Source organism: Coregonus clupeaformis, chromosome 21, assembly GCF_020615455.1.
Source record: "Coregonus clupeaformis isolate EN_2021a chromosome 21, ASM2061545v1, whole genome shotgun sequence".
Lineage (NCBI taxonomy): Eukaryota > Metazoa > Chordata > Actinopteri > Salmoniformes > Salmonidae > Coregonus > Coregonus clupeaformis.
In genome coordinates, this window is record NC_059212.1 from 14963523 (window position 1) to 15107701 (window position 144179).

At 43.8% G+C, this 144179-nt stretch overlaps 3 protein-coding genes, 2 long non-coding RNA genes, 5 other non-coding genes and 1 pseudogene across 13 annotated transcripts; 5 read left to right on the forward strand and 6 right to left on the reverse strand.

The window, feature by feature from the left end:
* Positions 1 to 30841: 30841 nt before the first annotated feature.
* LOC121534984 (lactosylceramide 1,3-N-acetyl-beta-D-glucosaminyltransferase A) lies at positions 30842 to 40279 on the forward strand. Of its 3 annotated transcripts, none has more exons than XM_041841632.1 (2): positions 30842 to 31170; positions 38388 to 40279. In XM_041841632.1, the coding sequence occupies exon 2, from the start codon at positions 38722 to 38724 to the stop codon at positions 39883 to 39885; it is 1164 nt and encodes a 387-aa protein (XP_041697566.1). In that variant the 5' UTR covers positions 30842 to 31170; positions 38388 to 38721; the 3' UTR covers positions 39886 to 40279. The 3 variants fall into 3 exon arrangements, with proteins under 3 accessions (XP_041697566.1, XP_041697567.1, XP_041697565.1); XM_041841633.2 differs by lacking the exon at positions 30842 to 31170 and adding an exon at positions 31205 to 31306; XM_041841631.1 differs by lacking the exon at positions 30842 to 31170 and adding an exon at positions 31301 to 31377.
* Positions 40280 to 53698: 13419 nt separating this feature from the next.
* LOC121534982 (eukaryotic initiation factor 4A-II) lies at positions 53699 to 61195 on the reverse strand. Of its 2 annotated transcripts, none has more exons than XM_041841628.2 (11): positions 61104 to 61195; positions 60158 to 60218; positions 59705 to 59837; positions 59378 to 59517; positions 58803 to 58971; positions 58556 to 58665; positions 55640 to 55783; positions 55154 to 55291; positions 54919 to 55008; positions 54542 to 54621; positions 53699 to 54435 (listed from the first exon to the last, which is right to left on the reverse strand). In XM_041841628.2, the coding sequence occupies exons 1-11, from the start codon at positions 61151 to 61153 to the stop codon at positions 54291 to 54293; spliced, it is 1260 nt and encodes a 419-aa protein (XP_041697562.1). In that variant the 5' UTR covers positions 61154 to 61195; the 3' UTR covers positions 53699 to 54290. The 2 variants fall into 2 exon arrangements, with proteins under 2 accessions (XP_041697562.1, XP_041697561.1); XM_041841627.2 differs by having other exon boundaries at positions 58556 to 58685; positions 58787 to 58971.
* On the reverse strand, positions 55376 to 55556 carry LOC121535830. Its single transcript, XR_005994799.1, has one exon. It is a non-coding gene; the product is annotated as a small nucleolar RNA SNORA81 (small nucleolar RNA).
* Positions 55856 to 56002, reverse strand: LOC121535831. Its single transcript, XR_005994800.1, has one exon. It is a non-coding gene; the product is annotated as a small nucleolar RNA SNORA81 (small nucleolar RNA).
* Positions 59050 to 59120, reverse strand: LOC121535835. Its single transcript, XR_005994803.1, has one exon. It is a non-coding gene; the product is annotated as a small nucleolar RNA SNORD2 (small nucleolar RNA).
* On the reverse strand, positions 59578 to 59647 carry LOC121535836. The gene has a single exon (XR_005994804.1). It is a non-coding gene; the product is annotated as a small nucleolar RNA SNORD2 (small nucleolar RNA).
* LOC121535834 lies at positions 59920 to 59990 on the reverse strand. Its single transcript, XR_005994802.1, has one exon. It is a non-coding gene; the product is annotated as a small nucleolar RNA SNORD2 (small nucleolar RNA).
* Positions 61196 to 65329: 4134 nt separating the features above from the next.
* Positions 65330 to 69009, forward strand: LOC121534988 (DCN1-like protein 1). The gene is made up of 7 exons (XM_041841637.2): positions 65330 to 65629; positions 66585 to 66798; positions 67071 to 67239; positions 67487 to 67617; positions 67721 to 67803; positions 67974 to 68070; positions 68360 to 69009. The coding sequence occupies exons 1-7, from the start codon at positions 65627 to 65629 to the stop codon at positions 68434 to 68436; spliced, it is 774 nt and encodes a 257-aa protein (XP_041697571.2). The 5' UTR covers positions 65330 to 65626; the 3' UTR covers positions 68437 to 69009.
* A 1596-nt stretch (positions 69010 to 70605) lies between these two features.
* LOC121534784 lies at positions 70606 to 92521 on the forward strand (annotated as a pseudogene).
* A 15-nt stretch (positions 92522 to 92536) lies between these two features.
* Positions 92537 to 102518, forward strand: LOC121534998. Its single transcript, XR_005994707.1, has 3 exons — positions 92537 to 92683; positions 93151 to 93289; positions 102210 to 102518. It is a non-coding gene; the product is annotated as an uncharacterized LOC121534998 (long non-coding RNA).
* Positions 102519 to 105780: 3262 nt separating this feature from the next.
* Positions 105781 to 108620, forward strand: LOC121534997. The gene is made up of 4 exons (XR_005994706.2): positions 105781 to 105890; positions 106402 to 106512; positions 106599 to 106675; positions 108047 to 108620. It is a non-coding gene; the product is annotated as an uncharacterized LOC121534997 (long non-coding RNA).
* Positions 108621 to 144179: the final 35559 nt, after the last annotated feature.

Below are 144179 nucleotides of genomic sequence, written 5' to 3' on the forward strand. Positions count from 1 at the left end.
ATCACTAGTGTTATAGATGCATTGAAGAGTATAAGGGATGCGTTTGGTAGATCTGAAGGAGCTGGATGGTCAGCGAAGGCTTGGTTGCAAGATCAATTAGGCCCAGTGGGAGCAGTGATAGTTCAGATTTTAGTAGCAGCTCTTATAGCGCTGTGTGTAATGTTTTGCTTTTGTACTCTGTTATTGACTTTTGCGAAGGCTATGATATTGAGATGGGTTGGAGTTGTGATGCCTGGGGACAACACTCAGATGCCGTTGTTAACTGTTACTGAACTGGATGGAGATAAACAAGTAGGACTAGATGGAGTATTGATGGATAGATATCCATTTTGAATATCCGATCATTTTTCACGTCTTTAAAGGGGGAAATGGGATGTGATTCATTTTATATATAATTGTATATATCATTCTTATATTATAGCTGATATTGATGTTTTAATTTGCATGTGTTGTTTTGCAAAATATACTGTTTGGTCTTTTCTTTTCTTCCAGAAGCATATGGGGGAATATGTAGAGGGACTCAACTACTCAAACATGGACAATATGAATGGACTGGAGGAAGTGGAACAAGGAAGGTGTGGAAATTTTCAGATTCCATCATCCGACGTCGCATTGAAAGTCGACACTGTGGAGGAGATGAAGTGTAGTGGACTACATTCCAGTGTTATATTCTTTCTGTATTAATTTTTGAAGAATTATGTTTTCTGTTGTTGGGTACATGTGGGGACCTCGGATGTTTTTGTTTATTTCGTTGAAGCTTAGGGATATTGGGTCTAGGCAGGGACAGAGAGAATCCACAGGAGGGTCCGATGGGTCGACCAGCCTGAATGTGGACATTTTGATTGTATTTTGTTTGCTGGGGTTTTCATATGTATTCAATTGCATCATAGCTTAAAATGTATTGATAAAGATTTATAAATTGATCTGGAGTACTTAGGTGGTCGCCTAGGGCAGAGGGGCCGTGAGAGAATTTTCCTGTCTTGACTGACTGATGGATATTTGGAATGAAAGCTGCCAGACAGGTTTTTCGCTCTTACACTCCATAACAATTTATTTACACTCCATAACAATTTATTTACACTCCATAACAATTTATTTACACTCCATAACAATGTATTTACACTACATACAAAAATGTGTCTATATAAACATGTGTTTACTTTCCATAAATTTGGATTTATTGCTAAAGTTACTCAAGAAAGAAAAAGAAAAAAATGGTTATTTGTCATAATCCTATTCTCTTTGTTTTCGAGACTTAATTAGTCTCGAAGGGGGGAAATATGTAGTGTCTTAGGGTCTATGATTGTGCTGACGTTTGCAAAAAGTGTGTTAGAGGAAACTTGGCTCTGCTTGCTGAAACATCTGGAAAGCATTACTAAATTCCTGGAAAAAAGGATATGGGAAGATATGTAGAAAAGCCAGGGATTGGTGTATTAAAATCACGCCATACTATGTCACACAGGATATAAATGCCAGGTCTTGAACAAGGGGAATAGCAAATTACAGAATTGGCTCCGGCTGTTCTTCAGATATCTGCAGGTATCTGTAAATCTGACGCTGAAACTCTTTGTTATAATAAACCTTTATAAACAAAGTACAGTGTCAGCGGACTTTTTATCATCACGGCATTATCAGCAACGTTTGTCTTTTCATCACAAGGACACTAACATTTCCACTACAATAGTTACTCCACAGTACTAACATAAATGTCAGCGTGAAAAGAAGGAAACCTGTACAGAATAAAAAATATTCCAAAATATGCATCCTGTTTGCGATAAGGCACTAAAGTAATGCTGCAAAAAATGTGACAAGAAAATTAACTTTTTGTCCTGAATACAAAGCGTTACCTTTGGGGAAAATCCAACACAACACATCACTGAGTACCACTCTTCATATTTTCAAGCATGGTGGTGGCTGCATCATGGTATGGGTATGCTTGTAACTTGCAATGACTAGGGAGTTTTTTTAGGATAAAAACAAACAGAATAGAGCTAAGCAAGGGCAAAATCTAAGAGGAAAACTTAGTTCAGTCTGCTTTCCAACAGACACTGGGAGACAAATTCACCTTTCAGCAGGACAATTACCTAAAACACAAGGCCAAAAATACACTGGAGTTGCTTACCAAGACGACATTGAATGTTCCTGATTGGCCTAGTTACAATTTTGACTTACTGTACATCGGCTTGAAAATACACTGCTCAAAAAAATAAAGGGAACACTAAAATAACACATCCTAGATCTGAATGAATGAAATAATCTTATTAAATACTTTTTTCTTTACATAGTTGAATGTGCTGACAACACAATCACACAAAAATTATCAATGGAAATCAAATTTATCAACCCATGGAGGTCTGGATTTGGAGTCACCCTCAAAATTAAAGTGTTAAACCACACTACAGGCTGATCCAACTTTGATGTAATGTCCTTAAAACAAGTCAAAATGAGGCTCAGTAGTGTGTGTGGCCTCCACATGCCTGTATGACCTCCCTACAACGCCTGGGCATGCTCCTGATGAGGTGGCGGATGGTCTCCTGAGGGTGGGGGTCACGCCCGGAGCCGGATCCGCCGCCGAGGTGGAATGCCCACCCGGTCCCTCCCCTGTGGTGTTTGGTTGGCGCGGTCGCAGTCCGCGCCTTTGGGGGGGGGGGGGATACTGTCACGCCCTGGCTCTGGGGACTCTTTAATGTTGAGCCAGGGTGTTAGTTTCTATGTTTTGTGTTTCTATGTTGGCCGGGGTGGTTCTCAATCAGAGGCAACGTGAATCAGCTGTTGCTTGTTGTCTCTGATTGGGAACCATACTTAGGTAGTCGTTTGGCATTTGTGTCGTGTGGTATCTTGTTCCGTGTAAGGTTTATGTTTGGTAACCTTGGACTTCACGTATCGTTTGTTGTTTTGGTTCGTTGTGTGTACTCAATAAAAAGATGTACGCATATCACGCTGCGCCTTGGCCCGCTTCATTAAATGACGATCGTGACAAGGGATTACATTGGATTTTCTTCCTACAGATCTACACAACCTAATCCACATTTTCAAAGTGAAAGGAAATTATATACATTTTTCCAAATTAATAATAAAATAAAAAAACTAAGATGTTTGCATATGTCGTCACACCCGAAAGTTGTACAATCACTTTGGCACATTTTTCAGATATAAGTGGTATATTTTCAAAACTCTTAGTACAAAACTGATAACACTTGTAATTCCCCCTATTTAATGTTCAGAACCATTGATTGAGCATTCATTGGAGTTGAACACATCTTTGCGAGGCAAAAAATAGATGGTAAAATTGTCTAAATTAATATTTTTGAAGTGCTGAATACAAGGAATAACAGGGTAAAAAGTATTTCACACTGTATTTAGCTATGTACCAGTCAGTGGAGGCTGCTGAGGGGAGGATGGCTCATAATAATGGATGGAACGGAGTAAATGGAATGGCATCAAACACTTGGAAAACATGTGTTTGATGTATTTGATATCCTTTCACTGATTTCGTTCCAGCCGTTACAATGAGCCCGTCCTGCTCAATTAAGGTGCCACCAACCTCCTGTGGTACCAGCATGAACATTTTTTCACGTTTACAAAAAAAAATTCTTATCATTATTATTTGTTTGTATCCAATGTCAAGTTTGGAGCATGTTGAGAAAAACGTCAGTCTTACAGTTTAAGTATCCTTCTACAGTACATAAGTATAAGAAATCATCAGATGCCTCCCGAGTGGCGCAGTGGTCTAAGGCACTTCATTGCAGTGCTTGAGGCGTCACTATAGACCTAGTTTCGATCCCAGGCTGTGTCGTGACCGGGAGTCCCATAGGGCGGCACACAATTGTCCGGGTTAGGGAAGAGTTTGGCCAGGGGGGCATTACTTGGCTCATTGCGCTCTAGCGACTCCTTGTGGTGGGCCGGGTGCCTGCAGGCTGACTTCAGTTGAACTGTGTTTCCTCTGACACATTGGTGCTTCTGGGTTAAGCGAGCGGGTATTAAGAAGCGTGGTTTGGCGGGTCATGTTTCACGCATGACTCGACCTTCACCTCAAAAGAAACTAAAGAAAAACTCAAACCAAATTTAAAGACAGGAAGCAAACCAAAAATGTGGAGCAAAATGAAATCAGATAAAGGACTGTTTGTCTAGAAATCAAAATAGGGCGCGCCAACTAAAGATTTTAACCCTCCGCATATATCAAGAGCACTGGGCCAGCGACTCTTAAATAGTACCTGGGCCAGTACAGGTGAAACGCCTTCCCACTAACGAGATGGCAACCAGCACAGGTGTAACACATACTGACTAACGAGGTGACACCAATCGGTGCACCCTACGTGCTAACAAGCTATATGTGCTATAGTCCAACCTATCAATGAAATTCAGATATTATTTTACTGTGATTTTCAATCCAAGGATTTCAGCAGTGCATTGTACACTACACCATCATTTCAAATGGTAGCACATAGAGTGACTCTTTCCACTTTGCCCTACTGTATTGAAGCAATCAGCCATACATTGCCTTCGGAAAGTACTCAGACCCCTTGACTTTTTTAAAAATGTGTTCCTTTATAGCCTTATTCTAAAATGGATTAAATAAAACAATTTCCTCAGCAATCTACACACAATAACCCATAATGACAAAGTGAAAACAGGTTTTTTGACATTTTTGCAAATGTATTTGACATAGAAATTAAAACATATACAGGTTGAAAGTAATGACTAAATGTTCCACCCTTAAATATAGTTGTGAAATGTTCTTGTTTTAAGTATGATTAGTACTTTCTTAGTAGTGACTAATTATTACACCCCGAAACTGTGTGAGAATCTACTACCTGGTAATGGGTGAGTGTAGGACCAGTAAAGATTATGACATTGTGCTACTATTTAGCAATGTGAGTAAGAGTTAGGCCAGACAACAAAGGACAAGGAGAACTGTCTACAGGCAACTGAGAAACCAAGATAAAGAGGCCTCCCAATTTAGGGAGGAGAGAGACTATGATAAGAAAATGTGTGTGTATGTATGTGTATATATGTGTGTGTATGTATGTGTGTGTGTATATGTGTGTATATGTGTGTATGTATGTGTGTGTGTGTGTTTGTGTGTGTGTGTGTGTGTGTGTGTGTATGTGTGTGTGTGTGTGTGTGACCTGATGGTCAGGAGAGCAGTTTTAAAGTGGAAAACTATAGCCCACCTGCAGAGGGTGGGATTTTTGTATGAATATTGTACGACCATTTTGTGGCAGAATTCTCAATGAATAAAGATCTCTGACTATTGCAACTGGGAGCTCTGTCCGTTTCTTGATCCAAAAGCCTTACAACCTTTTGGGAGACGCACAGAGACACTGAAATAGTTTGTTAAATAATTCTCATAACAGTATTAATACCTTATTATTTACATAAGTATTCAGACCCTTTGCTATGAGACTCGAAATTGAGCTCAGGTGCATCCTGTTTCCATTGATCATCCTTCAGATGTTTCTACAACTTGATGTGAGTCCACCTGTGGTGAATTCAATTGATTGGACATAATTTGGAAAGGCACACACCTGTCTATATAAGGTCCCACAGTTGACAGTGCATGTCAGAGCTCCGAGACAGGATTGTGTCGAGGCACAGATCTGAGGAAGGGTACCAAAACAGCATTGAAGGTCTCCAAGAACTCAGTGGCCTCCATCATTCTTAAATGGAAGAAGTTTGGAACAACCAAGACTCCTCTTCCTAGAACTGGCCACCCAGCCAAACTGAGCAATCGGGGGAGAAGGGCCTTGATCAGGGAGGTGACCAAGAACCCGATGGTCACTCTGACAGAGCTCTACAGTTCCTCTGTGGAGATGGGAGAACCTTCCAGAAGGACAACCATCTCTGCAGCACTCCACCAATTAGGCCTCTATGGTAGAGTGGCCAGACGGAAGCCACTCCTCAGTAAAAGGCACATGACAGCCCGCTTGGAGTTTACCAAAAGGCACCTTAATGACTCTGACAATGAGAAACAAGATTCTCTGGTCTGATGAAACTAAGATTGAACTTTTTGGCCTGAATGCCAAGCGTCACATCTGGTGGAAACCTGGCACCATCCCTACGGTGAAGCATGGTGGTGGCAGCATCATGCTGGGGGGATGTTTTTCAGCGGCAGGGAGAATTGTCAGGATCGAGTGAAAGATGATCGGATCAAAGTACAGAGAGATCCTTGATGAAAACCTGCTCCAGAGCGCTCAGGACCTCAGACTGGGGCGAAGGTTCACCTTCCAACAGGACAATGACCCTAAGCACACAGCCAAGACAACGCAGTAGTGGCTTCGGGACAAGTCTCTGAATGTCCTTTAGTGGCCCAGCCAGAGCCTGGAATTGAACCCGATTTAACATCTCTGGAGAGACCTGAAAATAGCTGTGCAGTGACACTCCCCATCCAACCTGACAGAGCTTGAGAGGATCTGCAGAGTAGAATGGCAGAAACTCCCCAAATATGTTACACCCTGAAAAAAGGGAAGAAATAATCACGAACGTGACGCAGTTATGTTTCCTCACTGACAAATTTAGTGTAATGATTTTACAAAAATACCACATTTTACAGAACAACAGATCTACAGGAACCAGAGATTTGTAGGGTACAAAGCTTATTCAAGTCACAACAGCATAAACTGTAATTCACTAAAACATATACAAATGTTTCAATATAACTGTCAAACACAAAGTAGCTTTAGCTCAGTAACCCATAACTACATTTATCAACCATGTCAACAAAGTATTCGAAACACATTATACAAATAACCCCAAATATATTATTAACAACGCACATGTTCATTCACAATTAGCATAAAATGGCAGCTACTCTCAGTACGAAGCTATCGCTGCAACCAAGCAGATTACAGTCACACACGCACCTAATAACTCTCTTCAACTTAACTCTAACTTCCTCAAGATGTTACTAACACATACCTTAAACTCTCTTCACAGGTTAGCAAGTTATTACATTCAAATTAACTCGTTTCATATCAATAACGTACCTGAAAAAGGGAAGAAATAATCACGAACGTGACGCAGTTATGTTTCCTCACTGACAAATTTAGTGTAATGAGAAAAAGACCGCGATTTCCCCAGGAAGTTGGGTGGAGACCAGAGCAATCGATCTCAGGCTCATAGATTAAGAGCATTTAGTAGATCACAGATGAACACTTTTACCCTTAAATTAGGCACCACAAAATAAAGTAGTCAATATAACATTTACACATTCCTCTTACAATATTAACCCTTTGACTCTTGACGGATTTTAAACACATTTATGCATTTTATCAATCTCTATGAACTAGTACTGGATGCATTCTCTTTTAACCTTAGATATTTTAAGATCCTTACATACCATGAACTTACTAATACTTTTTAGTGTATAACAGGCTATGAATATGTCCTTTAACCTGTCACACTCTCCCCGACAAAATAAATGTTGTCCCAACATTACCAACATTATCTTCTTAAACAGTCTATAAGCACTGGACGTAGAAAATCCTCTTCTGTAAGCTAGTCCTTGAGCAGAGGTCAAAGTTCACAGTTCAAATAGAACCAAGAAATTATATTCACAGTCCATATCTGTTGACCAGCTGTATAAACAGTCCATAAGCAGTCTTTTCTCATACTATTGTCAACAGTCCATCAGTTTTAATGATCTATATGCATAGTCTGCTAATTGTCTTGTGAAAGTCTGTGAAATCAGTCAGTAGTCCATGGTCAAACATGTCAACTCTGTCTGTGGCCTCAAGTTTGCTGAAGTCCATACATGTAGGGTGGCTGAAGGTAATATCGCTGTAGTGATGGCAGCCATGGAACCAGTCCTGGTGCAGGGTAGACAGGGAACAACTGTGGCTGTGGCTGGATACTGTAGCAGGAAGGGGATACCAAGCTGATCATAGGTGATACGTCTTGGAGGGTGTCTCTCTCTTTGTGGCAGCTGGTAAGCTGGTTCCTCCGGTTCAGCAGCAGCAGTTAATGAAGGAAAGGCACTTAGTGGACGATCATCCAGCACATTTTCAGCAGGCAAGTTCATCTCCTCAGCAGGCAGTTCTTTAACTGTTGTTTTCTCCTCCAGCTGATTTTCAACAAGCGGCTGTGCTGGTAGCATATCAGGAACTGGCACCGCAACTGTTTGTTTCACTGGTGGGGGCCTGTTTTCCGACTCTCTCGCTGGTTCAGCATACCTCTCAGGCACTGTAGGAAATGTGGGGACCTGTAGCGGCTCATGATGAAGGTCATATTCATCCCCGCTGTCTTCATCAGAATCTAGAGGCTGTGATCCAGGCTGATGTCTCTTTTTCTTACTTTTGTCATCTTTAGTCATTTCTGGTTGTCTCTCAAAAGGTAAGTAGTCACAGGACATGAGCAGGTTTCTGTGCAGGACCCTGGAGCGTCCCCTACCCTTTTCTGGTCTCAACTCATAAATCGGCAGGTCTGAACCCATTTGTCTCACTACTGTGTGAATTTGATCTTCCCAATAGTTACGGAGTTTGCCTGGTCCTCCTCTTGGTGTCAGGTTTTTAATCAGAACTCGCTCGCCAGGCTGTAGCACTGAACTCCTAACTTTAGTGTCATAGTACTTTTACTTCTTTCAGCAGCTTTCTGAGCATTTTCTTTGCAATGGCGTATGCTTCTTCCATTCCTCGTTTCCAGTTCTCCACGTAGTCTCGCTGGTTACTGGAACCTGCCTCTGTGCACAATCCAAAGAACATATCAACTGGAAGCCTGGGTGATCTCCCCAAACAGAAGATAAAATGGTGAATAGCCAGTCACTTCGCAACGGGTGCAGTTATAGGCATAAACCAGTTTGTTTAGAGACTCCTTCCAGTTTGACTTTTGTGTCTCAGTTAGTGTCTTTAGCATTTGCAACAATGTTCTGTTCATTCGTTCCACTTGACCGTTCCCCATCGGGTGGTAGGGTGTTGTTCTGGACCCCGCCATGCCACTGAGTTTCTTTAACTGATGGAACAACTGATTTTCAAATTCTCCCCTTGGTCATGGTGGATGCGGGAGGGGAACCCAAACTTCAGGGCAAAGTCATTGAAGATGAGATTTGCAGCAGTTTTTCCTGACTTTGATGTGGTGGCGTAGGCTTGAGTGTAACGTGTAAAATGATCAACAATCACGAGGATGTACTCATATCCCCCTTTGCATCTGTCGAGATGGAGGAAATCTATACATACCAGTTCAAATGGCTGTGTTGTCACAATGTTTGTCAGAGGAGCTCTTGTTTCATGGCCTGGCTTTTTCTGCTTGACACAGCTACAAGTTTTAGTCACATAGTGCTCAATGTCAGATTGCATATAAGGCCAGAAGAAGCGGTCACGTACTAGTGATACAGTGCGGTCAGTACCTTGGTGTCCCATGTTATTGTGCAACTCTTCCATCACTTTACCTTTGTACTGCTCTGGTAGAACTAACTGCTTGCGGGCTGTAGTGATTCTGTAAAGAATACCATCACTGTCGATTGTCAATTTGTCCCATTCTCTGAATAGGCATTTTGTCTTTGGACTGAATTCCTTTTGCTCTTTAACTGGCGGTTTGGAACCAGACAGCTTGAAATCGAGCACAGGACGGATGACCGGATCAGACTCTTTGTGCCTCTCTTATCCCCTCTTTTGGGATCGAGCTGATTGTTGCTGTAGTTGTCTCTCCTTCAGCTGATACCGACATAGATGCAGCTGAAATTGACCAAGGCACAAAAGGCTCTTTCTGTACCTCTACTGCTTGTATAGTGGCGGCAATGGTGTCTGGTGGAAGCTCCTCAGAACATTCTCTCATCAGTGACTCTACATCCAGTGGCATCCTCGACAAAGCATCTGCATCACCGTTCTCTCTGCCTGGCCTGTACTTTATTGTAAAGTGAAATCAGCCAATTCTGCAACCCACCTGGAAGTGGTTGCGTTCAGTTTTGCAGTAGACAGAATGTAGCTGAGCGGGTTGTTATCACTGTATACAGTGAAGGTCGGAGCATAGTACAAATAATCATGGAACTTATCAGTGATTGCCCATTTCAGAGCTAGAAATTCTAGCTTGCCAGAGTGGTAGTGATAGTTCTTCTCAGCTGCTGTTAAGGTTCGAGAGCCATAAGCAATGACCCTAAGCTTCCCATCTTGCTCTTGATAAAGAACTGCTCCAAGCCTTGATGTGACGCATCAGTGTGTACAACAAATGGCTGAGTGAAGTCAGGGAAACCTAAGACTGGTGGGTGAAGCAGACACTCAATCAGCTGTTCAAGTGCCTGTTGATGCTGGTCAGTCCACAGGATTGGCTTGTTTGAGGGCACCACATGACTTACTTTCTTTGTTTTTGCTTTCCGTGGGTGGTCAGGTAATTTCTCTGAATCTGCTTTCAGGAGGTCATACAGACAGCTGGCCCTCCTAGAAAAGTCTTTGATGTACTGTCTGTAGTAAGTGAGTAAACCAAGCATTTTTTCTGAGCTGGCCCACAGTCTGTGGTCTGATCTCTTTCAATGCTCTTACTGCTTCAAAATCGGCTGGGTCAACTTTGCTGCCGTCTGCAGACACTATTCTGCCCAAATAACGGACCTGGGGTTTAAAGAGATCACACTTACTTGGCTTGAGTTTGATGCCATACTCTCTGAGACGCTGCAAAACCTTTTGCACATCATTCACATGGCTGTCGAAAGTTTTACTGAAAACTAGCGTGTCGTCCAGATAAGGAATGCAGATGTTGTCCCCGAGCCCTTCCAAACATTCCTCCATACAACGCTGAAAAGCTGCAGGAGCGTTCATGAGGCCGAATGGCATACGTATCCACTCATAGAGTCCCCATGGGGTCACAAATGCTGTCAGTGATCTGCTTTCTTCCGAGATGAACCCTTGGTGATATGCTTTTCCCTGATCTAAAAGGGAGAACCAGGAATTACCACCTAAACTGTCCATGATGTCCTGGACCCGAGGGATGGGCTGGCGGTCGGGATGTGTCTTTCTGTTCAGGTCTCTGTAATCTATACACAACCGGAGGGTCCCGTCCTTCTTCCTAACACACACGACAGGTGAAGAATATGAAGAGTTTGACTTCCTAACCCAACCCTGGGCTATGAGGTCATGAAGGTAACCCTTCATCTCCTGATACAGTGGCCTGGGCACTGACATGTATGTGCGCTTGACTGGTTCAGAGTCCTTTAGAGAAATAGTCATTTTCAATCGTTCAATGCAGCCAATGTCATTGTCTCGATCTGGAGAAGGAGTGACACTCTTCTCTAAGCATTTTCCTAACAACCTCTCTCTGTTCTTCGGTTAGGTGACTTAAACCTACTGGTGGATCCCACTGTTCAGTAGCAGTACATGGAGTTTGAACACTAGTGTGATTCACTGTGGCTGGGGTGACAGCTTTTTCAAAGACTTGGGCAGGTAACACAGTCATAATGGTTTGTACTGTACCGATTATGGTGCGTCCTAGCAGGGCAATGTCGTGGTCAGTGGGGTTAGAGACATCAAGCATGACAACTGGAAAGACACCTTTCTTAACTCTGACTAGTGTGTCAAAGAACTCAAGTTCATCTGGCCACTGCGGGTTCAGGTCTGGCTGGAAAAGCATTGTCATGTCGTCTTTGAAAGGCTGGGAAGCTACACGGCACTCAATCTGAATGCTACTGTGTTTTGGTACAGCAACCTTCTCTTTCTTGGTCTTCACCGCGTATTCATCTGTCTGTTCTGCGCTAACAGCCTGTATAAAAGCCCTCACCTTATTTCTTTTGAGGCTTGGGAAAGCTTTTTTCACTGTACTGTACCGTTTAGTCTTTTCGGGTCATTGTCAGGATGTGCTCAATAACATTGAAACCTATGATGGGATGAGATAGGTGACAGCCTTTCATTACCAGCACTGGGATGATCAGTTCCTTCGTTTGGTCAGTTTCAGAGGCTAGCCGAAAAGTTGTTTCAATCCATCCCAGGTACGGCATTTCAGTCCCATTTGCTGCCGTCAATCTTAGATCATCAGGTGAGTCCAGAATTTCTGAAACATCCCTCAGCCTTGCGTTTGGGAGAGATTCCGCTTTCCATCGTTCATCAATGACCGATACCTGAGAGCCTGTGTCCCATAGAGCTTGGAGGTGGTGGCGATTCAGGTGACACTCAACAAGGCACTGTCTACCGACTAGCGAGGTGACCTTATGGGGGTGGCAACCTTGAGCTAGGGATGGTAAAGAGTGGGCATTTTCTTCTGTACAGGAAAGCTTTTCACAGGTAGAGTCCATTTTCAGGTGAGTGCATTTTTCCTTATGTTTAGTCCAATGTTGGTTTTGACATCCTTTGGAACAGTACAGTGTCTCTTTACATGATGAACATTGTTTCAGGTTCTCAAATGACTCTTCTCTGGCACAATTTGCACATTTCTGGGACTTTTTGGTAGCTATGGTTAACACTTGTCCCTCAGCGGTAACCCTTCCCCGTTTAAAGGGGCCTCTTTGGATGGTCTGACTCCCGGATTTTACATCCAGCTTGAAAATGTTCTCCACTCCCACATCGGAAGCAGTGTGTGCAGCGTGCATCTGTTCTGGCCTGCTGGCAGACAAAACACCTCCTTGGAGCTTGAGCAGAGCGGTTGGTATACAGGTTAGGTGCATATTGATACTGCGCAGGGTCAGGTGCATGGGGCTGACTGTAGTTGCTGTAATACTGCTGCTGGGAAACAGGTGGCTGGGGGTCCCTATCTGGCCTCCTAACTGGAAGTGGGGCATGGGCATAAGGCGATGACTGAAACATAGGCTGCTGTAATGTCTCCTTAATCTGAGCAATCTCTGCACTGAGACCTTTTAGGGAAGCTACACCTGTCTTAAGTTCAGCTAACTCTGTTAACAGTTCTGCGGGTATCTTAGCTTTGGCTTCCTTCACAGGACACTTTGCAGATGGCGTATCTTCTAACTGGACTACACTTACAGTTGTAGCAGGCTGTGGGGCATTAAAAACGCTTTTTGTTTCGGTCTTTCTAACTCATTAGCACAAGCAATGTTAAGCTTCTCTAGCAAAACCTCATCTGATGTTTCCCGCTATCAAGCAGGAGAGGCTGCATGTCTATCCTGATACTGTCACTCTGGAGACCTGTAAGGACTGTGTGTAAACACATGCGCTGGACTAGAGCAGGGTCATACTTAAGCCCTGATTCTGACTCCTGGGACGCAAATAGTACTTTCTGCCTCAAATCTAAGACGCGCATCAGGAAGCTTTGAGGGGTCTCCTTGCTATGCTGTGCTTCTGAAGCTAGCTGTTTGTAAAGCTCTGTTGCACTCTTCTCTTGGAAGTGGGAACGCAGGATGCATCTAAGTGTGGGAAGAGTTAGCTGGGGTTTACCTTCCAAGTAGCTGCGTAGCTGTGAGCCTGGAGAAATAGCCCTGATTACTGCGTCTACTATTTCTACCTCAGGATAGCCTCTGTTAAGTCCATTCTCAATCTGATGGGCAAGGCTGGAAAAAGTCAGTTTATCTTTCTGGCCCGGTTCACCTATCTGACCAGAAATTTTTAACTCTTTGCGCCAGTATGAGCCGGGCTGTGCACTGGGTGAGAGCTGCATGCTCCTCTGAAGATGGGCAGGGGGTTGGGGCTGGCGCAGAGAATCACTGGCTTGGTCTGCAGTACTCTGCTCAGTTCCCACCCCTTGTTGTGGGGTTACAGTTCTCAGTCCCTCTATTCTGTGATGTGTTCTGGCTGTTTCAATATCATGGTCAGTTTGCCCTGTCTTGCTATCTATGCCACTGATCATCTCTGTCATTTTGTCTTTAAGTAACAATAATTCCGACATGCCGCCATCTTCTAACTCTGCAACTTCCTCTCTTTCAAGGAACATCATAATGTGAGTCATCAGTGATATGCGGGATTTGTCTTGAACATCTCTTCTCTGTTCGCCTGATATGTCAAGGAAATCACATACGTCTAGTAACTTGTCTTTAGTCAGGGTGTGCAATTCTCCTACTACCTCTTCCTGTAGTTCTTCCAAGGCGGTTGTCATGTTGACAGGACAGGAGGAACCTTTACTGTGCAGGAGTTGACTCTGAATTAGATGGTCCTTACTGTCTCTGATGGTCTCTCAACGGCCTCAGTTGACACGTACTTAACCCCCAACTTCCAGCTCCCCTCGAACAGCAACACTTTCCTCACTGCAGCCTGCCTGGGTTGTTATGTAGGGATTTAGCTGGCTCGGAATTCAGCGACCAGGATGTGGAAGCCGGACATCTGAGCAGCAATCTCAGCGGAGCCTCCAAAATGTTACACCCCCTGAAAAAGGGGAAGAAATAATCACGAACGTGACGCAGTTATGTTTCCTCACTGACAAATTTAGTGTAATGATTTTACAAAAATACCACATTTTACAGAACAACAGATCTACAGGAACCAGAGATTTGTAGGGTACAAAGCTTATTCAAGTCACAACAGCATAAACTGTAATTCACTAAAACATATACAAATGTTTCAATATAACTGTCAAACACAAAGTAGCTTTAGCTCAGTAACCCATAACTACATTTATCAACCATGTCAACAAAGTATTCGAAACACATTATACAAATAACCCCAAATATATTATTAACAACGCACATGTTCATTCACAATTAGCATAAAATGGCAGCTACTCTCAGTACGAAGCTATCGCTGCAACCAAGCAGATTACAGTCACACACGCACCTAATAACTCTCTTCAACTTAACTCTAACTTCCTCAAGATGTTACTAACACATACCTTAAACTCTCTTCACAGGTTAGCAAGTTATTACATTCAAATTAACTCGTTTCATATCAATAACGTACCTGAAAAAGGGGAAGAAATAATCACGAACGTGACGCAGTTATGTTTCCTCACTGACAAATTTAGTGTAATGAGAAAAAGACCGCGATTTCCCCCAGGAAGTTGGGTGGAGACCAGAGCAATCGATCTCAGGCTCATAGATTAAGAGCATTTAGTAGATCACAGATGAACACTTTTACCCTTAAATTAGGCACCACAAAATAAAGTAGTCAATATAACATTTACACATTCCTCTTACAATATTAACCCTTTGACTCTTGACGGATTTTAAACACATTTATGCATTTTATCAATCTCTATGAACTAGTACTGGATGCATTCTCTTTTAACCTTAGATATTTTAAGATCCTTACATACCATGAACTTACTAATACTTTTTAGTGTATAACAGGCTATGAATATGTCCTTTAACCTGTCACAAATACAGGTGTGCCAAGCTTGTAGCGTCATACCCAACAGGACTCGAGGCTGTAATCACTGCCAAAGGTGCTTCAACAAAGTACTGAGTAAAGTGTCTGAATACTTACGTAAATATGATATTTCAGTTTTTTTATTTTAAATAAATATAAAAAATGTCTAAATCCGTTTTTGTTTTGTCATTATGGGGGATTGTGTATAGATTGATGAGATACATTTTTTTTTTAAATTAATTTTAGAATAAGGCTGTAACCTAACAAAATGCGGAAAATGTCAAGGGGTCTGAATACTTTCTGAAAGCACTGTATATGATTTGGTTTAACCTTTCAACCTAAATTGATGTCAATAAATACATTTATAGGGTAAAAATCTAGAAATATAAAGGGTTCATCAGTTCTCAAACTGTAAACGTAAACTAGGCACTATACCATTTTGGTTCAGTAGTTATCCATTTTGAGCAGTTTGATTAATGTATGAAAATTGAAATAGCGATTTTGTGCAGTGAACAAATGACTGAATTTCTTTGTTGTACTCAGTCAATTGAAAATGTGCTTAAGAGTTGTGAAACATGAGACATGTTGATCTGTTTAGAATTCTGTGCTTAGAGTTGTGAAAATATACCACATACTTGTGAAAATTGCACCAAAGTCATTGAAAAATAACTGCAATCAGATATCTGGTGACTTGTGAGTATATTTAATATAGTATTACAGTGGGGGAAAAAAGTATTTAGTCAGCCACCAATTGTGCAAATTCTCCCACTTAAAAAGATGAGAGAGGCCTGTAATTTTCATCATAGGTACACGTCAACTATGACAGACAAATTGAGATTTTTTTTCCCCAGAAAATCACATTGTAGGATTTTTTATGAATTTATTTGCAAATTATGGTGGAAAATAAGTATTTGGTCAATAACAAAAGTTTCTCAATACTTTGTTATATACCCTTTGTTGGCAATGACACAGGTCAAACGTTTTCTGTAAGTCTTCACAAGGTTTTCACACACTGTTTCTGGTATTTTGGCCCATTCCTCCATGGAGATCTTCTCTAGAGCAGTGATGCTTTGGGGCTGTCGCTGGGCAACACGGACTTTCAACTCCCTCCAAAGATTTTCTATGGGGTTGAAATCTGGAGACTGGCTAGGCCACTCCAGGACCTTGAAATGGTTCTTACGAAGCCACTCCTTCGTTGCCCGGGCGGTGTGTTTGGGATCATTGTCATGCTGAAAGACCCAGCCACGTTTCATCTTCAATGCCCTTGCTGATGGAAGGAGGTTTTCACTCAAAATCTCACAATACATGGCCCCATTCATTCTTTCCTATACACGGATCAGTCGTCCTGGTCCATTTGCAGAAAAACAGCCCCAAAGCATGATGTTTCCACCCCCATGCTTCACAGTAGGTATGGTGTTCTTTGGATGCAACTCAGCATTCTTTGTCCTCCAAACACGACGAGTTTAGTTTTTACCAAAAAGTTCTATTTTGGTTTCATCTGACATTCTCCCAATCCTCTTCTGGATCATCCAAATGCATTCTAGCAAACTTCAGACGGGCCTGGACATGTACTGGCTTAAGCAGGGGGACACGTCTGGCACTGCAGGATTTGAGTCCCTGGTAGCGTAGTGTTTTACTGATGGTAGGCTTTGTTACTTTGGTCCCAGCTCTCTGCAGGTCATTCACTAGGTCCCCCTGTGTGGTTCTGGGATTTTTGCTCACCGTTCTTGTGATCATTTTGACCCCACGGGGTGAGATCTTGCGTGGAGCCCCAGATCGAGGGAGATTATCAGTGGTCTTGTATGTCTTCCATTTCATAATAATTGCTCCCACAGTTGATTTCTTCAAACCAAGCTGCTTACCTATTGCAGATTCAGTCTTCCCAGCCTGGTGCAGGTCTACAATTTTGTTTCTGGTGTTCTTTGACAGCTCTTTGGTCTTGGCCATAGTAGAGTTTGGAGTGTGACTGTTTGAGGTTGTGGACAGGTGTCTTTTATACTGATAACAAGTGCAAACAGGTGCCATTAATACAGGTAACGAGTGGAGGACAGAGGAGCCTCTTAAAGAAGAAGTTACAGGTCTGTGAGAGCCAGAAATCTTGCTTGTTTGTAGGTGACCAAATACTTATTTTCCACCATAATTTGCAAATAAATTCATAAAAAATCCTACAATGTGATCTTCTGGATTTTTTTTCCTCAATTTGTCTGTCATAGTTGATATGTACCTATGATGAAAATTACAGGCCTCTCATCTTTTTAAGTGGGAGAACTTGCACAATTGGTGGCTGACTAAATACTTTTTTCCCCCACTGTATTTACAAGCATGCTTTTTATATGTTTCATTATTTGTATTTTCTCTATCCACAGTAAAAAAAAAAAAAAGCCCAACATCAGAATGCTCAGTGCAGTGGAGCCATATCCCGCCATTCTGCAACCCACATCCTTGTTCTGAACAATCAACATATCTTTATCTTTCACTTCATCAGCAGGAGGAAACACCTGGAATAGCTCTCATCATGGAAGCTAAAATATAATTCAACTATGTATCATGATTAGTCATTGAATTGTAATCATTTGGTATCTAGTACTATTGTAGCAAAAGTGTAATACATTTCAGTCTGAGTTTGTTGACTGAATGTGTTGAATGACTAAAGTAACAGTAAGTTGAAAAATGTCACTATTTGGCACCTAGTGAACTGCAGAAGCCTGTGTAAATAGAAGTCTCTGCAATAAAGCACCCAGTAACTGTTTGTATTCACAATTTGAATATATACATTTACATTTTACATTTACGTCATTTAGCAGACGCTCTTATCCTTGATGGAAATAAAGATAGGGAAGTTCAGATTTAAATGCAAATATTAAACCATTTTCAACTTGGTTGGTGTGTAAGCGTGTGAGTGGGAGGGTGTGTGTGTGTGTATATATAAAAACATGTTTTAAAGATTCATAGTACATGACAGGTAGAGACTGAGTACTTAACAACAATTAACTTGCTAATGACACACCTATTCTCAATGTCTATTCAGTAAAACCTGTTAAGGTGATTGGCAGTAGTGCGTCAATTGAATGCATTCATTGTAAGGTAATTTCCTCAAGCTGTATACTGATTAACATGCAGATTCTCAATGCTTATTTGGGGAACAACGGACACCTGCATAAATAGAGCTCTCTGCAATAAGGAAAGACCAAGTCAGTTGCACAACTGAATGCATTCAACCAGAATGTGTCTTCTGCATTAAACCCAAACCCTCTGAATGAGAGTGGCATGGGGGGCTGCCTTAATCGACGTCCATGTCATTGGTGCTTGAGGAGCCGTTGTTCTTAACTGACTTTTCCAAGGGCAGAACGGCAGATTTTTTTCACCTTGCCGGCTCGGGGATTCAAACCAGCAGCCTTTCACTTACAGGCCTAGCACTCTTTATTGCTAGACTACCTTGCCACCCAAGATTTGTGAGTATATTTAATATAGTATTATTTACAAGGATTCTTTTTATATGTTTTATTATTTGTATTTTCTCTATCCACAGTAAAAAAGCCCAACATCAGAATGCTCAGTGCAGTGGATCTCATATCCAGCCATTCTGCAACCCACATCTTTGTTCTGAACAAACAACATATCTTTATCTTTCACTTCATCAGCAGGAGGAAACACCTGGAATAGCTCTCATCATGGAAGCTAAAATATAATTCAACTATGTATCATGATTAGTCATTGAATTGTAATCATTTGGTATCTAGTACTATTGTAGCAAAAGTGTAATACATTTCAGTCTGAGTTTGTTGACTGAATGTGTTGAATGACTAAAGTAACAGTAAGTTGAAAAATGTCACTATTTGGCACCTAGTGAACTGCAGAAGCCTGTGTAAATAGAAGTCTCTGCAATAAAGCACCCAGTAACTGTTTGTATTCACAATTTGAATATATACATTTACATTTTACATTTACGTCATTTAGCAGACGCTCTTATCCTTGATGGAAATAAAGATAGGGAAGTTCAGATTTAAATGCAAATATTAAACCATTTTCAACTTGGTTGATGTGTAAGCGTGTGAGTGGGAGGGTGTGTGTGTGGGTGTATATATAAAAAAAATGTTTTAAAGATTCATAGTACATGACAGGTAGAGACTGAGTACTTAACAACAATTAACTTGCTAATGACACACCTATTCTCAATGTCTATCCAGTAAAACTTGTTAAGGTGATTGGCAGTAGTGCGTCAATTGAATGCATTCATTGTAAGGTAATTTCCTCAAGCTGTATACTGATTAACATGCAGATTCTCAATGCCTATTTCGGGAACAACGGACACCTGCATAAATAGAGCTCTCTGCAATAAGGAAAGACCAAGTCAGTTGCACAACTGAATGCATTCAACCAGAATGTGTCTTCCGCATTAAACCCAAACCCTCTGAATGAGAGTGGCATGGGGGGCTGCCTTAATCGACGTCCATGTCATTGGTGCTTGAGGAGCCGGTGTTCTTAACTGACTTTTCCAAGGGCAGAACGGCAGATTTTTTTCACCTTGCCGGCTCGGGGATTCAAACCAGCAGCCTTTCACTTACAGGCCTAGCACTCTTTATTGCTAGACTACCTTGCCACCCAAGATTTGTGAGTATATTTAATATAGTATTATTTACAAGGATTCTTTTTATATGTTTTATTATTTGTATTTTCTCTATCCACAGTAAAAAAGCCCAACATCAGAATGCTCAGTGCAGTGGAGCCCATATCCAGCCATTCTGCAACCCACATCCTTGTTCTGAACAATCAACATATCTTTATCTTTCACTTCATCAGCAGGAGGAAACACCTGAAATAGCTCTCATCATGGAAGCTAAAATATCATTCAACCATATATCATGATTAGTCATTGAATTGTAATCATCTGGTATCTAGTACTATTGTAGCAAAAGTGTAATACATTTCAGTCTGAGTTTGTTGACTGACTGTGTTGAATGACTAAAGTAACAGTAAGTTGAAAAACATCACTATTTGGCACCTAGTGAACTGCAGAAGCCTGTGTAAATAGAAGTCTCTGCAACAAAGCACCCAGTAACTGTTTGTATTCACAATTTGAATACATGGCCCCTTGATGGAAATAAAGATAGGGAAGTTCAGATTTAAATGCAAATATTAAACCATTTTCAACTTGGTTGGTGTGTAAGCGTGTGAGTGGGAGGGTGTGTGTGTGGGTGTATATATAAAAAAAATGTTTTAAAGATTCATAGTACATGACAGGTAGAGACTGAGTACTTAACAACAATTAACTTGCTAATGACACACCTATTCTCAATGTCTATCCAGTAAAACTTGTTAAGGTGATTGGCAGTAGTGCGTCAATTGAATGCATTCATTGTAAGGTAATTTCCTCAAGCTGTATGCTGATTAACATGCAGATTCTCAATGCCTATTTGGGGAACAACAGACACCTGCATAAATAGAGCTCTCTGCAATAAGGAAAGACCAAGTCAGTTGTACAACTGAATGCATTCAACCAGAATGTGTCTTCCGTATTAAACCCAAACCCTCTGAATGAGAGTGGCATGGGGGGCTGCCTTAATCGACGTCAATGTCATTGGTGCTTGAGGAGCCGGTGTTCTTAACTGACTTTTCCAAGGGCAGAACGGCAGATTTTTTCCACCTTGCCGGCTCGGGGATTTAAACCAGCAGCCTTTCGCTTACAGGCCTAGCACTCTTAATTGCTAGACTACCTTGCCACCCAAGATTTGTAAGTATATTTAGTATAGTATTCTTAACAAGGATGCTTTTTATATGTTTTATTATTTATATTTTCTCTATCCACAGTAAAAAAGCCCAACATCAGAATGCTCAGTGCAGTGGATCTCATATCCAGCCATTCTGCAACCCACATCTTTGTTCTGAACAAACAACATATCTTTATCTTTCACTTCATCAGCAGGAGGAAACACCTGGAATAGCTCTCATCATGGAAGCTAAAATACCATTAAACTATTGACCATGATTAGTCATTGAATTGTAATCATCTGGTATCTAGTACTATTGTAGCAAAAGTTGAATTGCTACAATAGCTATTTTGCACCAAGTGATCCACAGAAGCCTGTGTAAATAGAGCTCTCTGCAATAAAGCACTCAGTAACTGTTGGAAAACCCTGATTTCGAGAATACTTATTTGTATTCACAATTTCAATATATGGCCCCTTAATGGAAATAAATTATACAGAAGTTCAGATTAAAATGCAAATATTAAACCATTTTTAACTTGGTTGGTTTATAAGCGTGTGAGTGGGAGTGTGTGTGTATTTCTTTAAAAAAATGTTTTAAAGATTCATAGTTCATGACAAGTAGAGACTGAGTACTCAACAACAATTAACTTGCTAGTAACACACCCATTCTCAATGTCTATTGCATCAATCGGTGGTGGACACCATGATATACAGTAGTTTAGTAAAGATGTTAGGTACTGTGGGACATTTTGTAAAAGGGCTTTATAAATTAAAACATAGCTTGTATCAACCTACGTGACATCAAAGATGACGACATACAGTGCCTTACAAAAGTATTCATCCCCCTTGGCTTTTTTCCTATTTTGTTGCATTACAACCTGTAATTTAAATTGATTTTTATTTGGATTTCATGTAATGGACATATACAAAATAGTCAAAATTGGTGAAGTGAAATGAAAAAAATAACTTATTTCAAAATGAATGCCCATAAATAAGATCTGGTGCATCCAATTACCTTCAGAAGTCACATAATTAGTTAAATAATGTCCACCTGCACCTGTGTGCGATCTAAGTGTCACATGATCTCAGTATATATACACCTGTTCTGAAAGGCCCCAGAGTCTGCAACACCACTAAGCAAGGGGCACCACCAAGCAAGCAGCACCATGAAGACCAAGGAGCACTCCAAACAGGTCAGGGACAAAGTTGTGGAGAAGTACAGATCAGGGTTGGGTTATAAAAAAATATCTGAAACTTTGAACATCCCATGGAGCACAATTAAATCCATTATTAAACCTGCCAAGAGAGGGCCGCCCACCAAAACTCATGGACCAGGCAAGGAGGGCATTAATCAGAGAGGCAAAAAAGAGACCAAAGATAACCCTGAAGGAGCTGCAAAACTCCACAGCGGAGATTGGAGTATCTGACTATAGGACCACTTTAAGCCGTACACTCCACAGAGCTGGGCTTTACGGAAGAGTGGCCAGAAAAAAGCCATTGCTTAAAGAAAAAAATAAGCAAACATGTTTGGTGTTCGCCAAAAGGCATGTGGGAGACTCCCCAAACATATGGAAGAAGGTACTCTGGTCAGATAAGACTAAAATTGAGCTTTTTGGCCATCAAGGAAAACGCTATGTCTGGCGCAAACCCAACACCTCTCATCACCCCGAGAACACCATCCCCACAGTGAAGCATGGTGGTGGCAGCATCATGTTGTGGGGATGTTTTTCATCGGCAGGGACTGGGAAACTGGTCAGAATTGAAGGAATGACGGATGGCGCTAAATACAGGGAAATTCTTGAGGGAAACCTGTTTCAGTCTTCCAGAGATTTGAGACTGAGACGGAGGTTCACCTTCCAGCAGAACAATGACCCTAAGCATACTGCTAAAGCAACACTCTAGTGGTTTAAGGGGAAACATTTAAATGTCTTGGAATGGCCTAGTCAAAGCCCAGACCTCAATCCAATTGAGAATCTGTGGTATGACTTAAAGATTGCTGTACACCAGCGGAACCCATCCAACTTGAAGGAGCTGGAGCAGTTTTGCCTTGAAGAATGGGCAAAAATCCCAGTGGCTAGATGTGCCAAGCTTATAGAGACATACCCCAAGAGACTTGCAGTTGTAATTGCTGCAAAAGGTGGCTGTACAAAGTATTGACTTTGGGGGGTGAATAGTTATGCACGCTCAAGTTTTCAGTTTTTTTGTATTATTTCTTTATTGTTTCACACAAAAAAATATTTCGCATCTTCAAAGTGGTAGGCATGTTGTGTAAATCAAATGATACAAACCCCCCAAAGATCAATTTTAATTCCAGGTTGTAAGGCAACAAAATAGGAAAAATGCCAAGGGGGGGTGAATACTTTCGCAATCCACTGTAGGGAATAGAGTACCATTTGGGATGCTGACACAGTCTCTGATCTGATCTCAGACCAGCACGAATGGATTCTCAGCAGCTCCCTAGGGAAAGCATTGTGCCTGTATCTCACTGTTAATACATGTATACAGTGCCTTGCAAATGTATTCATACCCCTTGGATTTCTTCACATTTTGTGTTACAAAGTGGGATTAAAATGGATTTAATTGTATTTTTTTTGTCAACAATCTTCACAAAATACTCTGTAATGTCAAAGTGGAAGATTAAATAACTTAAATATAGTTGTTGCATAAGTATTCAGCTTTCTGAGTCAGTACATGTTAGAAACACATTTTGCAGAAATTACAGCTCTATGTGTCTAAGAGCTTTACACACCTGGATTGTGCAATATTAGCCCATTATTCTTTTCATAATTCTTCAAGCTCATTCAAGATGTTGGGGATCATGGCTAGAGAGCCATTTTCAAGTCTTGCCATAGATTTTCAAGCATATTTAAGTCAAAACATTCACTGTCTTCTTGGTAAGATTTGGCCTTGTGTTTTAGGTTATTGTCCTGCTGAAAGGTGAATTCATCTCCCAGTGTCTGTTGGAAAGCAGACTGATGCAAGTTTTCTCTAGGATTTTGCCTGTGCTTAGCTCCATCCCGTTTATTTTATCCTGATAAACTCCACAGTATTTGCCGTTTTCAAGCATATCCATACCATGATGTAGCCACCACCATGCTTGAAAATAAGGAGGCAGCTAATCAGTGATGTGTTGTGTAAGGTTTTGCATTTAGGCCAAAAAGTGTTTTCCTTTGTTGTGTTTTTTTTGCAGTAGTACTTTAGTGCCTTGTTGCATACAAGATGCATGTTTTGGAATATTTTGGTATATCATTCTGTATATTTGTATTCTTCTTTTCACTCTGTCAATCACCAATGGCCTCATGGTAACATCCCTGAGCAATTTTATTCCTGTCTTGCAGCTCAGTTCAGAAGGATGACTGTATCTTTGATGTGTCTGGGTGGTTTAATACATCATCCACAGCATAATTATTAACTTGACCATGCTTAAAGAGCTATTCAATGTCTGATTTGTTATTGTTACCCATCTACCAATCACTGCCCTTCTTTATGAGGCTTTCGAAAAGCTCCCTGGTCTTTGTAGTTGAATCTGTTCTTGAAATTCAATATTTGACTAAGGGACCTTACAGATGTTGTATGTATGGAGGACATGTCAACCCCTATTATTTCACACAGAGTGAGTCTATTTAACTTATTATGTGATTTGTTAAGCCACATTTTACTCCCAAACTAATTTAGGCTTGTGTAAACAAAGGGGCTGAATATTTTAATTTATATATTTATTTGACCTTTATTTTATCAGGGAGTCATACTGAGACCAAGGTCTCTTTTACAGATGAGCGCTGAATTACATAAATGACAGAAAATACACATCAAAATATAACTACAAACTGCAAGCAGAAAGAAAGAAAAACAAAATCATTAATCATTAATAAGGTCATCAATCAGCTTTCTGAATTGCCCTAGAGGCACCAAAACAACATATTTAAGAGCATTTTGAAGATTGTTCCACAAAGAAGGTGCAAGACAACTAAAAGCTGATTTAACTAACTCAGTAGAGACCAAAGGAATTTCCAGAGTTAGCCATCCCTGAGACCGGGTGTGGTAACTCGTATGTCTACCCTGTAAAAAAAATATTTAAAAATCCTGTAGTAATACGGTAAAAAGTCTGGCAGCAAAGTTGCCAAACAAAAGCTGTCAAATAACAGACACATATTGTAGAAAAAACAACATAGATAAACTGTAATATGGTAATTTACTATACCTTAAACACAGTATACTGAATGATTGTTTTTTTTTTTACAGACATTGACCCTTATTCCCCCCACAAATCCAATTTACTTAACTGGTATGGAACATCAAAAAAGTGTATTGTCCTGTTGAAAAACTGAATTAACTCATTAATATACACTGAACAAAAATGTAAACGCAACATGTGAAGTGTTGGTCCCATGTTTCATGAGCTTAAATGATCCCAGAAATTCTCCATATGCACAAAAAGCTTATTACTCATACATTTTGTGCACAAATTTGTTTACATCCCTCTTAATGAGCATTTCTCCTTTCCCAAGATAATCCATCCACCTGACAGATGTGGCATATCATATATGAGGACCATGCCTCAGGACTACCTGGCCTGATGACTCCTTGCTGTCCCCAGTCCACCTGGTCGTCCTGCTGCTCCAGTTTCCACTCTTCTGCTTGAGGCTATGGAACCCTGACCTGTTCACCGGACGTGCTACCTTGTCCCAGACCTGCTGTTTTCAACTCTCTCTCTCTACCACACCTGCTATTTCAACCTCTAAATGCCCGACTATGAAAAGCCAAGTGACGTTTACTCCTGATGTACTGACCTGTTGCAACCTCTAGAACCACTGTGATTATTATTTGACCCTGCTGGTCATCTATGAACGTTTGAACATCTTGGAGAAAAATCTGGCCTTAATGGCCATGTACTGTTATAATCTCCACCCGGCACAGCCAGAAGGGGACTGGCCACCCCTCAGAGCCTCGTTCCTCTCTAGGTTTCTTCCTAGGTTTCTGTGTTTCGAGTTTTTCCTAGCCACTGTGCTTCTACATCTGCATTGCTTGCTGTTTGAGGTTTTAGGCTGGGTTTCTGTATAGCACTTTGTGACATCTGCTGATGTAAAAAGGGCTTTATAAACAAATGTTGATTGATTGATTGATCCAGAAGCTAATTAAACAGCATGATCAATACAAAGGTGCACCTTGTTCTGGGGACAATAAAAAGGCCTCTCTAACATTTGCATATTTGTCACACAGCACAATGCCACAGATGTCTCAAGTTTTGAGGGAGCATGGAATTGGCATGCTGACTGCAGGAATGTCCTCCAGCGCTGTTGTCAGAGAATTTAATGTTAATTTCTCTACCATAAGCCGCCTCCAACGTTGCTTTAGAGAATTTGGGAGTACGTCCAACCGGCCCCACAACCGCAGACCACGTGTAACCACGCCAGCCCAGGACCTCCACATCCGGCTTCGTCTGAGACTAGCCACCCGGACAGCTGACGAAACTGTGGGTTTGCACAACCAAATAATTTCTGCACAAACGGTCAGAAACTGTCTCAGGGAAGCTCATCTGCGTACTCGTCATCCTCAACAGGGTCTTGACCTGACTGCAGTTCGGCGTCGTAAACGACTTCAGTGGGCAAATGCTCACCTTCAATGGCCACTGGCACGCTGGAGAAGTGTGTTCTTCATGGATGAATCACGGTTTCAACTGTACCAGGCAGATGGCAGACAGCATGTATCGAGGAGGCGGGTGAAGTGGAGGGACGTATATACCCCTGGCCCAGGGACTCGGAGACTTATGTTTCCATAGCCTCAGTTTCAGCCTGCGACAGGGGGTACACATGACTCCTGGGAGGTACAGCGTCTACCCGAAGGTTTATCGCGCAATCCCCCGCCCGATGAGGTGGTAATTTAGTCGCACACTTCTTAGAAAACGCGTGCGCCAAATCAAGGTATTCGGGGGGAATGCGCACGGTGGAGGTACTGTCTGGACTTTCCACCGTGGTTGCACCAACGGAAACATCTAGACACCTACCCTGACACTCTTGCGACCACCCCGTGAGAGCCCTCTGCGGCCATGAGAAGGTGGGGTTGTGGAGTGCTAGCCACGGGATACCTAATACCACAGGGAAAGCAGGAGACTCAATAATCGAAAAAATTACCTGCTCACAATGTGTCTCCTGGGTGATCATGGTGACTGGTATCATGACTTCCGTAACAAACCCAGACTCTAATGGTCGACTATCGAGTGCTCTGATGGGGAGTGGAATAGATAGGGGAACCAATGAAATGCCTTGACGGCGTGCGAATGCCCTGTCCATAAAGTTCCCAGCTGCGCCTGAATCGACTAGCGCCTTACACTGGGGAACTACCATGTGGTCGGGAAAGTGTATAGGTAGGGTACAGTGCGCAGCAGAGGGCTCTGAACAAGTGTGGGTGTTCGATACCTGGCGTGATGCGTGAGTGCCCTGCCTGCCGCCTCCAGGCCCAAAAGAACGTTGACTACGACATGTGGTGTACTGTCCCTTCGTGCCACCAGAGTGGCACTGTCGCTATCCTCCTCCGCTCTCTCGGCCGGCGGCTCCACCCAGCTCCATCAGCTCGGGATCCGAGTCGTCTGGGGGTGGAAATGGGCAGACCCCTACCAGGACGTCCTCTGGCTGACAGCAGGTTGTCCAAACGAATGGCCATGTCCACCAGTTTGTTGAAAGACAACATGGTGTCCCGGCAGGCTAGCTCCCGTCGGACGTCCTCCCGCAGATGGCACCGGAAATGGTCGATCAGGGCCCGCTCGTACCACCCGGACCCCGCTGCCAGCGTCCGAAACTCCAACTCGTCCTCCAACGCGTCCTCGTCCCCTGCCTCAGAAGCGAGCAAACTCCCCGTAGTCCTCCAACGCGGCTCCTCCTTCGTTCCACACCACGTTGGCCCACTCCAGGGCTTTCCCACAGAGGCAGAAAACGAGAAGAAACCTTCTCCCGCTCCGATGGTGCCGGCCTGATCCTGGAGAAGTACAGCTCCATTTGGAGGAGGAATCCCTGGCACAGCGCCGCCATCCCATCAAACACCCGTGGTCTGGATATCTAGATCCTTCCGGGTGCTGGGGTGTAGGTTGACCATGCTTAAAGAGCTATTCAATGTCTGATCCGGTTGACCAGCTGGTCTCAACAGATTGGGTCCTCTCCTTTCCAGGCATTGGACGACCTGAAGAACCCGATCCATTGCTTCCCCCAAGCTGGCCAGCATCGTGGAATGCTCCTGGACCCGTGCCACGACTCCAGGCATGCGCTCTTCTCCCGCTGACTCCATAGCGGGTGGGTGATTCTGTGATGAGTGTGATGGAAAGGAGTCAGGCGCAGGAGGGTAATCACCGAATACAGAGTTTATTCCTTCGTAGACACACAAATGCGCTCAAATAGCGATAAAAGAAACAGGCACATGGGAAACTATCATCCCTGGCAAATGCACTGTAACGGATATCCAATAATACATAGGCACAGGGGAAAATCTACCCTGGCAACAACTAGTTATGAGTAGCTCCACCGAGCTACACTACTCTCACACATAACAATCACCCACAAGGACAAGGGGGCAGAGGGAACACTTATACACGGACTAATTAGGGGATTAGAACCAGGTATGTGTGATTGACAAGACAATACAATTGTGATGATGATTGGGCGGCAGTGGTTAGTAAGCCGGTGATGACGAATGCCGAAGCCTGCCCGAACAAGGAGGGGAGGCAGCCTCGGCCAAGGTCGTGACAATTTATTTAAGCTTTTATTTCTTTCATCACATTCCCAGTGGGTCAGAAGTTTACATACACTCAATTAGTATTTGGTAGCATTGCCTTTAAATTGTTTACCTTGGGTCAAACGTTTCGGGTAGCCTTCCACAAGCTTCCCACAATAAGTTGGGTGAATTTTGGCCCATTCCTCCTGACAGAGCTGGTGTAACTGAATCAGGTTTGTAGGCCTCCTTGCTCGCACACGCTTTTTCAGTTCTGCCCACAAATGTTCTATAGGATTGAGGTCAGGGCTTTGTGATGGCCACTCCAATACCTTGACTTTGTTGTCCTTAAGCCATTTTGCCACAACTTTGGAAGGATGCTTTTGTTCGTTGTCCATTTGTAAGACCCATTTGCGACCAAGCTATAACTTCCTGACTGATGTCTTGAGATGTTGCTTCAATATATCCACATCATTTTCCTTCCTCATGATGCCATCTATTTTATGAAGTGCACCAGTCCCTCCTGCAGCAAAGCACCCCCACAGCAGGATGCTGCCACCACCGTGCTTCACGGTTGGGATGGTGTTCTTCGGCTTGCAAGCCACCCCCCTTTTCCTCCAAACATAACGATGGTCATTATGGCCAAACAGTTCTATTTTTGTTTCATAAGACCAGAGGACATTTCTCCAAAAAGTATGATCTTTGTCCCCACGTGCAGTTGCAAACCGTAGTCTGGCTTTTTTATGGCGGTTTTGTAGCAGTGGCTTCTTCCTTGCTGAGCGGCCTTTCAGGTTATGTCGATATAGGACTCGTTTTACTGTGGATATAGATACTTTTGTACCTGTTTCCTCCAGCATCTTCACAAGGTCCTTTGCTGTTCTGAGATTGATTTGCACTTTTCGCACCAAAGTACGTTCATCTCTAGGAGACAGAACGCATCTCCTTCCTGAGTGGTATGACGGCTGCATGGTCCCATGGTGTTTATACTTGCGTACTATTGTTTGTACAGATGAACATGGTACCTTCAGGCGTTTGGAAATTGCTCCCAAGGATGAACCAGACTTGTGGAGGTCTACCATTTTTTTTCTGAGGTCTTGGCTGATTTCTTTTGATTTTCCCATGATGTCAAGCAAAGAGGCACTGAGTTTGAAGGTAGGCCTTGAAATACTTCCACAGGTACACCTCCAATTGACTCAAATGATGTAAATTAGCCTATCAGAAGCTTCTAAAGCCATGACATCATTTTCTGGAATGTTCCAAGCTGTTTAAAGGCACAGTCAACATAGTGTATGTAAACTTCTGACCCACTGGAATTGTGATACAGTGAATTATAAGTGAAATAATCTGTCTGTAAAAAATTGTTGGAAAAAGTACTTGTGTCATGCACAAAGTAGATGTCCTAACCGACTTGCCAAAACTATAGTTTGTTAACTAGACATTTGTGGAGTGGTTGAAATACTAGTTTTAATGACTCCAACCGAAGTGTATGTACACTTCCGACTTCAACTGTATATCTTTTTATACCTAAAGTTCAGAATCAAATCGCTAAATTATCCATGGTATGACCATCTTAAAACAATTCCATATGTTATCTTAGGGGAATGAGCCATCTGATGAATGAGTAATGAATGAGACATCTGATTCGATGAAGGATGACGCTGAGTTCGCCTTTTTGGACAAAATGTCATTTAAGGTACTCCAAAGCTTTTTACAATAATCCTTTATATAATGTCTCTTTTTTTTGTAATACAGTTTCTTCTTCTTTTTGTTTAGTTTAGTCACATGGTTTCTTAATTTACAGTATGTTTACCAATCGGCTGTGCGGCCAGACTTATTTGCTTGTCTTTACTTTCTTTATTATTAGATGAGTATAATGTTATATGTAGATGAGTATGATGTTATATGTAGATAAGTATAATGTTATATGTAGATGTGTATAATGTTTTGTTGGAAAGACGTGACAATCTCGACCCATCCTCATGATAATAGATACATGACACACAGATAATTTCCTTTGTCTTTACTTTTTCTATATGAGATGAGTATTATGGTATGTGTTGAAATGTAATAATGATCTGGACCTAAAGTTGCTGTTCTGTTAGTTTATAGATGTAATATTGTCAAGGGAAAACCTCTGCTTGTCAAAATGTGGGTGGGCTGTGGAGGTGAAGACAGTCTTTTGCTCCCTCATCTGCGCTTCCTTCCTCCTTCCCTCTCCCACATCCTCTGCCCGCCCCCACAGAGTGTGGGGAATGAGCAGAGAAAGGTAGTAGCAACTAAGGCAACAGACATACTCACAAGCAGAGGATTCACACGCTCTGGACAGAGTGAGGTTCACACACTCACACACAGCTTAACTGGCAGCTGCTGCCGCTGCTTCTGAAAAGTGTGTGTTTGTGACTCCACTCTAATCACTCCAGGGAGAGGTAAACGGAAAAACCTCCAGAGCTATACAAGGAAAGAATATGTACAGGAGGGAAGAGAGCGAGAACTCAATTCACTGAACTCAACAGGAGGTGGTCATTATTATGCTACTGGGACTACTTCTTCTTACAACTAGTCACTTGGATACATAGCAGCAGCAGTGATATTTTCTCTCAGTGGTAAGTGGCATGGTGTGGTGTGCTCAGCAGTGACTCTTTCAAGTGTGAGATCTATTTATACGACCTGTGACTTTGGAGCTACGCTGACAGAGAAGGCTCACTTTCACAGAAGCTGGTTTTAGATAGAGTTAGTTGTGTGAGTAAAGAACCCACCGGGCGGCTGTTTCAATTTGCACTCCCATGAAGCGTTTCAAGTGTTGAGTACAGGTTTGTCAGTGTGTGTGTCAGTGTGTGTGACTGAATGGGTTGAAGGCATGCTTTTATTATCAAAATATTAGAATAATCTATTTAAACTGTTTCTGGGCGGCAGGTAGCTTAGTGGTTAAGAGCGTTGTGCCAGTAACCAAAAGGTTGCTGGTTCTAATCCCCGAGCTGACTAGATGAAAAATCTGTCGATGTGCCCTTGAGCAACGCACTTAACCCTAATTGTTCCTGTAAGTTGCTCTGGATAAGGGCGTCTGCTAAATTACTAAAATGTATACTGAGGATTGTAATACCCTCGAAAGAGGCCAAACAAACTATGTCAGGTTCATTTTATTTCACCCAAGATGGAGTAAGAAATGTTCATGGTAAATAAGTTGATTTGAAGTTGGTTGTCATGTGAGCAACTGTAAAATGAGCTTCAGTGTTTTCGTATTCACCTGGTCAGTCTATGTTCCTAATGTTTTGTACACTCAGTGTATTTCCACAGTATGAGATTGGAATAATACTGTGAAATTGTGAAAATTATGATAATGCCCTTTTAGCGTAAGAGCTGTTTGAAAAGATCGCCTGAAATGCCTGCCTGTTTTGGTGGGATGGACCTTTGGCCTGCCTGGTGAAATCACCAGGCAGTAAATTAGTTAATAGACCAATAACAAAGACCACTCTGCCAATAACAGCTAGTTTTCAGTTTTCCCCACTCAGACCACTCCCAGACGGTCCTAGCTAAATTCTTGATTGAGAAATTGCTTTTTACTAAGAAGCTGTTTCTTTCTTACCATTTTAATTGAAAACAATCACAGTAAGGTACTTAATTGTTATTGAGAAATGATTTGATATTGAGATAAAAACAGCTGCATTAACTTAATATGCCATTTAGCAGACGCTTTTATCCAAAGCGACTTACAGTCATGCGTGCATAAATCTTTTTGTGTATGGGTGGTCCCGGGGATCGAACCCACTACCCTGGCTTTACAAGCGCCGCGCTCTACCAGCTGAGCTACAGGGGACCACCACCAACTTCAAACCCAGGACAATACTGATATTTCCTGAATGACATGTTTGAGTGAACAAGATACATGTGCGCAACCAATCACAGTGTGGAATTTACTTGAAAGGTTAAAAATAGATAGAAAGGAAGTAGCTTAAGTAAAGGTAAGGACATACCACATATTACAAACCACACACACCTATTAGGTAAATCATGTTTGACTTCCAACAGTTGCCAAACAAAACCTGTAGAACAAGTTTTACTGGCAGACATCAATGATGAGACTTGAGAGGTGAGACACACCTTTGTCTTTGTTGGATTTGTTAGACCATGACAAAGATGTCAAAGATGTCTTATGTCAAAGACACCGGTACACACACAATTACATGGAGCGCATTGCATCGTAGTAACACAACATTGACTGCTATTCAGAGCCATATATTAAAATATTTATTTAAATATATGGCTCTAGTGCTATCTAACTGTTCTTTCATTTAGCAATTAATAATGACACCTAGTTTCATATACGGTAAGCTGTGGTGAGGGAGAAGTGGTGTGCTTGAATTTCCTTTCCAGTAAACTCCAGATTTAGCTGAACTAGAACATTGGCAGACACTTCTCTCTTTCAAAAAGCTGGTTAAACATATCAAAGTTCACAGAGGTGGTAGTGAAAGTACACATTGTCTTTAATGAGTTCATTACACTTAATTAATAATTACATCTAAATACTGACTCATCCAGGCATGGACTTTACAGTAACACACAGACAGTCAACATTCTCATGAATACATGAGGGTTTCTGAAAGTTTTTTTGTGTTGAAATGTAGAAGCTGAGGTTATACAAGACAGCATTGCCTCAGCTCACATTTTTCGGTGTCGTATATGATGAATGGTGGTCATTATTGCCGTCAACAAAGAGTCCGTTTTATGCTGCATCGTCATATACGACATCAGGCAGAGAGAGAGAGAAATACGAAGAGAGAAGGATAGAACGAGAGATAGAGAGATAGATTCTGAGTGAGTGACCCCATTAGGCAGAGGCAGGCTAATGATGTTAAAAAAGCTGTGGTGTGCCTGGATTCCCAGACCCATCCATGATCCCCCTTGGTTTTTACCCAGGCCAAACGGGCGGAACAGCCTATTCTCATCCAAGCTCTCATTGTGCTCCCAGAGCTATTCTGATGCCATGCATTGTGTGCCGAACACTTTCCACGGCTCTCAGCGGTTTTGATGGGTCCACGCCATAAACCCCTCCATTATGGGAGAACCCCCAGCACTACATTTGCTGTGCTGGCTTTTATCATTCACTGGCCACACTTTCGACTTCTCAGCTAATGTTTGCGGTTTTAGCGCACTGTCACACAAACACACACTAGGAAGTCAGAAAAGAGGAACAAAACAGAAGTATTTGTTTTTATGATATGAAACTGCTTTAGTTTGAATGATAAACCTATAGATTTCAAACAGGTACAAATATAGATTTCAAACAGGTACAAATATAGCACAGGAGGCTGCTTTGATTCTTCTTTGCCTTGATGACAGCTTTGCACACTTGGCATTCTCTCAACCAGCTTCATGAGGTAGTCACCTGGAATGCATTGTTAAAAGTTAATTTGTGAAATGTACTTCCTTCTTAATGCATTTGAGCCAATCAGTTGTGTTGTGACAAGGTAGGGTTGGTATACAGAAGATAGCCCTATTTGGTAAAAGACCAAGTCCATATTATGGTAAGAACAGCTCAAATAAGCAAAGAGAAATGACAGTTCATCATTACTTTAAGACATGAAGGTCAGTCAATTCAGAACATTTCAAGAACTTTGAAAGTTTCTTCAAGTACAGTCGCAAAAACCATCAAGCGCTAAGAAGAAACTGGCTCTCATGAGGACCGCCACAGGAAAGTAAGACAGAGAGTTACCTCTGCTGCGGAGGATAGGTTCATTAGAGTTACCAGCCTCAGAAATTGCAGCCTAAATAAATGCTTCACAGAGTTCAAGTAACAGACACATCTCAACATCAACTGTTCAGAGGAGATGCATGAATCAGGCCTTCATGGTTGAATTGCTGCAAAGAAACCACTACTAAAGGACACCAATAAGAAGAAGAGACTTGCTTGGGCCAAGAAACACAAGTAATGGACATTATAAATCTGTCCTTTGGTCTGATGAGTCCAAATTTGAGATTTTTGGTTCCAACCAGCGTGTCTTTGTGAGACGCAGAGTAGGTGAACGGATGATCTCCGCATGTGTGGTTCCCACCATGAAGCATGGAGGAGGAGTTGTGATGGTGTGGGGGTGCTTTGCTGGTGACACTGTCAGTGATTTATTTAGAATTCAAGGCACACTTAACCAGCATGGCTACCACAGCATTATGCAGCGATATGCCATCCCATCTGGTTTGCACTTAGTGGGACTATCATTTGTTTTTCAACAGGACAATGACCCAACACACCTCCAGGCTGTGTAAGGGCTATTTGTCCAAGAAGGAGAGTGATGGAGTGCTGCATCAGATGACCTGGCCTCCACAACCACCCGACCTCACCCCAATTGAGATGGTTTGGGATGAGTTGGACCGCAGAGTGAAGGAAAAGCAGCCAACAAGTGCTCAGCATATGTGGGAACTCCTTCAAGACTGTTGGAAAAGCATTCTAGGTGAAGCTGATTGACAGAATGCCAAGAGTGTGCAAAGCTGTCATCAAAGCAAAGGGTGGCTACTTTGAAGAATCTCAAATATAAAATATATTTTGATTTGATTAACACTATGTGTTATTTCATAGTTTTGATGCATTCACTATTATTCTACAATGTAGAAATAAAGAAAAACCCTTGAATGAGTAGGTGTGTCCAAACTTTTGACTGGTAATGTATATATATTTTTATACATACAGTGGTTCTAAAATTCTAAATCAAATGGCTAAATTATACATTTTATGACCATCTTAAAACAATTCCATATGCTACAGTGAGGGAAAAAAGTATTTGATCCCCTGCTGATTTTGTACGTTTGCCCACTGACAAAGACATGATCAGTCTATAATTTTAATGGTAGGTTTATTTGAACAATGAGAGACAGAATAACAATGAAAGAATCCTGAAAAAAAGCATGTCAAAAATGTTATAAATTGATTTGCATTGTAATGAGGGAAATAAGTATTTGACCCCTCTGCAAAACATGACTTAGTACTTGGTGGCAAAACCCTTGTTGGCAATCACAGAGGTCAGACGTTTCTTGTAGTTGGCCACCAGGTTTGCACACATCTCAGGAGGAATTTTGTCCCACTCCTCTTTGCAGATCTTCTCCAAGTCATTAAGGTTTCGAGGCTGACGTTTGGCAACTCGAACCTTCAGCTCCCTCCACAGATTTTATATGGGATTAAGGTCTGGAGACTGGCTAGGCCACTCCAGGACCTTAATGTGCTTCTTCGTGAGCCACTCCTTTGTTGCCTTGGCCGTGTGTTTTGGGTCACTGTCATGCTGGAATACCCATCCACGACCCATTTTCAATGCCCTGGCTGAGGGAAGGAGGTTCTCACCCAAGATTTGACGGTACATGGCCCCGTCCATCGTCCCTTTGATGCGGTGAAGTTGTCCTGTCCCCTTAGTAGAAAAACACCCCCAAAGCATAATGTTTCCACCTCCATGTTTGACGGTGGGGATGGTGTTCTTGGGGTCATAGGCAGCATTCCTCCTCCTCCAAACACGGCGAGTTGAGTTGATGCCAAAGAGCTCCATTTTGGTCTCATCTGACCACAACACTTTCACCCAGTTCTCCTCTGAATCATTCAGATGTTCACTGGCAAACTTCAGACGGGCATGTATATGTGCTTTCTTGAGCAGGGGGACCTTGCGGGCGCTGCAGGATTTCAGTCCTTCACGGCGTAGTGTGTTATCAATTGTTTTCTTGGTGACTATGGTCCCCGCTGCCTTGAGATCATTGACAAGATCCTCCCGTGTAGTTCTAGGCTGATTCCTCACCGTTCTCATGATCATTGCAACTCCACGAGGTGAGATCTTGCATGGAGCCCCAGGCCGAGGGAGATTGACAGTTCTTTTGTGTTTCTTCCATTTGCGAATAATCGCACCAACTGTTGTCACCTTTTCACCAAGCTGCTTGGCGATGGTCTTGTAGCCCATTCCAGCCTTGTGTAGGTCTACAATCTTGTCCCTGACATCCTTGTAGAGCTCTTTGGTCTTGGCCATGGTGGAGAGTTTGGAATCTGATTTATTGATTGCTTCTGTGGACAGGTGTCTTTTATACAGGTAACAAACTGAGATTAGGAGCACTCCCTTTAAGAGTGTGCTCCTAATCTCAGCTCGTTACCTGTATAAAAGACACCTGGGAGCCAGAAATCTTTCTGATTGAGAGGGGGTCAAATACTTATTTCCCTCATTAAAATGCGAATCAATTTATAACATTTTTGACATGCGTTTTTCTGGATTTTTTTGTTGTTATTCTGTCTCTCACTGTTCAAATAAACCTACCATTAAAAATATAGACTGATCATTTCTTTGTCAGTGGGCAAACGTACAAAATCAGCAGGGGATCAAATACTTTTTTCCCTCACTGTAGCTTGGTAGATATTGCGATGTAAGGGCTTAGCCCTACAGGGGTTTTAAGGTCTATCTCTAGCCGCTATCTCGGCCTGTCATATAGGCTTCGATAAGACACCTCGTTATGTCGTTTCATGTTTCGTCCAGTTCCCAAGCCTTTAGTCCCGTCATGGGATTTTTATATTGTGATTGAGGCTATTTCACAGCAGCTTTCTGAGACACTGGAAAGCGTTGAGATGAAATCTCTCTTTTAAGACCATGTTACTGGTCGCCCGTACGTCGACAAAGTGAGTGAGTGAGCTACATGCACTGTCAGTTCACCATTAGTGTCTACAGTTTGCCTGGGGCTTTTCCAATGTTACCTTGTTGCCCAACCCTGCCTTTATGCCTAAAGACCAACTCTTTGTGTCCTGGGCACCTCTCTGCAAGGGGAGGCCCCTTTCTCATTAACGATTGTCACATTGTATTGTGGAACCTATTATATTGGCCTATAATAGAAGGGGTTACAGTCTCCAGAGGGCCGAAGGGCTCACTCCACCAGAGGTAGTATAGCTACCTCTAGGGCACTGTTCATCTCCTTACAGGAGATTTGCCAAGCGGCTTGTTGGGCATCCCCTCATACTTTTATGAGGTTCTACCGACCAGATTTCACTGCACCTTCATTGGCGCATACTGTCCTCAGTGTCGGGACCTATGAGCGTTGATACGTTGGGACTACCTGGCTTCGGAGAGCATGTGCGACACGGGAGTGGGCCATACCCCTCTAGTGAGATGTTGAAACAAATAATTGAAAGAGAACTTAAGGTTACTTGCGTAATCCCGGTTCTCTGATCTTATGAGTGAGACATCCCACCACATTCCCCTACTCGCAAGAGTGTGAGGAAGTTCGGCATGCTCAAGAATGATCAGAGGGCAGGCGAGTGGCTCTTTAGTGTGAGGAGAGGGGCTCCCTCATTCGCCACTCGACCTGTCTGTCTCCGACAGACGTGTATGATTGGTTCTTCGAGCTACTTAGAAGATTCTGGGGAATCCCACTAGTGAGATGTCTCACTCATAATATCAGAGAACCGGGGTTGTGCAAGTAACCTTAAATTATAGAAGCAAAAGCTATGCTAACTAAGTGTAAATATAGCAACTGTTTGGTAGCTAACACATAAAAAATGGTACGTTTTACATTAAGTTGCTCTTGTACCTGTGTAGTAATGCTGTCATTACTCTAGTAATAACATTGTATTAACTAACATTGTATTAAGAAGTTAAAACATTGTAGTTTCTAGATTAATTACAGAGTAAATACACAGCAGAGCAGCCTAATGTAAAATGTTATCAAATATTTAAGAACAACCAGACCCTGTCAAAATTGTAACATTCAGTTTCAGACTCGTTGATTGATCTGTTTGTCTGCCTTACTCCAAGAAACATTTAATGCACTTAATTGTCACCACAGAGTAAAACGTGTATTCTCTGTTCCATTTCAGAGCGATGGTCGGCAACCTGGGGATGCTGGATGAGTCTGAGCCACTATGAGGACGGCTGTGTGTGAGTCAGTAACAACAGGAGTGTGAGTGACACGCCAGACAGAGGCGATGGTTTCCGGGAGGCCCTCCTGTGAATCTCCCCTACTAACCCATGCCTCCTGCTCCGTGTGAGACACCTAGGATGGAACACATACACTGCTCTGCAAAGAGTCACTGGAACATTCCGCCTATGTAGCTGCTCTTTCACACATACCAACACACATACCACCGTGCCATCACCACTTTGACCTGACAGAGGAAGAACCCCGGAAGGTTCCAGAATCATTTTCCCAGGATGTTTGTGAATTTCCGGCGGATCCGCAAGTGCCAGTGCGTGCAGTTGATGACCACATGCTTGGTGCTGTCGGTGGTGATGGTATGCTGGGAGCAGCTGGACAGCAGCGTGATGAGCCACGTCAACTCCTACTCTTACCGCTACCTGGTCAACAGCTACACTTTAATCAACAAGAGCTTCACCATCCCACGCCAGCAGGCCCACATATTCAGTAACCACCGCTACCTACTCAACCACCCGTACAAGTGCTCAGGAGAGAAGGATGTTTTACTGCTTCTTCTCATCAAGTCCTCCCCGGAGAACTTCGAGAGACGGCGAGCCATACGGTCGACATGGGGCAACGAGACCTACATCCGCCAGGCCCTGGGGGTGACGGTGAAGGTGATGTTTGTGCTGGGCCTCCCCAAGCAGCATGAGACTGCCCAGCCATGGATGAGGAGGAGCGGAGGCATCCAGGACGACCTTGTCGATGAGGACCGCTGGCATGGCGACTTGGTCCAGCAGGACTTTGTGGACTCGTTCCACAACCTCACCCTCAAGCTTCTGCTACAGTTCCGCTGGGCTCACTTCTACTGCCCCCGCGCCCGCTTCCTCATGACGGCTGACAACGACATCTTTGTGCACATGCCCAACCTGGTGCGCTACCTGCAGGACATGGACAGGAAGGGCGTGACGGACTTCTGGATCGGTCGCGTGCACAGAGGCGCGCCACCCATCCGCCGGAAGGAAAGCAAGTACTACGTCCCGCAGGAGATGTACCCGTGGGCGTCATACCCGGACTACACAGCAGGGGCCGGTTACGTTGTCTCAAGAGATGTGGCAGACAAAATCTACAAGGCCTCGTTGACGCTCAATGCCTCGCTGTACATCGACGATGTCTTCATGGGCATCTGCGCCAATGCCATGGGCGTGTTGCCGCAGGAACATGTGTACTTCTCAGGCGAAGGCAAGGCGCCATACCACTTGTGCATATACGACAAGATGATGACGTCGCACGGCCATGTGGCCGACATTTATGAACTCTGGAAAGCCGCCACAAACCCGGAGGTCAAAAGGGTCACGTCGGGACTTTTTGGGAGGTTGTACTGCACGGCAGTGAAACTAACCCTCCTCTGCAGACCCTACTTCTTCAACACCTACCCCTGCAAGGCAGCCTTGTTGTAGTATTGTAAACATACTTACTGTGTTTGGTCCAAAATGGAGTGCAGGATCATTTTGTACATCCTTTTGCTTTCATCGCTCCCATTATTTGAAAAGACTGAGGAGGGAAGGGGGGGGGCTGTGTTTTGTGTTGATGGAGGGAGAAACACATTAGTCATATCTATTGCTGTAAATGTGGGTTTTACAGTGACCATCTATCTATATGGCCGGCAGTGGTCCAGTTCTTGATAGCTTTATGATTTATTGAAGAGTCCCACCTCCCTGGGAGAGCAGAGACTGAATTTGATGAACAACAGATGGAGATGCTGTCCAGACATAATATTGAAAAATGGGTTTCTAAGTGAATTTCTGCTCCCACTCTCCAATCTCCTTTCATTAAACTGATTGAGAGAACGTTTCCCTGGCCTTTAATTCTGTTGATTATGCTGCTGAGGTTTAAAATTAACTGCGCATGGACACAATTGGCTCATTGTCTGTCGATTCAAGGTAAGGTTAGCTAAGGTTAGCAGGAAGAGACTGTTTATAACTTTATTGTAACTTAATAGTACAGTATGAAACTGCAAGCAAGCATTTGAAAATGAGGATAATGAAGTCTTACAAACTCTGCAGCCGTAAGGTGTAAGTTGTCTGGGGTGTAGCAGTACATTAATGTGTAGCCTATGTGTGAGTTATTAGTGGTGAATAGTGAAACTGACACATACTGTATTGGCTATCATGTGTGAGTGCCAAAAGTGTCTGTTACGAGGTGCAAAATTCTACCTGCAGATTCAAAGTATTATGCATGTCAGCTCATCGCTTATCATTAATTCATTGTTCTGTAAATTAAATGAGGATGCAGGTGAAATATACAGCTGCTTTCAAGCAATTTCTATGTATTTAATTTGGAAACCCAACCCAAAGCATATAGGCAGCCTTTTCAATCTGTCGCAAAGCAAACAGGAAACAAACAAGGGGCTTCCAGGTAAATTAAAATGTGATATAGATTCGTGCTCTCTGATTGGTTCAAAGTCAAGTTCTCAGCCACTGACGAGTATTGCTTTTCTACAGTAGAAACAGCAGGTTCGACAGTACCACGTCGGTACACAGCAGGGACATCTTTTGTTCAAGCAAGAAAAGGAACAGCCTCATAAGTACCTATCGGCAGTCAGATTTCTTGGTGAGTCTGTACCATCAGTCACTCTCACTCAGATTTCATTAACATTGTGTAAGTCATGGCATGGGTAGAATTGCAAGAAATGTGCTTTAAAACTGCAAAAATGTCTCTCTGCCCCATGGCAAAATTAGTAGAATTGCATGATATTTGTAATAAAATTGCACACTTTTCTCTCCACCCCATGGAAAATGTGTAGAACTGCAGAAAATTTGTTTTACAATATACACCGCTTGGTAGGGCCACAACCAAATCTCATTAGGGCCAGCAAAAGGCCAGAGCCGGCCCTGTATAGACTAACTGCGAAACTAATTCATTTTGGAGAAAACAGAACAGCTCCAACCGCTTTTATGGGTTTTCACTTCTCCATTGCAACCACATGTTGAGCAACGGTGGAGTGGGTGAGATGAACGTGACATACAAGTGTCGTATATGATGAATGGTGGTCGTCATTGCTGATGAACAAAAGGAGTCTGCTCATACTGAACGTTGATCATAAGGTTTATTCAGATCACAAGCTTCAGCATGAGTAACAGACTTGCAAGGTCTGGAGAGCAGTGTCCTCCAATTCCAATGTCTGCTCTGTCCTATCTTCTTCGTGTACCCCTATTTATAACCAATGCAACAAGATGGGCTCCCTCTTCTGGCCAGTTTTACAATACACTTCCTGTCTATTATATGTTACATTATACTAAACATTGCCTTTTGATACTAACATAACCAACATTCCATTTCTTCATGAAAAACATTTAACAAAGGCATAATCTTCAGATACTATACAAGCCTCAACACACAGCTCTGGGTTGTGTTCCTGTGGACATTCTGTCTAATAGCTGTTGACATCATTTCACTTTTGTTCCGGGCAGTGGGAGTTTTTCGAGGATGTCAAATCAATGTTCATTGGTCGCATACACAGTTTTAAAGATGTTATCGCAGGTGCAGCAAAATGCTTATGTTTTTAGCTCCAACAGTGCAGCAATATCTAGCAATACAATAACAATACACACACAATACAAACGTAAAATAAAAATTAAGACATTAGGACCACCTTCCTAATATATATGCCCTCAGAACAGCCTCAAATGTCGGGGCTTGGCCTCTACAAGGTGTCGAAAGCGTTCCACAGGGATGCTGGCCCATGTAGATTCCAATGCTTCCAACAGTTGTGTCAAGTTGGCTTGATGTCTTTTGGGTAGTGGACCATTCTTGATACACACGGGAAACTGTTGAGCATGAAAAGCCCAGCAGCATCTACTACCATACCCTGTTCAAAGGCACTTAAATATTTTGTCCTTCCCATTCAGCCTCTCAATGGCACACATACACAATCCATGTTTCAATTGTCTCAAGGCTTAAAAATCCTCTATTAACCTGTCTCCTCCCCTTCATCTACACTGATTGAAGTGGATTTAACAAGTGACATCAATAAGGGATCATAGCTTTCACCTGGATTCACCTGGTCAGTCTATGTCGTGGGAAGAGCAGGTGTTCTTAATGTTTTGTACACTCAGTGTAGATGTACTGTATGTGAATGGTGTGTATAGACAGTATGGTCAGTATGTGGATAGAAAAGGTGTGTACAGCAGTAGTCCTATAGGATGAGCCATTACTAAAATACAGTATATACACATGTAAAGTGGGTAAAACAGTATGTGAACATTATTAAAGTGACCAGTGTTCAATGACTTTACATGTGACTTTCAATGACTAAGGTGCAGGGTAGAGTACCGGGTGGTAGCCGGCTAGTGACAGTGACTAAGGCTCAGGGCAGGGCACTGGGCGGAGGCCGGCTAGTGGTGACTGTTTAACAGTCTGATGGCCTTGAGATAGAAGCTGTTTATTAGTCTCTCAGTCCCAGCTTTGATGCACCTGTACTGTCTCCGCCTTCTAGATGGTAGCGGTGTGAACAGGCCGTGGCTCGGGTGGTTGAGGTCCTTGATGATCTTCTTGGCCTTCCTGTGACACCGGGTGCAGTAGATGTCCTGGAGGGCAGGCAGTGTGCCCCCGATGATGCGTTTGGCTGACCGCACCACCCTCTGGGGAGCCCTGCGGTTGCGGGTGATGCAGTTGCCATACCAGGCGGTGATACAGCCCGACAGAATGCTCTCAATGGTGCATCTGTAGAAGTTTGTGAGGGTCTTAGGGGCCAAGCCACATTTCTTCAGCCTGCTGAGGTTGAAGAGGCGCTGTTGCGTGAAGGGACAATTTCAGGTCCTCGGTGATGTGCACACTGAGGAACTTGAAGCTTTTGACCCTCCTCACTGCAGCCCCGTCGATGTGGATGGGATGTGGACGCTGTCTCCTGTAGTCCACGATCAGCTCCTTCATTTTGTTGACGTTGAGGGAGAGGTTATATTTCTGGCACCACTCTGCCAGGGTTCTCACCTCCTCCCTATAGGCTGTCTCATCATTGTTGGTAATCAGGCCTACCATTGTTTTGTCGTCAGCAAACTTGATGATTTAGTTGAAGACCTGCATGGCCATGCAGTCGTGGGTGAACAGGGAGTACAGGAGGGGGCTGAGCACACTCCCGTGGGGCCCCCGTGTTGAGGATCAGTGTGGCGGAGGTGTTGTTGCCTTCACCACCTGGGGTCGGCCCGTCAGGATGTCTAGGATGTATATCCATAGAAAGATTAAAAGATCCTCCTTACAAGCCTGTTAATGTATTAACTCTAATCATTATAACTTTATTGAGGGCCAGATGAGAATATTAAGCACACAAATGCCTCATTGCCTGAGTCTAGGGATCTATATATTAGCTTCAAATGTTTTTGTCTTACCAAATCAAGCTGACTCAAATAGCCTGACGACTCACACTAAATTATTCCGCTACTCTGTTGTTCGCTAAATACTTTAATCTGATCATTTAAGTTGTTTGTGGTGAGGAGGGGTGTTGTACAAAACAATGTCATCAGCGATTGGATCGTCTCTAAGCCAATGACACATTTTCAAACCGCCGCTTTACCCACCTGTGTTCTGGCCCTGGCCCAAGCCATCGGTTTCAGGACCTGTGTTGGCATTCGGTGAAGGGTCGGGGAGGTACTCAGATCCAGACTCATTGCAGAGAAGAAACTAACGTCTGTGAACGTTTGTCCGGAGCAAGGACTCTGGGTAGCCAGGCAATGACTCAAAGGCTTGTGGGGGAGAGGTAAAAAATCCTAAATGGTGATTGGTATGAGTTGAAGAGGCATCTAGCCCATTGCTACAGCATGATGTCATGCATGCCTCAGAGACAGTAGCCTAAAAGGTGGAGCTCTATTGCTGTTGATGTAAAACTCTAAACTGGACTTTTCGGTCTCCACAATAACAATCGGTAATAGTTTTGAGTGAGTGCATTTCTGATATGTGGCTTGGGGTTGAATTGTACAAAAATAATAAATAAATAAAAATGTAACCCTTACATACACTATACAGTGAGAGAAAAAAGTATTTGATCCCCTGCTGATTTTGTATGTTTGCCCACTGACAAAGAAATGATCAGTCTATAATTTTAATGGTAGGTTTATTTGAACAGTGAGAGACAGAATAACAACAAAGAAATCCAGAAAAACGCATGTCAAAAATGTTATAAATTGATTTGCATTATAATGAGGGAAATAAGTATTTGACCCACTCTCAATCAGAAAGATTTCTGGCTCCCAGGTGTCTTTTATACAGGTAACGAGCTGAGATTAGGAGCACACTCTTAAAGGGAATGCTCCTAATCTCAATTTGTTACCTGTATAAAAGACACCTGTCCACAGAAGCAATCCATCAATCAGATTCCAAACTCTCCACCATGGCCAAGACCAAAGAGCACTCCTAGGATGTCAGGGACAAGATTGTAGACCTACACAAGGCTGGAATGGGCTACAAGACCATCGCCAAGCAGCTTGGTGAGAAGGTAACAACAGTTGGTGCGATTATTCGCAAATGGAAGAAACACAAAATAACTGTCAATCTCCCTCGGCCTGGGGCTCCATGCAAGATCTCACCTCGTGGAGTTGCAATGATCATGAGAACGGTGAGGAATCAGCCCAGAACTACACGGGAGGATCTTGTCAATGATCTCAAGACAGCGGGGACCATAGTCACCAAGAAAACAATTGGTAACACACTACGCCGTGAAGGACTTACATCCTACAGCGCCCGCAAGGTCCCCCTGCTCAAGAAAGCACATATACATGCCCGTCTGAAGTTTGCCAATGAACATCTGAATGATTCAGAGAAGAACTGGGTGAAAGTGTTGTGGTCAGATGAGACCAAAATGGAGCTCTTTGGCATCAACTCAACTCGCCATGTTTGGAGGAGGAGGAATGCTGCCTATGACCCCAAGAACACCATCCCCACCGTCAAACATGGAGGTGGAAACATTATGCTTTGGGGGTGTTTTTCTGCTAAGGGGACAGGACAACTTCACCGCATCAAAGGGACGATGGACGGGGCCAGGTACCGTCAAATCTTGAGTGAGAACCTCCTTCCCTCAGCCAGGGCATTGAAAATGTGTCGTGGATGGGTATTCCAGCATGACAATGACCCAAAACACACGGCCAAGGCAACAAAGGAGTGGCTCAAGAAGAAGCACATTAAGGTCCTGGAGTGGCCTAGCCAGTCTCCAGACCTTAATCCCATATAAAATCTGTGGAGGGAGCTGAAGGTTCGAGTTGCCAACGTCAGCCTCGAAACCTTAATGACTTGGAGAAGATCTGCAAAGAGGAGTGGGACAAAATCCCTCCTGAGATGTGTGCAAACCTGCCAACTACAAGAAACGTCTGACCTCTGTGATTGCCAACAAGGGTTTTGCCACCAAGTACTAAGTCATGTTTTGCAGAGGGGTCAAATACTTATTTCCCTCATTAAAATGAAAATCAATTTATAAAATTTTTGACATGCGTTTTTCTGGATTTTTTTGTTGTTATTCTGTCTCTCACTGTTCAAATAAACCTACCATTAAAATTATAGACTGACAATTTCTTTGTCAGTGGGCAAACGTACAAAATCAGCAGGGGATCAAATACTTTTTTCCCTCACTGTATTTACAAAAGTATTTGGACACCCCTTCAAATTAGTGGATTTGGCTATTTCAGCCACACCCGTTGCTGGCAGGTGTATAAAATCAAGCACACAGCCATGCAATCTTCATAGACAAACATTGGCAGTAGAATGGCCCATACTGAAGAGCTCAGTGACTTTCAATGTGGCACCGTCATAGGATGCCACCTTTCCAACAAGTCAGTTTGTCAAACGTTTGCCCTGCTAGAGCTGCCCCGGTCAACTGTAAGTGCTGTTATTGTGAAGTGGAAACATCTAGGAGCAACAATGGCTCAGCCCCGAAGTGGTAGGCCACACAACCTCACAGAACGGGACCGCCGAGTGCTGAAGCGCATAGTATTTTTAAATGGTCTGTCCTCGGTTGCAACACTCACTACAAAGTTCCAAACTGCCTCTGGAAGCAACATCAGCACAATAACTGTTCGTCATGAGCTTCATGAAAAGACCACAATGCGCAATGCCAAGCATTGGCTGGAGGGGTACACTACATGACCAAAGGTTTGTGGACACCTGCTCGTTGAACATCTCATTCATGGGCATTAATATGGAGTTGGTCCCCCCTTTGATGCTATAACAGCCTCCACTGTTCTGGGAAGGCTTTCCACTAGATGTTGGAACATTGCTGTGGGGACTTGCTTCCATTCAGCCACAAGAGCATTAGTGAGGTGTTCGATGGGATTGAGTTCAGGGCTCTGTGCAGGCCAGTCAAGTTCTTCCACACTGATCTTGACAAACCATTTCTGTATGGACCTTGCTTTGTGCACGGGGGCATTGTCATGCTGAAACAGGAAAGGGCTTCACTGGAACTAAGGGGCCTAGCCCAAACCATGAAAAACAGCCCCAGACCATTATTCCTCCTCCACCAAACTTTACAGTTGGCACTATGCATTGGGGCAGGTAGCATTCTCCTGGCATCCGCCAAACCCAGATTCGTCTGTCAGACTGCCAGATCGTGTAGCTCAATTGGTAGTGCATGGTGCTTGCAATGCCAGGGTTGTGGGTTCGATTCCCACGGGGGACTAGTATGAAAATGTATGTACTCACTACTGTAAGTCGCTCTGGATAAGAGTGTCTGCAAAATTATGTAAATGTCAAGTAAAGCTTGATTCATCACTCCAGAGAACACGTTTTCACTGCTCCAGAGTCCTATGGCGGCAAGCTTTATGCCGACGCTTGGCATTGCGCATGGTGATCTGTGTGCAGCCATGGAAACCCATTTCATGAAGCTCCCAACGAATAGTTATTGTGCTGACCTTGCTTCCAGGGGCAGTTTGGAACTATGTAGTGAGTGTTGCAGACGAAATGCTTAAAAGAGGGGCCCAAAACAGGGTCCAATGATTCATAGCCACTGTACTGCACATTTAGCTTTGACTTTCATTTTGCCCTTGGGTTGCTATTGTAAGGTCCTGTTCAGAATAACAAAACTCCCCAAACATATTCCTTTTTGTTGGTTTCACTTTAAGATGGTAGCTTTACAATAATCAACCTTTATTTCCATGTTTCTCTCCAGTCCTCCAGTCCTTTGGAAGACTGGCTTCTCAATCCAACAAGTCTGAAAAACATTTAACAATGCAGGAAACCGGGCCAAGCAGGATCAGCCACTCTGAAGTCATCTAAATATCCAATATGAGTTAATAGATTTTTATTTTCTCCTCCCTCCCTAAGCGGCCCTGCCAGCATAATTGCATTGACTTCTGTGAACGTGGGAGTCAAAGAACAGAGTTGATGTGCTAAAAATAAATGCACATACCATATCATAGCCAATTACGCATTCACTGAGCTGCTCAGTGCCCCTGTGGCAGACTATAATTATAACTAACCTACACATGCACAGAGATATGGATCATTTATTTGTATGCTATGTATTAGTTTGTCGATGTCCATCATCTATTTCGTATGATATGTTTCGAATTGCAATTCGTAAAAATATGTTACGAATTTGCAAAACGTGCAATATGATATGAATTTGAAAAAATGTATATGTTACGAATTCCAATATGTTGTGGCTAACGTCAGCTAGGCTTGGCTAACGTTAGCTAGGCTAGGGGTTAAGGTTAGGAGTTAGGTTAAAGGGTTAAAGGTTAGCTAAAAGGATTAAGGTTAGGGGAAGGGTTAGCTAACATGCTAAGTAGTTTCAAAGTCAGTGATGAGATTCGAACACGCAACCTTTGGATTACTAGATGTTCACGTTATACGCCCGACCAACCACCCTCCTTTCGTTTTTGCCTTAAGTAACCTTCTGTCTTATATAACCATACAAAACGTAACATATCACACTAATTTGAGTGTCCTGGATTTACTTTACTATGTTACGTCTAGTGTATGAGACCAGTCTGAGTATGTCCATATTCTCTGAGTAACAGTCCATGTAGGCCATTTCTGTGTTATGACATTCAGATGTGTCTATGCTCCCACATGTAATGCTACTAAAGCATGGCACGTGTAAGTCTGCATGTACTCAATAGTAATCCATTGACTACTAGTCACTTAGTGAAATCATAAGAGAATCCATTTGATCAACAAGAGCCACAATTTTGGAATTCATTAGCTGGGAACTCCACTAGCAGCCTTCTGCAACAATATCCTAATACTCAGTGAGCATAGAAATCTACTGATTGTCCTTGGTTGGTGTAATATGATGCACCAAAGGTTCTATATCGTGGAGCTCCGCCCCATAGGGGAGCTCTGCTCCTATTGGTTTACCCCGCTGCCTAGGCAGCGAATAGCCTGAGAAAGAATTATGCACACACCTGCAGCCAATAGGAGTACAGGTGTCCCTATAAAAGGGGATGCTTCCCCTCAATCAACCTCCCTTTATCTTCAGCGACTTGGACTGGACTGAAGAAGCCGAAGAGAAGAAGAGAGGACTCAGGACGAACCCGCCTTCGATTTCTAAAGTCTCGACGTCGTCCTTCTAAATGAGCACACCCAGAGATTTTCCACCCCCAAAAGCTATTTTCCGAGCTCAATGTCGCTGCTCCTCCATGACAGCTGTGGACTCACACGACTTATGTTTTGTGTGCTTAGGATCACAGCACGCTAGGAGCGGCCTCATAGATCCCCCACTATGCACCAGCTGCGCCCTCCTTTCTTTAAAGGACAGGAAGCAGCAGTGGGATTTTTTTCAGGAGGATATCCCTCTAGAGGACGTGCTATCGGTGTTAGCCTCAGCTTCTGAGGCATCATTTGAGGGCGCCGACTCATGAGATGACAAGGATATTGGGGAGGAAATGGATATTCCATTGGAACAATCCATTACACTGACCCAGACGTTTAAGACCCCTTTCCCTCAGGAAAGTGTGAGGTCATTTACATCCTTGGGCGATGATGACACAGGCTCTGAATTTTCAGCAGCCCCGTCCTACGCCACAGCCTCTCTGATTTTCCAGGGCTCATTGAGAGGGCTGCTAAGCGGCTGGAGATTAAGCTGCCCCCCATTCCCTCCAACCCGGAAGTGGACATGAAGGAGGGCGGCCCTTACTCTCGGCCTAGGAGGGAGGCAGAGCCCTTAGCTCCTGCCATGCCCTCACTTAGTAAATATGTGGAGGGCTCATGGGAGGCACCCTTGGCGGTGCGTTCGCCGGCTAAGGCGTACCTTCCATTTACCAGAGTGGACGGAAGACTGCAGGGCTTTTCAAAGGGAATCCCCAGACTCGAGAGCGCCATGGCTGCGTACCTCGTTCCGGGTTCGAGTCCCTGGCCCTCGTCTAAAAAGGCCAATCTGCCTACGCCAAAGGACCTATTCACAGCACAGCTCGTTGAGAAGTCCTTTGTGTTAGGAGCCCAGGCCGTAGCAGCAGCAAATAATATTGCTTTCCTCGCAGCCTCTCTGTCAGACAGAGCTCACAGGGGAGGAGGTGGAAGAGGCGTCTAGGATTTCCGGCGCCATTCTCCACCTGACACAGGCGTCGGCTGTTTGTGCGGGGAGGTCCATGGCCACTTCGGTGGTCGCGGAACGACACATCTGGCTGTCTCTGACGGCCATGAAGGAATCTGACAGAGCCAAGTTATTGAACGCCCCCATCTCTGACGATGGCCTGTTTGGGGTCGCCGTCAAAGATGCAACGGAGCGATTCCTAAAGCTAGATGAGGAAAATAAGCATCTGTCTAGACACCTGCCATTAGCAGGGTGCTCTAGTTCAATGCCAAGAGTACCGTCCAGCTCCACCGCCTCCAGTAGACCTGAATCTACTACTCGGCGTCGTGCCCGGCGTCAGACGGCAGCCTCTAGCAGCAAGAGAGCGGGTCCCATCCCTTCTGCAGCGCCAGAGGTGCCGACCATTCCGCCGTTAGAGCGTCATCCTGGCATCACCCGAAGGGCGGCCAGAAGAGACGTCGTTTATGACATGGCGAGGGGGAGAGAATGGAAGACGGCACAGCGCCTTGTTTGACTGTGCCCACTGTTCCCCCCCCAACCCTACTGTTGAGGGTATGGAGGAAACTGCGTGTTGTGGGTCTAATAAAGAGATGGCTCCAATTGACTTTGTCACAAGAGAGCCCCTTTTCCATGATACACCCGAGACCGTTCAGGTTCCTTTACTCTCTCTCTCTCCTCCTCACCACTCTGAGTGTAGCACAGCCCACCACGGGTGTGTAGCTGAGCATACACATGAGGCAGGGGTGAATAAGGGAACAAGGCAGACATCTTTGATGAGCCGCCATTGTTATACCTCGTAAAAACCTCACACCACAGACTCCTAGGAGTGTTGTGGTACAGGTTTCACATAGTAGCCTGTGTACACAGCCAGTTCCTGGAATGATGACGCAATCATCTTCAGCCACCCTCTAGTGAAACGTGTCCTATTAGGAACGCGGCGGCTTAGGCCAAAGCCTAGAGACACGCCTCCTCAAGATAACATTGGAGCATTATTACTGTCTGAGGGTTCAGTGCAGTGTTTGCTCATGTTTTTGTATACTCCTTTATCCATCAATCCCCGGATTGAATGTGGTGAATTGCTGAATGCACAAGTTATGATAGCACCTTGGGTTATATAACTGTTGTGTCTGTGATGGAGAGGACATCATATTGTTCCCTCTGCCCACTAGTCTCTGGTTAGCCTTAGACTGAGTGAGGCGGATTTACTGATAACATGGTCTCTAGGGCGACACCTTGTGACGCCTCACTGTGAGATCAGTTGTGTGGGAATATGGAGATACAAAGTGTCTGAGGGATCAGTGTGGTTTCCTGTCCTTTTATCTGCCCGCTAGCCTTTGGATTATTCCTTAGGCTGCGGCGGTTTTACTGACAATTGGGGGGGCGACACATTGTGTCGCATCACTGTTGAGCGTCATTTATTAAAGGAATATTAGAGCGGTAACTGTCTGCTTGTGCAGTTCAGTTGAGCTCAAGTATTACGTTCCTGGCCACTAGTCTTTGGTTTCCTTAGACTAGGGGCGGCGGGATACTGAAGGCACAGTGTACAGCAACACTTTGTGTTGCGACAATGTAGTACCAGTAGTTAAAGGGATATTTGAGCATTAACTGTCTGCTTTGTTCAGTTCAGTTTTTAGCTCATGTCCTCAATTCTGGATATGTCTTTTAACTCTCCGGTTCAGTTTGTACTCAGCGTAGCTGATGGGAGGACTTGAACTAGGATAAAATAATGCAGGACTGAAGGGACGGGTCTCCATCAGGTCCGCTCTTTTCTAGGAGGGAGACAAATGTGACATGACTCCTGACTGATATTTTCAGTACAGTAGAAGGCATGTTGTTGATCTTCCCACCAGTGTATAACATAATTTCACCGGAGGCTGATTGAGGGGAAGCATCCCATTATATAGGGACACCTGTACTCCTATTGGCTGCAGGTGTGTGCATAATTTTTTCTCAGGCTATTCGCTGCCTAGGCAGCGGGGTAAACCAATAGGAGCAGAGCTCCCCTATGGGGCTCCGCTCCACTCATAGAACTGGAGTTACAACTCCGGTAACTATCGTTCTCTACAATATATGCTGGCTTTGATCCACTAGGTGGCGATATTGAGTTACTGAGAAAGGCCTCAGTCCTGTATGGTGCTGCAGAAGATGCCGATGTGACATGAACATGGAAAACATTTTTTAAACTAAAGGTGTTTTCACATATAGTCCTCTTTAAAGTGAACTGGGGTAAAAAAACTAAATAAAATAAAAACGAAATACCTCAGTTCTCTTTGTATTCACACTGTCCTTGACTTTGAATGAGGAATCAACTGTTTTGCCAGTTCACTTCACCTATTTTGTGGACCGAATCCTCTTCGCATTCACACTGCTATGTTTAGAAAGGAACTAAGATATTTTTCCAACATGCACTCTGGGTTTTTACAAAGTGCAGGACAAGACATTCAATCAGAATGTGTTATCAGACAGCTAGATATACCTACTTACATTTAGAAAGCTAATAGATTGCATTTAACTAAAATGAGACAAATTGTAATCAGAAGATACTATTAACATGTACATTTTATTGCTAACAGAATAAATAGCAATAGAATAACTGCAGAATAAATAATGCTGTAATTGAAAATTGTACACCCACGGTAGGCTACTGCCCCTTTAAGAGTTGGGACAAGCATGCATTTGCAGGCAAGCTGCAGAAGGAGCAGGCTACTACTCCCCATCTTTTATCAGTGCAATTTTGACAGCGAACTAGCTGAAAAAGTTTGAGAAGGTTTATCTAATGTTCCCTCGTTAGATTTGAGCTCATCTCGCTCTGGCTAGCATTAGTTGTTGATGTGCATAGACAATGAGCCTCCCTTTTACATTTTAGTCATTTAGCAGACGCTCTTATCCAGAGCGACATAGTGAATGCATACATTTTTCATACTGGCCCCCCGTGAGAATCGAACCCACAACCCTGGCGTTGCAAGTGCCATGCTCTACCAACTGAGCTATTGTGAAGTTCCCAAATGTAAGAGGACTGATATTTACATATTTGCAGAAATCTGTTGTGTATTTTATGGCTAAATTCACTACTGCCAGTAAAACACAGTCCAGTTCAAGGTAAATGGCAGGCCCATGTGGCAAATGGCTTATTTGCATATAGGCCTACTGTAGCTCTGATTGGCGATGGTGCACCGCAGACCCAGGTCCTGGACAGATGTTTTTATTTGGTTTTATTTACTGCAGTGTCCATTAATTGTCCAGACACATGGCCACTTTCCCACTCTATACTGCTATAGAATGTTCACAAATGCCTTACATTGTTCCCAAACATTCTATGAATGTATGAAAACATGAAAGTGACCAAAAGTTCTCCCTTGTCAAAAAATGTACCCCCCAAAAAAAGTCATTCTTCCTGGGAGTGTATATGAACAGATTTTAAATATATTTCATGATGCTAAAATGCTGTCAGTTCCACTTTAAATCAACTGTTTGCTAGGGTAAAAGTGTGACAACACTAAAGCCTCCCTCCCTGATTGTAGCCCTGAACCAGCTCACCTGATTAAATCTAAACAAAGGCTGGATATTAGTTGACAAGCTAAATCAGGTGTGCTAGCTCTGGTATAGACAAATGCTTGAAACGGCTTGAGGTCCCCAGGGAGGTTTGAGAACCACTGGTCTAGACGGCTCAAAGAACATGCCGCTGTGTCAAAGCCTCCTTAACAAAAGTAGGTAATTCACCAACTATTTAAAATATTCATAAATTACAATGCATGGTATCATTTAGTACAGCAAGTTTGGTTTTATTAAGACATTCAGTTTCAGGGAAAATAGCTACACGCTCAAAACGTTGAGTTCAGGAAAACTAAGAGGTAAAACTGCATGCAAGCAAAATATGGTCAAACAAAGGACTTTAGACAGTGATAAAATTTGGTACACGTAAATGAACACATTGAATAAAATATAAAGGCGAGTTAAATCTATAACATAAATGGTGCAGACTCGCAACTACACCAAACATATGTTAGCATAACATAATTGGCAGACTTAATACAGCACTTATACCGTTTTGTCCACAAGAAGATCACTAAACGCTGAAGAACATCCACTACACAAACCTTAATAGAACACTGAAATAAACTGATAAGAACCATAACGTTAACTGTCGCCAAGGATTTTGTAGCTCCAACAAACTCTAAAAGGTTAGAATCTACAACTGTCCACGAGAGACCATCGATGTCGCCTTATCCTACAAATATCGGGAGTCTGATTCAGGCATAGCAATGAGAGAAGTTTGCCTCGAATAATAATGTAAGCACAATGCAAGTGTACGACCGCTAGCACCGCGCTAAAAAATCTCAACCCACTGGTTCAAATCAGGTCAGCCACATTCAAAGGCATCTCGTCAACTGTCGTATTGTAAAACGTCTCGATGTCCCGAAGGATACGCTTGTCCTCTTCGGTCACAAAGTTTATAGCCACGCCTTTTCTGCCAAAACGGCCACCGCGACCAATTCTGTAGAAATGAGGGGGGAACAAAATGTCAGGTCCAGGCGCAAACTTTACAATTACATTAAAGATTCAGTCATAACACAAGTCATCCATTTCATCAGATTACATACCGGTGAATATAATTCTCTCGGTTTGTAGGAAGGTCATAGTTTATGACCAGGGAAACCTGCTGCACATCAATTCCTCGAGCCTGAATATCAAAAAGAACAATAGTTCAAAGCAAGCAAAGTTGAGGCACCAACATGAATATCTAAAGCAAATTTGATTTTTTTTAAATGTAGTCTGACATTAAGTAACAGATTCCTACAGCGAGAGAAATCCGTGGTGGAGAACAGACCTTTCATCTCCCAAAAGGTATTACTGCTAAGCCATACAAAGGGCCATCGCTGAGAAAAACCTTTTGGGTTGCATTTTGGGATAACACAATATCATGCACACATGTTAAGTCATCACTAATGACAGTGGGTAGATCAGAGTGTAGACTCACCAGTAAGTCAGTAGTGATGAGCACTCTGCTGGAGCCAGACCTGAACTCCCTCATGATCACATCCCTTTCTTTCTGGTCCATGTCTCCATGCTAGAAATATATATAGATATATATGTATTTAAACAAAACAAAAACGTGTTCATTCAACATGAACTTTCTAATACAACTTTATGTCCAATATGACAGCATTTGAGCTCCATTATAATTCTGGTAGCAATGTTTCTGGTGGTCTTACCAGAGCAGAGACAGTAAAGTCCCTTGCGTGCATCTTCTCGGTCAGCCAGTCGACCTTCCTCCTGGTGTTGAGGAAGATGACTGCCTGAGTGATTGTCAGAGTCTCGTACAGGTCGCACAGCGTGTCCAACTTCCACTCCTGGAAGAAACAGGAAGGGTACTGAGCAGGCCTGGCTAGCCTTATGACAAAATATTTCTAAATGGAACATTATACATTCAGAGATATTGTAGCACAGAATCTTGAGACATAGGACCCCGGACATTAAGAAAGCGGTCCACCCTAGCCTCATTTGCGACACTGCCTTCACTTTTCTTCCTTGGTGTACCCATGCTCACATGCCTGCAAGGGCCAAGCCCAGAGGCTTCACCCCCACAATTATAGCAGGGTGCTTTAAAAGGGAAACGCTAGATCCTTGGTTGGACTACTGGAACTCAACATTTGCAACTGGATAAATATGGAGCCATGGCGTTGGTGAACACTACCCACCTCTCGCTCTACATTGATGTAGAACTGCTTGATACCCTCCAGGGTAAGCTCCTCCTTCTTCACCAGGATGCGAATGGGCTCTCGCATGAACTTCTTGGTCACCTCCAGGACATCCGCTGGCATGGTGGCAGAGAGGAGGACCACCTGTGGAGATACCGGAGAAACTCATTACTCTGTGAACTGGAGAAATGCGCCTGTCATACAAAGTTGCTGATTAATTGTTGCACTGGGCCTCGAGACAGACGACAACGAACATTAAGAGGTTCGACCACGACTCATACCCACGCAATACTCTGCTAGCATTACTGCTTAAACCAAGCTAACCTGGCATCTGCAATTTTAGCAGTTATTTCATGTGGAAGTGGGGTGACTAGGGAAAACAACCATGTGATTGCCTTCTGACTACAAGGTTACAGGTTCAACTCCTATTCTCTTCAGCAAAGCACTAGCATGCAATCTGAAAATGTATTCATATGCATGAGTAAAATTGTGCAAGTATATACACAGAACTATACAAAACAATTAAAGATATTCCCGAGTTATACTGAACAAAAATATAAAAACATGTAAAGTGTTGGTCCCATGTTTCATGAGCTGAAATAAAAGATCCCAGAAAATGTCCATACACACAAAAAGCTTTTCTAAAATGTTGTGCACAAATTTGTTTACATCCCTGTTAGTGAGCATTTCTTCTTTGCCAAGATAATCCATCCACCTCACAGGTGTGGCATATCAAGGTGATTAAACAGCATGACCATTACAGATGCACCATGTGCTGGAGACAATAAAAGGCCACTAAAATGTGCAGTTTTGCCACAAAGCTCTCAAGTTGAGGGAGTGTGCAATTGGCATGCTGACTGCAGGAATGTCCACTAGAGCTGTTGCCAGAGATTTTAATTTCTCTACCATAAGCCGCGTCCAACATAGTTTTAGAGAATTTGGCAGCACATCCAACCGGCCTCACAACCACACCAGCCCAGGACCTCCACATCCAGCTTCTTCACCTGCGGGATTGTCTGAGACAGCTGATGAAACTGAAGAGTATTTGTCTAATAAAGCCCTTGTGGGGGAAAACTCATTGTGATAGGCTGGGCCTGGCTCCCCAGTGGGTGGGTCTGGCTAGTAAGTGGCTGGGCCTGGCTCCCCAGTGGGTGGGTCTGGCTAGTAAGTGGCTGGGCCTGGCTCCCCAGTGGGTGGGTCTGGCTAGTAAGTGGCTGGGCCTGGCTCCCCAGTGGGTGGGCCCATGGCTGCACCCCTGCCCAGTCGTGAAATTAATAGATTAGGGCCTAATGAATTTTTCAATTGACTTACTTCCTTACATGAACTGTAACATTGTTGAAATTGTTGTGTTCATACAAGGGAATCAGTCAATTGAAATAAATTAGGCCTCAATCTATGGATTTCACATGACTGGGAACACAGATATGCATCTGTTGGTCACAGTTAGCTTTTTTTTTTTTTTGTCAGGGGTGCGAATCAAAAAACAGTATCTGGTGTGAATACCATTTGCCTCATGCAGTGCAACACATCTCCGTCTCAGAGTTGATCAGGCTGTTTAGTTTTATTTACACAAAGTGAGATTTGAATTTTTAAAAAAAACTTTGAAACAGGGTGCAGGTGATGTAAGCCCAAGGGCTTATATGAAAACACCATAAAGCAATATACAATACATAAGTACAAAAATAAATTGTTATAACAGAAAACCCAATTATAAACACAGAAATGAATTAATCCTTTGCATAGAGTTGATCAGGCGGTTGATTGTTGCCTGTGGAATGTTGTCCCACTCCTCTTCAATAGCTGTGGAACATGCTGTCGTACACGTTGAGCCAGAGCATCCCTATATGCTCGATGGGTGACATGTCTGGTGAGTATGCAGGCCATGGAAGAACTGGGACATTGAGCTTCCAGGAATTGTGTACAGATCCTTGCGACATGGGGCTGTGCATTATGCTGAAACATGAGGTGATGGCGGCGGATGAATGGCACAACAATGGGCCTCAGGATCTCGTCACGGTATCTCTTCATTCAAATTGCCATCAATAAAATGCAATTGTGTTCGTTGTCCGTAGCTTATGCCTGCCCATACCATAACCCCACCATGAGGCACTGTTCACAACGCTGACATCAGCAAACCACTCGTCTGCTCAGTAGCGTTGAAAACAAATCTGTGAAGAGCACACTACCCCAGCGTGCCAGTGGCCATCGAAGGTGAGCATTTTCCCATCGAAGTCGGTTACGACACTAAACTGCAGTCAGGTCAAGACCCTAGTCAGGACGACGATCATGCAGATGAGCTTCCCTGAGACTGACAGTTTGTGCAGAAATTATCCAGTTGTGCAAACCCAGTTTCATTAGCTGTCCGGGTGGCGGTCTCAGATGATCCCGCAGGTGAAGAAGCTGGATGTTGAGGTCCTGGCCTGGCGTGGCTACATGTGGTCTATGGTTGTGAGGCCAGTTGGACATGCTGCGAAATTCTCTAAAACTACAAAAATGAAAATGAACTTCTCTGCCAACAGCTCTGGTGGGCATTCCTGCAGTCAGCATGCCAACTGGACACTCCCTTGAAACATCTGTGGCATTGTGTTGTGTGACAAAACGGCATATTTTAGAGTGGCCTTTTGTCCCTAGCACAAGGTGCACCTGTGTAATCATGCTGTATAATCAGCTTCTTGATAAGTCACAACTGTCAGGTGGATGGATCATCTTGGCAAAGTTGAAATGCTAACTAACAGGGATGTAAACACATTTGTGCACAACATTTGAGAAATAAGCTTTCAGGTAGGTATGTACATTTTTCTGGGATCTTTTATTTCAGCTCATTAAACATGGGACCAAAACTTTACATGTTGCGTTTATTTTTGTTCAGTATAGAATAAATAGTTTTATTTAATAATTTATAAAAAAGAGACCTACTTGGATGTTTGTGCTCAGTTTCTGAAAGATCTCATAGATCTGATCCTTAAAACCTCGACTCAGCATCTCATCAGCTTCGTCCAGGACAAACATCTTGATGCATTTCGGAGCTACAATGAAGTAGACAAGACTGCAACTTAGCACATGTATTGTGATCAACAAGCTAGGAAGGCCTCTAAAGAATGCCAATGGACAAGAGAGAAATGAGTTGGTCAGATGGCAGATACTTACACTGATGAGTACTTACACAGGTATCTCCTGTTAAGCATGTCAAACACCCGGCCTGGAGTCCCCACCACTATGTGGGGGGCCTCGGCCGTCAACTTCTGCATCTCGTTGCGGACGTTGGTGCCCCCAATGCAGGCATGGCAGGCAGCCCCCATGTAGTCCCCCAGAGCCAGAATCACCTTCTGGATCTGAAATGGGTAAAACAATATGTTTCATGGTGATTTGCGCTTGGCATCAATGTATTAAACTAGACTGGAGGGTTTCTTGAGTGATCAGCATAAAAAGTTGTCACCATTATCAGGTCTGTCCCGAAAGATGAAATGACATCATTTCACTCAACCCTCATTACAGAAGGGAACTGAAATCCCCTATAAACAAGTGGTAGGCAAGTAGTCAGGTCAACTTTCAGAGCAATGCAGTCATGGACAGAGACTACACCGATCCTAAGAGATCTGTCACCTCCTTTAATCCAATTAGTTGATTTTGCATGAAGGAAGGAAGTGGGGAAAATATAAATACCTTTTTGGTTTGAGACTTAATATGCCGCCTTGGTCTGATACACTTAAGTTTATCCTGACCTCAGGTACAGCATACCTGCTGAGCCAGCTCCCTGGTGGGGGCCAGTACCAAAGCCTGGGTCTCTTTCTGCTCCATGTCCAGTTGCTGCAAAATAGAGATGGCAAACGTGGCAGTCTTGCCAGTGCCTGACTGGGCTTGGGCAATGACATCAAAGCCTGGGGGGTGGGAGCAAAGGGGTTTCATGATCAGAATGCAAATTAAGTCCTCATTCACTTGAGTGATCATTAACACTCAAAAGTAGTTCTCCATTGCAGTCCCAAAAGATGGTATACCATCATTTCACTCAATGAGAGGATGTTCAACTTTCATTTATTGGTATAAACAAACCATTGATTTACATACCTTTGATACACGGAATGATTGCCCTCTGTTGAATGGCCGATGGCTTCTCAAAACCATACGCATAAATACCCCTAAGGAGTGTCTCCTTCAGGGCCATATCATCGAAGTTGTCAGTAATCTCGTTCCAGTTGCTCTGCACAATAACATGAGTATTTAGTTCAGTGTACAAATTGTTACGATGACAGTGAGTCAACTGCAGGCCTACGCTTGAGGTTGAGTGATCAGTATAGAAAGGTGTCACCATTATCAGGTCTGTCCCGAAAGATGAAATGCCATCATTTCACTCAAACCTTGTTACAGAAGGGAACTGAAATCCCCTATAACAAGTTATGTGCAAGGAGTCGGGTAAACTTTCAAACCAATGCAGTCATGGATAGATTACCCTAATCCTCAGATCCATAATTTATTTTACCCAAATTAATTGATTTCGCTAGGAGAGAGTTAAGACCATACCTCGATGACACCATCAGGCTCCATCCCCTCTGGCCCTGCATCATGCTCACGATCTCTTGAGCTATAGGTGAAAATAAGGAGCAGCATCAGACATACTGAGCAACCAAAACATTCAGATTAATTTCAATATGGTTATTGGGAGAGGGTTGGTGAAGCAATTACAGGAAAATCCTCATCAGCCAAGTGGGAAGTTTGACATGTAAGTGTGAGGAGTAAAATACAAAAAATATATAGAAATTACATTTAGCTAGTGTTGCTTATTGAGTGAGACCTGTGGTGTCCCAACTTCACCGACTTGGTTGGTTTGTCTCGCACTTGTCCACATCCCAAATGGAGCACCATTTTTTAAGCTAACTAATCTCCGTTGGAGCTGATAAACCGATGAAATTCAAAAAATTTAGCTAATATTAATTTTAAAAAATTCCCCCTCTAATCCTGCTGCCAACTCAGTCAGTGCGTGGCAACGTTAGTAAGCTGACTAGCTAGTTAACCAAAGTTAGCAACCTAGATAACTAATTTAGCCGAACTAGCTGGAACCAAAGCCATCATTGCGCTAGTCTGGCTGAAACTTAGTTCAACCAAGGCTGGAACTAGGCCGTGGATGACACCATCTGACATTATCTAATTGGTTTTGTGTAAAATGACAAGCCTACAGTTAGTAAATGTGTAAATTGTGTCTAGGTAACCAAATTGTATATTTTACTGCATATTCTTTGCATCAGCTAAATATGAGGCAGACGTGACCTAGCATCTTGACAGAGAACTAACATGGATAGCTAACGTTAACTAACATTAAGCTAGCAAGCTAATGCCAATGGGGTCCGGCGTTGTAAGCCACCTAGCTAGCTAGTTTCCTACGAATAGCTACAAGATGCATGGAAAATGCAGGTCTATAAATAATGTAATACATGTCATTTTAATGTGACGCCATGAAACAAGGCTTTACCTGTTGTAATCAGGAGAATCGCTAGACATGATCCACTCAAACTTCAACATGCGACTGGAAAAGATCTACGGAGAGGAGGACAAGCGATTTTATATGGCCGGACTATTTTCACTGATATGTCAACAGTAAATCTGGTAATTTTTCGGGACAGACAAGACATTCTCCACACAAAGACAATCTTTTTAATAGACAAATATTTATGTTTTATGTGTTAATACTGTGAAGCTGCGTTCTATAAAGCGAAAACAACAAAAATGTAGACTATTTTATAGCGGAAGGATATTGCAGCACAAGTTGCAGGTATTTGGGTTGCTACGGAGTCCTCATCATGTCAAAATTCATGGCATGCTAAATTCTATGGGAAATTTACTCTTTGCCAAGACAACATATCAACTTTATGAAATAATTTCTGACCTCACACAGTCTCTGTTTCTCATTTCTCATGTCATGTGTAGTAACGCCCTGTTTTACCACTCATACATTTGGAATGGTTTGGATTATTTTCTAACTAAATATATAGCATTCCCAGCCCAGGCCCATGGAAAAAACGTATACATGTTTTTGTTGTGTAAAGTAAACCATTCAATCCAGTGAATTCCCTCCCAGAAATGTACGCCACTATCAATCTCACAACTAAAACCCCAACTACAAAGTATTGCATTTGATAGCTAAATACAGTATTTCACTTGTGTAAAACCTGCAGGTGCAAACCCAGCTAAAAATTATAGGGAGAACGTTTTTGTAATGTTCACCTGTTTAATTGTCCAGTTTTCCATTAGTTAGGGGAACATTCTATCTGTCAGCAACATAAAAAATTAAATAAAATGTTTTGGTGTTAATGTTAGGAGAACATTGCCTTAATGTCTAGCAGAACTTGGTTACAATGTTCTCCGAATACACAACAAATGTTATGGGGCGTTTCAAGAACATTTTGGGTTTTATTTTGTTAAGACACTCATCTTTCTATCTGTAAAATACTAAAGATTTTTGGTGCATTTTTCCAAAGAAACTATTATCTAGAATAAAAAATTTACAACATATCAACAATTCCCGCTAAGGATAACCACACAAAATGTGGTGATAGCAGGTGCTTCTGGAGCTGAGAATAATGAGCTGGTGTGTGGGAAGAGTCTGACTTTCGGGGAAATGGCAGTTAAAGACAAGTACACTGAATTTAGACTACCAAACAACAAACGCCTATTTAGACCCAATCACCATCTCTTCAAAATAAGTTATTAAATATAGGCCTAGTCCAGTTTGTAACACTCTCTATGAAATGGCCTTTTAAATTATGTGTAATTTAATGTAGTGAGCTTTGAAATGATTGATGTACAGTGCCTTCAAAAAGTATTCATACCCCTTGACTTATTCCACATTTTGTTGTGTTACAGCCTGAATTAAAAATGGATTAAAACATTTTTTCTTCTTCTCATCTACACACAATACCCCATAATTTACATTTTAGTCATTTGGCAGACGCTCTTATCCAGAGCGACTTACAGTTAGTGAATACATTTTTTTATTTTTTTATTTTTTATACTGGCCCCCCGTGGGAATCGAACCCACAACCCTGGCATTGCAAACGCCATGCTCTATCAACTGAGCTACATCCCTGCCGGCCATTCCCTCCCCTACCCTGGACGACGCTGGGCCAATTGTGCGCCGCCCATGAGTCTCCTGGTCGCGGCCGGCTGCGACAGAGCCTGGATTCGAACCAGGATCTCTAGTGGCACAGTTAGCACTGCGATGCATAATGCATAATGCATAATGACAAAGTGAAAAGAAAGTGCAATTTTATGTATTGAAAATGAAATACAGAAATCTCTCATTTCATTTCTCATATGAAGACTTTTCCTACAAACCCAAAACTTTGATGGAGAAATGTGCTAGTGATTAAAATGTTGTGACAACTAATAAAATAATACAATTATAAACCATTGCATGGCAGTCGTATGTTTTTCAATACAATTATTAGAAAACATCTCTACAGTGCCTTTAGAAAGTATTCATACCCCTTGACTTATTCCAGATTTTGTTGTGTTACAGCCTGAATTCAAACTCGATTAAATTGATTCTACACACACACGATTTCTGAAATGTTAGAAATGTATTGTAAAATTAAATACAGAAATATCCAATTTACATAAGTATTCACACCACTGAGTCAATACTTTGTAGAAGTCTCTAAGAGCTTTTCCACACTTGGATTGTGCAACATTTGCCCATGTATTATTTTCAAAATTCTTCAAGCTCTGTCAAATTGGTTGTTGATTATTGCTAGACAACCATTTGAAGGTCTTGCCATAGATTTTCAAGTAGATTTTAAGTCAAAACTGTAACTCGGCCACTCAGGAACATTCACTGTCTACTTGGTAAGCAACTCCAGTGTAGATTTGGCCTTGTGTTTTAGGTAATTGTCCTGCTGAAAGGCGAATTCATCTCCCAGTGTCTGGTGGAAAGCAGACTGCACCAGGTTTTCCTCTAAGATTTTGCCTGTTCTTAGCTCCATACCGTTTCTTTTTTATTCTAAAAAACTCCCAAGTCCTTAACGATTACAAGCATGCCCATAACATGATGCAGCCACCACTATGCTTGAAAATATGGAGAGTGGTACTCAGTAATGTCTAGTATTGGATTTTCCCCAAATATAACACTTTGTATTCAGGACAAAAAGCTAATTGCACTGGCACATTTTTTTTGCAGTATTACTAGTGCCTTGTTGCAAACAGGATGCATGTTTTGGAATATTTTTATTCTGTACAGGCTTCCTTCTTTTCACTCTGTCAATTACGTTAGCATTGTGGAGTAACTACAATGTTGTTGATCCAGCCTCAGTTTTCTCCTATCACAGCCATTAAACTATGTAACTGTGTTAAAGTTACCATTGGCCTCATGGTGAAATCCCTGAGCGGTTTCCTTCCTCTCCGGCAACTGAGTTAGGAAGGACGCCTGTCTCTTTGTAGTGACTGGGTGTATTGATACACCATCCAAAGTGTAATTAATAACTTCACCATGCTCAAAGGGATATTGAATGTCTTTTTTTTCCCCCATCTGCAAGGTATTGGAAAACATCCCTGGTCTTTGTGGTTGAATCTGTGTTTGAAATTCACTGCTCGACTGAGGGACCTTTCAGATAATCGTATGTGTGAGGTACAGAGATGAGGTAGTCATTCAAAGATCATGTTAAACCCTATTATTGCACACAAAGTGTGACTTGTTATGCACATTTTTACTCCTGAACTGATTTAGGCTTGCCATAACAAGGATTTTGAATACTCAAGACATTTCAGCTTTTCATTTTTTATTAATTTGTAAACATAATTCCACTTTGACATTATGGGGTATTGAGTGTAGGCCAGTAACAAAACATCTCAATTTAATCAATAAAAAAATTCAGGCTGTAACATAACAATATGTGGAAAAAGGTCAATGGGGTGTGAATACTTTCTGAAGGTACTGCATGTCCATTTTAAAGTGGTTAAAAATTCATCAAAATGTATGACGGTAGTATGATAAACTAAAGAAAATATACAGTTTCATCAAGTTTTGGAAATTGTTATGTTTACTTTTTGAAAATACTAATATTAATGGACCGAAATACCAAAATTGATAGGTAAATGCAAAAATGTATTTTCAGCCAGTGGTGCTTGGCCTTTAGGGCCGCACAATGAGCAGCAACCCTGCTTGGGGTGTAAACCTACTCCTGAGTAGAATGGTCCCCCATTTAACTGCGACACAACATACAGAAAATGGTGTACAGTCCAATAAATGATAAAATTACACACACAAAACATGTGTTGATCATTTAGGTTTAACAAAAAATCCGACAAAAAATCACACATCTTATAGAAATACTTTTAATCATTATTTGTATGTAGTGTCAAATATATCGATAATTGTGCACATTTTACATAATAATTCATTTACAAAGTTAACAGGACGGGACTCTTTCTAAGAAAAAACTATTTCTTAGGGTGCATTCGTGAATTCCCTCTGGCTATCTACTCCGATTTCAGAGCACTCTCGTCTGAGTGTGCCAGAGCGCAGAATAACTGATGAATTTACGAACGCTCAACACCGGTTGAATATGACCGGTGGTGTTAGAAAACGTTGGCAAAAAAAAAACATTATTAAAACGTTGCCAGCAGCACAGTTACAGGCGAGTTAAGTATGCTAAGGCGAGTAAATTGGTCAGAGTGAGGTCTTCTCTCATTTGTGTCTGGAAATTGCAAGCTAGCTAGCCAACTTTAGCCAAATTAGCTTGGGTTATTGACTGCCGTTGTGAGGTCAGAACGCTCGTTCAGTGTACGCTCCGAGAGCCGAAACGCTCTGAATTTACGAACGGATAATCTGACAACGCTCTGAATATATGAACGCCCAGAGCGCACTCAGGCACTCCAAAGTGAATTTACGAACACACCATTATTCTGAAGGAGTCCAAAAATCCGTGACCCGGAAGAGTTTAGCTAATTATTCTTGCCTGCTTCACAGCGGTGGGAAACGGGAGTTGGGCAATTACAAACATGGTGAGGAACATGTTCTGTTTATTTCGTTTTTGGTGTCTATTTGTAGTTATCCCCTCCATAGTTGATCAAATCAACACTATAAACACTGAATTTAAACAAACTTGCGTAAACGGTTATCTGTTACCTTTGTTTTTCATCCTAAACACTGCTAACGTTAGCTAGCTGTTACTGTTAGCTAGCTAGTTTTTTAGCAACTCGACTGGATTTCGGTTCATTGTCATTGAACAACCTAGCGTGTCAATAATGCAGCATAGCTAGGTTGTCAGACAGCTATAGTCAACAACATATTCTAGACAGTCAATTTAGCAGTGTAACCTTGCTAAAGAATCCAACCAATCTCAGCTAGCTTCTCGTTAAAATGAACATATATGCGCAGTCGCGGATCATAGCTTTGACTAGGCCTGTTTGTTTTGCCTTTAAACGCCTTGGCTAAGTAAAGTGCATACTGGATTAGGATGTGTGAATGCCACAATAACTTAATTGTTGTGCTCTGTATGTCATGGTAACACCTTTCTGCACCCAAACCTTGCATGCATAGTCGACTAAGCAGTTTTACGTTGTGTTGGGTAGATACCTAAAGGAAAGTCATTATTAGACAACTAAATAACTTTTCAAAACGACCTCCGTGGCTATAAGCAAGCTATTATAACATGCATTCAAGATTATGGTTATTGACAAGATACCATAAGAAGAAGTGTGCAATGGATGCATGTATTGTTAGGTTTGCAGACTGCTGCCAGGAATGGCATTTCTACCTAAGGCTATACTGTTTTGAAAGTTCTCACAATTCTGAGCCTGAGTAGAGCTATACTTCAGGTGTCATTTGGGAAATGCGCAGGAGTTAAAAGTAATGGTTTTAGTTTTGACAAAGCATTGTCAGAATAAAAGCTACAGGTTGTGCCTTTAACCTGCGTACTCTTTATTGTTTGTCCTGAAAATGTCTGTCTTTACCCAGAACAAGCTGAAGTCCTCACAGAAGGATAAAGTTCGACAGTTCATGATCTTCACACAATCGAATGAGAAGACTGCATTGACCTGTCTGTCACAGAATGACTGGAAACTAGATGTCGCCACAGACAACTTTTTCCAAAATCCAGACCTCTACCATTCAAATCTAAAAGGAGCGTTAGACAAGAAAAAGTTAGAACAGCTCTACAACAGATACAGAGGTAAGTGTCATCACTCAAGGTTGTCAAGGGTTTAAGACAGTAAAAACGACAGCAGTATTACTGACTGTAAAAAATAAAAACTGCTATATGCCATGCATGCTGTGGAAACGTACTTCACCAACTTTCACCACCAAAATCATATAAAATGGATATCATCAAAGAAAGACAGGCCAAATGGGTAAATTGTCTGTCAGTTTACCCATTTGTCAGTCAAGTAGCTCACAATGGCGAAAGTATTAATTGAACAACTTCCCCCCTTATCCTTTACTTAGACCCACAAGATGACAACAAGATCGGTATAGATGGCATCCAGCAGTTCTGTGATGACCTGGGCCTGGACCCGGCCAGTATTAGTGTGCTCCTCATTGCCTGGAAGTTCCGGGCAGCAACACAGTGCGAGTTCTCCAGACAGGAGTTCATGGACGGGATGGCAGAACAAGGGTGAGGACGGCCTTTGCAAGAGATAGGTTTGACTTTATTTCTGTGTCCAATTTGACTGACTCTAATTGACAACGTGTTTTTGTGTTAACTGGTTTCATCATGTAACTATAGAGGAAATTGTCATCCATCATCACAATCAGCCATTGAGTTGTGTAACAGAATGTAGGCTAAGCTCTTCTTTCTCCACATCAGGTAGGCTAACCCTTAAACTTGTAATTGGTGCTAAAGCTTATTTTGTTCTCCTCAGGTGTGACAGTATAGAGAAACTAAAAGCCCAACTACCAAAAATGGAGCAAGAGTTAAAGGACCAAGTGAAATTTAAGGACTTTTACCAGTTTACATTTAACTTTGCAAAGAATCCTGGCCAGAAAGGTTTGGGTAAGCAATCCATTTTGACTTTCCTGATCTATTTTCATAGTCTACTCTGCTCCTTGGACTTGGATTTCTCTCAGACATGTCCTCATTGTTGTGCATTTTCTAGACTTAGAAATGGCAATTGCGTATTGGAATTTAGTACTGGCTGGAAGATTCAAATTCCTGGACCTATGGAACACATTTTTAGTGGTAAGTTATATATTTTCACTTAATTGAATACACTTTATTGATCCCCAGAGGGGAAATTGGATGGTGGTTTTTCTTCAGTTGAAGGCTTCAATAAACATGTAGGATGATAAATGGAGGTTAGTTGTTTCTCTTGATGCTCATTTGGATGTTTTCCTCTACTTCCCCTGCAGGAGCACCATAAACGATCAATCCCTAAGGACACCTGGAACCTCTTGTTAGACTTCAGCACAATGATAACTGATGACATGTCCAATTATGACGAGGAAGGTTTGTGTTTGTTTTACTAGGGCTAAAAACTATAGCTACCCATTGCCTCAGGTCAGGTGCTTGACAATGGAATCAGTTGTCAATAGAACAACATGGAGCCAGCCCACTTGTTGCCTCTTCCAATAACCACTTGCTTAACCCTGCATCCTTTGTGCTTCCTTTAAGATAAAGCAAGTTTCATTTTAAGCATGAAACATTAGTGAGAATATTGCCTAGTCAATGTCCTACCTCATGGATCTAAAAGAGACATTTCATTGTTGTTCTGTCATGTTTGTCTCTTCCCTCCAAGGAGCATGGCCGGTCCTCATTGACGATTTTGTGGAGTTTGCGCGGCCGCACATCGGTACCAAAAGCACAGCTGTCTAGGTGCCTCCCAAACTCGGAACGTCGATACGTTTGTTTATACAAGAAACACACAACCAAGGCGGTGAAACGGAGCACAGGGAACTGCACTGAGCTGAGATCTATGTTGCCTTTTCCAACCCTCAGGACTGAGATGTTTTACACAAAGACTATATAAAAGGCATATCTCCTCGTCGGTCGTCTTGTGGGGGTTTGGCCTTTTATCTTTAGTATGGGGCTTTTTTGTGTCGGCTCGAGCCAACTGGAGAGGAGTCGCCATCCTGGACGTTACAGTTCCTGTCCCAGTGTTTAGTTGACGTGGTCGAGGTTCGTGTGAAGCAAACCAACACCCCGAAAAGACAAATACAATTGTATCGTATTCTAAACACAAGGGTCCCTGAGGGAATGTCGTTCTTTTAAATATGAAATAGAATTTTAATACTTTGTGCATTCCTGCTATGAATTTTGTTTTATGAGACATTTGTGTGACTGAGCAGTACAAAAACATTGATTGTAATTATTATTTTTTTGTTTTAAGCATAATGCTTTTCAATACACACATGTATAAGGTAATAAAATGTTTCAATTTGGTATCTCTTTAATGTGTCCAAGGCTCTGTGTGTTGATAATGATGATGCACACTTGTCTGTCATATTTCTGTCTGCAAGATCTAATACCCGAAAGCTGCATGTCATATGAATGGCATATGTTGAAAGGATATACTATTCTTCCAATTGTTAATTTTACTAGAGATATAATTGTTTCTCAATTAATAATGGTCTATGTTACGGTTCCCCAACTGGCGGTCTGCGGGCTGAATTTGGCCCTCGGGTGATAAAAAAAGAATATATATACATATTTGGGGGGATAAGACTGTAAAAACACCAGCAAATCAGCTCCAAGCGATGTTAATTTTTGAAATCTGTTACAAAATATTCCCACTCATAGAGAGATATGTGATTGTATACAAATAAATGTAAGCAAGGTTTGAAATGATGTTTTAGTCAAATATTAGAATGGCCCGCATTCCTGGGGGGTCATTTAACTATTATTTGATGTGGTTAGGCATGTTTTAGTTGGATATAAAATAGGCAGAGGAGAATAGGCAGGATGGTTTATTGTAAAATAGTAAATACATTATATATTTTGGTGTGCTTCCCCAAATTTTGTGGATAAACTCCACTGACTCGGGTTGCATTGCCAAGTAGTAGTGGTAGCAGAGTCATACACTCAGTGGCCAGTTTATTAGGTACACGCATCTAATAGTGGGTCGGACCCCCCTTTGCCTCCAGAATAACCGGAATTGTTCGGGGCATGGAAATTTGGCTCAATTGGTATCAAGGGACCTAACGTGTGGAAGGAAAACATTCCCCACACCACTACATCACCAGCCTGTACCGTTGACACCAGGCAGGATGCGGCCATGGACTCAACGCTTTTAATGCCAAATCCTGGTTCTGCCATCAGCATGACGCAACAGGAACAGGGATTAGTCGGACTAGGCTATGTTTTTCCACCTCCTCAATTTCCACTAGTGTTGGTGATCACGTGCCCACTGGAGCCGCTTCTTGTTTTTAGCCGATAGGAGTGGAACCGGATGTGGTCGTCTGCTGCAATAGCCCATCTGTGACAAGGGCCGACAGATTGTGCGTTCTGAGATGACGTTCTGCACACTGGCTTCCCCAAACAGGCTTCCCCAAACAATTATTTATCTTTCGTCTCTGTGTTTCATAATTTTCCTTCAATTCGCAAGAGGCTGAATGTAACTCACAGGAGAAATCATCCGAGCGAGCTAAACAACGCCCATCTGTCTCTACGTGGAAGCCATCTACCTGATGCTGTCAGGTCCAAACGAGTATGACATTGTTGCCGCCCGTAGCATTGAAGGATGGAAGTTGAATATGTAGCTAGATGTAGAAGGCTAATGTTAACTAGCTAACGTTGCCCATGAACGGATGTTAGGCAAGCGAGCAAGCATTTTAGCCAGGTAGCCTAGGACAACAGAAAATAAAAGCGTGTACTGTATGACAGAGTGATAGACCGTTTCTTCAACATGAAAGAGAGGAGGATGACATTGGCTTGAGTCAACATGCTTTCTACTTGCACGAACGTGCACGCACTCTCACACACACACACACACACACACACACACACACACACACACACACACACACACACACACAGATCAGAACCATGGACAGCCACATCATGGACAGCTTGGCTTCCCAAGTGACATTACCCATGCACCGCTACTGTCAACGAGCTGTTTTCGCCCACAGGACTGCCGCTGACTGGATGTTTTTGTTTTCATACATTTTTATGATATAGCCAATTTTGACTTTGTGACTATGTTATGTAGTGCAAACCATATGTTTCTGAGTGGTAGTGTAGTGCTGCCATAGAGATCCTATTAAATTATTCTAGTCTGAGTGCTGCCCTCTTGTGGAGCGAGCAAATCTTACAACCGGATGGTGTGGTAACTAACCACCTGACACGGTTGCTAGGGGCCAGCAGAGAAAAACAAAAGGAAACAAAATAAGAAGTTGCAACTGGAGAACAAACTTGGTGGATACAAGGACAGAATACAAGCCAAGACTTGAGAGCCTGAAAAATGTTAGGCAGGAGTTATCTCACAATCAGGTAAAGCTACTTGGCCATTTTGGAATTCCATGAAAAGAGAGCTGAGTTTCTGACATAAAACTAATTCGCCCATGCATAGACCCATTACTTTATTAGTAAGTAGTAGTTATATTGCTAGCTATGTTTATGCATGGACGAACGAATAATGCCATGCAGACAGACACATGTATGACAGTAATAGTTTTACAACAACTTTGAAATCCTGTCCTCTATCTGATTTATTTTTATCTGTACTGTATCAGACTCTGTGCAAAGCCAGGGAGAAGAAGACTTGAGTCGGAGATGCATTTCATGGCCCTGGCGGACAGAGAGGTGGACCGTCTGCATCAGGAGATAGCACAGCTGGACAACAAGCTTGGAGCTCTGACGGAGAAGAACAATGCACGGGAGGTTATTATACCCACAGGGCTTGACATTCACTTTTTTAGCCACTTGTCCTTTGGACAAGTAGGACTGATTTTTTACTTGTCCAAAAGCTCAAGTCACACCAAAAATGTAAAATAGTCTGTAACACCATTTTTACATAATTGTATGATGCAAGGAACCACTTTATAAAATAAAATGCATTACTATCTTTTTTACTATAGAGAATCAGACAGAAATGTGGCCTACTGGCTTCTTTGCATATTCCAGCCAGTTTCAAAATACAACACTGCCTTTTTAAGGCTCTCCTGGAGGATGGTTGGCCACCCTTGGTAGCCTATAAAATATTACAATTAGGCTACAACCAAATACTTTTTATGTCTTTGTGAAATAATTCCCTCCAGGGCTTGAAATTAAGGGTGTCATCCCTGGGACAATAAAAAATACACTATATACACAAAAGTATGTGGACACCCCTTCAAATGAGTGGATTTGGCTATTTCAGCCACACCCATTGCTGACAGGTATATAAAATCGAGCACACAGCCTTGCAATCTCCATAGACAAACATTGGCAGTAGAATGGCCTTACTGAAGAGCTCAGTGACTTTCAACGTGGCACCGTCAAAGGATGCCACCTTTCCAACAAGTCAGTTCGTCAAATTTCTGCCCTGGTCGAACAGCCCTGGTCAACTGTAAGTGCTGTTATTATGAAGTGGAAACGTCTAGAACAACAACGCGAAGTGGTAGGCCACGCAAGCTCACAGAACGGGACCGTCTATCCTCACTACCGAATTCCAAACTGCCTCTGGAAGCAACTTCAGCACAAGAACTGTTGTAGATAGCTTCATGAAATGGGTTTCCATGGCCGAGCAGCCGCATACAAGCCTAAGATCACCAATTCCCAATGCCAAGCGTCGGCTGGAGTGGTGTAAAGCTCGCCATCATTGGACTCTGTAGCAGTCGAAACGCGTTCTCTGGAGTGTTGAATCATGCTTCATCATCTGGCAGTCCGACGGACGAACCTGGGTTTGGCGGATGCCAGGAGAACGCTACCTGCCCCAATGCATAGAGCCAACTGTAAAGTTTGGTGGAGGAGGAATAATGGTCTGGGGCTGTTTTTCATGATTCGGGCTAGGCCCCTTAGTTCCAATGAAGGGAAATCTTAACGCTACAGCGTACAATGACATTCTAGATGATTCTATGCTTCCAACTTTGTGGCAACAGTTTGGGGAAGGCCCTTTCCTGTTTCAGCATGTCAATGCCCCCATGCACAAAGCGAGGTCCATACAGAAATGGTTTGTCGAGATCGGTGTGGAAGAACTTGACTGGCCTGCACAGAGCTCTGACCTCAACCCCATTGAACACCTTTAGGATGAATTAGAACGCAGACTGCGAGCCAGGCCTAATCGCTCAACATCAGTGCCCGACCTCGCTAAGGCTCTTGTGGCCGAATGGAAGCAAGTCCCCGCAGCAATGTTCCAACATCTAGTGGAAAGCCTTCCCAGAAGAGTGGAGGCTGTTATAGCAGCAAAGGGGGGACCAACTCCATATTAATGCCCATGATTTTGGAATTAGATGTTCGGCGAGCAGGTGTCCACATACTTTTGATCGTGTAGTGTATGTCTACGGTTCAAAACAGACTCTGGGACAGTTCTGGGACGACAGATCCAAAATTCATACAACCACTGCACATAAAATTATTTTAAAAAGCAATGAGGGTGATGCAACAGGTCAGACCGTTTAGCTTAAAATGTTGATAAAGTTTTATTTCTTCATATTATAATCTCAAAAATGCGCTCATGGCTGTAGGCTGCGTACAGATTTACCAAAATGCAATTAGCTGGAAAACACCATTCTCAAAAGCGCACTGCATTCTCTGGTTCATGTGAATAGCTAGGTTTCCAACCAATTGCAACAGATTTTCATTAAAATGTTGTAAAATCCACATAAAAACAAGATGCGCATTTTCCCACCAGAGATGTGTTTTCATCAAATTGACTTGCAGATAAAAGGCTGTGCGTGATGAATTAGTGCAAATAAAAATATGTTTTGCGGTTAAATTCCCATGTACCTGTCACGCCCTGGCTCTGGGGACTCTTAAATGTTGAGCCAGGGTGTGGAGTTTCTATGTTGTATTTTCTATGTTGTGTTTTCTAGATCGTGTGGATCTATGTTGGCCAGGGTGGTTCCCAATCAGGGGCAGCTGTAACTCGTTGTCTCTGATTGGGGACCATACTTAGGCAGCCTGTTTGGCACTAGTCGGGGTGGGATCTTGTTCTGTATAGGTTTGTTTGGTGTAACCGTTAAGACTTCACGTATCGTTTGTTTGTTGTTTTGTTCGTGTGTTCAGTACTTGAATAAAATGGACGCTTATCACGCTGCGCCTTGGTTCCACGAGTCATTGATCGTTCGTGTCAGTACCGAATAAAAAGCACAAGTTAAATGGGTTTCCGTTGCATTTTAAACTCTACTGATCGTTTTCTCACAAAAAAATGGCGTTATATAGCGAGTGTGCCCACTCTGGTATTGGCACGTGCGCTCTAGCCAACAGCTCGGCTCTATCTGCGCGCTGTTGGCTAGAGCACACGTATAGCCTACATGATGAGATTATTATGGACAAAAGAGCGAAATGATTTTTATTTGTCAAACGGCAGCCAAGCGTTGATGATATAACTAATCGATAATAATATAATATCGATGATATTCACCAGAATAAGACCCTCGATATTTATTGGAAAGCGTTTCCACTGACATTTCTTGCATAATACATTTTACAGACACAAAAAGATTGTCAATTACACACACCTGGTTCATATCCCCTCATTAGCCCGTGTATAAGTGTTCCCTCTGCCCCCTTTGTCACGCCCTGGCTCTGGGGACACTGTTATGTTGAGCCAGGGTGTGTAGATCTATGTACTCTATTTCTATGTTGGCCTGAGTGACTCCCAATCAGAGGCAACGAGTGTCAGCTGTTTGCTGGTTGTCTCTGATTGGGAGCCATATTTAACTGTCTGTCTTTCACTTTGTGTTTGTGGTTTCTTGTTCGTGTTGGTTTGTGTTGTAACCATAGACGTCACGTTTTTCGTTTGTTGTTTTGATCGTGTGATCATTAAATAAATAATAATATGTTCACCTTCAACGCTGCGCATTGGTCCTCCTCATTAGACGACCGTGACAGAAGAAACCACCAAGACAGGACCAAGCAGCGTGAAGAGGAGAGAGGATGGACCTGGGATCAGTGGAGTAGGAGTCTCGACTGGGCCCAGCCAAGTGAAGAGCAGAGAGGTTGGTCTATGGAGCAGTGGAGTAAGAGTCTCGACTGGGCCAAGCCAAGTGAGGAGCAGAAAGGTTGGACTTTGAAGCAGTGGAGTGAGTGTCTGGCTAGAGACATGGAGACCTGGTCCACGGGTAGGAAAGAACCCCAGAAAATTTTTAGGGGGGGGCTCACGACGTCGGGGCAGCAGGAGGCCGCGATAGAGCGGTCCAACGGGTTGGCAGAGGAGGCCGCCAGGTTACGGGGGCCACTGGTCGAAGAGGGGATGGAAGGTGGAGAGGCACGGCGAGAGGTACTGGGGTGTGTTACCAGTCCGGTCCGGCCCGTTCCAGATCCCGGTGTAGGGCCAGTGGTGTGTGTCCCCAGTACGGTCCGGTCTGTTCCTGCTCCCCGCACCAAGTCTGTGGTGCGTTTCGTCCAGCCCTGTCCGGCCCGTTCCTGCTCTCCGCACCAAGTCTGTGGTGCGCGTCGCCAGCCCAGTCCGGCCCATTCCTGCTCCCCGCACCAAGTCTGTGGTGCGTCTCGTCAGCCCGGCTCGGCCCGTTCCTGCTCCCCGCACCAAGTCTGTGGTGCGTTTCGTCAGCCCGGCTCGGCCCATTCCTGCTCCCCGCACCAAGTCTGTGGTACGTTTCGTCAGCCCTGTCCGGCCCGTTCCTGCTCTCCGCACCAAGTCTGTGGTGCGCGTCGCCAGCCCAGTCCGGCCCATTCCTGCTCCCCGCACCAAGTCTGTGGTGCGTTCGTCAGCCCTGTCCGGCCCGCTCCTGCTCTCCACACCAAGCCAGTGGTGTGCGTCGTCAGTCCAGCACGGCCCGTGCCTGTTCCCCGCACCAAGCCAGGGGTGCGTATCGTCAGCCCGGCTCGGCCCGCTCCTCCTCCACGCACCAAGCCAGGGGTGCGCATCGTCAGCCCGGTCCGGTCCATTCCTGCTCCACGCACCAAGCCAGGGGTGCGTATCGTCAGCCCGGTCCGGCCAGTTGCTACTCCACGCACCAAGCCAGGGGTGCGTGTCGTCAGTCCGGCTCCGGCCAGTGGGGATCAGGCCCGGAGCCGGATCCGCCGCCAAGGCGGAGTGCCCACCCGGTCCCTCCCCTGTGGTATTTAGTTGGCGCGGTCGGAGTCCGCGCCTTTAGGGGGGGGTACTGTCACGCCCTGGCTCTGGGGACACTGTTATGTTGAGCCAGGGTGTGTAGATCTATGTACTCTATTTCTATGTTGGCCTGAGTGACTCCCAATCAGAGGCAACGAGTGTCAGCTGTTTGCTGGTTGTCTCTGATTGGGAGCCATATTTAACTGTCTGTCTTTCACTTTGTGTTTGTGGTTTCTTGTTCGTGTTGGTTTGTGTTGTAACCATAGACGTCACGTTTTTCGTTTGTTGTTTTGATCGTGTGATCATTAAATAAATAATAATATGTTCACCTTCAACGCTGCGCATTGGTCCTCCTCATTAGACGACCGTGACACCCTTGTCCTTGTGGGGTGAAGATGAGTGTAGCTCGGTTGAGCTACCCGTACTTTGTACTGCCGGGGTTATTTCTCCCCTTGTGCTTGTATTGTGTTCCAGTGCGCCTGTATTACGCCCTGTGCTGTTGACGCTATCCAGCATAACTGTGTACTACGGAATAAACTCTGTATTCAGTGATTTACCCTCCTGCGCCTGACTCCTTCAAATCACACTCCCACACCTACACTAGGCTTTTTTATTTATGTGCATGAAAAATATATTTTTTTCTACTTTTCCATTTGGAAAACTTAAATCTATATTCTTGTCCGACTATTTATTGTACTTGTCCTGTACAAGAGGACAAGCGTTAATGTCGAGCCCTGACCCATCAACATCGTCTTTCAGTTGTAAAACAGAGGTCTTTCCCCCAAACAACATGGGTCTCTCTCTCTGTTTGTGTGTGTGAGAGAGAGACCGTGACACAAGAGTTTCCATTTATGTCTATTATAGGGATATGCCATACGCTGTAAAACTCTTTGGCCTATAGCCTACTGTAGTTCTATTTCAAACTGCTGAGACCTAGTATTCACCGGAACATACAACATATTTAGTGCATGTTCCACTGTATTAGATAAATGTCAAACCTTCTATTTTATCAGAACAACACCCAGAAGCTGGAGGAGCTGAAGAGCCAGCAGACCCTGGACGCCTGGCTGGAGGAGTCGGCACACAAGGACGAGGACATCATGGCCATCATCAAGTACGCTCAGCAGGACGAGAGCAAGATACAGGTACGTTATGGGTGGTGTGAACGACTAGGGTTCAAACCTGGATTCAAACCCTGTGCACCACAAGACTGTGTTAACCCTCTAAGCTTAAGCCCTAGGCATTAGCTTTTGGAGCTAACGCTAGTCTTCAGGTCTCAGACAAGTTTACTCTTCACATGAGTGTTGTTCACAGAACCACCTGTGTTACATTTGCATGCAACTACAGTCCTTTCAGGATCCTCTAGAATGAACAGTTAGTTGACAATGGGACATACGTTCTCACCATTTACACCACGTATTAACATTTAAGCTAGATATTTGGTTGTAGCTCTGAGGCTCAAATGGATCGATTTTCTTTGTTGACAGGAACTCACTTTGTTGATAGAAAAGATTACGCTTGAGGCCAACCAAAAGCTCAAGGCACTGGACAATGAACTGACTGACACAATATCAGCACAGGTCAAAAACACTAGCTACTGTATCTTACTGTACGGTACATGAACTAGTACATAACGACAAATGAATATCAGTCGATTTGGTTCAGTCAGCAGAAATTGAAAATATTTAGCTGACATTTAAGCTACTTTGTGTTCATCATTGTTGACATGTAACTTTCCCTAGAGATTTACACTCACACGTCAAACAGAAAGCAGTTATTCTTCCTTGTTGTTATTCTTCCTCATAACAACAAGGAAGTGTGTGAGTATAATCCCTAGGGAGTTACAGTTACATGTCAACAGTTACATACAATATTCTTCCTCGTGTTGTAATTGTGCTCTGCCAACAGATTGGTCTGGATGAGACAGCAAAGAACTTCCGCCAGGCCCACCTGGAGAGACAGAAGCTGATCCGCCAGTGGGAGAACACCATCGAGCAGATGAAGAAGAGAGACCTCGAGATGCAGCAGTGTTCAATGGTAACCACTAGATAACACATGGTAGTCTGCAGTCATTACTGTCAGTCATAGACTTAGATAGACAACTCTAGTCCCCCAAAGTCTGTTTTAGCATGGCCAGCGACACAGGAATTTCACAATTTTTAAGTAGTCAACTGGGTGGGACTTCCTATGGGTTCAGGAAGGATCACATAATTCCATCCAGGTCATCAGGAGGGATCAGCCAATGAATTATGCTTGTGTGCAAACATTCCATAACTGCAGTAAATCACCAATAAATAATTTGGTGGGTGCTTATATTTGACCTACTTATATTTGTCCCAATACAAGCTGTATGCATTTTTCAAACACAAAATAAGAAAAAATGGACTACTTCAAAATGGAGATAGCCTCAGTATTTCATAATTTGCAAACTTTTATAGGCATTATAACGTTGCAATTCATAAGCATTTATACACTGTACACATATAAAATGTATCATTTATAAAACATGTATACACATTAATATACATTTATAATGGCTTATTCAAGAAATGTATTAAAAAGTGGGTTAGGGTTAGTGTAACCCAATCATTTAGATGAGGCTTTCTGCTGACAGGTATTTTTTTTGTATGACTTGTATCTATGGAAATGATGGTATTTTATTATCACTAATCTCTTCCTAGTTGGAGAGTCTGAGGGGGACAGTGGACAGAGCAACCACTGATGTCGAGTCCATGAAGTCTCAGCTAGCCAGCATGTAAAAGGTCATCCAAGACAAAAACAAGTGAGACAGAGACATCTGCAGGCCTCAGTACCAATCAAATAGGAATAATGGGTGGCATCGTTTTGGGGGGAACTGTCCCTTAACGTTTAAATGAATACCCCACATGGGTTCTATATGTAATTCTATGGAATACCCACCCTCTCAGTAGTTCTGACCAGTGTGTGCGTGTGCATGCGTGTGTGCATGTCTAATGATACAATGATTCTACAAACTTGTTGGATGCATTTGCTGTGCGTTTTGGTTGTGTTTTAAATTATTTCTTGCCCAATAGAAATGAATGGTAAATAATGTATTGTGTCATTTTGGAGTCACTTTTATTGTAAATAAGAATATATGTTTAAACACGTCTACATTAATGTGGATGCTACCATGATTACGGTTAGTCCTGAATGAATTGAGTGAGAAAGTTAAAGACCCACAAATATCATACCCCCATGTCTTGGGGGTATGATATTTATGCGTCTGTAACTTTCTCACTCATCATTATTCACATATAATTGTGTACGCCTCTCTCATTCTGTGTCGGGCTGCAGAACATTGACACTCAGCTGCACCGCCACCGGGAGGTGCTGTTCTGTGAGAGCCAGGAGCTGCAGGCCCTAAGGGTGAAGGAGAAGGACTCCATCGCCGTGCTGTCCGGGAGCCTAACTGCCCTCTCCAGCATGGACTGCCGCCTTGGCAAACTGGACCAGAACTCCCTCAAGCAGCAGGAGATCATCTACAACCAGGTTAGACAGCAGACCTAGTCTTCTTAACCATTGTCCTACCGCTAGCAATTCAACTATATGGTCATTCAACAAATGCTTCCATATTCACCTTATTTAAGAAACCGGAAACAAAACAATGTCAGAACGTTCTGTTTTGTGGAGTCTTCCTTTGCGGCGTTCTTGACGTTTTGCGAACATTAGCTAGTTAGCTCAAAATGTTGTGGGATCCTACCAAGGAGAACCTTTCAAAGTCGAATGGCAAGTCTGTGCCACATCTGCAGAGTATTCAAGAGTGGGAGGACGATTTGAAAAAATGGCCACATATCACCTACGAAGACATCTTCAATTATTTTGTCTTGTCTCTGCAATACTATGGAAGGTAGCTAGTTCCCATCTGGTTTGGGCTTAGTGGGACTATTGTTTGTTTTTCAACAGGACAATGACGCAACACACCTCCAGGCTGTGTAAGGGCTATTTTACCAAGAAGGAGAGTGCTGCATCAGATGACGTGACCTCCACAATCCCCCGGCCTCAACCCAATTGAGATGGTTGGGATGAGTCGGACGGCAGAGTGAAGGAAAAGCAGCCAACAAGTGCTCAGCATATGTGGGAACTCCTTCAAGACTGTTGGAAAAGCATTCCTGGTGAAGCTGGTTGAGAGAATGCCAAGAGTGTGTAAAGCTGAAGAATCTCAAATATAAAATATATTTTGATTTGTTTAACACTTTATTGGTTACTACATGATTCCATATGTGTTATTTCATAGTTTTGATGTCTTCACTATTATTCTACAATGTAAAAAATAGTAAAAATAAAGAAAAACCCTTGAATGAGTAGGTGTGTCCAAACTTTTGTACATTTGTGAATCAACAGAATGTGTCTCCAGTCCAGTTAAGTATCATGTCCAATTTCGTGTGAGGGGCTCTCTGGGTAAGTAGTAAGATGCAATCATACTTGCATTTTCATCTGTGACATTTCATACATTGATCAACATGTGAATAATAAAATGTTTGATTAATTCAAGAGAGGATGTTATTCCATCAACATTACAACACGCACACACGGTTCTTGGTTTCAGTGGCTCATTGTGTTGGTATATCAGTCTAACCTCGAGTGGCAATGAAGTAGTTACAGAATCTAGGTGAGTTTTACAATCAAATAGGAATTACCAACATAACCTAAACCTACTAGTTGAAAGAGAGCTGTGTAAACTAGTCAACTGTGAACACCATGTAAACTAGTGTTCTGTACTGTAATTGACTATTCTAACAGTAGTTTTTTGTTGAAGGTGCAGAATGCTGTGTATGAAGGATTGACAGGGGTGACCTGTACAGATGAGCAACGCCAGTGGAACTTGGGGACGCAGCGGAATTTAGCCCCAAAAAGCTTGAGCGAGAGCTGTTAAAACGTCACAAACCAAGTGACGAGTTCTCTGAAAGCACCCCGGCCGCTTCTCCATCTCTACCTCCATCCAACACCTGCGTACCAGCCCACGACGCACTTAAGAAGAGTCTGGAAGGGGCCAATGTTCCAGTGGGGAGTGCATCAAAGCTAAACCAGTCTTCAAGTTCCAGCAGCAGCCACAATGCTCCAACAGCCTCATGGTGAACCCAGCATCAACATGCAGTGTCAGAAATGTTTGTCATTTTATGGCGTTTATTTTAAGCTGGAGGAGTGTAAATGTGCCAGCTTGGAGGAGGTCACTAAAGCATAGAGTGCCTCCCATGCGTGGTATGATACACGTAAACTTCGGATCACTGCTAGCTCAGCAAAGAAGGTTCATGTGCGCACCTCAAAAATCCCGACAACTTTATGCGGGAGCATCTCATTCCCAGGTTCAATGGGAACCTGGCAACCAGATATGGTAAGGAAAATGAGGAGGTGCTACACATGGATGGAGAGTTGTGGGTTTAGTCTGGAGAGTAGAGGCACGGTAGTGAGTGTCAAGGAGACGTGGCTTTCTGCAAGCCCAGATGGAGTGTTAAACTGATAGAAATCAAATGTCCTGTTCTGAGTAAGAAGTGTGAGTCTCCGACTGAACTGTTCTCTGAACTCACAGATGTGAAGCTGGTGAATTGTGGTCCCTCAGCTGCAACACAATGGAGCCTGTGGGTACTACATGCAGGTGCAAATGGGCATGTTCTGCACAGGACTGGAGAGATGCAAACTGCTTGTCTGGGCTCCATCCGAGCAGGTTGTTATTGATGTGCCTTTTGATGTGAAATTCTGTGCTGATGTTATCACTAAACTGAAAGCATTCTATTTCATACATGTGCTGCCAAGGATAGTAGATGAGTTCTAGTCAGGCAGACTAACTGTGCTCTCTTCATACATGTTTATCTAATGCCTAAGGATAACTCCTTATGATTAATTAATATTTGTATTGTACCAGGTATAGCTCTTTTTATATGGCAGTTCATTAACTTATTATCTAAGCATACCGTAACTCATCTTGCACATGGCAAAAACAATATGACATTCCACTTTGTTGACATTTTCTTAGCCCGAACCATGAAAAACAGCCCCAGAACATTATTCCTTCTCCACCAAACTTTACAGTTGGCACTATGCATTGGGGCAGGTAGCGTTCTCCTGGCATCCGCCAAACCCAGATTAGTCCGTCGGACTGCCAGATGGTGAAGCATGATTCATCCAGAGAACGTGTTTCCACTCCTCTAGAGTCCAATGGCGGCGAGCTTTACACCACTCCAGCCGACGCTTGGCATTGCGCATGTTGATCTTAGGCTTGTGTGCGGCTGCTTGGCCATGGAAACCCATTTCATGAAGCTCCCAACGAACAGTTATTGTGCTGACGTTGCTTCCAGAGGTAGTTTGGAAGTCGGTAGTGAGTGTTGCAACCGAGGACAGACGATTTTTATGTGCTACGTGCTTCAGCACTCGATGGTCCCGTTCTGTGAGCTTGTGTGACCTTCCACTTATGACGGTGCCACGTTGAAAATCACTGAGCTCTTCAATAAGGCCATTATACTGCAAATGCTTGTCTATGGAGATTGCATGGCTGTGTGCTCGATTTTATACACCTGTCAGCAACGGGTGTGGCTGAAATTGTTCAATCCACTAATTTGAAGGGGTGTCCACATACTTTTGTATATATAGTGTACAGTTGAAGTCGGAAGTTTACATACATTTAGGTCATTAAAACTCGTTTTTCATCCACTCCACAAATTTCTTGTTAACAAACTATAGTTTTGGCAAGTCGGTTAGGACATCTACTTTGTGCATGACACAAGTAATTTTTCCAGCAATTGTTTACAGACAGATTATTTCACATATAATTCACTGTATCACAATTCCAGTGGGTCAGAAGTTAACATACACTAAGTAAACTGTGCCTTTAAACAGCTTGGAAAATTCCAGAAAATGATGTCATGGCTTTAGAAGCCTCTGATAGGCTAATTGACATTATTTGAGTCAATTGGAGGTGTACCTGTGGATATATTTCAAGGCCTACCTTCAAACTCAGTGCCTCTTTGCTTGACATATGGAAAAATCAAAAGAAATCAGCCAAGACCTCCGAAAATAAATTGTAGACCTCCACAAGTCTTGTTCATCCTTAGGAGCAATTTCCAATCGCCTGAAGGTACCACATTCATCTGTACAAACAATAGTACGCAAGTATAAACACCATGGGACCACGCAGCCATCATACCGCTCAGGAAGGAGACGCGTTCTGTCTCCTAGAGATTAACATACTTTGGTGCGAAAAGTGCAAATCAATCCCAGAACAACAGCAAAGGACCTTGTGAAGATGCTGGAGGAAACAGGTACAAAAGTATCTATATCCACAGTCAAACAAGTCCTATATCGACATAACCTGAAAGGCCGCTCAGCAAGGAAGAAGCCACTGCTCCAAAACCGCCATAAATAAGCCAGACTATGGTTTGCAACTGTACATGGGGACAAAGATCGTACTTTTTGGAGAAATGTCCACTGGTCTGAAAAATAGAACTGTTTGGCCATAATGACCATTGTTATGTTTGGAGGAAAAAGGGGACAGCTTGCAAGCCGAAGAACACCATCCCAACCGTGAAGCACAGGGGAGGCAGCATCATGCTGTGGGGGTGCTTTGCTGCAGGAGGGACTGGTGCACTTCAAAAAATAGATGGCATCATGAGGAAGGAAAATTATGTGGATATATTGAAGCAACATCTCAAGACATCTGTCTGGAAGTTAAAGTTTGGTCACAAATGGGTCTTCCAAATGGACAATGACCCCAAGCATACTTCCAAAGTTGTAGCAAAATGGCTTAAGGACAACAAAGTCATGGTATTGGAGTGGCCATCACAAAGCCCTGACCTCAATCCTATAGAAAATTTGTGGGCAGAACTGAAAAAGCGTGTGCGAGCAAGGAGGCCTACAAACCTGACCTCAGTTACACCAGCTCTGTCAGGAGGAATGGGCCAAAATTCAACCAACTTATTGTGGGAAGCTTGTGGAAGGCTAACCAAAACGTTTGACCCAAGTTAAACAATTTAAAGGCAATGCTACCAAATACTAATAGGCCCTTTTCACGTGACGTCAGACAACTTCCGTTCTGCCGCGATGCAGGTTATGTTTACATCCGGTGTCGCTTAGGAACGCTTAGCTAGTAGCACATCATTATGGAGTTCACCCAGTCCCTTTCACATCTGCCACCAATACGACTTAACGACGTAGAACGACTTGCTGACAAGTGGTCCCTTACTTCAAGATCGAAGCTTGATAAAGGCTACAAGTTCTTCGTTGAAGGTTACCTGTTTGATTATGAAGGTACGTGTTTATCTTTATTTAGCTTAAATTAGCCCTATGCTAGCGAAGGTTATGAGCTGACGAGTTTCTGTTTTGCAGCCTCTTTTTAATATTACTGCTGTTTGTGTCGACCGTAAGATAAGAGTCAGTAATGTATTAATGGCTAATGCTGCGCCCTTTCTCCCAATCACTGTATTGAAACAGTCTCAAGTGTAGTTAACGGTGAGGTGACAGTGAGAGGGCGATGTTACAGGTCCATGAAGAAAAATGAGGAGGCTCATCGGCTTCAGGTTTCTCAGATAAACAGTTCTCTAACATTATGATAAGATAGGTTAAGATAGATAAGTTTTCTTTTTGTTGTGTTTTGCTGCGGTTGCAGATTTAATAAGAATGATTCCACAAAGTTCCACTGTGGATCAGTTTGTTTCTCAGTCTGAGCTCTGATTTTGTATCATTAAACTTAATACACAACGAAATTCTTACAAACCGATGTGGGTTGTTGACGGCAATAAAGACTGGGAAAGATTCTGTGATAACTCAAAATGTTCAAATTTTCGATAAGTGTTGGCACTACTTGTCAAAGGTTTCAGAACAGCCAATTTTTTCTTAATTAAAAAAAGAAATTGGGTTTTGAAAATTGTGTACAGTAGTTTATAATGAAACGCAGAAAAAATGTTTTGTAAGTACAGCACTAATTGTTATGTCTCTATGAACAGGTTACACTAGACTCTGCAGAGGTTCCTGTGGTACTCAATCACATGTCATGTTCCTGCTCTGCTGGGAAAGCACTATGTAATCACATAGTAGCACTTCTTTTTCAAAGTGCTCACTATGTTACCATGGGCTTTAAGACAGTGCCATTGCCTCTGTCATGCACCAGCGCACTGCAGACCTGGCACCGGCCTAGGACACAGGTCAGACATTATTTGTTACACTGATGCAGAACTTTGCAGTTTGTATTGACTTTTGACAATGTATTGTTCATCATTATTATATCACAGGGAATTGTACCAGAGGCCACCAATGATATGGCGGTGTGTAAACCAGCGGCTAAGAAAAAAACAAGTGTCAGAGCTGGTGTGAAGTGCACACTGTACCGAGCCTATGATGGTGAGTCTGAATGAGCCCCCGCCTGTACTAGAGCACAAAGACTTTAGTGCATTTCTAAAATAATACAAACATAAAAGTGATTATTATTTGTTACTTTTTATATAGACATTCAGTGGATATTTTTTTATTTGTATTAGAAGCATGTACGAGACTGGATGAGTGTGGTTGTCTTTTTTAGTGAAAAGATAAGGTGGCATTTAATGAAATCTAAACTTGACATATCTCACTTTCATGCCAGGGCCTATTCCGGATCCTCACGTCATGGCCAGTGCTGAGAAACTGAAAGACATCCGTCCACAACCAGGGATTTGCAAATTGCTGCACGGGCTTGAGGGCCTTAATTTGGTGGACTCTAAATTTGGCCCTGTGCCATTTGGGTCTGTGCTTTCTTACCAGTGCCCTCTAGAATTAAGTAGAGATATTATTAAACACCCTGGTGCCAGTGAGTTTCCTCAGTTGCCTATTGAAGGTTACAACTTTAAATTTCCCATTGATTTTGAGCCCAACTACATACAACAATGTCATTTGGACAGCCTGATTGTGTCAGAGGAGATGTCTGCTGCTATTGAAGCAGAAACAAGAATGCAGTCAGAATGCCAGCTGTGGAGCCAGGTACGCAAACCCCGACTGACAGCCAGCAGATTCCGTGAAATATGCCATGTTCGTGGGGGAGTTGTCTGCCAAGGCTTTGGCAACCCGCATTCTGAGAGGAACTCCTCAGACAGCTGCTATGAGAAGAGGGTTGGATCTGGAACCTGAGATACTGAGGCAATATTCTGATTTTTGTGATGTCTCTCTGAAACAATGCGGGGTCATCATCCACCCTGATTCACCTCACCTTGCAGCCAGCCCGGATGCTAAAGTCTTCTGCCCAACAGAAGCACCACCATTTGGTCTTGCTGAGGTTAAGAGTTGCGATGTTGAAAATGTTACCCAAGTTAAACACCTGATCACAGTTAAAGGCCAGGCCTGCCTTAAGAAGAGCCACAAATACTACTATCAGGTTCAAGGCCAACTCGCCTTAAGCGGACTTCAGTGGTGTGACTTCATTACAGATACCCGCACTGACTTCACAGTTGAGAGAATCTTTAGGGATGAGGAGATTATCCACTCAATGCGACAGAAGCTTGATCATTTCTATTATAACATCTACATGGATGTCTTCTTAAGTTATAAAACATAAGGCAGAATTTTATGTGTAAATAGTGTTAAGGTAAATGTGGAAGGTGAACCTTTGACATTTTTTTCTTTAACTGCAAATTAACTTGTCATATACTGTATATCTCCTATGTACTGAAACACACATTTTGAAAAGGATTGTGATGTAAATGTCGACATGTTTTTCTTTAACTGCAAATGAACTTAATTGTGTTATATACTGTATATCTATGTATTGAAATACAAATTTTGAAAAGGATTGCGATGTTGTAAATGCTCTTACCAAAATCAAAAAGGATTGGAAGCAGTTGCTTGCAAACATATATTTAATAGTTCCATCAGTGCCATGACACATAAGCACATAACATGGTTAATAGTTGGATATTTTTACAATATATCACATTAGGTTCATTAATAGCTATGAAAAAGTTATTACCCTTAACAAAAACATACAGTATAACATTAGATCAATTAAATTACCAACAAAGTTAATTCATATTTACATTTTTTTGTACATACAATACAGTAATATAAAAGTACTTCTATTTACAGCCCATCTAGCTTACTCAGGAAATATACAACTTCCAGTTGACAAAAACATCAGACTGGTTTGTCTCCTTTAATGTCAAGAGGTCCCTGATAGTTCGACATGAGGCAGCAGATGGCCCACAGCTGATTCACTGAACCCACTGTGGAAAGAGGAACAAGCCCATCCCAGATATGGTACTCCTTCACCCTCCGTATGGCCCTCTCGACTAAAATCCTCAGCCGGGCGATGGCCTGGGTCTTAAGAGTGTCCTCCCTGCTGAGCTGAGGAGATTTTTTCAGTGGAGGGATGACGAGTGTTGCCCCCACTTCTGACAACATCCTCTCGATCAGGAAACCCTTGTCCGCCATTAATTCATCTCCGGGCTGAAGTAAATGCAAGATCTGACATTTCCGTGTTATTTCCATGTCGGAGATGGAGCCTGTGTAGAGCTTTGATACAAATGTGATAACACCACATGGAGCTACACCAATCAGCCCTTTAAAGGTGGTGTGATTTTTGTAGCTCGAAAAGGTTTCTGACTGTAGTGAGAGGGAGGATGGTGTTTCACAGCGGATCTCGGTGCAGTCTACTATAACTCTCACCTGAGGGCAGTAGAGCTTGAACTTATCAGGCATTGTGGCCTGCACCTGCTCTCTTGTCATCCACACCGGCAGTGAGCCAAGAACCTGGTAAAGGTAGCTAGTCCATGTTAAAATGATGCGGCTAACTGTGGACAGGCTGACCTCAAAGATGGTAGACAAGGTTTTCTCCTGAAGCCCAGCTGCAACACGACACAGAAACATAAATAGTTCATCAATAAGTGGAAGTTTTCGGTGAGGGCTAGGTGTCACATGTGCCGTTTGCTGTGCCTTAGACCAGTATACAAGCCGTGAAGCAGAGGGATAAACAGAATCCCAAAACACAGTGAAGACCTCCTTTGAGCTGAATCGTGTGTAGTAGCGATAGTCCTCATCTGTGACACAAAAATTAAAAAGGAGTGGATGCTGCTTCTTAACTGTCAGGTGCTGGATCTCAATTTCTAGGGACAACACTTGCAGCTCCAACTCTCGAATTCTTTGAGTAGCACTGTCCAGTTTACCTTAAGGGGAAGAAAAAGCATACATGTTGGTAGGTTAGTTATTACTCATCTATCCCATCCCATTTTCAATAAATAAAACTGAAGAAGCTTCTAAGATGGATGAGGTTTAAAACGCCAAGTCTTTTCACAGAGAGACCAGTTACTCCAAATCGTAGTATAAAATAGTATTTTTACTTAACTGCCATATACTTTTACTTTTTTGCCAAACAGATACATGGTTACTCTTATTTGTAATACTAACCAGGAGAAGGACGGCAGGCATAGTCGTGATCGTTTGTCACTGCAGGCAAAGCACCCTCTGTGCTGTCAGGCATCTCATGATCAGAATCATCCAGGACAGCAACACCAAGACGCTTTCTTGCTTGCTGGTAAACTGACTCCCGAGCTTGTGAGCCGCCTCCTATATGTGTGAAATTAACCATATGCTTGTCATGATACATTTTGGTAATCACTTTTCAGTCCCTAAAATGACAAAATGTAGCAGCTATATTGCATCAGGATTAAATTATTAAACATTTTGTACAAGTAATATATTATTGGATTACAGTAGTATTACGTTTAACGCTGTCTACCTATCCTTACCCCAATCATTCCAGTGGAATCTAGACGGCACTGATCCCTGTTTAATACGGATCCGTCCACTGGCCGATGTGTATCTATCCTCAGGGGGAAAGTGCTGACTGCAAACAAAGGCGCTCCCACGAAGAATCTTAAAACTTGGTCCCTCATCTCTCCTGATCGCCCTCACCCAACGGGCACATATTTCTCCATCAACAGGGAAATCGTGAAAACTCAGATACGGGAATTTCTGTTTGTTGTTTGAACAAAATGGTACACTGCAATAGCATCTTCTCGAAGATTGTGCCATGCTTCGGTGTTGGATGGGATACTGTTGCGATACAGACACCGAGAGAAAAGAAACAGCTAAATTAACATTCAGCTTTGACCAGGAATCAATATTTATCTCGCTATCATGCACAACAGTATTTGAATAGGTGAGTTACTATACATTCATGAATAAACTAACTGCCTAACAAAGGGTTAGATAGCTAGCTAAGTAAACTTGTTACATTACAGCCAGGCAGCAATGTAACGCTACCTTTTAACGTTATCGGTATCTGGTACTAAGTTGTTGTTAGCTAACGTTAGCCCACTTTTAAGTAACTAAGGCAGTGAACAATTATGAATTAACAATAACGTTAGCAAGTTACAAACCATTGCATATACGTAAACATTATTACTCTTAACTTTACTAATTTAACTTAAACGTACCTTTTGGAATTTCTTCAAGTAGCTAGCTTGCTAGTTAGTGGTCAACAGTAGTATTTTCGTTGAGAAGTCTCAGGTTACGGGCGAACGGAAGTGAAGTTAACCTGCTACGCGGAAAGGCGGAAGTTAGATGACGTCATCGTGAAAAGGGCCTATTGAGTGTATGTAAACTTCTGACCCACTGGGAATGTGATGAAAGAAATAAAAGCTGAAATAAATCATTCTCCCTACAATTATTCTGACATTTCACATTCTTAAAATGAAGTGGTGATCCTAACTGACCTAAGACAGGGACTTTTTACAAGGATTAAATGTCAGGAATTGTGAAAAACAGAGTTTAAATGTATTTAGCTATGGTGTATGTAAACTTCCGACTTCAACTGTATATACAGTATCTCATGTGGATGAAATTATAGTGTATAAAGTTACATTTCAGATGTATGAACATTCTCACTGCTCACTCTGCATCCTCATGGATGATCCCGCCCTGCATGTTAACAGGTGCTGCATAGATTCTAAGGACTTTGTCCATTTTGTGTGTCAGGTTGATGGGAACAGTCTGGGAGAGAATTTTGAACAACTTGAGTCATCTGTTAACTCTCTCAAAATGTATACGCACATTAACTATCCTTCTCGTGCTTGTGACATCCTCATCAGATAGCTGGCCTCCTTTCTGAGTGATGGCTGGTATGGCAAGGTTTACCTTCCTTCTCTTGACACGTGGCTGTGATCAGTCAGTGCTGGAACCTCCCATTTAGTATCAGTATCTTTATGCTGTGGTGGCATAGACCCTTTTCCAGTACACGACACACTGACGTCACGCACAGATGCGCGCTACTCTTGGTGGCAGTAAGAAAGCCATCGCCATCTGCGCCCATTCAATATAGCCTAGATTTACATTTGTATTACTTCTACACAAAATAACTTTTTGGGGTTCTCATACGCTTACAATTATATTTTAATTCTTGCTTGAACAGTCGCTAAGATTATATTTGGTTGTGATCTTTGCAAAATAACTATTTTGGATGCAGCAGTTGTTAGCTAGAATGCCAGAATGCTAACGCTCATTGATATAGGCTGTAGCAAAAGCTAGCCAATATTACAGTTGAACGTTTGTTGAATAAAGTGACTTAAAGGAAATATATGACACACTTCAAACAAACAAAAATAGTTAGAACCCTATGTTTCCGATATTCCCCTTAAAGATAACTATCATCACTACCACTATCATATGATCATTATCTATTTAGACCACGACCATTATAGCTAGCGTTCACTAGCTTCTGTAACTATACCCTAATCAATCCCATCAGATCTCCCTCTACCATTGGGGTATACAGTAAAGCCCAGTTCACATCTAACAGAGGAGACGGTTTATGCAATTTTCTTATCTCGGCTGTTGTACCTGAACCAGGCTTTAGTCCTACAGTGTATGTATATATGGTGTAGTAGGTAGGTACATCACTAACTCTCTCTGCCCCTAAAACTGTGCTACTCTTGGACTTCCAGATCCAGCTGCTGGAGAGGAAGATGTCCCGTCTGCGTGGCGAGGTGAACATGGAGGAGAAGCATGTCCTGGAGAAGAAGGCCCAGGATCTGTCCCAGAGCCTGGAGGAGAAGAAAAGGACGGCCACTCAAGAAGCTCCAGGTGGACAGACCTCTCTCTTACTGTAGAATTTTCTAGATCAGGGACGGGCAACTGGCAGCTCTCAGCCCCCCTTTTGTAGGCGCGCGGATCAATTACCGTGAGACCGACAGTTATTTGCTTGACAATCACCGGCTGACAAAATTTCATCACTGCCACAGCCCTAGTCATGATCAGTTCAGTTCAGCCCCCACCCCAATCAAAGTTGCCCATCCCTGTTCTAGATTGTATTTTTTCCTGAAGATTCAGGTATATTTTCAGAGAGACATTACTTGGTTTTACTTTTTCTATTGTCTGACAGGATGATATTCGCTGTGTGAGGAAAGAGGCGGCGTAGACTGGAGCTGAGAAGAGAGGCCTGACCACCAAGATCGAGGAGCTGCACCTGTTCAACGACACCTCAGACAATGAACTGAAGAAGCTCAGGCTCAAGAAACAGGTGAGAACACACACATTGTTCTTAATCAATATGATAAGAGCGTCTGCTAAATGACGTAAATGTAATGTAAATGATCAATCTTATTATATTTGAAAATGAGAAACTCATACTCTCACAGCCACTCATTGCCTCTGACCTCTACGACACAATGGTGGAGGACAACATCCTGAAGCTGAAGATCAAGAGTCTTCAGGACCTGCTGTAGAACAAGGCGGACAAGGTGCTCTCGCTGGAGAAGCGGCGGCTGCAGCTGCAGACGGCCGTGAGAGAGCGGGAGCAAGCAGATCAAGAACACCGCCCAAGAGCGCCAAGGACTCTGGTATCTGTAAAGATACCCTGTTACCCATACAGTATAGTGAAGTGTTCTTCAAACCTGAACCTGGTCCTGGGGATCCACAGGGTGTGCAGGCTTTTGTTCCAGCCCAGTACTAACACACCTGGGCCCGTATTCACAAAAAGTCTCAGAGTAGGAGTGCTGATATAGGACCGGTTTTCTTTTAGACCATAATGAATAAGATTGTATTGAAGGAGGGGACCTGATTCTAGATCAGCACTCTGAGACGCTCTTTGAATACAGACCCTGTTTAAACTAATAGTGTTTGATGATCCAGCTCCATATGAGGGGGTTGTGTTTGTTTTGCCCATGGCTCATATAAAGCGGTAATGCAGCACTTGAAAGGAAAGCTGTCAAATGAATTGAAATTTGTAATGGGATAGCTAGCCACTTAGTGTTTCGATGTATTACATAGTCTTTTATGTCCATGCATACATTGATTGGTTCATTTCATTTCAGTGCTGAGGTGCACGAGAGACTGGCCAAGATCAACAAGATGAAGAAACGCTACGAGATTATGACTATCTCTATGGCCGCTCCCGAGGGGGAGGATGAGATATCACAGACCTATTATGTGCTCAAGGAAAGAGTTCCTCCAAACTCCCCAAAAATGTCATCAGCAAACTATTGCTTCAGTTACCAATTGATTTGGCACATCGTGAAAAAATATATAGTTTTGACAGTTGTGTTAATTATTTTGAGAGAATGGAACTTTGTTTCCAAATCAACTGAGAAAATATTTCTACCATTTTACTTTCTACCATGGGTGAGGTGTCATAAGGCTGCCCATTAGAAAGAGGAGAATGAGATCCGAGCGCTGGAGAAAACGCTCCACGTCGTCAACAGGCGTAACACAACCTATCGCAAATCCTTCAAGAAAGTGACTGGATCCAGTGCGTTCAGTATGAGGAAATGTTCCTAGTGAGACAACCTGATTCCTATAAAGCCTAGGCCTCTATGCCTGTTGCATTTTGAAGGTGAGGAGTATCAGGAGAAGCTGAAGCTGGATGATCAGAAGAGGGCGACTGAGGAGAAGTACAAGTACGAGAGGAGGCAGATCCGAGAACTTCAGGAAGACATTCAGGTACTTCTCCACCAAACGAACCATAACTGGGGCCCGGTGTTTTACCTGACAACATGGACCTGGCCAGGGACAAACTCCTCACACATTTATGAAACTGGAGTATAATCACCTTTTGTGTACTACATTTCAATTTTGTGTTACTTGACCTTTCTCTTTCTTTCTCTCTTTCTCTCTTTCTCTGCCTTTCCCATGTGCAATGTTCTAGATTTGTTCTAAGCCCTATCATTATCTCTCTCCTTTTGTGTTCATCACCTGGCTTACATTGGCTGCTTGTATTAATGACATTCCCTCGCGTCCAAGAACAATAGACGTTGAAAATAGACTTGTCTGACAACTCACTCTTAACTACCTGACAGTGCAATCAAATCTGTGCCTGTGTCGTCTGTGTGTGTATGTGTGTGCGTGCATGCGTGCGTATGTGCGTGCGTGTGTGTAACTGTGTGTGTGTGTGCTGATTCTATCGGTAGGGCATGAACAATACACTCCACAGCCTGCTTCAAGTGGAGGCCGCTCAGAACGAGAGGACTGAACGAGAGGTCACGTATCCTGTCCATTAACAAAGATCTGGTTTCCCTGCAAGAGAAGCTCGACAGGGTCACTAAACAGGTTTAATGCCACCACCCAACACCTACACTATTCCAGAACAATTCACATGATAACAAGTGTGTTCACACCATTATTCAATGACAGAAAACAAACCATGAAATACAAAACATTAAATATTGGGTAACACTTTACTGTAGCCCCCCCTTATGTGTGTAAGTCGCTCTGGATAAGAGCGTCTGCTAAATGAATAAAAATAAATAAAAAATTGATACAAGCCGAATGGAGTATACACTGCAGGTATGCCTATGTGAATTGCGAATAATGCAAAAGTATGTGGCAAAAGCCTCACAGGAGTAGACCATTAAGAAACCGATAGGCTCCTTGGCCAATGCATGACCAGGATAGGAAAGACACCAGATGCATTGCTGTTGAACCAGCTTTCATTATAGTAGGGTAAGGGTAGCCTATAAGGGCTTTTTTAAATCAAACTAAATAGAAAACAAGCAATTGTTACAGGAAAATAATTTAAATGTTTCTAAATACAAGTGTCACCGGATTATTTAATCTCTCCTTACATGATGGGCATATAGCCTACATGGAGGGGTTTTTACGCACACCCAAAATAATAACTGGAGCTGTGTAAAATGATGTAATAGCCTACATAGATAAAAAGGGGAGGTCCGCTCACTGTTTTGCTGCTGCCAAACTTCATCTTTTAATATTAAGCTTTGGTGATTAAGATTTATTTCAAAGCGCTCACACGCCATACCCTTAATCGAGTCTTGACTAGGCTTCTTGGCGAATGCATTGGATATGACAAAAAAACTGCCTTCATTGAGAGGAGGGGAGGCTTGGTTTTTAATCAAATGAAATATAATGGGAAGGTTTCTAAATATGAGGTTTACGGGCACAAATAGCACATATCTCTTATTGCATGTGCATAAGGGCATTGTGCGTCACCGCAGGATAGGCTGCGCTTCCGCTGTCAAAATCCATGCTATAACCAGCCTTGTGTATATTTTGGGATGTGAGCGTGTTTGTTTGATAGACCTGGGGCCTGTTGCACAAAACTAGGATAAGGGATTAAGCCAGGATATCTTGGTGATCCTGGCTCAATTGATCCGTAATCCGGTTGCACTAAAGATGGATAGGGGGCAGGAGGATATGTTATGGTATAAATTACCATGGAGATTTATTCTGTGGAGCTAGCCTGCTCCAGACCAGGCTAAATTCCAGGATCTATTTAATCTCATCCCTAATGTCAGTCAGCAGTCACCACAAATGGAAACCAATAGTTATTTCACTGCTCACTATACATTGTTATCACATATAACTAGACCCACTGTCATTATTTAAACGTTTGTGATCATTAATTTCAATGATTTTGGATAAAAAATGATTTTTAGATGATGTTGCTATCATTAGATAATTTACAGTTTCCCATATACTATAAGGCTATATATAAAATGATAGAATATTAGGGCCACAGAGGGGAAAAAAACACAAGTCATAATATTGTAACCAGTTGTTTTAAAGGAGGACAGTTGTTAAAATGACAGATGTGGGGCATTTCGTGAAATTGTACTTCAGTATGGTTTCATAAACAAAGACATGCTGATGTGCCAGAATATTAAGTATCACATTGTCATAAGTATCAAAACTGTAAAAACAATATGTAGCTTTTCTGCAGAAAGAACCAGCCTCATAAATTTATGACTTTATCTTCAGTGTGGCCCTAGTACTCTGTCATATAAACAAATACACATTCCATATGAATATAAAAACACAATGTGTAACATTATGTTCCTTTATTGAATAAGGACAAAACAAAGCAGGTAAACCATCAGCTCCTTTCGAAACTGAAGTCACAGTGACTCTACAAGATGGAAAGCACAGAATCCAAGCATATTATACAAAATGATACATACACATTCAAAGGTCTGTATATAACACACCCTGCATGTCTGCACACTAAAATAAATGCAGGACAAATCCATACACATCAACTGAACAGACAAATGAATGGATGCAGTAGCCTCCCTGCAGCCTTGTATTACACACAGTATACCGCACAAACATCATAAGAGGCCAAATTCGTAAAAAAACGAACCCAAAAAACCCAAATTCCTCTGCCACCGCAGGACATATTTAACCAAAATTGAAAGCACACATACTAACTAAAATAATTCAACACATATTGGTCCCTCAGCAGCCGACCACTGTCGTCATCAGGGAAGATTGCCGGATTGTCCCAGTCCATGGCTGGTGGCACTCTGGGGGCCCTCTCCTTCCTCAGGCAGGCCACATTGTGGAGGACAGCACAAGCCACAGTAATATCACATGCCCTAACAGGGCTGACCCTTAATTTGTGAAGGCAGTGAAAGCGTGCCTTCAGGAGGCCAAAGGTCATTTCAACTCTGGCCCTGGTCCTGGCATGGGCATGGTTGTAGGCCTGCTGTGCTTCCTGGGGGTCTGTGAAAGGTGTCAGGAGAAAAGGCTGGCAGCCATACCCCTGTCTCCCAGCAACACACCAGAGAATTCACCTGTCAACACAAAATCTCATCATTACTACCTCATAAACACAGTGATATTCTTGACACAGCCATGATGGTTATAAATAGGGGTTGTGTGGCTTACCTTGTGATAGGCACTGATAGATTTCAGAGGCCCGAAAGATTCTGGAGTCATGGACTGAGCCAGGCCATTTTGCCACAACATTGCTGATCACACAGTCAGCATTGCAGACCATCTGAAATCATAAGATGAGGAATATTACACCAATCAATGCACATCACTGGCAATGCAGAGTGTTCGTCAATGGACAATATCAAAAAGTTATGTTCACCTGAACATTAATGCTGTGAAAGGATTTCCTATTCACAAAATCGGCCTCATGGGCACCTGAGGGGGCTTTTATCCTTATGTGTGTGCAGTCCACTGCACCAATGACATTGGGGGAAACCTGTCACACAAAGTAATGAGTATCCTACTATGTGTTAACAGTTGTCCTGTAATTTGTAGATCCTCTTACCTGCAATCCTATAGAACTCCTCTTTGATGTCACAGAGTCTTCTGTGGCCAGGGAAGGAGATGAAGACATCTGCTAATGCTTTGATAGCCAGACACACACTCCTTATTGTGCGGCAAATTGTGGCCTTGTTCAGCTGTTCTGCATCCCCCACTGAGTACAGGAAGGCTCCACTAGCAAAAAAGCGCAAGGCCACACAAACCATTTGCTCCACACTCAGTGCATGGCTCCGTGCAGTGCGGTGCTTAATCCTGGGACCCAGTAGTCTGCATAGATACCTGATGCCATCTGCAGAAAACCTGTATCTTTCATATAGATGGTCATCAGGGAAGGCCAGTGGGTCCAACCGGTCCCTGAAGACCCTTTCTCGCCTGAAGGCTCTCCTCAGCACAAGTGCTTCTTCATCCACCACATCTCGCACGAATGGGCATGCCATTGTCAGAGCAGAAAGGAACACACAATTTTGGGCCTTCATATAGGCTAGTGGCCACACCTGGTGCTGGGGGGGTGGGCAAAAGAGGGCGATGCCTTATAACGATGACTTGGTTGTACTGATTGCTGGGAAAATAAAAAAAACCTTAGAAAGATGCCACCGTCCTGTGTGCTCACAATAAGAGCTCATATGTCATGGCTCACTTGACTTTACGAGAATATACCTAATTTTTATTTTGAGCTGTGTCATCTTCTTGGAGCTGGGGGAGGAAAGAAAAATAATGATTAATACATTTGTGTTACAGTTAGCATACAGTGTACATTGAAGGCATATCTCACCTCCCTCTCAAGTTTTTTTATTTCAAGGTCCAGTTTCCTAATTGTCCTCTTTTTTATTTCGGACTCCAGTGCAAGATTTTCCATCTTTTTTCTTCTTGTACTGAATGTCTATGTCTGCCAGTTCTATTTGGCGCCGGAGGTGGTTGCCATACAACTTTCTGATAGCTTGTGAGCTCTGTGAACACAATACAATTAGCGCAGCTGGAATTTGGCAGGATGTGGTGTCCTTTTATTAATACGCACTATGTTGCCAGGCTGGTTTTCCCACTGTATAGCATCTGGGTCCTGTAAAAGAAATTAGATTTTTTTGATTTTGATGAGGACTCCTCACCATTGTAGAGTAAATAGTACTTTCACAGTCTTAACATGATACCTCATGCCTTCTGGAATCCAGAGAGATGGTCTCCTCCTCATCATCGTCTCCATCATGTGCTGTTGCTGCTGCACTGGGGCCTTCACCCTATCACATTTAATCGGATTCATATTGAAGCTAGTAGACAAGACATGCCAGGCCTACAGTATGCCTTTGATGGAGTACTCACTGGATCAGCATCGTCTGGTGCTTGTGCTGGTGGCTCTAACAGGAACACAGTGCTGCCAGACACTGCAAGGCAATAGGTAAACCAAAGTCAGACAGTCCAAATTGATTCAATATGAATGTGGTTGTATCCCATGTAGAGATGGAAGGACATACCTTGAATGAAGCGGGTGGCATCTTGGGAGGAACCTATGCTCGTCTCTTTCCCCCAGGGATCCCCTCTAAGACGGGCCTGCCTTTATTTAGCTCCAAGGCCATGTCCTCTGCTGGGGTAAGGTCAGCCTTTGGTGACCCACCACCCGTGCCTTGTCTGTGGGTATTCTTTTTCACTGCTAAAACAGTACAGACAATGTGTGAGCAGGCACCTTCTGGGTACAATATATGCTTGTGCTTTGTTAAATATTAGTCAGGGACCATACCATTCTGCAGAATGTTCTTGTATTTGATTTTGACCTGCTGCCATGTCCGTTTTGGCCCGTTCATGTTTAATCTACACACACACACACACACACACACACACACACACACACATTTAATGGAGTCACACTGCAAAAAATTACTTGGTATTTTTGTCTTGTTTTCAGTAAAAATATCAAAAAATTTATCATAGCTTTATACAGTGTGATGGAGTTACTTTACACAATTTCACTCATATCTGCTGTGCATTTCAATTAAAAATTTAACCGTTTCATAATTACAGTACAACTGCATTTTTGGAGATGTGAATTAAATATTTGAATTGTAATTGTGATGTTTCAGCGGAGCGGTGAGTGTGTAATTGTGCACTACTTACGCATTCAGGCGGTCTGCAATACTTTGCCACGCTTTTTCTCTTTGCTTTATCACTGTGGCGGTGTTGCCTTTCTTCTTAATTATATATTTTACCTCCTCGTATGCCTCCATGAGGATTTGTGCTTCCGACGGGGAAAAGTACGCGGCTCTAGTTGCCATGGTAAATCAGTTAATCTGTGATCTGTGGCGGGGTCTATTTGAGTGAGCCGTGAGCGCGCACCTATCCAGGATTGGTTTCACCTGGCTTAATGAATCCGTGTCTGCTCATCCTGGCTTGGTCTTTGTGCAACCAATTAAGCCTGGACGCACATGTTTTGGCTTCATTGAGCTCAGCTGAGTCATTTATCCCGGATGTCTTAATTCTACTTTTGTGCAACAGGCCCCTGATGAAGATCCGTTCCGGATCTAAACGTTGTCAATAAAGCGGGGAATTGGGAGCTTCAACAGTGTGCGCGCCTTCTTGTTTTTTACTAGTATTCTTTATTAGCCCAGCACCTATGTTTTTAAGGATGTGCTTATGACCACAAACTTTTCTATAACCAACCCCGTTACCGCTAAGACCAGCTTTTGGTTGGCCTTAAATATCCCCACCAGGAATACTGAAATTAGCAGTTGGGCGCACGTTTTTAAGGACACACCTCTGATATTGCCACCCCTCCCACCTCAGCGGAAGTTAGCTCATATAAGACAGGTCAGTTACCAATCCTGTTGCTAGGGTTTGAAAATACACTGAACAAAACTATAAACGCAGCATGTAAAGTGTTGGTCTTAAGCTGAAATAAAAGATCCCTGACATTTTCCATACACTGCAGTTATTCTGCAATTACTGCGTCGAAAAAACCACAGTCGACTGCAGTTACTGCACTTTTACTGCAGTTTCAAAACTGCAATATTTTTTTGTAAGGGAATAAAATGCCACTCGTTTTATTAGCCTGAAATCCAGACCTGTTTTATGCTGACATTCCACTCCTTGTACTCAGTGACATTCTGCAAAACATTGCAGAATTTCAAGGAGTGGCAAGGAGTGGAATGATTGGAGTGAGCGTGCAATTGGCATGCTGACTGCAGTAATGTCCACCAGAGCTGTTTCCAGATAATTGAATGTTAATTTCTCTACCATAAGCCACCTCCAAAGTCATTTTAGAGAATTTGGCAGTATGTCCAACCGGCCTCACAACCGCAGACCACGTGTAACCACGCCAGCCCAGGACCTCCACATCCAGCTTCTTCACCTGTGGGATCGTCTGAGACCAGCCACCCGGACAGTTGATGAAACTGTGGGTTTGCACAACCAAAGCATTTCTGCACAGACTGTCAGAAACCGTCTCAGGGAAGCTCATCTGCGTGCTCGTCGTCCTCACCAGGGTCTTGACCTGACTGCAGTTCGGCATCGTAACCGACTTCAGTGGGCAAATTATCACCTTCGATGGCCACTGGCATGCTGGAGAAGTGTGCTCTTCATGGATGAATCCTGGGTTTCAACTGTACCGGGCAGATTGCAGACAGTGTGTATGGCTTTGTGTGGGCGAGAGGTTTGCTGATGTCAACATTGTGAACAGAGTGCCCCATGGTGGTAGTGGGGTTATGGTATGGGCAGGCATAAGCTACGGACAACAAACACAATTGCATTTTATCGATGGCAATTTTAATGCACAGAGATACCATGACAAGATTCTGCCATCATCCGCTGCCATCACCTCATGTTTCAGCATGATAATGCAAGGCCCCATGTCGCAAGGATCTGTACACAATTCCTGGAATTCCTGGAAGCTGAAAATGTCCCAGTTCTTCCATGGCCTGCATACTCACCAGATATGTCACCCATTGAGCAAGTTTGGGATGCTCTGGATCGACGTGTACGACAGTGTGTTCCTATTCCCGCCAATATCCAGCAAAAACATCCCCACAGCATGATGCTGCTGCCACCACCATGCTTTACCATAGGGATGGTGGCAGGTTTCCTCCAGACGTGATGCTTGGCATTCAGGCCAAAGAGTTCAAACTTGGTTTCATCAGACCAGAGAACATTGTTTCTCATGGTCTGAGAGCCCTTTAGGCGCCTTTTGGCAAACTCCAAGTGGGCTGTCATGTGCCTTTTACTGAGGAGTGGCTTCTGTCTGGACACTGTACCATAAAGGCCTGATTGGTCGAGTGCTGCAGAGATGGTTGTCCTTCTGAAATGTTCTCCCATCTCCACAGAGGAACTCTGGAGCTCTGTCAGAGTGACCATCGGGTTCTTGGTCACCTTCCTGACCAAGGCCCTTCTCCCCCGATTGCTCAGTTTGGCCGGGCGGCCAGCTCTAGGAAGAGTCTTGGTGGTTCCAAACTTCTTCCATTTAAGAATGATGGAGGCCACTGTGTTCTTGGGGACCTTCAATACTGCAGAAATGTTTTAGTACCCTTCTCCAGATCTGTGCCTCGACACAATCCTGTCTCGGAGCTCTACGGACAATTCCTTCAACCACATGGCTTGGTTTTTGCTCTGACATGCACTGACATGGACCTTTATATAGACAGGTGTGTGCCTTTCCAAATCATGTCCAATCAATTGAATTCACCACAGGTGGACTCCAATCAAGTTGTAGAAACATCTCAAGGATGATCAATGGAAACAGGATGCACCTGAGCTCAATTTTGAGTCTCATAGCAAAAGGTCTAATACATTTGATACATTTGCAAACATTTCTAAAAACCTGTTTTCGCTTTGTCATTATGAGGTATTGTGTGTAGATTGATGAGGATTTGTATTTATTTAATCAATTTTAGAATAAGGCTGTAACGTAACAAAATGTGGAAAAAGTAAAGGGGTCTGAATAATGCAGCGTATTTAACACAGTCAATCTAGCTCAGGGGTCTAATATTGAGTTGCACACCCCCTTTTTCCCTCAGAACAGCCTCAATTCGTCAGGGCATGGACTCTACAAGGTTTCGAAAGCATTCCAGAGGGATGCTGGCCCATGTTGACTCCAATGCTTCCCACAGTTGTGTTAAGTTGGTGGACCATTCTTGATACACAAGGGCAAGTGTTGCACGTGAAAATCCCAGCAGCATTGCAGTTCTTGACACAAACCGGTGCGCCTGGCACCTACTACCATACCCTGTTCAAAGGCACTTAAATCTTCTGTCTTGCCCATTCACCCTCTGAATGGCACACATACACAATCCATGTCTCAATTATATCAAGGCATGAAAATCCTTATTTAACCTGTCTCCTCCCCTTCATCTACACTGATTGAAGTGGATTTAACAAGTGACATCAATAAGGGATCATAGCTTTCACCTAGATTCACCTGGTCAGTCTATGTCATGGACATAGAGCAGGTATTCCCGTGTATCTCAGTTGGTAGAGCATGGCGCTTGCAACACCAGGGTTGTGGGTTCGATTCCCACGGGGGGCCTGTATGAGTAAAACATAAAAAATTGTATGTATGCACTCACTAACTGTAAGTTGATCTGGATAAGAGCGTCTGCTAAATGACTAAAATGTAAAATGTGATCTTAATGTTTTGTATACTCGGTGGCCATTTTTAGGGGCAGACGGGTAAAAAAACAAAAGATGTTCCTAACTGTGAGTCTATCTCAAAGCTACACTCCTTTTCTCCTTGACACATTTGACAACCCCAAAGCCTTGTTTTTAGGTTTTTCCTGTTTAGCTGTCTTTTGTGGCCTTTTTTTTTGTATGTCTGTTGTTTTTTGACTGCTACACCGGAATTGCCCAGTATGGGACAATAAAGATTTTCTGAATCTCAAAGTTTCCAATAATGTCTACTGATTCATTTATGTCCATATTTTATACAAACAAATGTCGTTTTCTTATTTATTTTTTATTTATTTGTGTCATTTTACTGTAGGTCAGCAGCAGCACCAGGGCATCGTCAGTGCAGTCTCCCCCCTTTAAGATTCTGTAGCTGATGGGTGAGTTGAAGGAGTCAGGCGCAGGAGTGTAAATCACAGAATAACAGGATTTATTCCGGAAAACAGAATTACGCAGGAATGCGTCAAAACAATCCAGTGCGCAAAACAGGCACACTGGAACCAACAAGGCACACGGGAAAATACAAGGAGCTCCACCGAGCTTCACTCTCCTCACAAGAAACAATCACACTCAAAGACAAGGGGGCAGAGGGAACACTTATACAGGTACTGATGAGGGAATATGAACCAGGTGTGTGTAATGAACAATACAAAACCAATGGAATGATGAGATGAGGAGCGGCAGTGGCTAGAAGGCCGGTGATGACGAACGCCGAAGCCTGCCCGAACAAGGAGAGGTGGCAGCTTCGGATTGAGTCATGACAAGCTGGGCCTGGGGCTGTCCGTGACATCCCCTCCGCTCACCACCTCTCCACGGGACTCCCGTCCACCCAGCTCCGCTAGCAGCTATATCAGCAGCCGCAGCAAGCGCAAGAGCCCATAGAGAAACCCCACCATAGGGCAGCATCACTTATAGCACCCCCCTTTGTTTTTACAGCTTGTTATTTTGTTGTTATGTGTACATTCTGTACATTGACATACATGGCTTTTTTTTTCTTTTCTTTTTTACAGTAGTTACATAGCAAGAATAAAGTAGATTGATATTTTCATATACGTTACATCTAGATAGGTAGTACTTATACATTATACATTGTGTTTTCAATCATAACTATTATAGAACATGAGCTTTTAAACCCACCCCTCAGCTACTCTCAGTCCATCCCACCTATCTCCGTAAACCGCCCTATTATGATTTCCATGTGCCATATTGTATATTTTTCAACTTTGCTGTGATGTTTCACATAAATTCTGAACCTGTCTAATCACATAGTATCTACAGATTGTAAATTAAAGATACATATTTTTACTAAAAGTATTGTTATATTGTTGATTGATTGACTATGGTTTTCCAAATATCCCAACAGCACTATGTGTAGGGTTAATGTTAGATACACGTTGTGATTTTTCAGCCATTCCTGAACCTGTGACCAGAAACAAGCTACATAGGGGCAATACCAAAATAAGTGATCTAGTGATTCTGTCCCTTTGTAGCAAAATCTGCAGAGCTGAGATGGTTGTATGCCCCATATAAATAAAAATTTTTATTGAAAAACTATGTTTTTGAATCAAGCGTTGTTTTGCATATAAAATGGTTCCATTTTCAATTAACTAAAAGTGAGAGGTTGTAATCTGGATAAAGGGAAAAATGCAATTTTTGAACAAGGAGTGAGCCTTTCTTAATAATCTACTGAAAAACCAGTTCGGGTTTAAGTATAACTTTTGTATGACTGATGCTTTTAGTGAGAGGTTTAATGCTTTCCAATACGTAATATGGTACACATATCATAGTTCGGTTGTAATCCAGAGAGGTTAGAATCATTATTTAGATCCTGTATGAGGCTGTGCACGGATCCAGATTGCGGATTTAAGAGGACATTTGTGTCATCAGCGTACAATGACACCTTTGTTTTTAAGCCCTGGATTTCTAGCCCCTCTATATTATTGTTGGATCTGGTTTTAATAGCTAACATTTCGATGGCCATAATAAATAGATATGCCGACAGCAGACAACCTTGTTTTACTCCTATTGACAGTTTAAAACTTTCTGAGAAGTAGCCATTAGTTATTATTTTACACCTAGAGTTACTATACATAACTTTAACCCATTGTATAAGAGATTCTCCTAAATTAAAATAGTCCAGGCATTTATATATAAATTGTAGTCGTACTTTATCAGAAGCCTTTTCAAAATCTGCTATGAATACCGGACCTGGTTTCCTAGATTTTTCAGTGTTCTATTGTTTCAAGTACTTGTCTAATATTATATCCAATGTATCTTCCATGTAAACAATCTGTCTTATCAGGATAAATAATATTTCCGACAGCATTTTGCTAGGATTTTTGCATCACAACACTGAAGGGCTAATGTTACTGTATTACCGTTAAGAGTTAGAATGTGTGTCACTGTTCAATGCACTGAACAATGGTTTGGTGTGTTGATTGATTTGCATGTTATTTTTGATTGAACTGGAACCACTTGCAGTGATATATAAGATGATTATGGACTACAGGAAGAAAAAGAGGACTGAGCACGCCTCCATTCTCATCGACGGGGCTGTAGTGGAACAGGTTGAGAGCTTCAAGTTCCTTGGTGTCCACATCATCAACAAACTATCATGGTCCAAAAACACCAAGACAGTCGTGAAGACGGCACGACAATGCCTATTCCCCCTCAAGAGACTGAAAAGATTTGGCATGGGTCATCAGATCCTCAAAAAGTTATACAGCTGCACCATCGAGAGCCTCCTTGACTGGTTGCATCACCGCCTGGTATTGCGACTGCTCGGCCTCCGACCGCAAGGCACTACAGAGGGTAGTGCGTACGGCCCAGTACATCACTGGGGCCAAGCTTCCTCCCATCCAGGACCTCTATACCAGGTAGTGTCAGAGGAAGGCCCTAAAAATTGTCAAAGACTCCAGCCAAATTGTCAAAGACTCATAGACTGTTCTCTCTGCTACCGCACGGCAAACGGTACCGGAGCGCCAAGTCTAGGTCCAAAAGGCTTCTTAACAGCTTCTACCCCCAAGCCATAAGACTCCTGAACAGCTAATCATGGCTACGCAGACTATTTGTCAGATAACCTTTATATAATTTTATTGTAAATGTGCATCAAATTGTTCTGTATTTCTTGGCAACTCCTGGCAGTGTGTTTCTGGATACATCCCAATATTAAATTATTGTCTATGGCTGCTTGTCAGAATGATCAATTAGTTGATACATAAACTTATTTTGTTTAAAACATACTGGTTGAGGTCTTGATATAAAATGGTGTGTCTAGGGCCTCCCGAGTGGCGCAGCGGTCTAAGGCACTGCATCCCAGTGTTAGAGGCGTCACTACAGACCCGGGTTCGACCTGTATCACAACCGGCCGTGATCGGGAGTCCCATAGGGCGGAGCACAATTGGCCCAGCGTCGTCCAGGTTAGGGGAGGGTTTGGCCGGGGGGGCTTTACATGACTCATAGCAACTCCTTGTGGTGGGCCGGGCGCCTGCAGGCTGACCGGTCGTCAGTTGGACGGTGTTTCCTCCGACACATTGGTGCAGCTGGCTTCCGGGTTGAGCAGGCGGGTGTTAAGAAGCACGGTTTGGTGGGTCATGTTTCAGAGGACGCATGACTCAACCTTCGCCTCCCGAGCCCGTTGGGGAGTTGCAGTGATGAGACAAAAGGGGGTTTAAAAAAAATGGTGTGTCTGATATTTGAAACAACTTCCTCATAGTTTTTCAAATGGGTTCAAGAAGAGGCTGCCCGACCTTTTGGCTGAAATCAATTGTGCCACAAATGATTTCTTTGAAAACCTGGGCATTGTTCAAAAGGCAACTCCCTCCCACAAAGAAAAGAGGGGACCACTTCCTCGTGCCGAACAAAGATTGTCAGACGGACTCGCTGAACTGAATCTTGTCACACCAGAGCTCAGTCTGTTCTGTCATCTGAAACAACATAATGCTGTTCCTATTATTTTGTGGTGGATGTTTTGCATTGTCTGCAGGGCAAACCTTTGGTAAGTTATCCATTTAATATTTGTTTAGTGTTTATGATCAAAATAAAGGTGTGTGAGACCTTTAGTCCAGAGGACAATGATTGCTAAAGCATGACCAAACCCAGACATCAGTGAAGACATGGAATAGTCAGTGTGTCTTCCAGTCATAAGTAGTGAGCATTATGAGTAAGTCAAAATTATTTATTATGGGTGGAAAAGAATAGAACAATGCAATAGAACAAATCAGATAATTGAATCTGGGTAATTTTGTTTGTGATATTTAAAATAATAGAAAAAGTAGAAAAGTGTGATGACTACTGTGGAAACAACTTTTTTATTGCTGGTCGTGATCATACAGTAGATATGAAATACTAGACTGGGTACCAGTCTATTTGGGCTAACATTCCAATCCTTGTAATTTTGTAATGTTTTCCATAATGATGCTGAGTACAAGGAGTGGAATGTTAGCATAAAGCAAGTCTGGATTTCAGGCGAATGAGATACAACTTAATGTCAATATGTTTCCCATCAGCTCCAACACCTTCAATGGGACAAATGAACAGCACAACACAGGTGACAACAACTCCTGCTCCTACTACCCCATACGTGGACCCACCTTTTGATACTGAAGCACCGACAAGTGGTGGGTATATAAGCATAAAGTACATACTTTATACTTTAATAATTGTATTTATATACTGAATGAATCTAATACTCTTGCCCTAATAGGTGTTGCAATTCTTCGAACAGCTGTCACTTCTTATCAGGAGCTAAATGAGACTATAGTTGATTCTGTCTTGAGTCAGGTAACGTTTCCTTATGCAATCATGTTGGTCTTCTTGTTTTCTTAATTCAACCCTAACAGTCATGCATCTATACTGAACAAAAATATAAACGCAACATGCAACAATTTCAGTTCATATCAGTTACAGTTCATATGAGGAAATCAGTCAGTTGAAATAAATTCATTAGGCCCTGATCTACGGATTTCAGATGACTGGGAAAACAGATATGCATTTGTTGGTCACAGATACATTAACAAATGAGCCTCACAATGGGCCTCAGGATCTCGTCATGGTATTTCTGTGCATTCAAATTGCCATAGATAAAATGCAATTGTGTTCGTTGTCTGTAGCTTACGCCTGCCCATACCATAACCCCACTGCTACCATGAGGCACTCTGTTCACAACGTTGTCATCAGCAAACTGCTCGCCCACACGACGCCATACACGGTTCTGAGGCCGGTTGGACATACTGCCAAATTCTCTAAAACGGCGTTGGAGGTGGCTTATGGTAGAGAAATTAACATTACATTCTCTGGCAACAGCTCTGGTGGGCATTCCTGCAATCAGCATGCCAATTGCACGCGCTCCCTCAAAACCTGAGACATCTGTGGCATTGTGTTGTGTGACAAAACTGCACATTTTAGAGTGGCCTTTTATTGTCCCCAGCACAAGGTGCACCTTTGTAATGATCATGCTGTTTAATCAGCTTCTTAATATGCCACACCTGTCAGGTGGATGGATTATCTTGGCAAAGGAGAAATGCTCACTAACAGGGATGTAAACAAATTTGTGCACAAAATTTGAGATAAATTAGCTTTTTGTGCGTATGGAAAATTTCAGGGATCTTTTATTTACATTTGACATTTTAGTCATTTAGCAGACGCTCTTATCCAGAGTGACTTACAGTTAGTGAGTGCATACTTCATTTTTTTTTTTTATACTGGCCCCCCATGGGAATCGAACCCACAACCGTGGCGTTGCAAACGCCATGCTCTACCAACTGAGCTACATCCCTGCCAACCATTCCCTCCCCTACCCTGGGCCAATTGTGCGCCGCCCCATGCGTCTCCCGGTCGCGGCCGGCTACGACAGAGCCTGGATTCGAACCAGGATCTCTAGTGGCACAGCTAGCACTGCAATGCAGTGCCTTAGACCACTGCGCCACTCGGAAAAATGTAAAGTATTGGTCCTCATGAAGCATGGGACCAATACTTTACAGGTTCCGTTTATATTTCTCTTCAGTGTATATCCCTGGTAGCAATGTACAGTATGTATATGGTTTATATTTAGTTCCACTGAATATGACTTATTTATTATAATAATATTATTTCTGTTGGAATAAGATATGGATCAGATGAGTTTAACATTAGGTAATATATTCTCTCTTCTAGCTCTATGACATCATTTTTGCGCAGCAACCTGATCTGGACTTTCATCTGACTGTGAAAACTTTCCAGAAGGTTTGATGGATTGTGATTCAATGCATAACAGGTTTACGTTTTTATGGTACATCATGTGATGCACCTGCAGTATGCAGATGTGATCTATTATACTACTGACTGTACTTTCAATGATTTTATTCTGTTTCATAACAGTCATTTTTATTAAAGTGATGCTACAGAGGTTTGTATAATTTCAGCCAGTAGTTTTTGAAAGTAGCGTTCACGAGCCAAAACAGGTCCCCGAAAATTGTGCACAGTTGTGTACAACTTAATCAATTTCGTATGATATGTTACGTCCTGCAAAAATTATAAAATCTAAAAATCTAATTCGTCCAATATTTGTAAGCGCTTAAGATCCCGTTCAATCTCTTTAATGTAAGTAATATATTTTATTACATATATATATGATATAATTGACTTATATTGACTTGCTGAACATTGCACTTATGATCTGGAGGAGGACTTGTAAATCAAGAGTTACATCACAACTCTACCCACTTTCCTTCCAGTGGAGTGTTTTGAGCCCCACCTGTTTAGCAAAATATATATATATATATATATATATATATATATATATTGGCCTGTTTTGCATGTTATTTTGGCATGAATTCGTGTTACATATCAGTTTGCAAACAATGTAAAAAAATAAATATATATATCCTTGACTTAATAAAGCCGCATACAAACATGGTCTATTTCTTGAGTAAGGCAGCTCCAAAATGCAGGTGTTTCAGCCTAGCTCAGTGCTTTCTGAAAGCACAGAGCATAGGCGTTGGTAATCTTTTCTATAGTTGCGCAGTGATTGGCTCAGTTTTCTGTTACTTATGGGGACACCACGTCACATTTGACATTACACAACAAGTCGGAAATCGTAAATTCAACAATGAGTGATTTAGAAAGAATCAGTGGCTAACTGCAAGCGTTGCAAAGCAATCACTATTTTGCTTCCCCTGCCTGCTATTTGGTGGAGAGGGTGTGTGGTCCAAGTCTGGGTTTAAGGATTTAAAACATCTGTCTGAAAGGGTCTCTTTTCCAAGCTTAAAAGGATAAACATTCACACGCAATACCATGGGCCAGTAAAGGTTGAATACATTCGCCATGCTGTCAATCCAGCAGGACTTCTGCAGAGTTCAAAACAACTAGGAACTCAGACCTGGGAAATCTCTGACTTCCGACTTCAGTGCGTTCAAGACAACTGGGAACTTGGAAAAAAAACAAGCTCCGACTGGGAAAATACGTTTTGAACGGTCATCCAACTCGGAATTCCAAGTCAGGAACTCGGGCCTCTTTCTAGAGCTCCGACTTTCCGACCTGAAGATCACTGACGTCATGATTCAACCTAGTTTTTTTATGAGTTCCCAGTTGTCTTGAAAGGACCATAAATCCAGAAAATGCCAGACATTGATGACAAAGTTTGATGACAAAGTTTGCCAACAAGAAGGACTGCCGCACCACCTGTATGTTGTGTAGTAAGCTGTTAGTAGCCCATGTGTCTCCCCCTCAGAATTTAGCCTAGTGCTCTGACTTGGTGGTGCACATGTAGCCAATAGCCTGTTTTAGAGAAAAGTCATCATCGAATATTGTAAGAGCTTTCAATGTCTGCTTATATGTCCCCGTTATTTATCCTACGGTTCTGACTTGGTATACAGGGAGAATACTGTAAGAGCGGCCCATGTTCTGAATTCTGTTGCTGTCCATTTCAAAAGTGCTGAACAAATAGGCATATTGACTGCGTCCGTCTTGGCTCGCTCATTAATGTCTTACTCACAATTATGGCTTGCCTCTTATCCGCTCATCCGCTCATCGTTCCCTTGTGCCATAGTTTGTACATCTCAATTGTTATATTGCTTATATAGGTCTATCTCATTAGTATCTTATAATTTTAGGCAATGTTGGAATTATACATTTAATTGTTTTGCTTACTTTGTGTATTATAATTAGCTCATGTACTATATAATTGTGTTGGGTCTGTAACCATGTTTGCCAGTGACAGCTTCGCATTCAAATATTTTTTTCAACAAAAAGTTCAGGAATAGACCCATGTGATTCCAGTTGATATTGCGAGGGTTGGTTTGTTGTGCGTCGGTTAATTGTCTATAAAAGTGGATCCTCATGATTGTATTTTCCTTTTTAGACCACATAGGCCTAATAAAATACTTCAAATGGTAAGCTAACCCCGTCTCTCTCTCTCTCTCTCTCTCTCTCTCTCTCTCTCTCTCTCTCTCTCTCTCTCTCTCTCTCTCTCTCTCTCTCTCTCTCTCTCTCTCTCTCTCTCTCTCTCTCTCTCTCTCTCTCTCTCTCTCTCTCTGTGGTGACTTAAAGAAGAGTAAAGTTAAGGCAACATCTTGCTGAATTTATCTGAACTAACATCTACCTGAATTTCTGAAGGAAGGCCTACCTTGTCAGCTTGTTTCCTTGCGCCTGCTTATACTTAGAGCTAAGTGTCAAAACTCATGTCGGCATTCGTTATTATTGAAGGAGAGTGCGGTTCTTATCGAGTTACACAAATCCACAAGGAATCAGTAGAAACCATATTTATTTACAGTTTTTCTCAATTGCTAAAACACTAAAACCCATTGGCTGAACAACGTTCTCAGTTGTCTGGACTCATTTAGCTAATTATGCAGTCTGTTGTCAATACCTTAAACCATTTCACATGGTAAAACAAAATTTGCAGATCTCACTTGGACTTTTCAGCAAAACTCTAAACACATTCTCATTCTCAAAACACATTCTGCACTCTAATGCACATGTCATCCATACTGGTAAACACAAGTGGCAACAATCAAATACAAATAGAGAACACAACCACTCAAAATTGATTTAACCTGTTTCAAATGATGCGACACAACCAATATAAACCAGTTCAGAGAGCAAACAGGTTGTTGAAGGTGGGAAGGAGAAAGTCTGAGAATGAATAGAAGAAACAATGTGAGAGGACGAGGACGAGTGCGTATGCGAGGCGGGCGACGAAGAGGAGGAGGAGGGCAAGAAAGAGGAAGAGGAGGACGAAGAGGAAGACAAAGATTGGAAATATCTGATGAAATTCGAGCAACAGTCATAGACCATGTTCTTGTCCATGGACTGACAATGAGGGAAGCAGGACTTAGAGTGCAACCCAATTTGAGCCGATTTTCTGTGTCTACCATAGTAAGGACATTCAGAGAAGAGAACAGGTACAGTATACTACTGCATTTTTGTAATTGCAAATTTACTGTACTACACTATATGCAGCTGTTTCAATAGACATTTGTAAAGTTAATCACTGTATGTGTTGTACTGCATGAATATGTTTTGTAACTGCACAACTACTTTTTGTAGAATTGCAAGGCTGCCACATGCAGGTGGAAGGACAGCTATATTCACTTGGGAGCAAGAGGCCGTTATAGTTGGCATGGTCCTTCAAGATAATGCAATACGACTCAGAGAAATCCAGGAATGAGTGATACAAGGCAACACACACTTCCAGGGAATCGACAGTGTGAGCATTTCCACAATTGACCATGTCCTCCATCGTAACAGGATACGAATGAAACAAGTATATAGAGTACCTTTTGAACACAACTCACCAGGGGTGAAAGAACTGCGAGCTCAGTATGTGCAAGTAGTTGTACATTCAGAAACATTTACTGTAATCCAGATTGTCTACAGTACTAACACATACTATGTGAATGACATTACTCTTCAGTACATACAATGTATGTGAATCAGAAGTGCATACAGTAGGCCTAATTGTACTCTACAGCAGGGGCGGTGTGTTCATTAGGGCGATATGGGCGACGCACTGCCAAACGGGAAAAGGAAGGGATTTTTTTTCTAATCAATTATATCACGGCAACAGTAGTTATCAGTGTTCTAATCTAGACGTCTGATCTGCCACTAAATGTCCAATCAGGCTAAAGTCGTGCTTCAAATGGCCCCGCCCCTTTTGGGGCGATTTCAGTCAGGTTGAAAATCGCCCCAGAAGTCTCTCATAGACTCTCATGTAAAATCTTTTTTTTCAAATATCAGAGCTTTCAATACAATCTCTATGGGTTCGGGGAGGGCTTGCACTTACGCTTTCGTCATACGTAACATAACCATGAACGTAACTAAGAAAAGAGCGGGTAGCAGCGTCAATCAATTCACGTACTACTGTCAAGATGGCTAGCGTTCAGTGCAACTCGATTGTCTCTTTGAAAGAAGTTCCTTTTTGTCGGCAAACAAATCAAGATAAATTGGCAACGAAACAATTAGGACCTCCCAGACCAAATTTAATAATTCAACAGGTTTCTACTAAAGGGGGAAAGTCCTACACCCGAGGATTTTCCAAAAATTGGTACGAACGAAAAACCTGGCTAGCAGGCTGCGATGTAGCTAATGCAGTCTTCTGCTACCCCTGCTTACTCTTTCACCCTGAAGGCGGGACGGCAGACAGCACCGCTTGGACAGCGACTGGTGTAACGGACATGCACCATCTTTCAGAAAAGATTAAGAAACATGAGCTGTCAAAGACCCACATGGATAGCTGTTTGAGATTGTCTGCTTTGGGGAGAGTGAACATTGCCACTCAACTGGATGAGGGATACAGGCTAGCTGTCCGCCGCCACAACGATGAAGTTAGCAAGAACCGCCACATCCTCAGCCGGCTAATCCAGTGTGTGAAGTTTTGCGGAGTGTTTGAGTTAGCTTTGCGAGGCAAAGATGAAACTGAGGCACAATTAGATGAGGTGTTTTATGGAAATGCATATTGTTTATGCAGTGTTGAGGAATGTGAAAGAACACCCTTGATTATTTTTACTGTGATAACTTATTTTGCTTTTGTAAGCCAACACTTTTGAGATCAGTCAATAAATGCTTCTGGTATTGACTTATATGCTGCCCATGTCTTCATGTTGTTGCTGGACATATCTTTTTAAAAATGTGTGTAGGTCACCTAAATCATCAGAAAAATTGCCCCCCCTGAGAATTTTTTCAGGAGCCGCCACTGCTCTACAGTATAGCACTGTCTCTGTACGACTTACAAAATCCTACATACAGTATATTGTATTTCTACACAGACAATATTTGACTTGGAATCCTTGGACAGACCCCATGAGTTCATCTTTGTCGATGAAGCAGGCTTCAATCTAACAAAGAGGAGAAGGAGAGGCCGAAACATGATTGGACAGCGGGCCAATGTTGAAGTCCCTGGTCAACGAGGTGGCAATGTCACAATCTGTGCTGCTATCAGCAACCATGGTGTTCTACATCACCATGTTACACTCGGGCCATATAACACCCAGCACCTTCTAAGATTTATTGCCAATCTAAGATATATTGTATTTGAGCAGCAGGTTCAAGAGCAGCAGGATCAAGAGCTAAATGAGAATCCCATTCCCACCTCTGTGATAGTGTGGGACAATGTCAGTTTCCACCGAGCTGCTCAGGTAAGGGAATGGTTTAACATCAATGAGCAGTTTATGAACTTGTACCTCCCTCCATACTCGCCTTTCCTGAATCCGATTGAGGAGTTTTTCTCCTCTTGGAGATGGAAAGTGATTGATAGACAACCCTACACCAGAGTAAATCTGCTGCAAGCCATGGATTTAGCCTGTGGTGATATAGGTGAGGAATCATGTCAGGGCTGGATACGGCACACAAGAGGCTTCTTCCCCCGTTGCCTCAGGAGGGACAATATTGCTTGTGATGTCGACGAAGTGCTCTGGCCTGACCCAGCCCAAAGACAAGAAGAAGCACATTGATCACATGTTTACTCCTTTGATTTTTGTCCCTTTTAGTATTGTATACTGTAGTACAGTGCATTGTAGGGTGTATACTGTACAATGGACAAATTGTATGGCCCTGAACATTGTGCTTTCCATTTGTTAACAGTACTGACTGCTCAATAGATTTTGACAGGTTGCAGGTTCATATCAACAAAGAACAAGAATTACAGTATCGCAGAAACAAAGGACAAGTTTGTGAGATGCAGGGTACAGTACTGTAAAAATAGGGGTACAAGGAGGAGGAAGAACAAAAAACAAAATTGCAAAGAGCAAAGCAGAGTAGTAATTTCTGATCAATTTTGATACTACTATGATAGAACATGTTTTCGTTCATCAAAAGACAATGACGGAAAAATATGACATTTGTTTTGAGATTAAAAATGTACTTCTCCCTTTGAACAATGTGTTTTCTATTTTTCGGTGTATTGTTTACTGACTGCTTGAGAGTGTATATCATTTTGATCACTTTGTTTATGATTTGAGAGCAGTGATTGATTTTGAACACAGGTAAAACTGTTTTGAGGCAAATGTTTCATTTTGCGAGAGGAGTCAGAGGTTTTGTAAATAGTGCTTGAAGATGAGGTTTTGTGTTTAATGTTTTCAAGAAATGGAGCAAGGTTTCAGAAATTGTGTTTTAGCAATTGAGAAAAACTGTAAGCAAGTCAGCCATATATATCAGCTATGGTTTTTAAAAACACAGTAAATGAGGTTGAATGAATTGTTTTGCTGCCAGACGAGGCTCCGCTGATTGCCAGGTGTAGTGGTGGTAAGGATTCACTCTATGGTGCTGAAAGGAAAGCTCTGTCGGGACAGGTTTATGTATGCCCTAACAGTTTGAGAGCACTGTTTGTCACCGTTATAGTGCAATTAATGTATTGTTTAGTGTTGTGTTGTGTAGTGGCTTTGCTGGCATGCTTAAGAAATATATATGTTTTTTGCCCCACCAAGATTTACAGTGGGGAGAACAAGTATTTGATACACTGCCGATTTTGCAGGTTTTCCTACTTACAAAGCATGTAGAGGTCTGTAATTTTTATCATAGGTACACTTCAACTGTGAGAGACGGAATCTAAAATCCAGAAAATCACATTGTATGATTTTTAAGTAATTAATTTGCATTTTATTGCATGACATAAGTATTTGATACATCAGAAAAGCAGAACTTAATATTTGGTACAGAAACCTTTGTTTGCAATTACAGAGATCATAGGGTTTCCTGTAGGTCTTGACCAGGTTTGCACACACTGCAGCAGGGATTTTGGCCCACTCCTCCATACAGACCTTCTCCAGATCCTTCAGGTTTCGGGGCTGTCGCTGGGCAATACGGACTTTCAGCTCCCTCCAAAGATTTTCTATTGGGTTCAGGTCTGGAGACTGGCTAGGCCACTCCAGGACCTTGAGATGCTTCTTACGGAGCCACTCCTTAGTTGCCCTGGCTGTGTGTTTCGGGTCGTTGTCATGCTGGAAGACCCAGCCACGACCCATCTTCAATGCTCTTACTGAGGGAAGGAGGTTGTTGGCCAAGATCTCGCGATACATGGCCCCATCCATCCTCCCCTCAATACGGTGCAGTCGTCCTGTCCCCTTTGCAGAAAAGCATCCCCAAAGAATGATGTTTCCACCTCCATGCTTCACGGTTGGGATGGTGTTCTTGGGGTTGTACTCATCCTTCTTCTTCCTCCAAACACGGCGAGTGGAGTTTAGACCAAAAAGCTCTATTTTTGTCTCATCAGTCCACATGACCTTCTCCCCATTCCTCCCTCTGGATCATCCAGATGGTCATTGGCAAACTTCAGACGGACCTGGACATGCGCTGGCTTGAGCAGGGGGACCTTGCGTGCGCTGCAGGATTTTAATCCATGACGGCGTAGTGTGTTACCAATGGTTTTCTTTGAGACTGTGGTCCCAGCTCTCTTCAGGTCATTGACCAGGTCCTGCCGTGTAGTTCTGGGCTGATCCCTCACCTTCCTCATGATCATTGATGCCCCACGAGGTGAGCTATTGCATGGAGCCCCAGACTGAGGGTGATTGACCGTCATCTTGAACTTCTTCCATTTTCTAATAATTGCGCCGACAGTTGTTCCCTTCTCACCAAGCTGCTTGCCTATTGTCCTGTAGCCCATCCCAGCCTTGTGCAGGTCTACAATTTTATCCCTGATATCCTTACACAGCTCTCTGGTTTTGGCCATTGTGGAGAGGTTGGAGTCTGTTTGATTGAGTGTGTGGACAGGTGTCTTTTATACAGGTAACAAGTTCAAACAGGTGCTGTTAATACAGGTAATGAGTGGAGAACAGGAGGGCTTCTTAAAGAAAGACTAACAGGTTTGTGAGAGCCAGAATTATTACTGGTTGGTAGGTGATCAAATACTTATGTCATGCAATAAAATGCAAATTAATTACTTAAAAATCATACAATGTGATTTTCTGGATTTTTGTTTTAGATTCCGTCTCTCACAGTTGAAGTGTACCTATGATAAAAATTACAGACCTCTACATGCTTTGTAAGTAGGAAAACCTGCAAAATCGTCAGTGTATCAAATACTTGTTCTCCCCACTGTACATGCTAAAATCGCCACTACCACTTTTATTGAATCTCTAACCTGATTTCCCACTTTGTGTTTGAAAAGCCCACGAGTCTATTTCCATAGAAGCAGGCCCAGGGGGCGCTTTTTTTTTCAAGGAGCCTACTTTATTGAGATGTAAAAAATAAAATGTATACAATGGGTGGGGTTGGAATTCCTATTGTTATAGAGCATTTCAAACCCGTAATAGACACCACTTGACTTTTCCACATTTTGTTGTGTTACAAGATGGGATTAAAATGTATTTCATTGTCATTTTTTGTCAGCAATCTACACAAAATACTCTAATGTTAAAATGGAAGAAAGATTCTAACATTTGTCCAAAAAAACATAAGTAGTCACTGTCACGCCCTGGCTCTGGGGACTCTAATATGTTGAGCCAGGGTGTGTAAAGTCTATGTGTGTTGTTCTAGGTTTCACATTCTGGTATTGTGGTTCTATGTTGGCCAGTGTGGTTCTCAATCAGAGGCAACGTGATTCAGCTGTTGCTTGTTGTCTCTGATTGAGAACCATACTTTAGCAGCCTGTTTCCCCACAGAGTTTGTGGGATCTTGTTTCTAGTTTGGTTTGTGTTAGACCGTGAACTGTCACGTTATCGTTTTGTTTATTTTGTATTTCTATCGCCTAATAAAGAGTATGTTTGCCTGCAACGCTGCGCCTTGGTCCTCATCTCTAACCAACGATCGTGACAGAAGATCCCACCAAGACTGGACCAAGCAGCAAGTCCAGGAGCCAGCGCCTGAGAGATCTCTAGCGGATCTCCTTCGCCTCCTCGACTGGGTCAAGCCATGTGAGGAAGAGAGGGGCTTGACGTGGAGGCAGAAGGGCGAAAGGCTGGCGAGGAGCATGGAGACCTGGTCCACGGGTAGGAGTGAAGCCCATACAATTTTTAGGGGGGGGGGCTAACGCCGTGGACGACGGGGCAGCAGGAGGCCGCCAGGTTACGGGAGTCACTGGTCACCAGGGGGAGGGAGGATGTAGAGGCACGGCGAGAGGTACTGGCGTGTGTTGCCAGTCCGGTCCGGCCTGTTCCTGATCCCCACGTAGGGCCAGTGGTGTGTGTTCCCAGTACGGTCCGGCCTGTTCCTGCCACTCGCACCAAGTCTACGGTGCGCATCGCCAGCTCGGCCCGGCCCATTCCTGCTCCCCGCACCAAGTCAGTGGTGCGTTTCGTCAGCCCTGTCCGGCCCGTTCCTGCTCCCCGCACCAAGTCAGTGGTGCGCGTCGTCAGCCCGGTCCGGCCCATTCCTGCTCCCCGCACCAAGTCAGTGGTGCGTTTCGTCAGCCCAGCTCGGCCCGTTCCTGCTCCCCGCACCAAGTCAGTGGTGCGCTTCGTCAGCCCGGCCCGGCCCGTTCCTGCTCCCCGCACCAAGTCAGTGGTGCGTTTCGTCAGCCTAGCTCGGCCCGCTCCTGCTCCCCACACCAAGCCAGTGGTGTGCGTCGTCAGTCCGGCACGGCCCGTGCCTGTTCCACCGGTGGCTGGTCCGGCACCGGTCAGATGCTTCACGCCGGAGCTAGAGCAATCCGCTCCACCAGGGTGCAGTCCAGCTCCGGCCAGCGGGGCCAGACCGGACCAGGGGTACTTTGGGGGGTTGGAGAGGGAGCGGGGATCAGGCCCGGAGCCGGATCCGCCGCCTAAGCGGAGTGCCCACCCGGTCCCTCCCCTGTGGTGTTTGGTGGGCGCGGTCGGAGTCCGCGCCTTTAGGGGGGGGTACTGTCACGCCCTGGCTCTGGGGACTCTAATATGTTGAGCCAGGGTGTGTAAAGTCTATGTGTGTTGTTCTAGGTTTCACATTCTGGTATTGTGGTTCTATGTTGGCCAGTGTGGTTCTCAATCAGAGGCAACGTGATTCAGCTGTTGCTTGTTGTCTCTGATTGAGAACCATACTTTAGCAGCCTGTTTCCCCACAGAGTTTGTGGGATCTTGTTTCTAGTTTGGTTTGTGTTAGACCGTGAACTGTCACGTTATCGTTTTGTTTATTTTGTATTTCTATCGCCTAATAAAGAGTATGTTTGCCTGCAACGCTGCGCCTTGGTCCTCATCTCTAACCAACGATTGTGACAGTCACTGAGTCAATACATGTTAGAATCAATTACAACTGTGAGTCTTTCTGGGTAAGTCTCTAAGAGCTTTGTACACCTGGATTGTACAATATTATTACATTCTTCTTTTTAATATTATTCAAGCTCTGTCAAGTTTGTTGTTGATCATTGCAGCCATTTTCAAGTCTTGCCATAGATTTTCAAGCCAATTTATGTCAAAACTGTAGCTACACCACTCAGGATCATTCAATGTCCAGTGTATATTTGTCCTTGTTTTTTAGGTTATTGTCCTGCTGAAAGGTGAATTTGTCTGTTGGAGAGCAGACTGAAGCATGTTTTCCTCTAGGACTTTGCCTGTGCTTAGCTCTATTCTGTTTCTTGGAGATGAAGTAGTCATTCAAAAATCATGTTGAACACTATTATTGCACACAGAGTGAGTCCATGCAACTTATTATGTGACTTGTTAAGAAAATGTTTACTCCTGAACTTATGTAGGCTTGCCATAACAAAGGGGTTGAATACTTATTGACATTTCAGCTTTTAATTTTTTATTCATTTGTAAAAATGTCAAAAAATACAATTCCACTTTGACATTATGGGGTATTGTATCTAGGCCAGTGACACCAAATCTCAATTTAATCCATTCTAAATTAAATCTGTAATACAACAAAATGTGGAAAAAGTCAAGGGGTGTGAATACTTTCTGAAGGCACTGCACGTACCCATGGCCACGTTCCACGCCTTGATGTGGCCTGCTGGTGATCTGTCGGCTTCTGCATTACTCATACATTGATCTCTAACTTCAGCACCATGGACAACTCTGTATATTTGTATCATGCATGGCCTACTACCTACATGACAAAGCGAAATTCACTGAGTTTTCAATTAAACTTGAATGATTTTACTAACAACACTCCTTGCAGCTGCTCATATGGCCTTTATAAAAGGATAATGCACATCTTTGATGGCATTTGCAGACCAAGGCAAGATGAATTCTCGACAGTATTTAAAGGGATACTGCGAGATTCTGGCATTCAAGCCCTTGTTCTACTGACCCAGAGAAAGAGGAACTTGTGGATTCCAGTAGCATTGCTACCGTACCTGTAGACTTCCAGTCATTGCGCTAATGCTAGTTAGCATTAGCACATTCAACTACCGCTAACTTCCTTCATACAGCACGCAGAGACATAAAAATGGTATCCACAAGTTCATCTGACTCTGGATAAAGTATCCTTTTAAGTAGATTGGGAAGCATCCAAAATGGAATTGCCTCTATATTACAATACAATTACATGACCCTAGTCAAAAAATCCTATAGGATTAGTGATTTTTCCAATAGAATCCTATAGGATTCTGACAATCCTATAGGATTTTGTGTCACCTCTTTCAGAATCCTATTGGACTTCTTTTTTCCTATTGGAAATCAAAAGTAATCCTAATGGATGCTAAAGCATTCTTGCAATCCTACAAGATTTAGTGTCACCTCTATCAGAATCCTATTGGAATCCTATTGGACTACTTTTCTCCTATTGGAAATCCAAAGTAATCCTATTGGATCCTATAGGTTTCTGATAAGTCTTGTAGGATTTTGGCACCCCAGTCAGAATCCTATTAGAATTGTTTTTCTTATTTGAGCCCATTAAATTATAGTTTGTTGTCATGTGTTCAAGTACAATACAACAACATTAATTACAACATTTTCATTGATCGGAAACAACAGTTCTATATTAATAATTCAGCACTACAAGATGGGAGTGATTCAAGGCTGCAAGTTCATTTGCAGTAAGACCACTAGTACAGTACACCCTTTTCAACAAAACACTCACTTGATTTGATTCTTATTCATGCAACTTCTTGTCTTTGAATTAGACATTACAATATGGCATACAATACTATATACAATGTTACAATAACACAATCTTTTTTAGGGGGTTCCCCATAGAATGCATAGTCTCTTTACATTGCTTATATGCAAATAGAAAGTAGGTACATTTTTAGGTACAGTAACACAAATATATGAACATTTGTTTAATTTAATATATAATAAAATAGTCAGCTATGCATATAAAAAAAGAGAATGTTCCCTTTACCCTCTTTATGTTGGGATAGGGAGCGGAAAATAAAAACCTAAAGATAATCAATCAATCACCGGATGTGCTACCTTGTTGGGCTGCTGATCCAGTTTCTGCTGTTCTGCCTGCATCTATGGAACCCTGACCTGTTCACCGGACCTGCTACCTTATCCCAGACCTGCTGTTTCAACCCTTTCTCGCCCCCTCTCTCTCTCTCTCTCTCTCGCTCTCTCTCTCTCTCTCTCTCTCTCTCGCTCTCTCTCTCGCTCTCTCTCTCTCTCTCTTTCAAGTCACTCTCTCTCTCTCTCTCTCTCTCTCTCTCGCTCTCTCTCTCTCTCTCTCGCTCTCTCTCTCTCTCTCTCTCGCTCTCTCTCTACCGCACCTGCTGTCTCGACCTCTCAATGCTCTGCTATGAAGAGCCAACTGACATTTACTCCTGAGGTGCTGACCTGTTGCACCTTCCATAACCACTGTGATTATTATTATTTGACCCTGTTGGTCAAATATTTGAACATCTTGAAGAACAATCCTTAATAGCCATGTACTCTTATAATCTACACCCAGCACAGTCAGAAGAGGACTGGCCACCCCTCAGAGCCTGGTTCCTCTCTAGGTTTCTTCCTAGGTCCCTCTTTTTTTAGGGAGCCACCGTACTTCTACTTCTACATCTGCCTTTGGGGTTTTAGGCTGGTTTTCTGTATAAGTACTTTGTGACATCTGCTGATGTAAAAAGGGCTTTATAACCAGTCCTATTGGACTCCTATATGATTTTATCCTATAGGATTTTATATACAAGCATCTAATAGAAAAATCCTATCAGCGTGCTGGAGTCTGGTGTAGCGGTCTAAGCTCCCGACTCTGGACTACATGTGCCCCCTCGGCGACGGGGGTTCGAGTCATAGGATAGGTTCCCTTTGAAAGCGGCCTATGTGGCATCGATATGAGTCAGAAACATTCATTCTAGTGTCAAAATTGACTACAAAGTGTAAATAGGATAATTTTGGTCAGTCTCGTCTAAAACAGAGTTTGTAACCTGAGTGCGTTACAACTAGTAAATTAAGGTTTGGATTACAATTATGTAAACAATTCATGCCCCCCTTTGCTAAGCTCCACGTGCAAATCGCCCCTTCTCCCACTTCGCTTCAATTCATTGAATGGGGCTCACGTGTTTCATCGCTGCCAATGCATTCAAAGGATCACGGCTGTTTGAGAATGAAAAGCCCTCTATGGATTGACCATGCCTCCGGCTCCGGTTTGACAATGCATTCTTCCAGCAGGATGCACAGACAATTATGGTTTGCTTGCCCTGCTGAAGGAACCTACGGTGCAGAATAGGTGGTTGGAGTTTGTTGGTCCCCAATGGTGGTGAGTATACCGATAGCTAGACCATAGACTGCTGGTTATGTTTCTGGTTATGTATATTTTGATCATCATTATCACCGCTAGCATAGCTGACGTTAGCTAGCTAGCTACCTAACTAGCTAGCTACCTATCGTTAGCCTACCTCAATACAACTTGGATTTGGCTTGGAAACACGATAACATTTAAAAAGAAGGCAAATAATTAGTTGGAAAACCTTTTGTCATGTTGTGATGTTTCCAGATTGACTTTAGATGCAGTATAACTTTAGCCAGCTATCACGTTTCAGGAGAAGACCCAGATGCAGACAGTGTCGAAGTAACAAACGTTTATTACAAAAACAGGGGGCAGGCAAACGACAGGTCTAGGGCAGGCAGAGGCCAGTACTCCAGATCAGAGTCCAAAAGGTACAGAATGGCAGGCAGTCTCAAGGTCAGGGCAGGCAGAGGTCAAAACTAGGAAAACTAGAAAACAGGAACTAGAGAAAGACAGGAGCGAGGGGAAAAATGCTGGTAGGCTTGACGAAACAAAACGAACTGGCAACAGACAGAGAACACAGGTATAAATTCACTGGGGATAATGGGGAAGATGGGCGACACCTGGAGGGGGATGGAGACAATCACAAAGACAGGTGAAACAGATCAGGGTGTGACAGTACCCCCCCTCTAGCGGCACCACCTGGCGTCCTACCTGGGTGCATACCTGGTTGACCGGGGTGCCGGCGTTGAAACTCAGAGCGATGAGGCCTGTGTCCAGGATGTCCCTAGCGGGGACCCAGCACCTCTCCTCCGGGCCATAACCCTCCCAGTCAACCAGGTACTGGAATCCCTTGCCCCGAGGTCGAACCTTCAGGAGACATCTCACCATGTACGCCGGTTGGCCGTCAATGAGAACGGGGAGAGGGGTGGGCCTGGAAACAGGAGACAAAGGGCTGTGAGACATGGGTTTGATCCTAGACAAATGAAAAGTGGGATGTATACGGAAGGTACGGGGCAACAGAAGACGAACAGCAGAGGGGCTAATGATCTTGGAGATGGGGAAAGGGCCGATAAACCGGGGGGAAATTTTGTGGGACTCCACCCGGAGGGGCAGATCTCGGGTGGATAGCCATACCTTCTGCCCGAGATACCTGGGAGCCGGGGTCCGGTGGCGGGCCGCTTGTCGTCGATACCTGGAGGTGGTCTTGAGAAGAGCTGACCGGGCTCTCCTCCAGGTACGAAGACAGCGGCGGACAAACATCTGGGCTGAGGGTATGCCGACCTCGTCCTCTTGCTCCGGGAAGAGCCGGAGCTGATAACCCAGGGAACACTCAAAAGGCGAAAGACCCGTGGCAGAGCAGGGAAGGGTGTTGCGGGCGTAGTCGACCCACACCAGTTGTTGGCTCCAGGTGGTGTGGTTGGCGGAGACCAGGCAGCGCAGAGTCGTCTCCAGGTCTTGGTTAGCTCGCTCCGACTGGCCGTTGGATTGAGGGTGGAAACCAGAGGACAGGCTGGCCGACGACCCAATGAGTGTGCAGAACGCCTTCCAGAACCAGGACGAGAACTGAGGACCCCGGTCGGGATCCGGAAGACGGGCTGCACTATGAGCTCGGCCGTCTCTTTGGCGGAGGGTAGCTTAGGGAGAGGAATGAAGTGGGCGGCTTTGGAAAACTGGTCCACAACTGTCAGGATGGTGGTGTTGCCATCAGGCGGGGGAAGACCCGTGACAAAGTCCAGGGATATGTGAGACCAGGGACGGTGAGGAAAAGGCAAGAGGTTGGAGGAGACCAACCGGAGCTTTGAAAAAACGACATGATTACTTCTTGATTTACTTTTAAATTCAGAAAGAATGTTTGTGGAAAACACATACCTTAACATCTTTCTGTTTTCTCAATGACATTCAATTCAGCTTTGAAAAAGGCATACGTTTACGTTTGTTCCACCACATTTTATAACTGACTTTATCTGTACTTTTACTCTCATAAAAAGGTTGGATGGAAACCTGGTTACGGAGGTACTATACAGCTACCTAATGCTGCACCCACTATTCATTTAAAATCAGAGGTAAACAGAGACGTGCGCTTCATGATAGGTCTAAAATCCTGTCAGTCATAATTACTTGACTCATATTTAATTTAACTTAACAATAACATTATTTTTGAGGTAATTAAAACTTTAAATGGGCTAAATTTCACACATAAGTGTTACAACAACAAAAATCTGTCATGCAAAATTGTATTCAACCATGTATTTTATTTGGATAGGCAAGGAGTTACAGTAGGGTGGGCAAGGCCAATAGGGTGGGCAAGGCCAACCCACAACGCTGGACCTGCATAGAAGTAAATACATTATCTTCCTATAATGGAATTATATGCTAAGACTCTGTATCTCTGTATCCGTTCTTTGTTTTCAAGATTTATATCCAATTACAATATGACAAAAGATACAGTGTTTGGAAATTGTGTTAATTTTGATTAAGGTGACATTACATAACTTGTTAAACAACATGACATTTCCTGATAGTGAGAATGAACATGATGCGTTATAAATGGCTATATGCAGGTGTCTATACCTGTGGTTGGGTTGTGTGGTGTCACATTGTTGGTATGCAGAATGCAGCTTGGCTGGGAAAACTTAAAGAGCGACTGTCCCTAAAAACCAACGAATCCCTTTGAAAGCGGCCTATGTGGCATCGATATGAGTCAGAAACATTCATTCTAGTGTCAAAATTGACTACAAAGTGTAAATAGGATAATTTTGGTCAGTCTCGTCTAAAACAGAGTTTGTAACCTGAGTGCGTTACAACTAGTAAATTAAGGTTTGGATTACAATTATGTAAACAATTCATGCCCCCCTTTGCTAAGCTCCACGTGCAAATCGCCCCTTCTCCCACTTCGCTTCCATTCATTGAATGGGGCTCACGTGTTTCATCGCTGCCAATGCATTCAAAGGATCACGGCTGTTTGAGAATGAAAAGCCCTCTATGGATTGACCATGCCTCCGGCTCCGGTTCGACAATGCATTCTTCCAGCAGGATGCACAGCCAATTATGGTTTGCTTGCCCTACTGAAGGAACCTACGGTGCAGAATAGGTGGTTGGAGTTTGTTGGTCCCCAATGGTGGTGAGTATACCGATAGCTAGACCATAGACTGCTGGCTATGTTTCTGGTTATGTATATTTTGATCATCATTATCACCGCTAGCATAGCTGACGTTAGCTAGCTAGCTACCTACCTAACTAGCTAGCTACCTATCGTTAGCCTACCTCAATACAACTTGGATTTGGCTTGGAAACACGATAACATTTAAAAAGAAGGCAAATAATTAGTTGGAAAACCTTTTGTCATGTTGTGATGTTTCCAGATTGACTTTAGATGCAGTATAACTTTAGCCAGCTATCACATTTCAGGAGAAGACCCAGATGCAGACAGTGTCGAAGTAACAAAAGTTTATTACAAAAACAGGGGGCAGGCAAACGACAGGTCTAGGGCAGGCAGAGGCCAGTACTCCAGATCAGAGTCCAAAAGGTACAGAATGGCAGGCAGTCTCAAGGTCAGGGCAGGCAGAGGTCAAAACTAGGAAAACTAGAAAACAGGAACTAGAGAAAGACAGGAGCGAGGGGAAAAACGCTGGTAGGCTTGACGAAACAAAATGAACTGGCAACAGACAGAGAACACAGGTATAAATTCACTGGGGATAATGGGGAAGATGGGCGACACCTGGAGGGGGATGGAGACAATCACAAAGACAGGTGAAACAGATCAGGGTGTGACAGTACCCCCCCTCTAGCGGCACCACCTGGCGTCCTACCTGGGTGCATACCTGGTTGACCGGGGTGCCGGCGTTGAAACTCAGCGATGAGGCCTGTGTCCAGGATGTCCCTAGCGGGGACCCAGCACCACTCCCATAACCCTCCCAGTCAACCAGGTACTGGAATCCCCTTCCCCGAGATCGAACCTTCAGGAGACGTCTCACCGTGTACGCCGGTTGGCCGTCAATGAGACGGGGGAGAGGGGTTGGCCTGGAAACAGGAGACAAAGGGCTGTGAGACATGGGTTTGATCCTAGACAAATGAAAAGTGGGATGTATACGGAAGGTACGGGGCAACAGAAGACGAACAGCAGAGGGGCTAATGATCTTGGAGATGGGGAAAGGGCTGATAAACCGGGGGGAAAGTTTGCGGGACTCCACCCGGAGGGGCAGATCTCGGGTGGATAGCCATACCTTCTGCCCGAGATACCTGGGAGCCGGGGTCCGGTGGCGGGCCGCTTGGCGTCGATACCTGGAGGTGGTCTTGAGAAGAACTGACCGGGCTCTCCTCCAGGTACGAAGACAGCGGCGGACAAACATCTGGGCTGAGGGTATGCCGACCTCGTCCTCTTGCTCCGGGAAGAGCCGGAGCTGATAACCCAGGGAACACTCAAAAGGCGAAAGACCCGTGGCAGAGCAGGGAAGGGTGTTGCGGGCGTAGTCGACCCACACCAGTTGCTGGCTCCAGGTGTTGGGGTTGGCGGAGACCAGGCAGCGCAGAGTCGTCTCCAGGTCTTGGTTAGCTCGCCGTTGGACTGAGGGTGGAAACCAGAGGACAGGCTGGCCGACGACCCAATGAGTGTGCAGAACGCCTTCCAGAACCAGGACGAGAACTGAGGACCCCGGTCGGGATCCGGAAGACGGGCTGCACTATGAGCTCGGCCGTCTCTTTGGCGGAGGGTAGCTTAGGGAGAGGAATGAAGTGGGCGGCTTTGGAAAACCGGTCCACAACTGTCAGGATGGTGGTGTTGCCATCAGACGGGGGAAGACCCGTGACAAAGTCCAGGGATATGTGAGACCAGGGACGGTGAGGAAAAGGCAAGAGGTTGGAGGAGACCAACCGGAGCTTGCCGAGGAGTCTCGTTCTGCACACAGATTGTGCAGGCGGCGACAAACGCGAAGACGTCAGGAACCATGTTAGGCCACCAAAAGCATTGTCGCACAAAGACCAGGGTCCGACGTGAGCCCGGGTGGCAGGCAAGCCTAGAGGAGTGGGCCCACTCCAGGACCGCGGAGCGGACAGTGTCAGGAACAAACATCCGGTTATCTGCCCCCCCCCACCCCCCCGGGGTTCGGCTGGGAATGCTGCGCCTCCCGGACTTGCTTCCCTATTCCCCAACTGAGTGCCGTCGCCAAGCACAAGGTGGGAAGGATGGTCTCGGATGCCGAGGGTGTAGCCGCGGGGCTATAGTGGTGTGACAGTGCATTTGGCTTGACATTCTTGGATCCCGATCGGTATGAGAGGGAGAAGTTGAACCGGGTGAAAAGCAGGGCCCACCTAGCTTGCCTGGAATTGAGACGCTTGGCGGTGTGGAGATATTCCAAGTTCTTGTGGTCTATTCACACAATGAACGGATGATCCGCCCCCTCCAGCCAGTGCCTCCACTCCTCCAACGCCATCTTCACCACGAGAAGCTCACGATTCCCCACATCGTAATTTCTCTCCGTGGTGTTGAGACGATGGTAGAAGAAGGCGCAGGGATGTAACTTGAGGTCCAGGGCCGAACGCTGGGACAGGACCGCCCCCACTCTGACATCCGACGCATCGGCCTCCACCACGAACTGGTGGGACGGGTCAGTATGAACCAAAATGGGAGCAGTGGTGAAACGGTGTTTGAGGTCCCGGAACTCCCAGTCAGCAGCTGGGGACCATGTGAATGGAACCTTGGGAGAGGTGAGTGCAGACAGGGGGGAAGCCAGGGTGCTGTAACCCCAGATAAAGCAGCGATATAAGTTGATGAATCCCAGGAAACATTGCTGCTGCACTCTGGACGTAGGCTGGGGCCAATTCACCACCGCTCTCACCTTCCCGGGATCCATCTGTACACTCCCTGCAGCGATGATGTAGCCCAGGAAGGGGATGGTGGAGCAATGGAATTCACTTTTATCCGCTTTCACAAAAAGCTGGTTCTCCAGGAGGCGATGGAGGACCTGTCGGACGTGGAGCACATGTTCTTGGGTGGAGTGGGAGAAGATGATGATGTCGTCGAGGTAGACGAAGACGAACCGATTCAACATGTCGCGGAGAACATCATTAACCAGGGCCTGGAACATTGCTGGAGCATTGACCAGATACTCGTGGTGACCGCTGGCCGTGTTGAAGGCAGTCTTTCACTCGTCCCCCTCCCGTATCCGCACCAAGTGGTAGGCATTCCGTAGATACAGCTTGGAGAACACGTTGGCCCCCTGGAGCGGCTCGAAGGCTGAGGAGATGAGTGGTAGCGGGTAACGGTTCTTCACCGTGATGTCTTTGAGGCCCCGGTAGTCGATGCACGGGTGCAGGGTTTTGTCCTTCTTCTCCACAAAGAAGAACCCTGCGCTGGTGGGGGAGGCAGAAGGACAGATGAACCCGGCAGCTAGGGAGTCCTCAATGTAGGTCTCCATAGCCTTGGTCTCCAGACCCGACAGCGAGTACAGTTGTCCCCGGGGCGGAGTGGTGTCGATTCCGCAGTCGTAGGGTCAGTGCGGCGGAAGCGAAGTGGCCCGGGCCTTACTGAACACCTCCCGGAGGTCCTGGTAACTTGGTAAGAGTTCCGAGGTAACTTCCGAGCCCCCAGGAAGATGTCCCGGGGCAGGCTGCACTGACTTCAGGCAATGAGCGTGGCAGAATGGGCTCCAGCCTATGATGGCACCAGTAGACCAGTCAATAAAGGGGTTGTGTCACTGGAGCCAAGAGAAACCGAATACCACGGGAACCTGAGGAGACTTAATTAGCAGGAATTGGATCGTCTCACTGTGGTTCCCTGATACTCGTAGGTTGATGGGGGTGGTATTGTGGGTGACCCGGCCTATAGAGCGCCCGCCCAGCGTTCTAACGTCCATGGGAATGGAGAGGGTCTGAGTGTGGATGCCCAGCTTGGATGCCAGGGTAGCGTCCATAAAGCTCTCATCGGCCCCAGAGTCGATGAGTACCCAGAGAGATTTCGACTGGTTCCCCCACAGTAAGATGGCATGAAAGGGGGTGCGAGTAAGGGGAGAGGAAAGGTTATCCGAATGGCCAACCAGAGTACTGGCGCCCACCGGTGAGCCTGGTCTTTTAGTGGACAGGTGGACACAAAATGACCAGTAGTCCCGCAATACAGGCAACTCTTCGTCTAAAGCCTGTATTGCCATTCGGCTGGAGACAGCCTAGCTCTGCCTAGTTGCATGGGCTTGGGAAGAGACTCTCGGGGGAACTCAGGTAGCCTCGGGTTCTCTTGGAAACGGAGCCGTCGGGGACTTCCGGGATGCCTCGGATGCAAGGTGGAATCCTTGGGCGGGCGAGTGGAATCGGTCTTCCTCTTCTTCCTTCGTTCCCATAGTCGCCCATCGATCCGAATGGTCAAGGCGATGAGCGAGTCGATATCCGTCTGTAGTTCCCGGGCTGCAAGCACGTCCTTTACTCCGTGCAGGAACGTGTCGAACAGCGCTTCAGGGTTCCAGGCACACTCAGCTGCCAACGTGCGAAAATCCACTGCATAGTCTGCCACACTGGGGGATTCTTGCCGAAGCTGGAGTAACTTCTGGGCAGCCTCTCTCCCGGACAATGGAGCATCGAAAACCTTCTTTACCTCCTGCATGAACTCCTCCAGACTGAAGCATACGGCCGACTGTTGTTGCCACACTGCCGTAGCCCAGGCGAGAGCCCTCCCGTACATCAGCGTGATGAGGTACGCTATCTTAGAGTGAGAAATGCCCGACAGGTTCCCGACTCTCCAGCGAAGCGTTATGGGGGAGGTAAGCGGAGTTCTCGGGAAACCAGGGTGGCCGGGGAGGCTGCGCTGCTAACAGCCGGGTTACTGAGGGGCTGGGAGGTTACCGTTGTGGTTGGCTGCGCAACAGACAACCCGTGGAATTGCTCCAGCAATGTGTTAAACGCTCGGTCATGGCGTTCGGCCAAGGTCTGGAACCCTTCCATGAGACCACGAAGCAATTCCTTGTGCCTTCCAATGGTGGCTCCTTGGGAGGAGATGGCGTTGCGGAGCTGGTCTGAGTCTGCTGGGTCAGTCATGGCCAGTTCATACTATCATGTTTCAGGAGAAGACCCAGATGCAGACAGTGTCGAAGTAACAGAATGTATTACAAAAACAGGGGGCAGGTAAACGACAGGTCAAGGGCAGGCAGAGGTCAGTAATCCAGATCAGAGTCCAAAAGGTACAGCACGGCAGGCAGGCTCAGGGTCAGGGCAGGCAGAATGGTCAAAACCAGGAAAACTACAAAACAGGAACTAGAGAAAGACAGGAGCAAAGGGAAAAACGCTGGTTGGCCTGACGAAACATAATGAACTGGCCACAGACAAACAGAGAATACAGCTATAAATACACTGGGGATAATGGGGAAGATGGGTGACACCTGGAGGGGGGTGGAGACAATCACAAAGACAGGTGAAACAGATCAGGGTGTGACACCAGCCAACTAAGATTGAGGGGATCACCGTATTTTAGCATTGCTATCTAATTTTGACTAACTTTGATAGTAGCAGTAATGGCAACATTGCCATCTCTCTAAAGTACATTTGATGACATCATAATACTGCAAAATTGTTTCTTACTAATATTTGCCTACTTTAGCAATGTCATCGTATTTCCATGCCACTATAAGTTAATGTAATATAGATGAAACAGTCACATTAGCCTCCAAGGTGCAACCCGTGTCTTGAGCACAAATAAATATTGGATGCAGCTATGGTGGTACTAGCTAACTCATGTCTGACTACAACAGTGTACTAACTAGCAGCTACAAAACCAAACCAACCCAGGGCCATAGCAAAACAGTTGGCTGCATAGTGTAACTGTGTCACCAGCCTCAATCAAATCTGGAGTGAGTTAGTCTACATCAGCTGGCGAGTTGCTATTAGCAACGGTTGCAACTAAAAACAATATCCTTTTAGCCAGCTACATTCGTTCGCAGCGACGCCGTTTTTCAAACAAAGTCAACACAGTAGCCATTGCTAGCCAGCCAACACTACCAGCAGGCTGTGGTAGCTAAATACAATATCTTTGTGCTAGCTACCCAACGTTTAATCGTTGCTGCGTTATGAAAGGTAAGCTTGGCTTCTTATATGGTGTTGAGTTAAGCTTAAACCATGTATTTAGATTGTAGGTAGGTATTGTAGTTTGGTATTATAGGTAGCTTACTCAGGTAGTTATTGAAGGTTATTGTAGGTAATTATTGTAGGTAAGGACTGTATTCGGCGGACTCCGGCGAAGCACGAGGCTAGCCTACCCACTACTTGGACCTACAAAGCTAGCTAGCTAGCGGGTAGCTACTGGTAACTTTTTGCAACTATGGTTAATTGTTTCCAATGTTATTTCATGCTTAAGAGTACCTGTGATTGAGCCAGCTAGCTGCTACCATTCAGCTGTTTTTCTAACCTCATCCGAGGCATTAACGTTAGGTGGTTGGTAGCTGCTGTACTTAATTACAGCTACTGATAACAGTCTGCTGTAGTTTACAACAATTCTAATTTCTAAAGTGGAAGTTGGGAGAGTTTTACTCGGGTGGTTCAGTGAAACAATTATAGTTTCTGAGGTGGAAGTTGGGAGAGTTATATATATATTATTTTTTTGGTGAGGGAGGCCTGCTCTCTCCTTACCCTGATGTTTAGTTCATTTCATCCCGATCTCCTCTGCATTATTGTAGCCATCTGCTGCAGCCTGTCAACTATGCCTCTGCCTATCCCTGTTCTCTCCTCTCCGCACAGGCTACACAAACGCCTCACACCGCGTGGCTGCTGCCTCTCTAACCTGGTGGTCCCTGCACGCACCACACACCTGGAGTTCCAGGTCTCAGGCAGCCTCTGGAACTGCCGTTCTGCCGCCAACAAGGCTGACTTCATCCCAGCCTATGCCACCCTCCAGTCCCTCGACTTCCTGGCACTGACGGAAACATGGATTACCACTGAAAACACTGCTACTCCTACTGCTCTCTCCTCGTCTGACCATGTGTTCTCGCATACCCCGAGAGCATCTGGTCAGAGGGGTGGTGGCACAGGAATCCTCATCTCTCCCAAGTGGTCATTCTCAATTTTTCCCCTAACCCATCTGTCTATCTCCTCATTTGAATTCCACGCTGTCACAGTCACTAGCCCATTTAAGCTTAATATCCTTGTCATCTATCGCCCTCCAGGTTCCCTTGGAGAGTTCATCAATGAGCTTGACGCCTTGATAAGTTCCTTTCCTGAGGATGGCTCACCCTTCACAGTCTTGGGGGATTTCAACCTCCCCACGTCTACATTTGACTCATTTCTCTCTGCCTCCTTCTTTCCACTCCTCTCCTCTTTTGACCTCACCCTCTCACCATCCCCCCCACTCACAAGGCAGGCAATACGCTTGACTTCATCTTTACTAGATGTTGCTCTTCTACTAATCTCACTGCAACTCCCCTCCATGTCTCCGACCACTACTTTGTATCCTTTTCTCTCTCGCTCTCCTCCAACACTACTCACTCTGCCCCTACACAGATGGTAACGCGCCGCCGCAACCTTCGCTCTCTCTCTCCCACTACTCTCTCCTCTTCCATCCTATCATCTCTTCCCTCTGCTCAATCCTTCTCCCTCCAATCTCCTGATTCTGCCTCCTCAACCCTCCTCTCCTCCCTTTCTGCATCCTTTGACTCCCTGTGTCCCCTATCCCCCGGCCGGCTCGGTCCTCCCCTCCAGCTCTGTGGCTTGATGACTCATTGCGAGCTCACAGAACAGAGCTCCGGGCAGCTGAGCGGAAATGGAAGAAAACTAAACTCCCTGCCGACCTGGCATCTTTTCACTCCCTCCTCTCTACATTTTCTTCATCTGTTTCTGCTGCTAAGGCCACTTTCTACCACTCTAAATTCCAAGCATCTGCCTCTAACCCTAGGAAGCTCTTTGCCACATTCTCCTCACTGCTGAATCCCCCCTCCTCCCTCTCTGTGGATGACTTTGTCAACCACTTTGAAAAGAAGGTTGACGACATCCGATCCTCGTTTGTTAAGTCTAATGACACTGCTGGTCCTGCTCACACTGCCCTACCCTATGCTTTGACTTCTTTCTCCCCTCTCTCTCCAGATAAAATCTTGCGACTAGTGACTGCAGGCCGCCCAACAACCTGCCCGCTTGACCCCATCCCCTCCTCTCTTCTCCAGACCATCTCCGGTGACCTTCTCCCCTACCTCACCTCGCTGATCAACTCATCCTTGACCGCTGGCCATGTCCCTTCCGTCTTCAAGAGAGCGAGAGTTGCACCCCTTCTCAAAAAACCAACACTCGATCCCACTGATGTCAACAACTACAGACCAGTATCCCTTCTTTCTTTTCTTTCCAAAACTATTGAGCGTGCCGTCTTTAGCCAACTCTCTTGCTATCTCTCTCAGAATGACCTTCTTGATCCAAACCAGTCAGGTTTCAGGACTGGTCATTCAACTGAGACTGCTCTTCTCTGTGTCACGGAGGCTCTCCGCACTGCTAAAGCTAACTCTCTCTCCTCTGCTCTTGTCCTTCTAGACCTGTCTGCTGCCTTTGATACAGTGAACCATCAGATCCTCCTCTCCACCCTCTCCGAGCTGGGCATCTCCGGCGCGGCTCACTCCTGGATTGCGTCCTACCTGACCGGTCGCTCCTACCAAGTGGCGTGGCGAGAAGCTGTCTCCGCACCACGTGCTCTCACCACTGGTGTCCCCCAGGGCTCAGTTCTAGGCCCTCTCCTTTTCTCCCTATACACCAAGTCACTTGGCTCTGTCATATCCTCACATGGCCTCTCCTATCATTGCTACGCTGACGATACACAACTAATCTTCTCCTTTCCCCCTTCTGATAACCAGGTGGCGAATCGCATCTCTGCATGTCTGGCCGACATATCAGTATGGATGACGGATCACCACCTCAAGCTGAACCCTGGCAAGACGGAGCTGCTCTTCCTCCCGGGGAAGGACTGCCCGTTCCATGATCTCGCCATCACTGTTGACAAGTCCGTTGTGTCCTCCTCCCAGAGTGCGAAGAGCCTTGGCGTGACCCTGGACAACACCCTGTCGTTCTCCGCCAACATCAAGGCGGTGACCCGATCCTGCAGGTTCATGCTCTACAACATTCGGAGAGTACGACCCTGCCTTACACGGAAGCGGCACAGGTCCTAATCCAGGCACTTGTCATCTCCCGTCTGGATTACTGCAACTCGCTGTTGGCTGGGCTCCCTGCCTGTGCCATTAAACCCCTACAACTCATCCAGAATGCCGCAGCCCGTCTGGTGTTCAACCTTCCCAAGTTCTCTCACGTCACCCCCCTCCTCCGCACACTCCACTGGCTTCCAGTTGAAGCTCGCATCCGTTACAAGACCATGGTGCTTGCCTATGGAGCAGTGAGGGGAACGGCACCTCCGTACCTTCAGGCTCTGATCAGTCCCTACACCCAGGCGAGGGCATTGCGTTCATCCACCTCTGGCCTGCTGGCTCCCTTCCTCTGCGGAAGCATAGTTCCCGCTCAGCCCAGTCAAAGCTGTTCGCTGCTCTGGCACCCCAATGGTGGAACAAGCTCCCTCACGACGCCAGGACAGCGGAGTCACTCACCACCTTCCGGAGACATTTGAAACCCCACCTCTTTAAGGAACACCTGGGATAGGATAAAGTAATCCTTCTACCCCCCCCCAAAAAAAAAAAAAAAAGTATAATTGTAAAGTGGTTATCCCACTGGCTATAGGGTGAATGCACCAATTTGTAGTCGCTCTGGATGAGAGCGTCTGCTAAATGACGTAAATGTGCCCTTGAGCAAGGCACTTAACCCTAATTGCTCCTGTAAGTCGCTCTGGATAAGAGCGTCTGCTAAATGACTAAAATGTAAATGTAAATGTAAAGCATAAAATTAGCTTTCGAACGATATTATGTTATTTCTCAAACTATGTTTATAATTGACACAATCATTGACCCTGTTTTTCTGTTAGATAAAGTGCACAACTGGGTGTCAGACTGATCCCCTGGTCATGAACTGATGCAGGGATCTACCAGAAGGAGCAAATTTGAGTATCATAACATGTCCAGCAATGTGATTGCTATGGTTTAAAAACCACCAAAAATTATTGAGTTCACTTGATGCTTTCACAGCTTGTCAGGCAAGACCTCAGAATAAAAGTGTGTCATGTGACACAAGTACCCTTGTGACACCTCCTCCGTTGTTGCCAGTCTCCCTCGACTCCTATGAAAAGGACATCATAAGGCCTCTGATAGTGACTAGGGCTGTGGCGGTCATGCCATTTTGTCAGCCGGTAATTGTCATACAAATGACTGCCGGTCTCAAAGGTAATTGACCGTTAATTAAGATAAACATGTTTAGCATCTCCGGGTTTCCACACAAGCTGCTGATGTTCACCTTTGAACATCTACATTTTAAATAGTCTAATACATCCATTTAATATAGCCTACACCATCACAATAAAATCCATTATTTATTTAGTTGTGATAGGCTTGTAAACCTGGGAATGTCTTAGAAATCAAAACGCATGATGCGACTCCATATTGGTGATTTGGAAAAAGTCGCAAAAAAAGGCATGCGCTCTGATCCTTGCGCTTCCCGCCCGAAAAATAGAAAATTGCATTGCTGCTCTCCTTGTGTGGCAAGCAAGTTAGGGGATATCTAATCAATGGAAGATGGAATTAAAATGACAGAATTAAAAGTGAAATGAGAAAGAAAGCCTACAAGGACCAAAAGCCAACAGGTAGGCTGCTATTTAGGCTGTCATCTGAATGGAGTTGTTGTTAGGCCCTATGTGTAGGCTAACTGTAGGACAGTGAGAAGCGCAGCAATGTTATGGCTAGCCTCAGTTAGCCTAGTTAGCTAGCTTCTCTCTGTTTGATGCAGTCAAGACAGATACTATGTAATCGGATGGGATGAAAATAACTAGCAAGAAGTTAGTCTATTACGAGTTAACAGTGCTTGCGGTCTCTCCCTCTGTGCCTTCTCCCTCAGTGCCTGCTCTGGTGCTCTGAGCCTGTGTGTCTTACTCACGCACACACACACACACACACACACACACACACACACACACACACACACACCACACCTAGGCCTCCTAGTAGCCTACAATGGCTCGCTTTGTGCCTCTCTCTCTATCGCTCCCTTTCTCCATGGCTCCAGTTTAATAAAGTAGCAAAACAATTGGCTTTTCTGCTGCTTCCCTCACTCGGACCGGGTCAATAAGGGGATGGGTCTGGTTGTCTTTAGGTCCTTTCGGAACGGGTTAAAAAAATGTGTGTGTGCATATTGTCAATTTTGGAACGGGACCACTAACACCCATCACCATTTGTCCTCATCATTCAGATTATTCAAATTCAATCGTGAATATTTAGAGAGTGATTAAAGGGACAATAGAGAGCTGAGTACCAGGCCGTTAGCGAGGACCGTTAGTGAGTTTGGTAGGCTACTCAGCAGCGCCATTCATTTGCGCAGTTTTGGATGGGATTACAGTGAACAACGGTCATAGGAAATTTGACTGCGGTCATGACTCATGACTGCCGGTGTGGCAGTAATACGGTCACCGCGACAGCCCTAATAGTGACTTGATTTACTGCCCTGATGACACAGATGGCTTCATCAACAATGACAGGTAATGTGTGTTATGTAAAATGTGAAAAGTTGTATTCAATAATACCTGCCTTGATAAACTAGTAGGCTAATTCCTCAGCCAAGCAGATACAACTAGTAGAGTCATTTTAGTTGTGAAGTGCATTAGCAAAAGCTTTGTTCTTTCTTTAGAAGAAAATGCAATTTACCACTTGGCTGTCTATTATATCACCCTGTCACAGGCCCTCCCAGTCAACACCACCTCATAAGATTGCCTGCTGCAGTTGTTCAAGACATGTCCAGTTTGCAGCCGAACATGCAGCATAGAGAAGACCAGCAAGGGGGCCCTCATTAGAATCATGCAGAAATGCCCTCGCAATCAGCCACATGTTGGGAAGTATCCGGCCAGCAACCTTCACCATACCAGAGCTGGCTTGACTGTGATAGCCTGACATAGAGATCTCTAGTTGGTTTGGTCAGGGTGTGAATATCTATGTGTAGATTCTAGTTTATCTAGTTCTATGTTGGCCGGGTGTGGTTCACAATCAGAGGCAGCAGTCTATCGTTGTCTCTGATTGGGGATCATACTTAGGCAGCCATTTTGCCTACCTTTAGTTGTGGGATCTTGTTTCTGGTTTGGCTTGTTTATGTGTAGCCCATTAGAACTTCACATTACGTTGCTTTTGTTGTTTTGTCGGTGTTTCTATAATAAACGACTATGTACGCATACCACGCTGCACCTTGGTCCAATCCTTTATACAACGAACGTGACAGAAGATCCCACCACCAACGGACCAAGCAGCGTGAACAGGAAGAGCAGACAACATGGACATGGGAGGAGATTTTGGACGGTAAGGGATCCTGGACTTGGGAAGAGATCCAGGCAGGTATGGATCACCTTCCTTGGGAGCAGACGGAGAAAGCGAGTGAGCAAAAACGGCGACTCAAAAGGTCCCGATCACTAAGGAAGCCCGAGAGGCTTTTTTTTTGGGGGGGGGCACACGGGGTGGTCGACGAAGCAGCAGGAGGCCGTGAAAAGGCTGACTGTGGAGGAGGAGGAGGCCGCTATAGTAAAGGCCCTCCAAGACCTGCAGCTCAGCAGTCTGAGAGAGGAGACCACCACATTGCGGGGGCTATTAGCTCCGAGGTAGCAGGAGTTCTCCCTTCAGAGGGAAGCGCTACAGGAGGCTCACAGGGAGAAGGAGTGGATGCACTGAGAGAGGAGTTGGCCAGGCAATAGGAGGAGCTGAGAGAGTAGTTAACCCTTCAGCAGCAGAGAGCTCAGTACTTAGAGCAGAGGCTGGCGAAGCCAACTCCCCGCACTCGCTTTGAGGAGCGTGTGACCGTGCAGGCACCAGGCTATGCGCTGGCGTTGCGCACTGTGCTGCCAGGGCGCCTTCACAGACCTGTGGTGCGTGTCTCCAGTCCGGCATGGCCCGTGCCTGCTCCTCGCACCAAACCAGTGGTGCGTGTTTCCAGTCCGGTACGGCCTGTGCCTGCTCCTCGCACCAAACCAGTGGTGCGTGTCTCCAGTCCGGTACGGACCGTGCCTGCTCCTCGCACCAAACCAGTGGTGCGTGTTTCCAGTCCGGTACCGCCCATGCCTGCTCCTCGCACCAAACCAGTGGTGCGTGTATCCAGTCCAGTACGGCCCGTTCCTGCTCCTCGCACCAAACCAGTGGTGCGTGTCGCCAGCCCGGTACGCCCGGTACCTGCTCCTCGCACCAAACCAGTGGTGTGTGTATCCAGTCCAGTACGGCCCGTTCCTGCTCCTCGCACCAAACCAGTGGTGCGTGTCGCCAGCCTGGTACGCACCGTACCTGCTCTTCACACCAAACCAGTGGTGCGTGTCCCCAGCCCGGTACGGTCCACTCCTATGCCAGAGCAGTCCGCTCCACCGGTGCCTAGTCTAGCTCCGGTCAGCTGCTCCACTCCAGTGCCAGAGCAGTCCGCTCCACCGGTGCCTATTCCAGCCCCGGTCAGCTGCTCCAGTCCAGAGCCAGAGTAGTCCGCTCCACCGGGGTCCAGTTCAGCTCCGGGCAGCGGCTCCAATCCGGTGCCAGAGCAGTCTGCTCCACCGGTGCCTAATCCGGGTCCGGTCGTCTTTCTCTCCCACACCAGGGTCCAGACAGGACTTGGTGCATCGCGAGAGGACTGCAGAGCCAGAACCAGACGTCAACCCCTCTCCAGAAAGCCTAGTTTCAGCTGAATATCATCTGCAGGCAGCTAGAGTGTGCAGCTCTCAACTGGTTTTGGCATGGAGCAGCTCACAGAAGAATGACATCAGTAGCCGGTAGGGTAGGAAAGACATTTCAACTTATGATATCTACCAGTAAATGCTAACTAAGGCAACAATGGGTATGCAAACCAGGTATTGAAAAAGTTTAGTCCAAAGTGTTAGGCTATTTGTGATGCGCAATTGTCATCATGAGTTGTTTGCATCAGGGGTGTAGACATGGATGGGCCTGGGTGGACACAGGCCCAACCACTGGGGAGCCAGGCACTGACAGGCCCAACCAATCACTTTGATGTGGTTTAAGCATTGTTGTGGACTTAGACCATCAAATGTTTGTATTTTTTCTATTTAAAAAAAGGTGTGATTTTGAGACTGAAAATCAGAAACATCTATAGGAAAACTTTTTTTTACTTCCATTGCAAAAAAAAATTAACGTTTAATTCCGGTAACCTAAAGTTTATAGTGGAACTGACAGCGTTTTAACAACTTTGCAGATATAAAACAAACAGACAACCATAATATCAGTAAAAAATATCAAATTCCAAGTTTATGCTACAAAACCAAATAGGTTATATATGACTCAACGCTCCATGACGTACACTAAGGCATTGTTGGCAGAATAGATATTTGCAGTTCAATGCATGATTAATATAATTCACCAATAAATTTCTTGGTAGTCCAAAAAATATTGCTATCAGGTTGTAAATCACAGCTGGCCTGGTACATAGTTTGCTGCCTCCATTCGGGATGCACTGTTTCAGTTTCAATGACTCAATATTCTGGACAAAAACTGATTAATGTAACTAAGGCTGGGAATGTCAATACAATCAAACTAGCAAGGGCAATGATCAAGTCAGTCATAACGTAGCTAATATGCTAGCGTTTCTATTTATGTAGCATGCTAAAAACATGGAGCCTAACGTTAGCTAGATAGCTAGCTAGCTAGCTGCTAGGAGGATGTCATGTCATGCCATTGGAGGAGTGGGTGAGTGACTGACTTTTTCCCCTCGTATTGTTTTTCGGTGGCTATACACAGCTAGAGATGCAGGTGTAATTTGGTTAGCTAGCAAGAACATGAACGACTGTTATCCAGTTAGCATATCTCTTGCGTTCGCAAATTCACTCTGACTATCTACTCCGATTTTAGAGCACTCTCGTCTGAGTGTGCCAGAGCGCAGAACAACTGATTAATTTACGAACGCGCAACACCCGCTGAATATGACCAGTGTCAGTAAACTTAGGCAAAAAAATGTATAGTTAGTCAAGAACTCTCTAGATAACATGTAAACAGCCTAACCACCTCTGCTATGGTTAGTAAAATAGTCAGAGTGAGGTGTTCTCTCATTTGTGTCTGGAAGTAGCTATCTAGCAAGCTAGCCAACTTTAGCCAGTTAGCTTGGGTGCTTGGTTGGTACAAGCATGCATTTGAAGGCAAGCTGCAGAAGGACGAGGAGGCTTTGTTTATCAGTGCAATTTTGACGGCCAACTAGCTGAAAAAGTTTGAGAGGTTTTATCTAAAGTTCCTTCGTTAGATTTGAGCTCGACTTGCTCTGACTAGCATTAGTTGTTGATCTTGTTGTTGTTGGTGTGCATAACTGAGGGAGAGAGAGCCTACATTTTCATGGTTGTTTGATCAATAGGACTGTAAAGGTCCTAAATGTAAGAGGACTCCCGTGGTTTTTAGATACAGTGGATTCTGAAAGTATTCAGACCCCTTGACTTTTTCCACATTCTGTTATGTTACAGCCTTATTCTAAAATTGATCAAATTGTTTTTCCCCCTCATCAATCTACACACAATACCCCATAATGACAAAGCAAAAACAGGTTTTTGCACATTTATTAAAAATAAAAAACGTAAATATCACATTTACATAAGTATTCAGACCCTTTACTCAGTACTTTGTTGAAGCACCTTTGGCAGCGGTTACAGCCTCAAGTCTTCTTGGGTATGACGCTACAATCTTGGCACACCTGTATTTGGGGAGCTTCTCCCATTATTCTCTGCAGATCCTCTCAAGCTCTGTCAGGTTGGATGGAGAGCGTCGCTGCACAGCTATTTTCAGGTCTCTCTAGAGATATTAGATCGGGTTCAAGTCCGGGCTCTGGTTGGGCCACTCAAGGACATTCAGAGACTTGTCCCGAAGCTACTCCTACGTTTTCTTGGCTGTGTGCTTAGGGTCGTTGTCCTGTTGGAAGGTGAACTTTCGCCCCAGTCTGAGGTCCTGGGTGCTCTGGAGCAGGTTTTCATCAAGAATCTCTCTGTACTTTGCTTCATTCATCTTTCCCTCGATCCTGACTAGTCTCCTAGTCCCTGCAGCTGAAAAACATCCCCACCGCATGATGCTGCCACCACTGTGCTTCACCGTAGGGATGGTGCCAGGTTTCCTCCAGACGTGACGCTTGGCATTCAGGCCAAAGAGTTCAATCTTGGTTTCATCAGACCAGAAAATCTTGTTTCTCATGGTCTGAGAGTCCTTTAGATGCCTTTTGGCAAACTCCAAGCAGGCTGTCATGTGCCTTTTACTGAGGAGTGGCTTCCGTCTGGCCACTTTACCATAAAGGCCTGATTGGTGGAGTGCTGCAGAGATGGTTGTCCTTCTGGAAGGTTCTCCCATCTCCACAGAGGAACTCTGGAGCTCTGTCAGAGTGACCATCGGGTTCTTGGTCACCTCCCTGACCAAGGCCCTTCTCCCCCGATTGCTCAGTTTGGCCGGGCGGCCAGCTCTAGGAAGAGTCTTCGTGGTTCCAAACATCTTCTATTTAAGAATGATGGACGGTACTGTGTTCTTGGGGACCTTCAATGCTGCAGACATTTTTTGGTACCCTTCCCCAGATCTGTGCCTCGACACAATCCTGTCTCTGAGCTCTATGGACAATTCCTTTGACCTCATGGCTTGGTTTTTGCTCTGAGATGCACTGTCAACTTTGGGACCTTATATAGACATGTGTGTGCCTTTCCAAATCATGTCCAATCAATTGAATTTACCACAGGTGGACTCCAATCAAGTTGTAGTAACATCTCAAGGATGATCAATGAAAACAGGATGCACCTGAGCTCAATTTCGAGTCACATAGCAAATGGTCTGAATACTTATGTAAATAAGGTATTTCTGTTTTTATTTTTAATAAATTAGCAAAAATTAATAAAAACCTGTTTTCACTTTGTCATTATGGGGTATTGTGTGTAGATTGATGAGGAAGAACATGAATTTAATCCATTTTAGAATAACGCTGTAACGTAACAAAATGTGGAAAAAGTCAAGGGGTCTGAATACTTTCTGAATGCACTGTATATGCCTCTAGGAAGCTACATGGGCTTTTTACGGGGCAGCACTGCCAAGTACCCTGACACGACAGACAGACAGGTCATGTGCACCAGTGAAAAAAGTAAGTGTATGGCATCGATAAGCTCCAGTGCATGTGAGAGGCAGTACAGGGAGAGAGTTGAACTCTTGTGAGGCCCTCTAGAGATCTAACTGAGGATTATTACCTCAGATATTATGTGATACACTGAACATTGACAAGTCATAACCAGGTTCATGACCATCTTTGTTAGCCATCTGAGCTAAAACCTAGCCGCTACTTGGGGAGCTAACACAAGTCTTGTCAGGCAAGGTAACTCATCACTCTCTCATAGGCAAAGACTCTGAACCTTAGGACCTAGTGTAGTGTGTAAATAAAAAAAACTTGACAACTTGCCATTTCATATTAGTGCATAGAAATTATTCAATCACGGAAGTATGTTAACACATACACTACATGGCCAAGAGTATGTGGACACCTGCTCTTCAAACATCTCATTCCAAAATCACGGGCATTAATATGGAGTTGGTCCCCCCTTTGCTGCCATAACAGCCTCCACTCTTCTGGGAAGGCTTTCCACTAGATGTTGGAACATTGCTGCAGGTACTTGCTTCCATTCAACCACAAGAGCATTAGTGTTGAGATGATTAGGCATGGCTCGCAGTCGGCGTGTCAATTCAACCCAAAGGTGTTCGATGGGGTTGAGGTAAGGGGTCTGTGCAGGCCAGTCAAGTTCTTCCACACCGATCTCGACAAACCATTTCTGTATGGACCTCGCTTTGTGCATGGGAGCATTGTCATGCTGAAACAGGAAAGGGCCTTCCCCAAACTGTTGCCACTAAGTTGGAAGCACGAATCGTCTAGAATGTCATTGTATGCTGTAGCGTTAAGATTTCCCTTCACTGGAACTAAGGGGCCTAGCCCGAACCATGGAAAACAGCCCCAGACCATTATTTCTCCTCCACCAAACTTTACAGTTGGCAATATGCATTCGGGCAGGTGGTGTTCTCCTGGCATCCGCCAAACCCATATTCGTCCGTCAGACTGCCAGATGGTGAAGCATGATTCATCACTCCAGAGAATGCATTTCCACTGCTCCAGAGTCCAATGGCGACAAGCTTTACACCACTTCAGCCGACACTTGGCATTGCGCATGGTGACCTTAGGCTTGTTTGCGGCTGCTCGGCCATGGAAACCCATTTCATGAAGCTCCCGATGAATAGTTACTGTGCTGACGTTGCTTCCTCAGGTAGTTTGGAAGTCGGTAGTGAATTCCAAACTGTGAGCTTTGTTTCTCCTAGATGTTTCCACTTCACAATAACAGCACTTACAGTTGACCGGGGAAGCTCTAGCAGGGCAGAAATTTGACGAACTGACTTGTTGGAAAGGTGGCATCCTATGATAGTGCCACATTGAAAGTCACTGAGCTCTTCAGTACAGACCATTTTATACACCTGTCAGCAATGGGTGTGGCTGAAATAGCCGAATCACATAAGCCTACTGTGGGAAACGCCTTTCAGACATGATTCACATAACTCACTGTGAGAACGTATGGTAATTATACAGTAGTAACACAATGATTAACTTTGTCCAACAAAGTAAACCAATCATGTTACACTTCTGTCTGGGTAATTGTTGTTTCACAATCACAACAAAGAAGACTAGGGGTAAAAAACAACAACCATGAAATGGATTTGGGTCCAACCTCCAACAACATGCCCATTGACCCGAGCCTACCCCCTAACTAGAGATCTTGTCATAGCATGTGAGAGTGTGATCAAGGATAATACCCCTGAAACCCCCTCAAGAACAGCGCTCTTGCTGCATCTGATGAAAAGACGTTGCAACAGAGCAGAGTATGTGAGCGAGTTGAGCAGTCGGACATCCCGCTCACGGAGTGGTTGCGCACCGCTCTTCCATGTCCTTTCCAATCGCTCCACTAAAAACAGCTCCTAGCTCAAAGGGAAAAAAACTACTGCTCCAAATTCGCTCCATTCATTAAAATCACAATTTAACCAACACCCATCTATTTTTGTGACTACTTCGACTTACAATTTGGTTTTGAAGTATTGAAACCAAACAATGTGGTTTGAATGAAAAGTATTTAAATAAACAACAGGAAAAAGTGACTGTAAGAAGCGCTCATAATTTCAAATAGGCTACATGTCATATTAAACAGCATATATACACTCTAAATAGGTCAGGAGCCAGACAGGTAGCCTATTTGAAA

Coding starts and splice junctions, on each gene's coding strand:
- LOC121534982 (XM_041841627.2), bottom strand. CDS start 61,153: ATGTTGAAGTTTGAGTGGATCATGTCTAGCGATTCTCCTGATTACAAC. Junction 55,009..55,153: donor ACTTTACTGTCTCTGCTCTG/GTAAGACCACCA, acceptor ATATATTTCTAG/CATGGAGACATGGACCAGAA. Junction 54,436..54,541: donor CGAGAGAATTATATTCACCG/GTATGTAATCTG, acceptor TCATTTCTACAG/AATTGGTCGCGGTGGCCGTT.
- LOC121534984 (XM_041841632.1), top strand. CDS start 38,722: ATGTTTGTGAATTTCCGGCGGATCCGCAAGTGCCAGTGCGTGCAGTTG.
- LOC121534988 (XM_041841637.2), top strand. Junction 66,799..67,070: donor GCTCTACAACAGATACAGAG/GTAAGTGTCATC, acceptor TCCTTTACTTAG/ACCCACAAGATGACAACAAG. Junction 67,618..67,720: donor TCCTGGCCAGAAAGGTTTGG/GTAAGCAATCCA, acceptor TGCATTTTCTAG/ACTTAGAAATGGCAATTGCG.